Source organism: Sphaerodactylus townsendi, linkage group LG04, assembly GCF_021028975.2.
Source record: "Sphaerodactylus townsendi isolate TG3544 linkage group LG04, MPM_Stown_v2.3, whole genome shotgun sequence".
NCBI lineage: Eukaryota > Metazoa > Chordata > Lepidosauria > Squamata > Sphaerodactylidae > Sphaerodactylus > Sphaerodactylus townsendi.
Genome location: NC_059428.1, coordinates 77,579,844 through 77,724,022, shown reverse-complemented (window position 1 = coordinate 77,724,022; position 144,179 = coordinate 77,579,844). Strand labels below are relative to the sequence as shown.

Here is a 144,179-nt window from a genome sequence, read left to right as displayed (position 1 = left end):
TAGGGAAGTATACCAAAGGAGAATAAATGCTTTCATCTGCATGGATAGTCATGCTATTTCCTACATTTTCACACAGTTCATTGCATTGTAAATTGAACTGGTTTGCTGTGACTCCTTTTAAACCTGGAATTGTTTTGAGCATAACTCCCAGCTGTAGATTAATCAGCATGTCAGAGGCCAGATGGTGATTAAAGTCATGTCTAAGTGAACCAAGTGTGTGGTAGAAGATCAATGCAGATAAGTGATTGCACTTTACAAAAGCTTCTGGGAGTCTCCTGTCTTTTGAACTAATGAGAGATAAGCATTTTTATTAACAATATCTCTTTCCTTGACTTTGACTGAGAAAGAATGAAAAAGCACCAGGAGTACAATAGATTTTATATGTGCTTGTAGTTTCTGTACAACACTTCCTATATATTAATTCCCCTGTAGCTGTATCCAATACATTTGTCAAAACTGCAAAACTTTGTTATGAAAGCATGCATGGTACATACATTTATAAGATAGCCAAAAAAATGCAAATATAACTTGTCTATTTTTAGGGATGGGGGATCCCCTCTAATAGGTATTCAAATTAACTTTCCTGGAGTGACTGAAGAATAGGTAGGATGTGTGCATTCTATGTAGCTCCTAATATCAACTGAGCTGCAGTATTCTGTACTAACTGGGTTGACTTCAATCCAATCAAGTCTTTTCCCCCAGTATTGCCTGTGCCTGAGAACAGATCTTTAATTTGTTCCAGAAAGATTGCCCCTCTTATCATAGTCAGCAGGTCATTTTTTCCTATGACTAGACCCCCGAGTTCCATAACAAATGTCCTTTGAACCTCTCTCCTTGTGCTCAACATCATTTCCTGTGAGCAGTGCTGGTTGCTGCCTCTCGCTCCCTTGGACCTCTTCAGGATTAGTAAATATCACCGTTCCCTCAACACCCTCTCCCATTCATGCTGTTGATAATTTCTCTCTCTATCCTAGACTTTTCAAAATTCTCTCTTTGTGTGTATGCAGCTGTGTATGTATTATTTTTCAAATTTTTCAATAAAATTTGAAAGCCCTTCAGCCATCTGAATCACCTCATAGCCCAAATAAAAGAGCAGCATAAGTCTGTGGAATCAGAGGGTGGTGTTCCTGGGCTACAGCACTTGAGGAAGCCAACTGCAGTTGGCTCCACCCCCAGGAACACCTCACCCCACCTATCCCATGCCAGCATCCACTTGAATACCAGTGTAGCTCCTCGCTGGTGCCCACTTCCAGGTTTTTCCACTAAGGAGATGTGGGGCAACCAAACACTGACATGTTGCTCCCTCCACTAGCATGGGTGCCCCTTACATCAGCAGAGGAGGCAAACACATTGGCATGGCCCTCCACAGCTCCCAAAGGCCATTCAGCCTTGCCATCTAGATTGGGCTGCCAGACAATCTGCCTACTCAGTGGATTTTACTTCCAAGGGGTCTTAATAAATGATAGCTCTGAAAGTTTTTTGTATACATGATTTCAGTGCCTTTTGATATGTTGCACACCAGTAACCTAGGTTAAACCCAACGAGGCTTATGCTTCTTTTTGGATACCGGTAACTATGGCGATATGATATTTCAAGCACCAATTTGTAAAATCACATTTTATAATGTTTAGATCCTTCCAGAACTGTTTTTTATCTTACCAGTGAACTTTTGGGCAAGATATTAACTGCAACCAGATTAAGAAATTACAGAACAACATTATTTGTATAGTTGTGAAATCTGTTGAATAATGCTTCTTATTGCATTGTTTCTTTCTTTATATTACATTAGTAAAATCTCTGGCAACATTTGTTCTTACAACTAGAACTTTTCCTCCTCCTCTTTACTGAAGTAAAATGTGTCCACTTTGTTCTTCATAGATATTGCCAAAATGTGCTCCCCTGATTATAGTTCCAATGATTAATGTTGTCTCTGGAACACCGGCATGTGAAACATTGTCTGTTTTATCCTAAAATAGAAGCAAAACCGCTCCTAAAATGTCCTTTATGGAGTTTAATGCAAACAATGAAAATAAATAAGGTCTGTTCCTTGCCCAAATCTCCTTGTTCTAGACTTTTTGAAAACACAAATCATCATTAATAAAGCACTTAACATTACACTCCTGACAGCAGGGCACAAAAAATTCTTCACTTATCCAAAGGAGAACAGGAAACACAGCAGATCCATTACAAAAGAATGAGATTGATTCTCTTTTGACATGACTTTATGGTTCAATTTCAATTTCCAGAATATAAAAGAGAGAATTATCTCAGGGTGTGGCAACCTTGGGGAGGGAAAACATTGAGGGGAAGGTTTCAATCAAAATAAGACATTAGCCACACTAAGATCATTTGCATTTATGCCTGGTTTAAATGTAATACTGATGAGTAAGAAGAATGGACTTGTGCAGTCATGAATATGTTCAGTGTGTTGTTTAAACTGCACAGCTACACATGCCATCCTGTGAAACGTGCAACATTAGCACACCAAGCAATGCTGACTTATACTATGAATAGTATGCTAGGGCTCTGTGCAAAGTAGCAGAATGACCATGCATTAAATACATTCTGGACGTGTGAAACCTGTCACAGGAAATGGCTCCTTGTCTGTCAACATCATATTTAAATCAAGACTAAGTAAGCAAGCTGAAAGAAACAAAAAAGAGTTTTTTTTATATGGGCTCACAATTTGGTTGAAGAGTTGGTAGATTAATGATAGTTGAGCTAAGGCAGAGGTCCCCAGCATGGTGCTCATGGGTGCCAGGGTGCCCACTGACACCTTTCCTGGCACCCATCAAATGCTTTTAGAAAGTGGGGGAGATGCTGCCTAGTAGGGCTTTTTGATTGGCCACTGGAAACTAATTGGCTGTGGTCACTAAAACCACAGCTTTGGTTTTATTTTTATTTCTCCTCATTCCTAGTGTATTTTTTTAAATTACCCCTCTTGTCTGTTATACTTGGACTTGCTGTTTGTGTGGCCCTACCTCTCATGATGGCCATTTTGGGATTCTGTCCATCATCTTTTGTCAGAATTCCAAAGATGTCCATGGGCCCCAAATGATTGTGTATCCCTGAGCCAAGCACTTGGATTATGTGAGCATAGTACGAGGTTCTGCACATTGGTGGTGAAGCTAGTCCTGCTTAGTTTAATGGGGCTTGTTCCCGAGTAGGTGGGCATGTTATCCCATCAGTAGCCATTACACAGCACCAGTTCTGCTAACAAATAAAAATAAAAGGAATTCATACATCCAAATGGTGATACCAAAGCGTGAATGGCAGTGATATCACTATCTAATACTCTCAAATGCAACTCAACTTTTTCCATGGCTCAGGGGGCCATTGGCAGACTACAAATCAGAAGTGCGAGGGTGCCATTGAATTATGTGTCAGAAATAGACCAATTGCTCATTATCAGAAAAAAGAAGAAAAGAAAGAAAAGAAAAGAATATTCAGTCAAGGCTGCTCAATTTTCTAATAAAAACAGAACTTTGCCAAGCATTGGAAAGGGAGTATTCATCTGAAACTACTCTAATCAGTATTGTCAGTTCAAGATTGAAAAATGTTGGAAGGAGAGAGAAAAAAGTTCAGCAAAAACTGAAGATCAGCAACTTATCACTTCTGCAAAGTGCTTCTCCTGTGGACAGTGCATCTTCTTCTGAATTTTTGAATGGGAAACAGAGGAAAATTATGGGGTCAATAATAGGGCATCATTGAAAACGTAAGTGACTGATGGACCTACATGTTACAAAAAATACCAATTGGTCTAAGGTCATAAGGAATTACACAATATAGCTAAAATAGGGTTTTAAACTGAGATTTCTTAGAAAGACTGTCAAAATCAAATGCTTCCAGGAAAAATTACAGTTTTAAAGAAAACTGATAAGTTTATACATACAGAAAGAATGTAATGGTGCTTTCAAGAACATAATGTCACCAGTTCTACAATGAAGCTTGTCAACTTTATCACAGGTACCATTTAAATTACATCAGTAGATTTTATACTGAGAGTTTCTTAGAAATTTGTCATGGAGTTTCTTAGAAGTTTGGCATGAGTTCTCGCGATCATTAATCGTGGAGTAGTTTCTCTGAAAGGCATCTTGTTTGCCAATTATCAATCTGTTCCTGTTGTCTGGACTACAGGGGAGTTTATGTTTTTTCCAGGGTATGTTCTCAGTTTAAGTAGAGTTATCAAGAGACCAAATAAGAACAATGTGAGCACCATGAAATCCTTCGCAAGTGTGTAAGGGATCTGTAGCAGATGCTCAGGACAAGCTTCCTTTAACTTACCAAAAAAGTTCCACTGCCTTGGAGCACTACTGGTGACCAGGAACAAGATGAATAGAGTCCTACTTTGAACGTAGTCCACCAGTGGGTGATCACAATGAGTCATTACCAACTGGGTCCAAGCTTAGTGGCTCTTATAGTACCACGAGTCTTGCTGGGTCTTACCTCCTGGATTATTTCAGTGTGTGGCGGTAGTGATTCTCCTTGGGTTTTAGGAGAAGATACAAGGAGGAGCTTTTTTAGGTTGGCTTTGGTGTGAGTAATCAGTGATTTATAAGGCTTTTATTTTGTTTCTCAGTTTATAAACATGTACATGGTTTTTATCTTACAATGTTGACCTGCCTTGTCTTTCCTTGTGCAAGAAGGGTAGGATATAAATTTTAATACATGAATGATATCAAATACATTCCTTTAAAGGTCAGAGGTTGGAAAGCCATTGTCTCCTCTCAATCTTGTAAGTAATATTAAATCAAGATAATTTTAATCTAGGAAGCACAAGTAGATTTTGATCTGCCACAATGCACCACTATTGCAGAGAATAAGAACACAGTGAGCTTCTTAAGGGTGCAGTAGCCGAAAAGTTGGATATATCCACACTGCAGTATGCCCACTTTTTGAAATTCCATGTTTAAGTCAAGTCCAGGAAAGACAATATTAAATAAATTAGATATCTGTTTTGGGAAATGGGATTTAAAGGCAAAAAAGATCCTAGGAGAGCAATATTTTTGTGATGTACAAATATATTGAGAAGGAAGGAGCATTATTTGGCAATAAAGGAAAGAATCCAGATTGCTTTTCTGCAGCTTTTGAGATTTAGTACCTATAATTCATGATGTCATAATTATTAACCTGTTATTTATGACTGTAAAAATATAAAAAGGTCTTAATCCGTTGCATTGCAGCTTGCTTGCCTCAGGGCATAGAAAGGTCAGTTATATTTTAAATCATGGAAGTATAAATATTTTATTAGAGATATTTCACAGCTAGAAAGGACCAGGGACAAGTTTAAATTTTTTAAAATTGGAAAGAATAATATATGTACAAAAATACTTTCAGACTATAATTGTAAAGGATGTAAAATGGTTGTGGTGGGATCAAACTCCTCAAGTTGAGTCCTGACACCCCAGTATTTCATGTCTTCTTGCAACCTTTGAAGGTTAAGGAATGCTGGTTTGCAAACACACCTGCTAGTGCAAGTGATTTATCCTGTACAAAAAGAGCACACCAGTTAGATTGTTCTGGAACATGTGAGAAGCATAAATGGTCATGGGATATATATTTCATAAGGAAAATCTTGGAGTAAGCAAGGGCTGTAAAAATGCTACTGTCAGTGAAGTCCATCTTACAAAAACTGATGTTAGGCTTAGAAGATAATCGAAAGCAAGAATAGTAGAAAGGCCTGAGTACATGAAGCTGCCTTATACTGGCCAATTATGCACAAGGTGTCTGCTGTGTGGTGGGGATGAACATCCATTGTCACAAGATTTCTTGTGCAGAAGTATTTCCTCAAGCCCTGCTTTCACCTTCCATTTTCTCTGCATCAAACAAGGGTCCTTCTAGCATGATTTTAAATTTTCTTCGCCACCAGAGCAGGAAAGATTTGCCAGTGAGCACAGCTTTGCCCTGGACATCTTCCCTCTGCCTGTGGCTAGCCTTTCCACTCCCTCACACTGCCATCTCTGCCTTTTTCCTTGCCCCCCCTTCCATGTTGCTGGTTGCTTTACGTCACAGAAAATAAGCTCACTCACACAGGCTTAGACAAAACACACTGGCCTCTAATTCTCATACTGATATATCAAGATAACAGAGAGTACTTGGAAATAACAAGACTTTCCGTCCTCTGGTGGTGGCAGCAGTAGCAGGAAGTGTGTGTTTGTGTGTGTGTGTGTAAGGAGGGGAGGGAGAGAGAATATCAGCTCTAGGAGGTCCCCTTCTTTAGCAGCCTGTGGTCCAGGGAATTGCTTTGCCTCTTTCACTTGGTGGGGGGGGGGGAATTATTTTTGAAACAATATTAAGTGCAGCTTAACTGTCTAAACCAACTATCTGGAGATCTGTAATGAGATCTCTGCTTTAAGGATTAGTTGATGGGTGGAATTAAAGAAAACAGGCCCAGGAGAGTTTTCTGAAGAAAAGCTGTGTGGCAGGAATGTGTACTTCCTTACAGGTAAACAGAGAAATTCAAGGAAAGTCCATTGCAAATCCTTTGCTCAGAGAAGTGCCCCAAGGTAAGTGTTCCATGTATCATGTGCCACTGAGATCCAAAATGCATGTATGCAAAGTGCCAACAAGTCACAGGTGACTTTTGATGACCCTGTAGGGTTTTCAAGATAGGAAAGTTACAAAGGTGATTTGCCATTGCCTTCTTCTATGAAGTGACCCTGGAATTCCTTGGTGGTCTCCCACTCAAATACTTAGTAGAGCCAATCCTAGAAAAGCTTCTGAGATCTGATTAGATCAATTTACATGAGTTCACTATGGGGACTATCAACCATGATGCAGCTGCAAGTTCCCAGTTGCAATTCCATTTAGAAATACTGTAGGAGCCTGATTGGGGCCATGATACAGGGAGATGAGAGGCTCCTACCACCCCCTGCTGCCATGTCTCCAAGCCAAAATGGCATTGGAGCATTATTTGCACCATCAATTTCCCAGTGACTCACATAATGCTACCCAGCAATATTTAGTTTGAGAAAGGGGGGAAAGCAGAAATCTCTCCCCCAACCACACACTATAGTCCCAAACCAAACTGATCCCTGTGGCCCTTCCAAATGGAGTTGCCACCAGAACTCACACCACTAGTATGGCTGCTAGCCCCCACAGGAAACTCATGTAATTTGTAACATGTAGTTTGACCCTGACTCAGACCACTGAATCAGACCTGAATCAATCCAGGCCAGTATTGTCTACTGTAGTGGGCAGCAGCTGCTCAGAATCTCAGACAGAGGTTTCTTGTGTCACATATTACGTGGTCCTTTTAATTGTGAATGCTGGAAGTTGAACTTGAACCTTCTACCTAGAAAGTAGGTGCTGTATAATCAACCACAGCCACAGCCCAGATTGCAGATTAATGGTGTATCTAGGGAGGGTAAGAGGAGTCAGATGCCCCAGGTATCACTCACCTGGGTCACTTGGGGTGAATTTGACCACCCCTGTTCACTGCGGCAGCTCTCCCACCCTGCTCTCTGCTCGCTTGTTCAACTACCTTGCTCACCTCTCATATACCTGCCCCACTCATTTGGCTCACCCCACTCATGCCACTTCATTCCCCTGTTCATCCACACCACTCGTGTGAGTAGATGCGTGGCTGCACTGGACTAGGCAGGCAGGGCAGTCAGTCACAGTTCCCATCACCCCTTCCCTCCCATCTTGTCTCCTTTCCTCAACAGGAGTTTGAGCAGCTGAGTGGAGCAGCACAGAGCACTATGCAGCCACTTCCTGCTATAAGCTTCTCAAGTTGGAAGGTGGGGGGTGGGGGGACTGGCACATCTTTCACCACTGCATGGAGGCCTCCCACTTGCCTTTTCCTCTCTTCCTCATACAAGGCAGACATTGCGGTGAACTGTGCACACGGCTATTGTGGTTGGGGCACTCCTGCATGCCCCAGGGGCCAACAGGTGAGTGAGGCAGGTATGCATAGAATGATGCAGACTGGGCTATGCTGGGGACTTTTGGGCTGCAACCTGGTCATTTCTCTTCCACAGCCCGTCTCTGGAGTGGGTGGTCTGCCTGAGCACTTCTCAGTGCTGCAGCAGGGCAGAGTGACTTCTACAGCCTCCTCCGGGCGTGCTTTCTTCACTTACTTGCTTAAACCAGCTCTCCTGTGGGGGCATGTGTGTGCAGTATGCACCTGCTGCAGATGATTTAAAGAGCTGGCTTTCTGCTGTTACAAGGTTACAATATTCCTTTCCTCAAATTTGGGCAGCCTCGTGTGTACATTATACGAAGTGACTGCTAATGAAACATGTTCCAATCAATCAATCCAAAAACCTTTATTAGGCATAAACCAGAAGTACCATACATTCCAAATACAAAAATGAAGCATGTTCATTGTACAATTGTGTGTCTGTTGTTTTACATCTGTTCCTGGAAACTGAACACAAAATGTTGAGGAAGGAGCAGAAGAAGCATCTTGCCCATGCCAGGATCTTCTCATTTTTTCCCCTCAATCATTTTAAGGATAAATGTCACAGGCACGTAGTTATGGTTTTCTTCACTGACTAGAACAGTGGGACACAGAACAAGTTTGTTTCTTACTCATTGATTGCACAGAATATTGTCAGCATCTCTTACCTTTCAGTCTACAGCAACAAAGACTAGTGACTTAGTGATAAATCAGTTATGATAGAGATATCATCCAGAAAATAGAGTTCATAAAGGAGGGGAAGAAAATTCAGTTCTATCCTCATGCCATTCCCCATAGCCTTCCATTGTTTGAACCTAGCCTGCATTCGTTTGGGCTCACCGCACCCTGAACTTCACATGGAGTTCAGGAGTGGGGTGGGCCTGTTTGATGCTGGGATCAACTTGGCCAGATCAGTGAAAAACTGCTGGCTCTGCCCCTCAAGCTTCACCTCCAAAGGCCAGGTTGAGCTTGAGGGGGAATGCCAGTGGCATAAAGCTGGTGCCAGTCAGACTCAGCACTCAGTTCAATGCTGGGCACAGCCTGGCTGGGTCAAGCTTTAAACTCCAAGCTCAAAATCTGCAGTTTAAAGCTCAACTCAGTTGAGCCCAGTGTGGAACAGGTGCACCCCCACATGGAGTTTGAGGTCAGGGCAAGCCATTGTGTTGTCCTGGATGCCACTTTAGGCATCTACACCATGCTGGATGCCATTTCAGGCATCTATACCCGTGCAGGGGACTACCTTTAACTTAATCTTTGTAAGGCTATGATTCTGATTAAGGTTATATTGTAATAAAACTACCACTCTGGAACTCATAAGGGCTGACATAATTTACAAAGATGTTGCTATGTGTATGAATAGAGAGGGAGGAGACTTCTTTCCCCTCCCTGCAGGAAGTGATTGTTTATGTCAAGGAAGGAGATGTTGCCATCTGCTCTGACTTGGGAATTTATAGTAATTGTCATGGCAGGTAGTAATTGTGAGACTTGATTTTTTGCAGTTTTTTATACATTGTCAGCTGCTTTGGATCCACGTTGTGCAGAGAAAGGTAGGTTAAAAGTACCCTGAGTAAATAAATACAGGCACTTTAGATATACCGTGCCAAATATATATATGATATTTTTCACAGTAAATTATGCAAGTAGATAGGATGACAATCTAACTTTGTACAACAAGGAATAAATTAGAAATCAAAGGAAGAGGAGAAATTAAAATATGAGCAAATGATTCCATATTAGTATAACACTTCAACCCGCTCATATTGTTTTTATTATTTTCCTGTCCCTCAAAAGTGATGAAGGGTCCTAGGTTCACCTTGATAGCTCTGCCTGTTTGCAAATGCATCTTTTATTAATTAAAGGAATCTTTACACATTTTTTGACAACTGCATGAATCCATTACTACATAAAGAGGAGACTTCACAGTGTTCTCATGCGTCACATATGAATTTTTTTCAAGAATAATTCGTAAAGGTGGAAACTCATCTCTAGGACAAGAGAGCAATTGCGGTTTTACGCTGACTAAAAAGCACTCATTAACACAGTGACAGTTGGGAAAATCATTAGCAGAGGTGATAGTGACCTTCAGCAGCCTTGGGTGGAAACTTTTACACAGTTCAGAAGGAGAGATTACATTGCTTTGGCATCTCAAAGACATGAGTCATGCTCTGCCTGCCAGTAGTAGATTTTACCTAATACAATTGAAAACATTGGGCTAGTGAACACTGATTTACAATTAAACATTTAACAGTATTACAGTGGCGGTTTAAAGTTAAGGTAAACAGAAGTTTTAAAAAGGAAAATGCCACTAAACATTAACATTTCATGACTGTGAGAAATATATATTCCACTTAGAAATAGACCAGGACAAACCAGAAACCTATATCAGCATCTCATTCACCTCTTTCTCACTGACAAATTACGCACAATGTGTTTGGTGCATGGTGGGGGCAAATGTCTGTCGCAGCAAGATTTCTTGTACGAATATACTTCCTCAAGCCCCGTTGTCATTTTTCATTCTGTCCACAGCAAATGAGACCACTTCTAGCATGATTTTAATTTTTGCTTTGCCACCAAAGCAGGGAGATTTGCTGGTGGGCACAGCTTTGCTCCAGACATCTTCCCTCTGCCCACGGCCAGCCTTCCCACTCCCTGGCACCACTTTTCATGCCTTCCTCCTCACCCACTCTTTATACTGTCAGCTCCTTCCTGCTTCCCTAAGTGCACTGATCAAGAGATCAATCTCTCATATGTATAGTGGCAGCAGGCATTCTTCCATGTGCAATTGAGGAAGGGGAGGGGAGGGAAAGGAAGGAGTAGGAAATACTGCAGTAGAAGCCCAATTTTCCTTTCGGGATTCAAAAACATAAATCAGAAGTCCATGTTTTATTTTTTTTTCAGGGTTTTTCTTTTTCATCTGTAACCCCTTCTATTCAAAGCGAAAAGTACAAAAAGTACAAAAAGTGAAGTATAAAAAATAAGAAGTCAGGCACAGAAGAAAGCAGCAAGTGAGAACTATATTAAATAATCCCTCAGGTAAGCATGAGCTGGTGTTTTGGAACCCCAGCAACAGTGGAGGAATGAATATAATTTCCTGTATTATGAAGGGCATTCCAGGAAATAGCAGCCTATTAGTGGCAGTCCCTGACTATAAGAACTAGGTTGGTATCCAGAAGAAAGAGTACTTATGTTTTGTACTTCATTTAAGTATTTATTATTATGTGTATTTAAATGAATTTCTACTCAGCCTTTGGGTTTGGGTTAGACTTAGAAAATAGTTTTCAAATAAAACAGAATAAAACACAGCCTCTAAAAACCATTTAAAATAACAAAACACCAGCGTGAAGCAGCAATAAAAAGGTATAAGCTAAGTACTGCATCAGTGCCTAGCTTTCATGGACCGTGTTTTCTTTTCTTGAGCATAATTTATCAAACCACTGAGGTGGTAATTATCAAGGGAGGCACTTATGACTTAGCATCTTGCATATGATAACATGATAACACCAGCTATCACAAAATAGTTACAGTCTTGGTAACTGAGTTCAAGTGCCTATTTTTACAGAACTCTGAAGCAGCACACATGGCAGTAGATGATCTGGACTAGAGGGTATCAAAGAATTCTTGAAATGCAGCAGCACAAGCAGATCTTAACAATTAAATGTTAGGAGAATTATTGTTGCTCGCTCAGAATTCTGAAATATGCATACCTTTACCTCAGAAGTTTCTAGGTGAATACAATTAAGCATATCCCAATGTCTAGAATTGAAATGAGCTGTCAAATAGGACTGTTTTACCTGCTGGGAAAGTGATTATATACTGTGCCACAGGCTAGTTGGTGTGAAGTGTTTCATGCTTCTCTTGAAAGAGTCAGTGTCAGATGTAGTCAAAAGTAATCACAACCCTTAGCGGCAAAGGTTATATTGGCTTTTCTTAGGCAGTCATTTGCACCTTATCATGCAAACAAATGGCAGCTTCTGAAGAAAGTAGATATCAGATGTGCTGTAAAGAAGTGAGAAAGTGCTCTTGTTCTATGAAGCTTACAAAAATGTGAATCCTACCTTGGTGAAACACAGTACACCTGCTCCTGCTCCTCCTTTCTTCTTTTCTTCACATTTCTACTCCCCTCCATGAATAACAGCAGGATTAGTTATGTTGACTTAATTGACGGAAGCACAGTCTGTATATCAGTAATGTCAGTGCCTCACACTGGTTCTTTCAGAATATGTGTACTGCCTCTAGAACAGTACAAATAGAGAGGGAAGAGAGACCATAGCTCTTTGAATTTCTCTGTAGGACAATGCACAAAAATCTTAACTGTGTATTGTTTGTGACTGCTCACTGTGTACACCAGTTGCTGCAATTTTTTGTTTTCGTGCTTAGTTGCAGAGCTTAAAATTTCATAACCAGCATGGTACACAGATATTTGGTGGGAGTGGTGGCAAACCCAGTTTAAAATGATTACTCTCCACTATGAGGCTTTAAACACGGCCTTGAACAATCTCTGACACAGTGAGAGAGCTGTGCGGTAACTAAAACATCACACTGAGTTTCTTGCAAGAAGAGTATGGTGTAAATATGAAAGAAACTCTTTGGTTGGTAAATTGCTACCTTTGTTGATTTGGTACTTTTAACTATGGAAATTCTGATTTGGAGAAATCAAATATATAAGGCATTTGGAAAAATAAAATATCAGCAGCCTACAGATGTTTACTGTAGGTTAGGAACTTACTACAGATGTTTACACCACGTTAGGAACTTACTTGGCAAATATCCTTAGGATCCTACCATAGCCAAATGTACAAGTCTGTGTTTATATCAAGACACTGTGTAAATTAATGTGTTGAAATAAAGATTTGTCAGACCTGTTCATGCTATCATTTTACAAAATATGCTACCCTTCCTGCTCATATAAGGGCTACCAAAGCAGCTAACAAATTAAAGCATATATAATAAAATAACATTTTAAAAACCATTAAAACAGTTAAAGCCGTAGCTAACATATATACTTAAACATTAAAACAATTTTAAAAATTGAGCATGAAGGGATCACTGAGTGAACACCAAGAAGCAAGGAAGTTTTTACCTGCTGGCAAAAGATGGTAACAGAAAGGGACAGATGAGTCTCTCTGAGGGCAGAGTTTCAGAGCTTTGGTGCCATGATCACAATGGCCTTCTTCCAGGTTGCTAACCATCTAATCTCAGAAGCACCCAAAACAGGATTTCCAAATATAATTGTCGTGGTCAGGTAGGATCACCCAGCAGTTTGCTAACTTTGCCATGACAGAGGACACTTTTAAATGAGGTTTTACCTGTATCTTAGGTCGATATTTTCCCCATGGGAAAATTCTATCTAGATTAAACCAAGTTCGTAAATAAACCGCACCTTTTAATCGGGGTTTCAACCTCCCCACCGCAGCATGTATTTAGTGAAGACATGTAGGCCTGTCTCTGATTCCAGAAATGTGGCAGTCCCCACCACCGTGCAATCTCCTTTGTGGGTCTCTCCTAATTGGCTGGTGGGCCATGTTGGGGCGGGACCTTTTTGGGGTGGGAACCTGAGCTTCGCTTGTTTGCAAGGATAAACGTTTAAGTGTTCAGGCGTTTAAGCAGGTTTTTGCTCATTTGGAAGGGTGGACGGTTACTCGTGTAAGCATTTTTCTGTTATGCTAACCGAAACCCGGAAGAGGCTGTGCGCGCCACTGAGAGCTGATTGGTTGCTAGACTTGCATCACACTCCACGGTGGGAATTTTAAACACGGATTGGACCCCCATTCTTCGCCACGAAACTAGATCAAAAGCGTGCTAAGGAGAAAAGTTGTATATGGAAGCAGGTTCTGCCAGGACATGGGATAAGGGGAAGAACGAGCACCAGAAACGGGATGAATCCCTGTTCATCGCTCAAGCAGTGGGGATAACTGACCATGGGGAATCGACCTTAGATTCATTGTGGATCTTTTTCCATTGTGGATCTAGCCAATTCCCTTGCCTTTTCATTGCCTGCAGTCTCACAGTGACCAATGGGCTACCTGGGCTCCAATGCTTGAGAGAAGGTAGGTTCCTGTGAGTGATTATGTCATTCCAGAGGCCAATCAGTACAGGAGCACCAACCATATTCAAAGGAAAATCTCCTAGAGCCATCAGAAAACTATTCAGGTACATCTGGCTCCAGGGTAGTCTTGCTGTCCCTGTACATTGTGCTGATCATCAGACACTATGAAAGTGTCCTGTTTATTCTGTTTGTTTTCTACCTTTGTATGAGGAACTACTCTTTCAAATATTGTCAAATAAGTGTATTGTGGGTCTTTAACTAGCAAAAGTGATCTTATTAATTGATACCTTGAAGTCACACTGTTCATCCATCATATCTCATGAATACCTTCAATATTTCAGCTTTGTCTAAGTTTTGGTGGGATTGATCACACCACACCACCCTTTACATTTTAGCAATATCTTATCAAGGACAAACATATTACCTAAAGACTTTAAATGGCATTAAAAGTTTTATTTGCCATTTAGAAAATCTACAGCAATAACAAATGTTTTTCTGCAAATAGTTTATGACACATGATTCTTATAAAGCAGCCACAGTAGCATAGAAAACAATAAAATGCCTTATATAATGCATTCCATAGATCTATTTGCACGATATCCCTCCTCAAGACTCATTTGAGCAGTCAGAGAAGCAATAAGGACAAGGACTTGCCACACTTTTGTCTTCACAAGTACTTTCTGCATACTCTGTCTCAAGTCAAAAAGTAGTTGCTATAGCTGTGCACTATAGCAATTCTGCATAGCAACTGGCAGCCATTTGGAGTAGAGTGAATGGATTTTGGCAATGTGCACATTGAATCCTAATCCAGTACCCCATAGCTTGGCCATGGTTAGGAAAATGTTTGAATGCATTGTGAACCAGCCAAAGCCAGTGAAGTGAGCTGAAAATAGAGTTGCCCCCCTTCAGGTGAGGCTTGGAGAGCTCCCTGAATAACAATGTCTGTAATAATGTCTATAGACATTAGTTCCCCTAGAGAAAATAGTAACTTTGGACAGTGGACTCTGTGAAGTCACAATTCTGCTAAGCTCTGTCCCCAAACATTGCCTCAAATCTCCAAGAATTTCCCAACCTGGAGTTTTTAATCCTAAATGGAAAATAACAAATGGCCTCCTGCAGCAACTAGAGGAGATTCATGGCCTTATTAGTGGACATCTGTTGGAAACAGCCAAGATAGGAGGCAGTTTTTGAAGCATAGCGGATTGCACACAGCATATGTATAATGGGTTGCAGTCATCATAGAGAAATCCATTTTCCTTTTTTTCCATTAGCATGTGTGCCCGTCACCCATTCAGGCAGCGATTGGAGCCCATGAAACAATCTGGCTTGCTTTCATGCCTTCACATGGCTCTAATCACTGCCCAAATCAAGGCACACATGAAAATGGAAAAAAGGAAAATGGGTTCCTTTATAATGACTGCAACCCAATAAACATAAGCTGTGCAGAATCTTCCAAAGTCTGAATTCACAGAAATACATACACATGGAGAGAGATTTTAGACAGCTGACTTAACTGGCACAGATAGAATATTTCACTCTTTGAAATTTTTCCCAGCATGCAGTGCTTGTATGCTAGAATGAAAAGAAAACGCAACGCTTCATTTGCACAGATCTGAGTCTGTCCTCTTAATGCTAACCTGCATCACACAGTGAGTTCTCATTCTCCTGCGTGCCCAAGCTATACTTGGTATTACTGGGTTTTTTCCTGGCTTTGCATTTGGGAATGTCTGACCTTCTCAGTATAGTTTTGTTTTAAGGCAGTTCCAGAAGCTGAAAGCAGGGAGGGGAACTGCTGCTGGGGAACATCTTGCCAGTTACACACCATTTCGGGTGTGTGGGGGGAGGGGTTCTTTTCCGTCTGCAGATATAAGGGCTGGGTGTGGCCAGAGACATTCGTCCTTGAACTCTTAGCCTCTGGTTCAGAGCCTGTGCCTTCAAGTCAGTATATCCAGGATCAGCCCAAGACTGGAATATAGTTTATTTTCTTTGTTTATCGGTTTACTTATATCCTGTGAGAGGTTTGTCCTATTGTAGTATATAATTTTTAGAATTAATCAAAGCATTATGGCACAGTTTAGCCACTTAGTGCTGATGCAATCATTTGGACAGCTTCAGTCCAGATTGACTTTCTTTCTTTCTCCTTTTTAAACTTTCAGAACTGAGTAACTGGATTCTCACAGCATTAAATGCACTTCAAAAAGTAGATATAAAAGTACTGGTCCGCCCCCCCCCCCCCCCCCCCCCGCAGTAACACACCCTCCCCAATCCTAGGAATCAGCTCAAATTTCCAAACCGTGGAGGCCCAGCTGCAGCCTCAGGAAAAAGGTGGGCTCCTAGAATGTAAGGAGGGTTTTGCTCCTTTTAAGAATATGGCTGTAGCAGCAGGGATACAGGAACTTGATGGTGAAGAGTGATACTTCATATAAAACCCTTAGATCATAATTTTTGAATGTAGAATCCAGTACAAACATGTCCCATGCATGCAGGTTTTACTAACTGGGTGCAGACCAAATATGAAATTGGAACCTGTTTACATAGGTGCTGCAGTTCATAAAATACTTACCTAAAAGTAAGTCTCACTGAATAAAATGTAACATACTTCTGAGTTGACCTGCTTAGGCTTGCTCCCTATGTGTATCAGCCCCTGATCACACTGAAAATTTCTTCTGCAGTGTGGGAGAGAGTGAATGAGCCCAAAGCACCCTCCTTTATTGTGACCAGTCAAACCTACATGTTCAAGCTTTGCATGAAAGAGGACTCAATTACAGTGATTTAAACTGAAATAATTCCTAGAATGTAGTAGTTGTGCAATACCCTTAATTTCTTGTAATATTTTACTTCACTTATGACTGTACAAAGGCCTCTGGTAGATCAGGCCATCCAGTTCAGCATGCTGTTCTCCATAGCAACTGGCCAGATGTTCCAGGAAGCTTACAAATGGGGATAGAGGAAGCAGCTGCTCCTGCTGTTGCCCTGCCACAACTGGTATTTCGAGGGACCACTATCTTTGAGAATAGAGGTTCAATTTAATCTGCACTGTTAGTAGCCTTTCATAGAGCTATCCTACAGGACTTTTTTCTCTACCCATTTCAAAACCATCTATTTAAAAATCCTCTCTTTATTAGTCTCGATGGATAAAAAGCACACTATCCATTCTGTGCAGCATTCCAGTTTCGGATTGCTATAATGCTGGAGTCGCAAGATCAGAGCCTTGTCATATATAAAAGTGCATCAAAATATCAACATAATGTCATTCATGACTGTGGAGAAAAGGCAAGCTATCTGTCCCAAATGGAAACATTGCAAAGCAATAAACATGATGTCCACAAATCTGACATTTATCCGAAAGGGAAGATTTTGCTCATGCTTTATTTAATCTGAGAAAAAAGAGCCAAGGGGAGGAAATATGAGAGATCTACAGTTGTGATGATAGTGGATGTCTCCATGCACAAAAATGACCAAAATAGAAAGCTTGTAAGTCTCCTTTGGTATATTAGGAGATGTCACAAAGATACCTCGTGATTTGGTTCTTGACAGTTTTCCATCTTCTCCATTGTGATTGCAGCTAAACTAATATAATTCATCTGCATATGTTTTAAAGAAGCTATTAAAATAACAGGAAAAAGCAGTAATTGTAAAATTGCCTGCAGCATGATGCGTTGTTGGGAAAACAGTGACATCTTGTGGTAACCTAAAGATAATGAAACCATGCTGTCAGCATGTTCAGGAGAAGTATAACACCAAGTATTTTAACTAGTAGATGGACAGAGTTTTTGATTCCAAGACCATTCTTTGTGGAATGAAGGTATTTTTGGCTATACGTTATTAATTAGACTTGGTGGCAGTAGAAAGTGCCATCAAGTTGTATCTGACTTATAGCACCCCTGGGATTTTTAAAGGCAAGTGATTAACAAGGAGATTTGCCATTGCCTGCTTCTTCACAGCAACTTTGGACTTCCTTGAGGGTTCCCCATCCAAGTACTAACCAGGGCCAACTCTACTTAGCTTCTGAAAGTTGACAGGATTAGACTAGTCTGAGCCAACCAGACCAAGGCTTTAATTAGTCTTACCAATTATTAATAATGCAGAATAGTTTTTTTGTTATTTTATTTTGCAGCATGTGCATTTAGCTAGTTATAACCTTATGCCAAAAGCACCCATACTACACTGTTCCCTCTATTTTCCCCTCCTTTCATGTCCTACTGATGCCAAACTAATTCCTTCAGAATAGACTATCAAAAGAATACAATACATTGCATATGAAGATTAGAGTCACATTGTTCTTGTTCCTTAAATAAAAACAATAGGAAACAAAGAACATGACTTCCACCCATTTCCAGCACAGTGATATGGTTGTAGGAAGTGTGCATGACAAGAAAGAAGCTACATCTGGGACCAATACTGCTTCCTCTGTCCAAAAAAGGAACACGGTTGGAGTAAACAAATAGGTGATTTCCTACCTGGTTACTATTTCCCTCCCTTTGTCTCAATTTCACTGGTTTTATGTATTTTTATAGACTTGTTCTCACTGAGGACTAGTTACTTTGTGTATTGGTCCTCATCTGAAGGAAGGCTTGAATACATATTTCTCTCATGTGATTGATCAACTATTCTCATATTCCACTGTCACCATATTGTTATGAAAAAAACCCTTCATTTCAAGGGTGTTTGGAGAAACAAATGGGGAGGCAAAATCTATGATAATATATAGAATATGCATCCTAGGCAGAAAACTGATATTAAAAAGAAGGTATAGCCATCTCCTGCCTCATCAGTCATGGTGAAGTTTCAACACTTGATACACATTTTGCATCAAGAAGCAATTTATTCTAGCCTGATAGTGAAAGGTAGGCAACAACTATATGTTTTATATTGACATACTGGAAATTACAAAATAAATCTTAAATAGTCTTCACCTGAAACATCAGACAACAAGCAAGTCAAATATACTGGCAGGGGCATATGACTAATAGCACTCTTACATAAAATGTGATGCTAGGAAAATTGCTTTTCTTGGTGTAAAGCAAGCCATACAAACCAATTATTGAAAAATCTGATGATGCAAAAATTGGTTACTGAAAGCAGCTCACATTAGGAAATTCATGGAGCTTGTTTAACGGCCACCAAGATAGGAAAGAGACTACTTCACAGTTGGGTAGAGGAGATGCTATGTGACTCATAGGTAACCTGCTGATGGCAAAATCCATTCACAAAGACATTATATATTGACTACATGTCCAAAAAAATCCATAAATTCCCAATGAACAAGAATGTCCCTGGAACTTCTAAATATTCTCTAAATACAATGGACAGAATGAGCCAGTCCTTTCACTTAGATTCCACAGTGTAGTTGCTCTTCAGAGCCAGTAGTTCAGGAAATAGTTCAGAAAACATCATAGTAAGTATGATCTAATACTTTGCCTTACTGACTGAAAAATTAGTTGGATACTGTAAATGTATAGAACTTTCTCTTAGGCAGACTGCTTCCACTTAAGTTGGGGAAATTAGCTGGAGACAGAATATGATGAGGTACGGTAACTTGAATCAATAACCTGTGTATAGCAGGATTGTCCCAGGTGAGAACTCTCAAAATAAAGAGGCGGTTATTGGAACAGAAATGAATTTTAATAAAAATAAACGTTAAGCTATAAAATATACACACAACAAGAATACAAGTGCTAACTAGTAGAAAAAGAGAAGTAGTTGGATAGTGTTTAACGAAGGGTGATAATTACCAGTCCTGGAGGTCCACAGAGGCAGCATGTGGGAGAGGAAAACAGCCAGCATTTTCAGAAACAAATAGAACCCACATACAAGTGGGGGGGTGTGGCACAGATCCAAAATACAAAAAAACATACAAAGTAAAGGACCCCTTTTATATCCTAAAATGGGTCCTGAGTTGATACGAGGTGTTACAGCAGTGATGCCAGAGACTGAAAAGGGTTGATTGCTTTTCCAGGGCTTTGGACCAAAGCATGGGAGAGCTTTGAAGGTTAATGAATGCAAATGCCTGGACCATTTGAATGTAGATTTGGTGAGAAATGGTCTGCTCTGAATGCTATTTATAACACCTTGAGTGATACACTGGGCTTTAACTAGCCTCTTTGTTAAGCCAGGCACACCTTCAGGCCAGGGGGAAAGTCAGCTGCCAACTCCTTCCTACCAAGGCTTGAAAATAACAAGATTGATCCCAAAAACTCTAAGGGACGTCCAAGTGGTGGGGGGAGAACACTACTCTCCTGTCAGTCTTAAGAGATTCTTTGATGTGTGTTGGTGGGGGGTAGTTGATAAGGAGAAATGTACATTTATGTAAATCTTGATCTGCAATCTCAAAAGGTACAAATTAGACTCAGATTTACTATCACATCAGTAAGGAACATGTGGATATGACTAGGGAAGGATGTGATTTGCTTTGCTGCAGAGTGAGATAGCTCTCAGAGGGTCAAGACCTCAAATATTTGCAGACATTTGCAGGAAAAAAAATTCATTCAAAAACCTCACAAAACTATAACAAAAGCTATAAAAGCCAAAATATTAAGATGTCTACCGAGCAAAGGAAGTTGGAACTCCCCAGATTTATGTTTATTTTATGAAGCTACTGGACAAGGAACCAGAGGCATATGGTGGGAAAATGGTGCCCAGAGACAGCCGTTTTCTGGGTGCCCCACTACACTCAGGGGGGCAGGGCTCAGGGGGTAGGCCCCCCAGCCCTGCCCCCTCTCTCAGCTCCTGGCTCCCAGCCGGCAGTCTCTTCTGCCCTCCCCCTGGGGAAAGCAGAAGCAACTGAGGTTCCATTCTCATCTCCTTTGCTTTTGTAAGCATGGGGGCAGAGCCCCACCTCCATGTTTACAAAAGCAAAGGAGATGAGGACGGAGCCTCAGTTGCTTGTGCTCTCCTGAGAGGGGAGGGCAGAAGGGGCTGCCGGCTGGGAGCCAGAAGGTGGGAGGGGAGATGGGGTGAGGCTTGGGGGCAGTGTCCTCAGGTTTCCTTGGCCCCGCCCACATCAATAATGACATGGGCGGGGCCAAAATTGCCCAAAGACGACAAGGCAAAGGAGCTTCCTGCTACCTTGCCATCTTCCTGGTCACATGGGGGGCGATTTTGTGCCCCCCCATGTGACCAGATTAGTGGCGCCCAGGGACAGAGGGTACCCCCTGTCCCTAGGGCCATATGCCACTGGTAGGAACTAACTTTCAATATACAGAGCCCATTAACTAAAACAAATGGGTACAAATTGTCCAAGTTATTTAGGCCAAATTCCTCTAAAAGAGGTCATTTGAGTAAAGAAGATGTTCAGTAGTCAAAAGAAGTACTGTCAGAAGCATAACTCAAGTACAGTGAGACCCATGGGCTTAAGATGACTTCTGAAATATAACGATTTTCTAGCAGTGAGATCTCAGAGAACTTAGATTGGATGCTGCATAAGCCAAGTGACATAAATTGCCTTTCTTTTGAAATATCTCAACTATTAACAGAGATCAGAAATATAAAATGGCCCTGAGATTACTTTCTAGCCCACGACATGCTTTTATGTTCATTTGGTTTTTCTGTTAAGAAAGATAGTTCTGTAAAATAAATTAATACATCTGTGAATTCCCCATATGTTCAAAGAATTTCACATGTCAGTTTCACTGTGTATCTAAGTAGGAAACCTTCCAATCCATCAGCCTTGTAAAAATTGCTTTGAGAAGTAATGGTTAGTTTAAAATACATGGTAGCATATGAAATATATGAACACTTTTACAACTGGTTTGCTACAGCTGCTGCCAAAAGTGAAATCCTGGGGGGGGAGAAAAGATGAGCCCTTTTATCTCCATAGGCTGATTTGTGCTAATATTTGAACTGGAATATTTCAGCCATTATGGTTCACATATCCTCAGAGAAATAAAGTATTGTGGCAGAAGCTTGTATCTCAACCAAAGAACTCCACATGACACTAGCTGGCTCTCCCATGTGATATAAACTCACATTTCTAATTTCCATTTAAAGCACCTGAAGCAGGACAGGAAACCATTAGAGGAAAATGTATGGATTTACTCAACATTCCTCCCCCACTCCAAATTTGTTTAGTCACTCATTCCCATTTAGCAACTTTCTCTCCTTTGAAAAAGTTGCAGTATTGTCAGGTTGCAGTGTTGTCCTCTTGTGCTTCCAGGTTAATAAAATACAGTCAAAATCTATGGGGTAATTTTTTTTACTCATTTACAATACACACAGAATGGGTGAAGAAGAAGGCTGAGGTAAGTAGATTGAGATTTTCAAGAAACTGTCTACCATAAGAATTATGCTACCTAGCTTAAATTAACTACGTAGCTTAAATTAATTAAAGATGATTTAACTTCTAAAACTCCATTAACTTCGAAAACTCCATTTTGCCTCAAGGCATTTTTCTCTGTTATTTGATAACATTTGAGTTGGAATTAAGAAAACAATTAATACATTGGACAAAGTGAGAGTGTTGTTTACTGAACAATCATTAGTAGTCTTCTAGCCCATTTACATTTTGTTTTCATTGCTTCAGTATAACTCTCAATTTATGATAGACCAGGAACATAAGGTTTTCAGAAATGTATTATTCAGCTATGACAGTACTAAAAACCTCTAAGGCCTAAAACATACATTATTTTCAATGACATGGGAAAGCCATTACTTTCATCATGGCTGCTCCCACGCTACTGCTGGGAACATCTGAAGCAATCTAATCATGTGGGAAAAGGACTGCAAAATGAGTACTCCACCATACACCCAGGATAAGCAATTCTAGTATGGTAAGCCAACATCATTTGCATAATCAGGAGGCAATACTGAGTTTAATAATGCACATTAATGATGGAAATGTCGGGCAGTCATGACGCCAGATGAATAAACATCCCTTTGAAACTTCAGCAAATAGCACAGAAAATAACTGAAGCAGAAGAAAATGAGAGGCAGCGGGCAGTGGAGAGAAAAGAGCTTCAAAATTGGGCTGCTGAAATAAAATATTTCCTGCTCTCCGCACAGCAAGCAGGAAACATTTTCAAAATGTTTCAGGAAAAAAGATTGCTCGTTTAGTGTTTCCAAATAAAACATTTTGAGAAGGAAATAAAAGATGTTTTTGAAGAGAAGCTGTCCAAACTCCTCCCCAAAAAACTTTTATTTCCAATCTGAAGTCATTTTATTTGTGTTGTGCAGAATGGGCCATTGTATTCCCATATTTCTGATAACTACTCCATACCTTCTAATGCAATCCTAAATGGAGTTATTCTAGCCAAAGTAGGGTTGCCAACCTCCAGTTACGACTGGAGATCTTTTGCTAAAATATCTGATCTCTAGGTAACACTGTTCAGCTGACAGAGAAAATGACTGTTTTGAAAATAAATCCTTTCCCCAAACCCCACCCTCCTCATACCTGACCCCCCCCCCTCAATTTCCAAATATTTCCTAACCCAGAGCGGGAAACCCTAAATCTAAGCCTACTGAAATCAATGGGCTTAGACTAGATTAACTCTATTTAGGATTGCACTGATGGTGTAACAATCTCTCTATATAAAAAGCTAACCATTCGTTTGTGAGTCATGCTCTAACTCTGAAACCGAATGCTCTCAAAATTTCACACGTCGCTCATGTATGCGAGCGTGTTTTCCACACCTCCCCTCCCTTAGGTAATGCACCTGAGCCAGATAAAATGCTTTCCCCCACACACACCTGCAGCCCCACCACTGCCCACTCCGCCACCGAACGCTGCGCCCGTTACACCCACGCACCCTCATGCTGCCTCGCCAATTGACCATGCCGCCTACAGCTGCGTCACTGCATTCTTACACCGCCTGCCGCCACCACCTAGCCCCTCCATCCACCACCTCCTGCTGTGCATATCCAACAACGGCAATCCATCTGTATGCCCACCTCACTCACCATGCTTCACTCCCGCACCCACACACTCCCAGCCGCCTACTTTTGTGCACTTTTCACTGCCCCCATGGCCCTAACACTGACACGCCTGGCTCCACCCCTGCCTCCATGCAAACCTCTGCTACCCAAAATGCCCACGGCGCCATGCCTGGGTCCTCGCCTCCCTCTGGCCCAACTTTCCCTGCCCCAAATGCCCACAACAACGCACCATGCTACCAGCCTAACTCTGTGGCGACTTCTGCTGCCCCTCATGCCCACTACAATGAATCTGCCTCCATGCCTCGCTACGCTGCAACTTGAGCTGCCCCTCACAGCCGCCACACCATCAGCATCACCGCTCACCCCCTGCAAGTAAACACCTTTTACATGACAAAAGTAAGGGCTCTTCCCCTCAGAAGACAATGCAGCGTTTCATGAGCCACCTACGTGCATCATTCCCCTTCTTCTCCATTGCACCCTGGGATTAAAGTACCAGCAATGCGAACGTCCCCTCCCATTACCAGACCCCTCCCTCACCACCACTCCAGACCACAGCAGCACAGGCAACGGCGCCTGCTGCTCCACTCGACGCAGGTGAGAAGTGGCTGTTTTCTTGCCCCCCCCCCCCGCTTTGCGCCCCAAAAAGCTGTCGCACACCTTTGACATCTCTGTAGGCAGAACCACCACTTCTGGTGGCTTAACTAAAGATATGTATAGTTCAGTGTCATCTGCATATTGGAGAGAACCAGACCCAAGGATCTGGATGATCTCCTCCAAGCAGTGCACAGAGATGTTAAGGAGCATTGATGAAAGAACTGACCCATGAGGGATGAGCCAATGTTGACATTTATCAGCAGCATGCCTACATAAATCACCCCATGCTTCATAAATTTCCATAAGATGCTTAGAACAGCATGGTGTTACCCTCTCCACTGGTTGCCACATAGTGTCAATACCTTCAGCTCCTACACTGCTGAAGTACCACACCATAGAAGCCATTGGCAATATGACAGCAAATATTTGTGCATGGAATGTGATTAGTTTAGTGAAACAAATGGAAATGGAATATGCTGAGTTTAGTGAAACAATCCTGAAAGGACTTCACAGAATGTTCTGTGGAAAAAAAGCAGAATACTCAGTTTCATGTATCTTTACTAAATTATACTGCTTGTTTAGCCTACAGGCCTTGAGCCATGTTATATTAGATAAAATAAAATAAGTTAAATAGCCAACAAGCTAGATGTATTAAGGTGTGAGATGATGAATTTTCAGGATCATTCCTGAATCTAAAAAGGATTACCAAAGAAACATCAAGGATTAGAGGATGATCAGTTATGTAAATCCACTCAGGGTGTGATATGTGACACAGGTATCTCAGGAAGGGTCAATAGGGCTGTTATTCATAACTAGCGGGGCCCGGCCACACGTTGCTGTGGCAATTGTCCTTCTCATCACAGTCTGCAACCCACACAGATGTCCATGCAGGTCCAATGATCTGCAGCATAGCCTTTTGGGGTGGTCAAATGGAATCCCTCTTTCCCTTTTCAATTCACATTGTTATATGGTGGTGTCTTGTTTTTTTAGTATAAGGTAACCCTTTCCATTCCACAACAAAACTGTCCAGAGTGCGAATCCCGCTGTCCATGAGGCTGGTTGACACGCACAGTCCTGGCTTGGGTAAGGCAGAACTGGGGCAAGCAGGCTATCCCAGTCAGGCAGCAGAGGCAGGGTGGTGAGGCGCTTCAGATCGAGGCCAGCTCCCTTGGTTCTTAAAGGGCCATGCCAAGTAAAAGCAGTTAGAGCCAGTAGTAGTTGAGGTTCGCCCCCACACCTCGGATTTTCGTAGAAGAAAAAGGCAAACTCCAGCTTGCTTTTAGTAAAAGAGAGCTGTGACAAATATGGGTGAGGAAGTGGGTAAGTGGTGGTTGGATTTAAGGAAGGGCAGAGTGAGGTGTGTGAGGATGAGCTGGATGTGGATGAGAGTATGTGTGTTGTGTCGTAGCAGTGGGTGAGGCACAGAGAGTGAAAGTTACCTGCATGTGAGGGGGGGAACCCCACCTGACATCTCACACAGCAAAGTGTGTATGTGTTTCACTTCCACTCGTATTACCTAACAGTATTACCTATTTACTGTTTTAACTGCTAATCTCTAGCCATCAGTGCAAACATTCTAAGGGCATACCAACCCCTCAAGCCACAGACATGCTGCACGAACATTCTAAGGGTGACAGTTAAAAAGATCCAGCTTCATGGCCTGGTGTGCCAGGAAAAAGATGTTTTACCTGGCTCAGGTATGGACTTTCAGTGATTTGAAGGTCCGATTACCTGCCTGCAATAGGGAAGAACATCATGTGAAAAATTGGGGGTGATCCGTCCAGCTGTTTTGGCATTAGGGCATGCCTAACAAAGTCACTGTTAGCTTTTTATATATATAGATTCATTACAGTGGAATAGATAACTATTTTATTCAGCTCTAATCCCAACAGCATTAACTTTCTTGAACTGTATCCAAAGTTCTATTTTAGGATTGGTGCATCACCATAAAGTATTGACAGTCATTGTTAAAGGTTTGGCCTTAGGACAGAAATACTGAATAGAGCTTAATGTTGAAGAGTCTACTAAGAAAATAACACACAGTATCCATTATAGTTAAATTGGCACTAACATGAGTAGTACCCATTTGTAAAGAGGGTTTCTGTTTACTAAGTTTATTTCCCAGGGTAAATTTTATTTAGCATAAAGCAGCCCTTAAAAACAATGCCATTTTTACATTCATTTTAAACATTTATACAGGATAAGGGTTCACTTTAGACCTAGGGTTCAAACAAAACTGAGAAACAATGAAATTCTTCATTGAAACCTTGGGCCCTGAGGCATAATAACTAAAAGTATCTTTGTGAGTCACTGCAGGTGCAGCAAGTAAAATGAGGAAGTGGATCCTGACAATGACTTTCAAATACATAAAATTTTAAAAAGAGAGAGGAGGGTGACTGATGATGCTTTATTGGCATTTTCCCCACAGACAAAATATTGTGGATCATATATCCCAGGGTGTTTTTATCCCGGTTTTTACCTTCGCACGACTGCCCGTCAGCACGTTCAGGCTGGGAGGAAGAATTCCAGTGAATTATGCATGAGCCCCCAGTTTATTTTCATTTTCCACATGAACGTTTACATTTACGTCATTTATGTAGTTTAATTAGTTTGCGTAATTGCGTAGATTCCATTTTTCCGACGTTCTGATTGGCTTCAGCTAAGAAGCAGGAAAAGCAGGCAGCAATGCCAGAAAAATAAACAGGCCCATCTCCTGCAATGTTTGCATGGGCATGGGATCGGCGCGTTCTTTTTTAAAAAACACCATCAATGTTATCGTTTTTTGAAAGCTGCGGGATAGGGCAAACCTTGCAGAGTGGGCCTGATTTAGGCACAGAAGCCTTGCAGAATTCATGCCCAAACTGGGATGGTTTACTTCCTTATCCCAGGATATATTGGCCGTGGGGAAAATGCCATTGTGTCCTAGGAGCTGCTTCCTCATGGGGCAAAGAGATGACTTCCTGTTTAAATTACTTGAGGTTCTCAGTCTCAGTGTGGATTTTGAGTAATCACAGATAACAATTACACAAACTGGGCCTCTTGGATATTTCCTCATCACTCTACATTTCTTGGTAAAAGAAAATTGCAATATATGAAACTTTCCAATAGAAACTAATATGAATGAATGGGATCTCTCTTTGCTTTAAAAATTCTACTCTCTAGAACAAAGGACACCTATTTGTCCTGATATTATTTCTACTTTTGTATTAAACTACACTTTTCAAATGCAATATAGTTAGCTACAACTGAACTCCTGAAAATAAACAGACAATATTAATGTGAATACAGGAATGCAATATCACAAGCAACCCTTACATGTAGAGTGGAGTGCTTACAACAAGGAGAAAAGAAATGGGGTGGAAGGGCAAAATGGAACCTCAGAAAGGGAGATTTTCAGACTGCATCCTTAGTACTTCCCTAGGAGTAAGCCCCATTAAATAAAATTGGATTTGTTTCTCAGTAGAATGGCTTAGGATGGCGGTGATACAATACTATCCCAGACTGTTCTCAGTCCATTGAAACCAATGAGCTTAGAAGGGTGTAATTCTGTTTAGGATGACATTGCCAGTGTCTTAAATATTTTAAATCTATTGGTGGAGGTTTGGTTGCTTGTAGTTGCCAATTTGAAATGCTGGTTAAATCTAAAAAGATCAGAGACCAACTGAACCTACCAAGATGAAACAAACACCAATAGAATTTTCTTATATGCAGTTGTCCTTATCTTTGTTCAGAATGTGTAACAAGGTCAGCAAAAAACTAATTTCACAGAACATGATAAATGGGATGTAAATTGAACAAAAGCTAAAACTGTCTTATCTTTTTGCAACTGCTGTTAGTCTTTGAACACTTGCAAGATCTTTTAAATAAATCAGTGGTGGAATGACTCTTATAATGTATTTAATAGAAGCAAGCATCAAATTCATTGCGTCTTACACAAATACCTCAGTAAAGAGATAAAATCATTAGGAAGTAATGTTCCTGCTTTAAAAATAATATACAGTTCTTAAACTATTACAGATATGCCTGCACAATATTAATAGCTTCAGCTTGATGTAATGAATATGATTATAGCACTTCATGGTTTTTATCTCCCTAAGTCCTATGGAATATATATTCATCATTATCTAAGATATGGTACCACTCCTTACATAAACAGGATTTCCATGGTGTCTTCTGAAATGTCTTTGAAAGGGGCCTGTGAACTGAGGATTTTCAATGCAATAAACCTTTTTTCTAGACAGTTGTATAAGAATAAGGGATCTTGTTTTTTAAAAAAGTAATAGAGCAATCACATAGAAAAAAACACAGCATTTTCTAACAATCTATACAATTTCACAATATCTAGTTACAATACATAAAATATGCCATTTTGGGCTGTGCAAAAACAGCCAAAGATTTCTGTGTGATTTTCAAACAAGGTTTCTTTGCAGGAGTTTGTCTACAAAATAAAATGCTTTACTATACAAAAACTAAACATTATTTTTTTTAAATACTTTCAAGCTGCATTCAACTTTTATTTAGTAATAGTGCTGAACTGGGAAATATGGAGGCTAGGAGTGCTCATTTCAGTGTATGCTTTCTCACTAGCTAGTCGCAGTAGACAGCTGATAACCACGTCTTTTGCTTTGGTGGTCTTCATGTTCCTCTCTTGTGATAGTTTCATGCTGATTTGATCGACATTAGTCATGATGAATTCTGATGCCAAGATTTGAGTGGGAGATGCACTGTTACCCATGCCATCCATGATATATTGCTTGTAGAGCTCTACCACCTTCTCCTCTAAGTAGTTATTCAGTATTGAATTAGAGAGGGGCTGCTGATGTTGCATGATGCTGGCTACTCGCCAGCACGATGAATGCCCTTGAGTTGGCTTGCGGGATACTTCTGTAGGTGGCACTGATATGGATTCCATTGGTGGTGGGATCTCTGATGATTCCAAGAATGGACCAATCCCACTGTCATGATTAAAATCTGTTTTAACTGAGCTCACAGGCATCACCTGGCCCCCAGCAATATGCAAGTCATTATAGTTCTTGCAAATACTGTTACAAGAAGATGGAACCAGATAAGTGTCTCTGTTTATTGCAGATCCTATACAAATGTCTACAGCTGGAGATGTTTGCCTTTCAAATGCTGGTTTTTTAGTAGCTTGTGTCAATGCATCCTTCTGTTGCCTACTGTTTCTGTTTTCTTTAGCATGGACAGAAAATATAAATTTGCCAAAAGATCTGCACCTCCAAAACATATTGCTGTCTTGTTTTTCCTCAAAAATGATGTCATTCAAAGAGGTCATCTCATGTGCTACATCTTCTCCTTGCTCGCTGCACAGGTTGTAATTCAAGAGATCATGATAAAGAATTCTACAGAAATACCCTTCGGACAGCATTCTTTAGAAGAAAGAAAGGAGATTTGTATCAGACAATTTTGGCATAACATTCTTACTGTAAAAACTAATATTCACAAACCTATCACAAGATGCCATATTACTAGCTTCTTTGAGTTCTGTCCCCTGTTTCAATTATATACTTGTGATCACTTGGTGATGGACAAACTCTTCTATGTTCAGATCTTAACTGGATTACCAGTTATAGGAGATATCTTCAACATTCAACAGCTAGCTTTTCATTAAGAGTACCATACTAAATTGTAGCACAAATAATGTTTAATACTGGCGTTTGGGAAATGTGATTCATAAGTGGAGGAATACATCACATTTCTTGGGCAGCTGTGTACATTGTGCATCACTATGTCTTGCTCTACAACTGGCTCTTGTTCTGCCAATATTATCACTTATCAATAGTATGCATGTGATATGTGTCTAAAATGTCATGGTTTCTGGTTAACAATTACTAACATTGGCTAAATGGATAGACCCCAAAATAACAGATTACTGCCAACCAAAATGATCCTGGACATATGCATAATCTTTAGCCACAAGATCCCACACTTGAATTGAGACAACTTGGTAGGTCAATTGAAATCCGAAGGAAGGCACTACACAAGATGCAAAGTTTGAGCTGACCTTCAGATGTAGAAAGAATATATATAAGCTGGAAACCCACAAGAACTGGCAGGTTGGAGGCACAATTTTGACTCTCACCACACCACCCAATCACAAAGATTTTCTCAGAGGCTTAAGCAGGCTGTTCTCTCTCTCTCTCTCTCTCTCTCTCTCTCTCTCTCTCTCTCTCTCTCACACACACACACACACACACACACACACACACACGGACTGTTTGGCCTTCAATTGATGCTCAGTGAATTTCCATACTTTGTGGAGCAGGCTATCTTTGATGAATTTACAAAGTCATATTTTTCACCTATGTCTAGGGACTCCTAGGTCAATTCCCCATGGGGGAAATATCCTGGGATTGGAACGGGACCATAAAGTACCAGTACCTTTTGATCCCTGTCTGTCCCTCCCCACTTCAGTCAAGGTCTTGAGTTGAAACCGGGATTAAGACGTCTGCCTCTTTTCCACGAACCTGGGATCAGCTCAGTGGCTCTTTTGTTGCTACTTCATGATTGGCTGTTGCTTTGGGACAGGAACGTGAATGAGTGTTCCCTCTTTCTTTCTTTTTTGTCCGTAACAGCTACGTAGCTACGTCATCAAAAAGCATAGAGCATAAGGAGTCACAGAGCACAGAACGCAACAGATTGGCGGGAAAGTGCAAATTGGTGGGAAAATTGCAACTCTTCCCCTGCCCTCCCACTGTTAACTGAGGAATTTGAAAACTGGTTGTGGTAGTGGTGGTATGCAACACATTTGTTCTGAGGATTCTTACATGGCAAGTTAGAAAGCCATGCCGCACAAATTTTTTTCTTTGCATGGTCGTATCTTCATAGCCAGGAGGAACATATAAAAAAGGCACGTTCCTTCCCACCCTGAGTCACCCATTCTGAGCATGCCCTGGCCACTGTGCTGTGATTGGCTGACAGCTCGAATGGGTGACTCAGGGCGGGAAAAATAACAAAGGACAATTCCACATGATACTGGGCTCATATCAGGATTCTCAAAAAAACCCTACCTTCCTGCAGTGGTGGGATTCAAATAATTTAACAACCGGTTCCGGTGGTTGAATTCAAATAATTTAACAACTGGTTGTTTACAAGCACTATTTTAACAACCGGTTCTGCCGAAGTGGTGCGAACCTGCTGAATCCCACCACTGCCTTCCTGGCAGTTTTTGAAAATCCCAGGATGAGAAGAATATCACAGGGAAGGGCCAGGACAAAGCCGAATTTGGCACTGGAGCCGTGGGGAATCACTCATTGTACTGGGATGTCTTCTGTGAGTGTCCCAGAATATTTCCCCTGTGGGGAATTGACCCTAGTGTATGAAGAAACTACTACTTCAACTGTGGGTGGTTGAGTTTTGATGCTTTCATTATTCACATGGGGCCAGCTAGCCAATTTTCTGTTGTAAATAATGGTGATGAACATGATGATAATTCCATTTTAAAATATTAATGGTAAGTCTCAGCTAGTTGAAAAAATGCTTTAAAGTTTAAAATCAATATATCCAAGCATATTTTTAAAAACAAAATATAAAACAATTTTTAAAATGTACTTCATTGGTTTTATGAACGAACATAAAAGGTAGATCTAGCTACTGAGTAAATTAATATTCTTATCATTCCCCAAAATAACATTAATGTATTAATGCAGGCAAACAGATAAAACAGTTATAACAACTGCAGAAAGGAAACCATCTGTTCTTTATCCCTGCTATTATTTACTGCCCACAATGTTTGTTATGAACACATAAATTATATGCATAAAGGCATCTAAAAAGTGAGAAAGACCCATGCGACATCAAAAACATATTTTAGTTAAAGGCCAGTAGAACTTGAGAATTCATGATGGATTAACATGTAGCAGATAACATACCCTTCTAGACAACACTCTGGAGCAGTTCCTGTGAGACTGCTTGAGGACTACAGCCAGAAAGTCTGTTCCAATCACTAGGAACATTGTAGCAAACAATATGTACATATGTGAAAAAGAATGGCATAATGAAAGGAAATTGCACATGAGATGAACTTGTATGAAGTAGTACACATGAAACTGGAAATAAAGGAGATGAAAGAACAGACATTGTCAAGCCAGAGTGATTCAGATAAATTTTAGATCCTTAAATCTAATAATTAATTATGAGAGAGGCAGGAATTGTAGAGCCAAGCCTTACGTAAGCTGCCTAAATGCCTTATTGTGTGCTGAGAGCTGCTGTCTCCAGTCACGATTGATGGATGTTTATTCACTCTTTCAGTTAAGATCTTTTTGTAGTTTCTATTGTCATTGCTGATAACGAGGAGTTCCTTGAAGTGAATCACAATAATTTCTCTTCCCCTACTTTCCGATGGCAAAAAAGTCAAATAAAACTGTGGGTTTCATCATTCAGGCCTGGGAGATCAGTGGCTCATCGAGTGGACAGATTCAATACTTGACCAAATGCCAACCTTGCAAGGCCAGACTTCTTGCAATACATTTTATCCCTTCTCAGACAGCCAGTCAAGCCAAGGGTGAAATAATGGTGTATTAAGTACCAGTTTGACCTTGGACTTCAGACATTCAAGGAAGAGGGGAGAAAGACAGAAGGATAAAGGAAAACAAAAAAAGCTCATTAGTGAACAGCCTCTTGCTGCCTATAGCAAAGGCAACAAGATTAAAATGTATATGTTTCTGAAACTGGAAATAGAGAGCTTTCAAGTGAAAGCAGGTGAAAAAGAGTGCTACAAAAATGGGAGCACAGGTTCTCCAGATGTACGCCTTGCCTTTGTATAGGGCTATCAAGAGCCTCCACAGCTCCTTCAGACAAATATTCATTCTGGGTACATTCCCTCGTTTTTTCGTGTTCTCATAGTGGCTAGTGCCCTTCTAGCCCTTTGCTCTAGGTAGCCCTGTCCTTGTACTTCAATATATATTTTCACAATTAAATTTTAGCTTTTGTTAAAGAAAAGGGACACACCATGAAGTTTGACCCCAGAAGCGTAAGGATATCTTATGGGTGGCTTGGTCAGAAACAGTTCTGCTTTATTCTAGAGATATTTCATTAATTTGCACAGAAATTGACCATGAGTGAAGTTTATATAACCATCATTTGTTTATATCACAAATCGTGTTCCTGCCCTAAAGGAAAAGAGGAGTCTGCTGGGTAGCTCTTGATTACAAGAGAGGAGAACAGTACTGACAGTGAAACACAGCAGAGGCTTATTCATTCCCTTTTACTTTGGAATGAAAGTAAACATCAATAATTTTACAAACAATGTGCCCCTGGCTGCTTTCTGATTAGCAGTCCAGCTGTGCTAATGAGATATTTTGAATTCACCTGCTATTGAATTTCTTCTGTATTGCTGAATGCCTTAGGTAGGTCCCTCCCATCTTTTACATCCATTATTGGAGCAGATTGAGACCCATTGCTTACCTTTTGTCCTCCTACAGGTAATGAATGTGATACATTAATAGACCAAGTATACGAACTAGAAAAGGAAGCATAAAATTTCCTACAAAGTCTGCGTGTACTGCTCAGTACTGTCAACCTAGTGTTACTCTAGTTTTAGTAACTGAGGAAAAGTCTTGAAGGCAATAAATGTTGATTGATATCTTATGGAGATACTAAAATACAGACAATGCAAGGACAAGATATACAAACAGACACGTGGCCTGTGTTATTCTAGTAAATTTGTATATTTTGAAAAAGAGAAGATAAATTTGGGTCATTACTTGGGCTTCCAGCTACAGTTTAGAAAATACCTGGAAATTTTGGGCATGGAGCCTGAGGATGGTAAGGTTTGGGGAGTGGAGGGAGTTCAACAGGATATAATGTCCAAAGTGGCCATTTTCTCCAGGTAAACTGATCTCTGTAGCCTGGAGATCAGTTGTAATAGAGAGAGATCTTCAACTACCACCTGGAGGTTTGAAACTTTACCCATTACAATATTCACATTAGCATTTTAATCGATCGTAATTTATGCAATTCTCAAAACAATTGGTGGATAAAATGAAATCATGTATGTTTTTTCTAAGGCAAGTATATTTCTTCTGCTGGGTTCCTGAAATAGTTATCTGCTATTGGAAAAAAAGAATGCATGAACATAACAGTGAAGCAACATAGACGTGTCTCTTGCAGGCTGCACCCCACATTAGCTACCTAAATATGGTTTCATATCTTAATGTAATCCAGAAAATAGTTGTCTTCTCATGAAATGAAAACCAATAAAGGGATTACAACCCTCACTATTAGCAAGTACTGTTGACTGTCTGCAGAAACTCACCATTGTACACCTAATTTCTCAATAGGACACATTTGATTTGAACCAAGGTTCCTAAACTGAACCATGTTGTAGCCTCGGTTGTAGGCATAAACCTTACAAATCTAGGTTGTTCTGCAATGCAATCTTCTAAGCATTATCACAGTGCATGTGCAGTAAGGAGAAAAATTAAATAAAATAAGGCAGATGCAAGGGGGGAAAACAATCTATGTAAGAAAATTCTAGTCTCACATACCTTCAAGAACTGAGCAGCTACTTTAAGGCAATAAGTGTGCAGCAGTTCGTGATGATGCGCAGAAATGTTTCACGGCTCCTTATCTGTTTAAAAGCTATGCCCCCTTGTTTCGGAATGTAGCTCTCAAGTAAAAAAGTTTCGTTTACAGTTACACAGAGAGCAAAAGCTTTCTCTTCAATGCTTAGTGATACAAGAAACTTAAAAGGAAAGTCCCTGTGCAAGGCAGAGGAGGAAGTTTAAATTTTCCTTCCTTCCTCTTTTTTTGTAACTACCTGAAACCCTTTTCTTAAACTGCCCGTTATTAAAATAGTTCGTTACTACATGATGTGTTGTCATTGATCTGCCTAGATTTCCGGAATGCAGTCACTGAAAATTTTTTTTTAAGAATTTCAACAGCATTTTCACCATCCAGTACTACTCAGCTGAAGAGAACTTTGCAGACTAAAGACAGCAGTGAAGCAAGAACTAAAATAAATCCAAGCTATGGAACTAACAGTGCCTCCTTTTGATTCTAAGCAAAGTTTGGGTATTACTTCAGCTGCATTCAGTTGTAGTAATAACATTATGAAAAAATTTTTTGGGAATCCTAGGACTTGTGTACTTTTACCTTCACCCTTCTCATCCTTTTTTTCAAAGTTGTAACATTTACAATGTGCTTTATTACACTGAAGTAATTTGTAGGTTTCATATGTTTGTGAATGTTTTCCATATCTTGTATTTAATGGAAAGCCATTACTTATTTGTAATTCAACTAAACACTTCCAGGCTATCATAACAACATAAGAAGAACATTAAAAAAGAGCCTACTGGATCAGATCAGAGTCCATCCAGTCCAGCACTCTGTTACTCGCAGTGGCCCACCAGGTGCCTTTGGGAGCTCACATGCAGGATGTGAAAGCAATGGCTTTCTGCTGCTGCTGCTGCTAAGCACCTGGTCTGCTGAGGCATTTGCAATCTCAGATCAAGGAGGATCAAGATTGGAAGCCATAGATCGATTTCTCCTCCATAAATTTGTCCAAGTCCCTTTTAAAGCTATCCAGGCTAGTGGCCATCACCACCTTCTGTGGCAGCATATTCCAAACACCAATCACGCGTTGTGTGAAGAAATGTTTCCTTTTATTAGTCCTAATTCTTCCCCCTCAGCATTTTCAATAGATGCCCCCTGGTTCTAGCATTGTAAAAAAGAGAGAAAAGTTTCTCTCTGTCAGCATTTTCTACCCCATGCATAATTTTATAACTTCAATCATATCCCCCCTCAGACGTCTCCTCTCCAAACTAAAGAGTCCCAAACGCTGCAGCCTCCCCTCATAAGGAAGGTGCTCCAATCCCTCAATCATCCTTGTTGCCCCAGTTTTTCTGTCTCTTTGATATCCTTTTTTCAGATGTGGTGACCAGAACTGAATACAGTACTCCAAGTGCGGTCACACCACTGCTTTATATAAGGGTATGACAATCTTTACTGTTTTATTCCCGATTCCTTTCCTAATTATCCCCATCATAGAGTTTGCCTTTTTCACAGCTGCCATGCATTGAGTTGACATTCCCATGGAACTATCAACTAAGATGCCCAAATCCCTTTCCTGGTCTGTGCCTGATAGCACTGACCCCCGTAGCGTATATGTGAAGTTTGGATTTTTTGCCTATGTTCAACACTTTACATTTTGCTACATTGAACTGCATTTGCCATTTCTTAGCGCACTCACCTAATTTATAAAGGTCTGCTTGGAGCTCTTCGCAATCCTTTGTGGTTCTCACCACCCTACTTAATTTGGTATCATCTGCAAACTTGACCACCACACTACCCACCCCTACTTACAGGTCATTTATGAATAAGTTAAAGAGCACTGGTCCCAAAACGGATCCTTGGGGGACACCACTCCCTACATCTCTCCATTGTGAGAATTTCCCATTTACACCCACCCTTTGCTTCCTGTTTTTCAACCAGTTTTTAATCCATAGGAGGACTTTCCCTCTTATTCCTTCATTGCTAAGTTTTCTCAATAGTCTCTGGTGCAGAACTTTATCAAAAGACTTTTGAAAGTACAAGTAAACAATATCCACTGGTTCTCCCTTATCCACATGCCTGTTTACATCCTCAAAGGACTCTAGTAAGTTTGTAAGGCAGGACTTGCCTCTGCAAAAACCATGCTGACTTTTCCTCAGCAAGTCTTGCTTTTCTACATGTTATCTAATTTTATCATTAATGATAGATTCTACTAATTTACCAGGAACAGATGTCAAACTGACTGGCCTGTAATTTCCCACCCGTCCCCCCACCCCCACCCCAGATCCTTTCTTAAAGATTGGTGTGACATTGGCCATATTCCAGTCTTCAGGGATGGAGGCTGATTTCAGGGATAAGTTGCATATTAAAGTGAGAAGATCAGCAATTTCATGAGCTCTTTAAGAACTCTTGGTTGGATGTAATCTGGGCCAGGGGATTTGGTAGCATTTCGTTTATCAATGGCTGCCAGAACTTCTTCCTTGTCTACACTATCTCGCTAGTTCCTTGGATTCGCCTCCTAAGAAACTTGGTTCAGGTACAGGAATTTTCCTCACCTCCTCTTGGGTGAAAACAGATGCAAAGAATCCATTCTCTGCAATCTCCCTGTCATCCTTCAGCACACCTTTTGCTCCTTTGTCATGTAACGGGCCTACCCAGTGGTGGAATTCAAATAATTTAACAACTTGTTTACAAGCACCATTTTAACAACCGGTCCTGCCAAAGTGGTGCAAACCTGCTGAATCCCACCACTGGGCCTACTGCTTCCCTAGTTGACTTCCTACTTCTGATGTACTTGAAGAACTGTTTGTTGCTGGTCTTGATGTTTGCAGCCATGCGTTCCTCATAATCCTTTTTTGTCTCCCTTACAGTTAACTTGCTTCTCTTTTGCCACCATTTGTGTTCCTTCTCGTATTCTTCATCAGTCGAGCTGGACTTCTATTTTCTAAAAGACATCTTTTTTTCTGATAATTTCCTCAACCTCCCTTGTTAACCATAGTGGCTTTCTTTTGGACTGGGTGCTGCCTTTCCTAACCTGCGGAACACATTCCAGCTGAGCTTTCATTACTGTGTTTTTAAATAACCTCCAAGCGTCTTGGACAGTTTTGACTCTCTTGATTTTCCCTTTCAGCTTCCTGCGCACTATCCCCCTCATCTTTGAGAAATTTCCCCTTCTGAAGGCAAATGTAACTACATTAGTAGTTGTCACTTGCTTGCATGCAGAGATACTGAATCTGACAGCATTGTGGTTGCTGTTCCCTATTGTCTCAATAACATTGACTTCCCATATCAGGTCCTGGGTCCCACATAGAATTAGATCTAGGATCACCTCTCCCCTGGTTGGTTCCACAACCATCTGCTGTAAGCCAGTCATTTAGAATATCCAGGAATGCTCTCTCCTTACTATAGCACTTTATAGTACTTTAGTACTATAGTACTTAAGTAATCTAAAAGTTGCATCTTTGAAAAAAAATTTAGAAGATGAAATGTCTCAATAATATTCATGCCCTATGCCCATGTTACTTCAGATAATACATATAACATATAACAGTATGATCTATCTCTTCACCCATTTTTGGCATAAGTAACTGAAGGTCTGCTGTTGTCTCTGGGAGTCATTTCCCCCAATACGCCTCTGCTCAGTCCCTTACTCTTCAAGCTGATATTTTGGCAAAGGGCTCTTGAATCACTTGTCCTCCACCCCCACCCCAAAAAAGAAACGCAGGTTCTATAAGAATTCTTCTTGTGCCACTACATATTTTTATTCAAGCCATAATACCATCAAATGGTAGTGAACAGCTGAAACACCTAATTGTGGGGATCTGCCAAAACCTATACTGCTGTTCACATGCCAGTTGGCAAGACTAAAAAACCCTTTGCCTGTATCTTGGTTTGAGTGGGAATGAGTCAGCGAATGAGAAAAAATGTTGCTGATTGCTCAATTCTTGCACAGTCAAAACATGTCCTCTGTTACAAATGAGGTGTTAGCCAGGAATTTAGTTTCAGAAGGATAACCATGTTGGTCAGCAATAGAAGAATTAGATTCGAGACCAATAGCACCTTAGAGACCAACAAGATTTTTGCATTATAAGCTTCTCAATGGGAGCTTTGACTTGTGTAAGTTTATACCTCCGAAATCTTATTGATCTCTATAGGGTTACTGGACTTAAATCCACTAAAATCAACAAGGGATGGATGCTTTGAATATGGCTATTTACAGGACTAAAGTTTTGCTCTGGTGGCTCACCTGAGACTGGCAGTCATTTATGCAATAAATGGTTGCTTGATAATATCTTTCCTAATAGAAAGGAAGTGCTAGAACAGTGCAGAATAAAAGATATATGAGGAATTGTGAGGTGAGAGAGCTTACTTCCAGGGGGTGAGGATAAAATTTCCCTGGCCAAGATACTTGGGTGCCTAATTACAGCCTATTCCCAGTTGCTCAGCAATGGATATTTTGCCCCTGACCTCCAGCTTCCAGAGGATGAGAATCTCATGCCTCTTCTGAAGTCCATGTTAGTTCTTACCAAGAAGGTGAATATTTTATTGCCTTGGATAGCTGTCCATAAGTCAAGGAGCAGCAATATGCCTTTCACAGTTCAATGAAAGAAAAGTGAGAGCATAGCAGGCTTGTTCCTTGCAGATGTGTCTGCCATAATAAATTTTTCTCACTGACCAGTGTTTCTCTTATTGAGGACCAGGTATTCCTGGGGTTCCACAACTGTATATCCAGGAGTTCATATTACATTTATACAGACAAAGGAATCCTCATTGTGCCATTTAGCTAACATAGAAAATGGATCCTTGTCAGTTTTCTGAAGGCAGAATAATCTCCACCTCAAGGGAAGGTGACAGGTTCAGTCCTAATACCTAATTAGGACTGAATACCTAATACAGGTATCACAGGGTTACTCAATATACAACTAAACTGTTTTTCACTCTATTCTGCAATTCAAAAGATCTCAGCATAAACAAATGGGGAGTTTTGCTTCCATATGCAACAGTAGCTATTGATAGTTTACAGTTGAATATTAGAAGCTCAGGTTTTGCAGGTTTATTTTTCTTAGCAGCTTTGGAGGTTTTTCAATGTTCTTATCACCTCTATTCAGCAGGCCTCTATTTATAATTTATTAGCCAAAAACAAAGTGTCTTGCTGTCTTAGTGCAAAGTCCTTTTCAATCAAAATTTGACAATCCTACTTGAGTATCAACTATTGCTATTTCTTGTCATTTTCTCTTAGAATGCATGCTAATATCTGTATTTAGATTTATTTTAAAAGAACAGATAAGAAGATTACAAACAATAGGAGTGCAAGCAACTTTGGCCTGCCCTAAAGTCTCAGGATAACGCCAATCATGCTGTGAGGTAACTAAGTAGCTGGAGCCACCTAGTGATAGTTAAAATGTATGCTTCTTCCTGAAATTGCTTTTTATATACAGTATGTGTATGAACTTTTTTACTGCCTTCCTGTCCCCATCTCCTCTAGCTCCTTTCTTGTACTTACATTGCTGGATATTGTACTATAATAATTATTATTTGGAAGTGGACTGTATCTTCACACAGGACAATCTAGTAGCAAACAGACAATATGTCATGATAGTGTGGATGCACCCATAATCGGGAAACTACAAAAGGATTGCACAATGGGGCTCTGACATAATGTGTTTAAAACCTCTAAATATAGCAGTGGCAAAAGTAGTATAAATACTTAATTAACATAAGCCTTAATTAAACAATTAAATAGAAGTACATCCCCCTACATGGCCCATGAGATTTCATTTTCAGATTTAAGATTGCCTATGTTTTACCATTCAAACACCAAATTTCATAACTTAAAGTTCATGTTCCTGATTACATGTAGGGGAATGCTGACAGAGAGGATAAGCATTAGGTTTGCCAGCTCCAGGCTAGAATATACCTGGAGATTGTTGGGGTGAAGCCTGAGGATGGTGGACTTTGGGGAGGGGAGGGACTTCAACAGAGTCCATCTCTCAAAGTGGTCTTTTTCTTCAGGTACACTGATCCCTGTTGCCTGCAGGTCAGTTGTAACAGCAGGAGACTTCCAGCTTCCACCTGCAGGTTGAGAACCCTAATAACTGTACTTTATTTCTCTTAATGGCATTGTGTTTATGTGTGTGTATGTGTGTGTGCGTGCGCGCAATGCCATCAAGTTGCAGCTGGCTTATTATAACCTCTCATGCAGTGATGTAGGGATAGATTTTTATGGGGTAGGTTTGGGGGAGGGGCCCTGCTCCCACCTGCCCCTGGAGGTGTGGCCACACCCCAAGCCCTGCCCTGGACCTCAGTGCTTATAAACGCAGCTCTCCGAGGCCAGGGATGGCAGACTCCCCTGCCCCGCCCACCCACCCTGCCCCTCCCCCAGCAGCTGGGCTCTCAGCCGGCTGTCTCTTCTGCCCTCCCTTCCGGGCAAGGTGTAGTTAGGGAAAATGGAGCCTGGAGCAAAATCTGAGTTTTGCACCCCCACCTCATGAGCAGCTGCAGTGATGCTGGAATCCACCCCAAAACAGCATCACTTTCAATGGTGTTTAAACCAGGGAGCCCAGATTCTCCTTTTAAATCCACCTTAAAGGGAGAATCTGGGGTCCCCAGTTAAAACAACATTGAAAGTGATGATGTATGGGAGTGGATTATCCCCCACCCTTAAACAGCAGCACTTTCAATGTTTAAACTGGGGACCTCACATTCTCCATTTAAATCCATGCCGAAGGGGGTGGATTGAAAAGGAGAATCTGGGGAAATTTTTTTTGGGGGGTGCCTGCTGTCAGGGGTGCAATTGCTAAGTTAGCAGCACCAAACTTTCAGGGTATATTTAGGAGACTGTCCTGATGATACCACCTAGGTTTGCTGAAGTTTGATTCAGGGGGTCGAAAGTTATGGGGTCAAAGGTGCAGCCCCCATCTTCTATTAGCTCCAATTGGAAACAATGGGGGACGAGGGCACCCCTTTTGTGAGTCCATAACTTTGGACCCCCTGAACCAAACCTCACCAAACCTGGGTGGTATCATCAGGAGTGGCTCCCAAAAACTCCCTGAAATTTTGGTGCTGCTAGCCTAAAAGCTGCATCCCCTACAGGCCCAAAACTGAAAAACACTAAAAATACAAAAAAACCCCCACTAATGGGCGGTGGAGCTTCGGACATGTAATGGGGGGTTGAACCTGGGATCCCCCCTTACCCACATCCTTGCTCTCATGGTATTTTCAAGGCAAGAAATGTTCAGAGGTGGTTTGTCATAGTCTGATAGCAACTTTGAATTTCCTTGGTCTCCCATCCAAGAGCTGACCCTGTTGAGCTTTTGAGGTCTGATGGGATCAGATTAGCCTGAGCCCTTCACTACTAAGTAAATAAACTCATAGTGTTAACTTCCATGTGCATATGTCAGGAGAAACATATAAAGGGCAATGAGTATTGCTAATTTCTGGTATTGTTACGATTTCAGGGCTTTGTTTTTAGTTGTAAGCCCTCTTAAGGGAGGCCCTGGAGAGACAGCATATACATTCCATTCAAATATTTTTATATATAGGACTGTTGCCCATCATTATAGTTGATGTTTTATTTTACCTCTGTTATTTCTATTATGTAGATAAGATTTATTTAGGCCTTTCCCTAATTAAAAACATTAACAAAATGTGAGTTCCTCAGAAATAAAAATCATTTACCAGTTTTGCTCAAAAACTGGCCTTTGAAACAATTGGGCACTGCAGTCTAGTGGGGACACAGCTGAGCTGCCTCCTAAGTAGGTAGCTATGCCATGGCCAAGGATGAAGCAGAATATAAAAGCCAGCGACAGGGAAAAGGGAATGTGGGGAAGACAGGACAGGATTTTGAACAACAGATCATATGACAGACAGCAGAGGGTGAAGGAACAGAGGAGGAATGAGATGTAGAAGGCAGCCCAGGGGCAGAGAAGAGATGGGACCAGACAAGGCAGGGGGAGGAAGGAGACAGCCCCAATACACTGCTGAAGAGTTCTCTGTTTGCAAAAAAAATTCATTCTATATCCGCATAAACTGCTAGAACTATTTTTTACTTTTTGGGACTCTTTCTGTCCAAATGACATACTTCATTTAATTTACCATAGAAGCTATTTTTTATTTTCAGTTTTTACTTTTTCCTAGCTATCAGATGGCAAAATTAAGATACACATGGCAAGAAAGAATATTGAACCAGCAATTTGCAACACACTCTCTCTCTCTTTCAAGTATATTTAAAAATTTTATAGAAAATACATTTATAATTAAAATAATAATTATATAAATATATATTCCATAAATACTGCAAATACTAAACTTTTGCAAATACTAAACTTTTGTCTATGTTTTTGGTCTTAAAGCAATTAAATAAATTCATTTGATATAAAGAAGTATTGCATATATTTACAATTTCCCCCAAATTTCTGGTATTTAAAAAAAGAAAAGAAAAACTGTTCTGTTTTCATAGTTACTTCCTGAACCTTTATATTTTGATCCTGTTTGATCTTGCCACGTTTCACCTCCCACCGAAGACCTGGGCACCTGCTTCTTGTTCAGACTTCCTCTCTTCCCTTCTTTCCTTTTCTTAGACCCATTATCAGCTTGTTAGCCACCAGCTACGTGGGTTGTTTTGATCCTAATGAAAGAAGGCAATTTTTTCTTCCAGCAGACCGTGGGATTGGAGAGGTGCCGTTCCCCCTTGGGAACTGGACAGCAGGGTGGGCAACAGGATGTAGGGGTGATGTGGGGTACAATGGTGCTTGCAATGCTGAAAAACAGAAGTCTAAATAATCATTCCTGATGCTGTTTCACAATAAATAAATCAACTGAAACCAAAGTCTTGTTATTAAACAGGCTGGGGTGTACCAGTTACCAGAGATCAATTGGAGGGGAACATTTCTGCCATTTCTATCCATCGTCACTTCCGTCTTACTGATCTCAACCTATGTTGGTTAATGTTTGACTGGCAATTACCTGTAATTTTGTTTAGCCTTTAACCATTAGTAATAGAAACAACTTTTCCATACGCAATCGAAGCAAACATTTTGCCTGTTCTTTCTAGCATCACCTAGCCTTCCATTCTATAGCTGTCTTTTCAGATGTTTGATATTAACATATGGATCTTGACATAATGCAAAGATAGCACAGTCATTCCAGTGGGGTATTTATTTCTGTATAATATCCCACTTTGCATTGATTAGGCAATAAAAGAGAGGCTTAAATATGCAGCAGACAGTATTGTAAATGGTTCTCTAACTCCTAATATTTATTTACCCACCATAGTATAGCTGGTTCCGTCAGTTAATTATTTCAAAGATTGCCTTTGGTCACCAAATTGCTCAGAATGAATTTATCTTCAAATATGAATGCAGTTAACTGCTAATTCAGGATAGTTGTTCAAGTAGTCTAAATCTGAAATCTAATGCAATGAGTGTCACATGGAGTACAAAAGGGGAAAACACAGATCTTGGTCCTGTTCCATAAATTCTTGCCTGTTATCACAGCAGCCTATAATTGGCCTGTAATCCAGCCTTTATAAGGCATTTGTGCATGATCGATTTATTTTACAACAAATTTACATTTTATTACACTTTATCCTCCCATCTTCCCTCAAGTTACTCTTCAGTTGTGAAAGTATCTCATGCTGAAGAATCAAAAGTTAATATCTCCACCTACTGTGCTTATCTCTATTGTTGAGTGGGAAGTTACTGATAAATAGCCATGTACAGACATTGACTGAATGTGCAGGACAGGAAACCAGATATAAGTATGCTGCTCCCCACCCAGTCTGCAAAATCACTGGCTCATGAGAATGGCACCTACATGCAGAGGAAGTTTCTGCGTATATGATCCCTCCCTATGACCAATCACACTGCTTTCTGAGCTTTGCTGATCTTGGGAAGGGAATATACACATGGACACTTCCTCAATGCATTCACACTGAACAGGCAATCCAGCAATCACACAAAGGAGGAAGGTAGGATCAGTGCATTAGTTGCTACTGTCTCTTCCTGCGTGTTCCATCAACTCAGAAGTGGGGGAGTCATTTAGCAATAAGATACATCACTCTGTCTTCATTGCACCCAGTTCTGTTATCTTTTAAAAAGTTGGCTTTTCTTTAAGCATCTTATTGATTTATTGGCAAGTGTATGCCGTGATGCAGCTCCAGAATGGGAGGACTCTTTCAGCCACATCTTTTTCAGTACCATATAACAGCAAGGCTACCTCTTTGCCACCCTTGCAGATGTGCATCTATCTATCTATCTATCTATCTATCTATCTATCTATCTATCTATCTATCTATCTATCTATCTATCTATCTATCTATCTATCTATCTATCTATCTATCTATCTATCTATCTATCTATCTGCATACTTATTTTCCATCCATCATTGAAATCCCTGGGCGGGGGTACAGTCCAGTGTTGAAATGGAACCCAAATATAGGGAATTGGGGGGTGAAAAATGATACCATGTCTTGTTTAGTGTGGCAATGGAGCCTAAATATATAGGAGGAACGAATTCGTTACACAGTGAAATTGGTGCAGTCTGGACCAGTGTCTTGTTCAGTGCTACAAATGAGCAAAATGCTGTTTTGGGGAAGAGGGGGCTTAAAACTATGCTGTTCTTGAGAAGTGCTGTGTATGCATCAACAAATAAAAGGGGATGTGTAGAGATCATGAAAATGGCATGATGATGGCAGGGGGTACTGGAAAAAATAAGCATCTGGTGTAAAAGGGGAACCATGATTAATAAGGGTGAGAACAGATTATCTCGTACCATCTTGAATTTCTATTTTGAGTATAAATTGACTAATAATTGTAGCATCAATATAACCACCAAAGTAGAAAACTGTCATGTGGAATCAGCCATGGCAAGACAAATTGTGTTAAGTCGATTCCCCACGGGGAAAATCATCCTGGGATTGGACTGGGACCATAAAGTACAGTACCTTTTGATCCTGGTCTGTCACTCCCCACAGCAGTCGAGGTCTGGAGTTGATCAGAGCCCAGGATCATCTCGACGCCTCTTCTGCTTCTCGTTCCTGATTGGCTGTTACAGTGAGCATGTGAATGGGCGTTCCTTTTTTTTTTTTTTTTTTACATAATGGCTAAGTAGCTACGTTGTCACAAAGCATAGAGCTTTGTGGCCGAGAACAGCACACAAACATGTGTCTATTAATTGCATGGACGTGGCTTTGTATGCAAGAAGAAAAAATAAAAAGGCGTATTCCTGCCCGCCCTGAGTCTCCCGTTCTGTGCATGCCCAAGAGACTTAGCTGTGATTGGCTGACAGAATGAATGGAGACTTAGGGTGGGAAAATGATTCCCTACAATACCGGGCTCATCCCATGTTCACCAGAAAATGCCAGAAAAGATGTACCTTCCTGGTAGTTTCTGAAAAACTCTGGATTAGGTTTTTTTTGCAGGGCTGGCATGGGACTGAGTCAAATTCGACCCAGGAGCTGTGGGGAGTTCTCCTGTTGTCCCAGGGCACCTACCAGGGCTATCACATGTTATTTCCCCCGTGGGGAATCGACCTTAGACTAGGTATATTAAAGGGTCTATTGTTATTGTTAGTTCTACAGATTTTCAGGAAATAAAGTGCTAAGTTGCTCATGTCATATCTAGTGGTATTCTCACTTTATATCAAATCCTTGTGTGTTCAAAGTATCCATGTATCTGAAACAGCAGTGAATCAAGAGGGCTCACCATTTAAGCTATATTTCTCTGTGTGCAGCAAGAGAGCAGTATGCAAAACTGAATCTTTTCATGAGGGCTTTTGTATGCAGGCAGCAGGGTAACAGTGGCCCTTTACACACAACACAAATAAAATATCTTGTAGATGCTTTTAAAAAATAATTATTTTGCCTTTTTTTGTCTGCATAGTGTGGACAAAAAAAAGTGTTGCAAGGGAAAGTGGTTCTTTTTCCTGCCTCCCCCCCCCCCCCCCACTAGCTATGTTCTCTCACTTAGGATTCTTGCCACCCACCATTTGGTGAAGGTTTCCCTCAGAGGTTTCCTCTCCTTGCAGCTCATCTGCCCACGTTTTCACTGTATAAAGTACATTAATAAAGTTATTTGGACTGGCGATTCCACACTCATGTTGTTTTCCCTCTTTTTTATTTTGAGGGCGGTGTCTATGAAGCTACAATGACATGATATGAGAATCAGCAATATGCACATATGTTGAGTAATCATAGCTTCAAAGACTCTGCCCTCCAAACAACAAGAACAAAATGGGGAAAAATGATGTGTATGCCAGTCCAAACTAGGTTTTTTCATGTACTTTATGGAGTGAAATCGCAGGCAAATGAGCTGCAAGCTGAGGAAACCTCCAGGGAAACCTTTACCAAATGGTTGGTGGCAGGGAGAGTCACAAGCAGCAGAAAATGGGAGGTACGAACTGCAACAGAAATGAAAGTCTGAACTGTTAGAATTCAGGTGGGAAAAATAAGACGTTTCCTGCTTTCTGCACAGCAAGCAGGAAACGTCTTCAATCCATCTTGAGGAAAAAAGATCGCTAGTTTAGAGTTTTCACTAAAGCCCAAGTTGAGAAGAAGCAGAACGTCCTGAAGTTCTCTTGGGGGAAAACATTGGGTGGAGTTCTTTCCCAAAATGCTTCTTTTAACATTCTCAAGATGTTTAATTCGTGCTGTGCAGAAAAAGCCAGTGTTACAAAAGGCTTCAGTGAATATCCTATCTGGTTGCTTGAATTGGCTCATTCTGTGGAACCCACCTTGAGTCCTATGAGAAAGATGGACTATAAATAATGTAAATAAAATACATAATAATAAATTACAGTACACTGAACTTTTATTTAGCCTTATGTTTTACATGGCATATAATTTAAGACATAGGTCTTCCATGGCACTTCGGAGAGAATTAATTTGCAAGACCCTAAGCTTTTCTGACACTGAAGATGCTTTAATCATCAAACATTTACAATAGACAAGGGAACAGAATTCATTCTACAAATCTTATAATAGTAAAATGCAGAAATTGAGCTTAATGGCAACATAAAAGTATAAAACTGCAGCTGCTGCCCACTTTATATGCTAATGCTATTTTATGATATCAGAGAGAACTTTTAAGTATTCTCATTCTGGAATATGATCTGAAAGCTATAAAAATGCATTCTTGAAAAATGTAGCTCAAAAGAAGCTCCAGAATCCAGATATGTAAGGTGAAATTTATGAAAACTATACTAGAAGCATTGTCAGTTTCAAATATGTATAATTTTGTTTCTGAGTGGAGCATCCCAACAATTTTTCTGCTTTCCTATAAGCAGAATTATGACTACATTGGCTATCCATTGTGCCAGGCAGATTGCGGATGGGTCGAGGGAGAAATTGTACTCAATAACAATCTGTGAACTTTGCAAAATGAAATTACTCAATACCATTGGTGAAAAGGGGGGAAAGGTCACAGTGATGGGTCTGTTGAGGAAGATCTAACAACTTGATCCAGCTATTTCTGTTTAAAATTAAGGCCACTATGAACAAATGAAGTAGGTACCAACAAAGAAAACATGGTTTTTTTCCCCTTGGGGGAATTCTTGAAATCTGTGAGTTGTATTTTAAAATGTCAATTTCCTCCACAAATCAAATAAAACCCACATCAAATAAAACCCACCTATAATTGCCTAAGTGGTGGACCACTGCAACGATGAACCCTCCACCAATCAGTGAGTCTTGCTTGCCCGTTGGTGGGTATCATTCCACCAGCCCAGCAGAACAGAGCAGCAGCCAGCAGAACAGAGGCACCCTGGTGCATGCCGCTCCAGCGGCCTCCAAACACCCTACCAGTTCTCCACCCCATCCCTAGAGGCCAAGCCCAGCAGGCAGAGCGGAGCAGAGGTGCCTTGACACATGCTGCTCTGGCAGCCTCCAAACACCAACCCAGTTCCCCACACCCATCCCCAGAAATCCAGCCCAGCCAGCAGAGCAGAGGTGCTTTGGTGCATGATGCTCTGCCAGCCTCCAAACACCAACCTGGTTCCCAATCCAACCCCCAGCCAGCGGAGAAGAGGCACCTTGGTGCATGATGCTCCACCAGCCTCCTTGATGGCATAGGGTTCATGAGAGGGGGGGAACTGGGTCATTACAGGCAGGCTCGGTAGAGCAGCAGGCGCCAAGGTGCTGCTGTTCCTCCGGCCAGGGGGAGGAACTGGGAGGGTATTGGAGGGCCTGGGGAAGCAGAGGGCATCAAAGCACCACTGTTTCACTGACCGGACTGGGCTTTTGGGGGGTTGTGGGGGAAAACCAGGAGGGTGTTGACAGGTCTGGCAAAGCAGCAGGCCCCAAGGCACTGTTGCTTTGCCAGCTGTGCTGGGCTTTGGGGGATTGTGGTAGCAGGGAACCAGGAGGGTGTTGGCTAGCCCAGTGGAGCCCAGCTTTCTCCTGTGTTGCGGGAAGGTGGGTGGAGGAGTGGATGGAATGTTGCCACCAATGGACAAGCAGGACTCACTTTTTTAGTTCTGCATGCCAATTGGTAGGGAGGTTCATCATTGCAGCATTTCATCCCATAGCAAATTATATGTTAGGATCTTTCAATCTATAGGTATTGTGTAAATGTTAAATGGTGTAACAGACTTATTAAATCTATTATATTCCTATGTGTGGTTTGTGTGTCAGTGTCAGTTTGTAAAATTTTGCATATCAGACCACCAGTGAAGACCGATGTTGACATATATTTGGCCTTTTATCTTACCATTAATATATTTCTTTTGTAACTTTGTTGTATATTTATTTTAGGATATTTATACAATTTGGAATGTTTTGTTTTTACAAAGTTTGTTTTCATGTATTTATCTTTATTCCTCAAACTTTGGGGCTTTTCTGATTTTTGAATTGATTATAAATTAATCCCATTCTTTTTTTCCCTGTGTTACTTTGAATCCACAGCCGTTTACAACAACAAAAAATAGTTTACTAGAGAAAGCCAGTGGGATGGTGGACGGGGGTGGGGGGGATAACAGTCAGGTAGTCTTAATCAGCTATTACTACAGAGAAATAACATTTTTGGAAGGATTTAAATAAATGTGCTAAGAAGAAAATCAAATGTATGTATTATTAGACTGTAAACATTCTGCACACATACAGAATGCTTTCTTCTCACTACTCAGTAACCATATGTAAGGCTACCAGTAATTACAGGATAATTTCTAGGTCAGAGGAAGTGATTTGCATTCAACTGTAATAACGTGGGAATCCCTATTTTGGTATTGACCAACTGTTGTCTCCTACCCACTCCCAGCTTTCCCAATACAGTTTTTAATCCTGTCCTACAATTTTATGTCCTGCAATATTTCTTGAAAGAAGAATGTAGGTACACTAACTAAAAGACTCATAAGCAAATCTCTTTGCTCTGGGCACCTGATGTTCTAGGCCCTCTCCCCACTTACCTTAAGCCCGCGCTACTCTCCTCAAGTAGCATGGGGTCCGGGGGCACTTCCCTTGACAGGGGCAGAGACAGCGCAGCCGCCCCAACACTGCCGCTCCCGCGCCCCCTCAGCGCGCGGCATCCCTGGCGCTCCTCAAAATGGCGCCTTTTGAGGACACCCGGGCGTGCGCCAGAGATGCCGCGCACTGGGAGCAGCACGCAGCAACAGGCCCACAAAGGTAAGTGGGGAAAGGGCCCTAGATTATCGTTATGTGGCTTCTATGACTTCTGTGGATAACTGCTCGTATAGATAACTACTGCTCATATAAATTGGAGATCCAACCACATCTTACGCTTAGCACATCATTAATTTTCATGCCATGTTTATTCTTCGGTCTGGCAAATAGCCATGTGTTCAAAGCGATATCATTGTGACTCCAAGAAATACAACTATTCAGTATGACATTACCTGGTTCCATGATATCACTATAGTTAGCTACAAGATTTTGTGGGGGGGGACAGTTTCAGTGATTGCCCTGACCCCCATTTTCTTTAGCTGTGTCCCTACTAAAAGCTTATGCTTAGAAACTTGGAAAGGTGCCGCCAGACTCCTGTTTTCATATTGAATTTTCTTCCTTCCTTCATGATCATCTTTCCCCCTTTGTAAGTAGTCCACCCACCCCCACTCCCCACCCCCACCTGTATGTACGCTTCCACTTTCCTCGTTCTTTACATGTAGCAGAGCCATGAGAGCCGTGCAAACAGCCCTGGGCGCTGTTGTACAGGGGCACAATTCCAGAGGTTGCCCTGGGCGCTATTTTACACGCGTCTTCCGTGCGTCATTTGCGCTGTCATCCTCTCGCTCCCACCTCCCAATTTACGCTCTTGCAGCGGCAGTACAGAACGAGAGGCGCCGCCCCCCCCAGTCGCTGGAGAGACCCACACTCTAAATCCAACCGGCGGCCTCGCTTCGATCCTCAGGTCCGTTTCCTAGTTCGCGGGAAGCCCCGCCTTTTCCTCCCGCTATCCGAACTCCTATTGGCGACTGAGCAGCCGCGTGTTCGCCAGCGCCCCTTCCCCGCCCCCCCGCCCCCGTCTAATCCGAGAAGCCACGCGCCTGTCAATGGAGTGAAAGGGATTGGGCGGCTTGGCGGTCTCAGGAATCTCTTCTTACGCTATCAGGGTCGCCTAGGAGACGGGCCGAGAGTCGAGAGGACTGAGCCTCTCTATGACAGCGGCGGCGCAGAGAGGGACGATGGGTCCGCTGGTGGGGGCCATCGATCAAGGGACCAGCTCTTCGCGCTTTTTGGTAAGCGTGAGAAAAGGCAGATGCTCCCGGGAGAACAGGCGCGAGAGGCGAGAGGGGTGAGGGTGGGGGTAGTGGGTGGGGTGGAGATCTTGAACTTGCCCTTCACGAGAGGACGGGACCGGGAGAAGAGGGCGCGCTGCTGACGGTGACGAAGCGCCTGCCTTCAGTGCCAGGGCTGAACTTTACAATTCGTGCAGCGGTAACAGGTGAAAAGTGCCATTAGCAGGTGCAGGGGATCTTTGTCTTCTCTGCTCAGCAGCGTTCCCTCACACCAGTCGCCAGAATTTGAGGCAGGTGTTCGTAGGCTGCCTGCAGCCAGCCTCGCCGGAACAGCAGGTTTCTGTAAAAAAGGTGTATTATTCTGTGGAATAAATGCTGGGCTCCTTTGCCTCCCTTACTTTGTGGCTGGAGGCGCTGGGTGTGCAGAAGTGAGCTGTCTTTTTAGGAGAGTAGGAAACTCTTTCCCTTCAGCAACTATTAATTGGTGTCTCTTTTCTTCCCCGCCTGGGGTTTAAATTCCGAGTGAGGCCAGCAACTGTGTTAGGAACGACGCTCCTTTGACCCTTATCTTTGCGTCTAGGGAGTGACAAAGGGAGTAGAGCTGGTTTTCTAGTGCAGTGGATATTTCTGATCCAATATATGCTGCTCTTTCCAGGTCACCTGTAGCTTTCAGAGAACTGATGTTGTGGCCAGTGTGTCCCATACCGAGGAAAGCAAAAGAAATATAAAATCCTGCCTTTTTATGCTACAAGTTCTGTTGAGTGGTTGATTCCTATGAAATTACGTATGTGTACTCAGAGCTATGTATGTATTCAGAAGTTAATATGGGCTGCATAGTGGTCAGATCTCTGATGCCCCTTGGTGTTGAAATTGATAAAGGTAAAAATGCCTGATGGCATGCAAGAAATGTTTCCTTGTTCTTGCAGAACCTTGTGTCCTGTCTAGACATCCTATTTAATACAAATCTGTGACTGTAATACCCTGACTTTGATAGCTTAGGTTAGACCGATCATGTCAAATCTCAGATCCTAAGCAGGGTTAGCCCTGATCAGTACTTGGATGAGAGATCCCGAAGGAATGCTAGGGTTGCTATGCAGAGGCAGCCATGGCAAACCACCTCTGACCGCCTCTTGTGTTGAAAACCCTACATAAATTAGTTGTGATGAGGGCAAACAAAAGGGACTGGAATCTTATGCATGCTTATTTGAAACAATACTGTCCTAAGAAAGTTTTCCTCAGAGTAAGTCCCGTTATATAGACATGTGAAAGATTTTTAAAATAAGCCTTCTTAAATTTGTTCTGTGACTCATAAAACAGTTACTTCCACAAAATATCAGAATGCACAGCAGATGCTGGAACTGGAACTGTTTCTGATATACAAGATCCATATATCTATATACTATATTGACTATCTCTGTGTGGAACAAGTTGGAATCTAGGTGGCTGCTACTACAAATCAGGCTGTTTGATGAGCTTACTCTAAATGTCATCCTTGCTTGTATTTAAACAATACAATTTATTTATTTTGATAATTACAACCTACTTTTCTTCTCAGAGGTGACTTAAAGTGCTTACAACATTGTTCTCCCTTCCTCCACTTTATCTCCCCAACAACAGCCATGTCAGTTAGGTTAAGAGCTGAAAATGTGTGACTGGATCAGGGTCACCCAGCAAGCCTCTGGGGCAAAGCAGGGATTCCATCTTGGTTCTGTCAGATCCTAGGGTATTGCTCTAACCTCTGGCTAAAGTCCAGGGATGTGTTATACTAAGGATTGTGGAAGATTATAGGGACTGTTCAAAGTTCCTCCTGCTGATGTGGTAGATAAGGAGAATGTATAAAAAATAATGTATCTGTTGCAGATAAGGAGAATGTATAAAATATGAATGGAATTACAATACAGAGGCTTATGAATTTAGAAAACTAAATCTGCTTGAAGCAGGATATATAATCCTAGGGAGGCTTTCCAGTTGTGCTGCTTTCAATACTGTACAATAAATCATAGGCTCATAGAGCTGGAAGGAGCTATATAGGCCATCTGGTCCAACCTTTTGCTCAATGCAGAATCACCCTATAGCAATCCTGACAAGAGTTTGTTTAACCACTGCTTGAAGACTATCAGTGAGCAGAGCTCAGCACCTCCATAGGAAGCCAGTTCTGCTGAACTACTCCGTCTGTGAACATTTTTCCTAATATCCAGACAGTAATTTAAACCCTGTAAGGCCCCCATCACCTTCACCCCATCTACCAATTCTTGTCTGCTGGTTAATATGACATTGAGTAGTCTGTTATACTGTGTGTATGAAGGTTCTGCTGTTTTTTTTTTAATTCCTAGAATGTCACTATTATAATCAACAGGAAAATATTATTTAAGCATATGCTATAGGTCTCCTTTTGGAATTCCAGCGCACCACAAGGTCTTTATGAACTCTATATAGATGAAAGTTTGTATGATCATATCACAGGCTGCATTCGGGATGGAAACAAAAATTTCTTACCATATGCTTGCAAAGACCTTAATTACTCCTCAGAAATCAAGCTAGCCATTGCTGTAATATCCATTTTGTGATTATTTCTATTTTTTGTTTATCCCCTTTCCCTTATTTTTCCTCAACTCTTCTGAGGCTAGGCTCAGAGGCTTCCCATGATTGACTAGTGTGATTCCAATTAATCATCAGGGCATCTTCTTTGTGCTAGCTTGGCACTTTGTCCATTGCTTCTCATAGCCCCTCTTGAGTAAATGTCATTGCTATTGCCACTTGTATATCACATAATCCTATTTGGATAAGTGTGCTTCACTTTTATAGTTTTTCCTCTTCCTAGACTACCAATAATGATAAATATTGCAAAATAACAATTTGTATGCTGCTTTTTGGGTGCGAAATGTACCTTTATGCTTTTGTGTATATTGACAGTGTACCTAAAGTATTACAAAACATTGTACTGGAAGTGTAATGGCATGGGTTCCATATTCACTTGAGCAATTGCTCTTACTGTGTGAAAGAGTTAGTGCACCAGAATTGGATCTGAAAGTGTTCTGTGTGCCCCTGGGCAATAATTAACTGTTAAGAGTTCTTTGCTCTTTCATGCTTTCAGGATGTGTGGAAATCTCTGCTTTAGAAACTCTCCTGAGCATGATTCTGTTGATTCCAACCTTGGAAGCCTTGCCAGCATACCTTCCTTAACTAAAAAACCTTAAACAAATTACACTGCTCTTTTGTAAATGCTGTAAAGAAATAGATTTGATAAAGAAAATTATGATGAGACTTAAAATGTAACCATGCCTCTTAGAAATAGGATAAGCTACTTATTCTTTCCTTAGTTTTTGTATTCAGCCAGGCATGGCATCTTGGCAGGTAATTGTTGATCAAGAACATAAGCCACAAACGTGATATATATGCCCATAAGTACAATTCAGTGTTCCATGAAGCAAGGTAGGTGATGACTACCTGTTTCAATTTACTTTCCTAAGATGACCATCTTATTAAAACAGATCTTCTAAATTCATTGTATTCAGATGTTCACTTTCACATTAGCATCTCAGAAAGGTATTTTGTAACAGGTTTGAAGACTAAACGTAATCCTGGGGGTGTGGGAGTGGAATAATCATGGGTATAGTGCCCCAATGTGAGTGCTCCTAACATCAGCACAAGAGGCAAATACGCGAGGAGGGCAAATACGTTGGTGGAGATGCTCTGTGCAGTTTTGCAGCACCCAAACACACACACACACACAAACCATCACTGCAGCACCATTCCTCCACCACATGAGCCTGTGCTGACATTGGACAGATTTATGGAGGAGAAGTCAATCTCTGGCTACCAATCTTGATCCTCCTTGATCTGAGATTGCAAATGCCTTCGCAGACCAGGTGCTCAGGAGCAGCAGCAGCAGAAGGCCATTGCTTTCCCATCCTGCATGTGAGCTCCCAAAGGCACCTGGTGGGCCACTGCGAGTAGCTGGGCTAGATGGACTCTTGTCTGATCCAGCAGGCTTGTTCTTGTGTTCTTATCCATTTTGTGAATATTTCTATTTTTTGTTTATCCCTCTTCCCTTATTTTTCCTCAACACTTCTGAGGCTAGGCTCAGAGGCTTCCCATGAGTGACTAGTGCGATTCCAATTAATCATCAGGGCATCTTCTTTGTGCTAGCTTGGCACTTTGTCCATTGCTTCTCATAGCCCCTCTTGAGTAAATGTCATTGCTATTGCCACTTGTATATCACATAATCCTATTTGGATAAGTGTGCTTCACTTTATAGCTTTTCCTCTTCCTCTGTGCAGTTTTGCAGCACCCAACCACACAAAAAAACTTCACTGCAGCACCATTCCTCCACCACATGAGCCTGTGCTAGCATGGGGGGGGGGGGGGATTCTGGGGCATCATTCAGCCCAGGGACACTTTCAGCCCCCTATGTCTACCAGCAACTTGTGTCATGAAATTAGTAGGCGTACGCCATTGCTACTGGAGAGTGAGTTGGTGTCTTCTACTTGGCTTTGGGTTTTTTTCCTTCTTTGTTCTTCTAAATTCTCTTTCGAGGCGGTGGCACCATTACCAGCTGCTGTGAAACTAACCCCTCCCTGTGGATTGCACTGCCAGAGTTCTATTGTGTCATACACTTTTGTGACCTACTTCATCAGGCATAAAGTGAGTACTCCATCAGTAGCTAACAACTTATATACATATATAGTTTAGTGGGGAAGAATTTAATGAAAATACAAAGGGCTAAATTTGTTAAACTGGAAGAAACGAAACAATAGCATTCTTTTTTTCTGGAATAAATTATGTCAATGGTGCAGTGGTGAAAGAAACCAACCAGAATTTGGAGATTACTTCCCAAGATTAACGTCACTTTTGGATTGGTCTGTTAGTGAGGAGCTGGCCACAATTATCTTTTTCATGACTTCTGATTGAAGAATGTTTGCAGTGATGTCACACTGAGTTGTCATTGAGTTGTCATTGAAATGATTGAGATGTTCCTTTCCTCCAAAAAAAGTTACAAATTGTATAAAAAATTGGTAAAACTTTTAAACATCTTTTTCTACGTTTATCTGATCATTGATATTTCAGATTTATTTTTTAAAATCGCCTTGGAGATACAACACACACTCAATCTTGCTTCAATCTTAATCTTTTACTCTATATGGCATTACATTTCTTTAAATGTATTGGTTTTTCTTACCTATGTGACACCTCCTCCCCCATTCCTTTTTTGGGTTGTATGGGTGAGGTCGTCTTAATGCTTTCTTGTTAGTAATCCTCCTTAGTTTAAGATACAGAAAATGTTAATTGCCCTTTTGTATTGTTCCAAAACCCTTTCAAAAAGCCATATATTGATTCACGTTCCAAAAGTTCCTGCTCATGATCAGATCTCAAAAGATATGAGAGCATTTCTTTTCTACAGAAGTATAGATCAAAACATAGTTTGTTTCCCTTTTTCAATATTAAATGGTTTTGTAACATAATTGACTTTCTGTTATGTATAAAATTACCTTTTACTAGCACTGTCAACTAATCAAAACATTTTCTTAGATAACCTGGATTTTCAGGTCACCAACCCTAGTGGTTCCGCGTGACTGTATTTTAGACTGCTTGTGCCAATTTTCTTTTGTCTGCTACTCCCTATGGCTTTCCCAAACAGGTTTGGTGACTCTCTCTTTCTCTGTGTTGGGCATTATATTTGCAGGTCTTTAATGCGAACACTGCTGAGCTGCTGAGTCACCACCAAGTAGAATTAAAACAGAAATTTCCCAAGGAAGGGTATGACCTTTTATGTTGTATTCTTCAATACTATCAGTGTTTTCGTGAAATGGACTAAATCAGCAAAAAGTTGATGGAGAGAGTTGATGGAGCAGATCTGTCTCACCCTTTTCCTGTTGCATATCCTAAAAATCCTACTCCCTCTTCTGCCCATGCATGAGCAAACTTTCCACTAGTGGAGGAGGAAGGAGGAGGGAATGGATTCACTGACTTCTTCCTCACTGCAGTGATATAACAGGTACATTTTGTTCATGACAATAACCTGAGCCTCTGTGGGGAAGAGGAGGATGTACAATGGAGGAAGCAGAAGGTGGGGAAAATATCTGCTTTCCCACCTCCTTCTGTAAGCTTTACTGTGGAATCTGGGGTTGCCAGCCTCCAGGTAGTGGCTGGAGATCTCCCACTATTACAACCAATCTCCAGGTGACATAGAGCAATTAATATGAAAATAAATGGCTGCTTTGGAAAGTGGATTCTATGGCAGTATATCCATTGAAGTACTTCCCCTCCCTAGACCTCCCCTCCCTAAACCTTGCTGTCCCCAAAGTCTCCAGGTATTTCCAAACTGGGAGCTGCCAACCCTAGAGGGATCTCACCATGTGTGTGGTTCTGTTGAGATCAGTGGAATAGCTTGTAAGAGTACAAAATTGTTTGGGAGATTTGTTGTAATGGGAAGAATATAAGATAGGGATCCGTACAAACATTTAGCTACCTGTGACTCTTAAAATAATCAGAGGTGGAGGAAATGACCACTTTGGAGGATGGACTCCATAACATCATATTTCTTTTGAGCTTCCTCTCCTCCCCAAGGTACACTCTCCCAAGGCACCATCCTCAAATCTCCCACAGTTTGCCAAGTTCAATTTGTCAACTCCTCAGACATCACAGGGTGGGTAGAGATGAAGGTGGGGGGGTGGGGTGGAATACTGAGCTCTAATTCTCTGTACATTCAGGTTGCTGTTCTTGGAAAATTTGTCCTCAGTTTCTAAGGTGGTAGAACAAGCTTTATGAACTGTAAAATCTAGCTTTCAGATATCTGTTCTGCTTTTATGCTGATTATTGGTCTCTTTAAGGTGGGTAGAACAAGATGCATCGGAAATTCTACAATCTGTCTATGAATGCATGGAAAAAACATGTGAGAAATTGAAGCAGCTGAATATAGACATTGGCAACATAAAAGGTATTATTGTGTTTTCCTACAAGATTTCTAGAACTCACTCCAGAGGTCAAAAGGAACAAGCAGTAAAACTTTACAGCTACAAGTGTTTTTATGGCTTCTGTAAGCTATTAATGTTAGATCTTAAGTATCACAAGCAGAAAGCACTGGCAGATTTTTTTTTTGCCTTTACTTTTTCTCAGCAGCTGTCAATGACAGTGGCATATCTGGGGGGGCAGAGGGGGCATCTGACCCAGGCGCTATTTGCCTCGGTCACTTGGAAGGATGCATTTTGGCCACCCTCCCCCTCCCTTCCCTCCCTATGCCCAACCCATGTGCCAACTCCCCCAGCTTCTCCCCAGCCTCTGTGCAGCCATTCTGCAGCATTATTGGGCGGGTGCTTCAGTCCTCTGCACCGAACCTGCCAAGCCTTCCAGATGATTGTCTGGCAAGAAAATCACTGCCCCCTCCCAGGGCAATCCTTCTCTGTGGCACATCAACCAGGATGGTGCCAGTGCACTGGCCTCCCTTCCTGCACTGCCATTTTCGAAGTGGCTGCCAGGTGACAAGGGAAAGCACACCTCCATCCTACTTTCCTGTTGGCCCAGAGGGACATTTCGGAGTCAGCCAATGACAATGCAGAGTGAGCCAGTTGGTTGTCCAGCCATGGCGCATCCGCATGGACACTCTGAGGGAAGGAAGCTGTGGTGGGTCTGTGACCGCATGACTGACTGATGGAGAGGAGTGCTGCTGGGTCCGGCTGGCGTCTCTCCACACTCCTAGGTAGGTGAGTGGGTAAGGGGGACACTGCAGGGGGGTCTGGCCAGGAACTGAGGAGGGCACAGCATCTGGCACAAGCCCCTGGCACCCTTTTGTAACATTACACCACTGGTCTGTGAGCACCAAAAAGGCAATTCTGGAGGTTAAGGGACCCATGCAGTCAACAAGTCACACAGCTGGGGTGGCTGCAGTAAGTAGGAAGAAGCAGGTGAAATTGTTTCCTCAGGGTGGGAACAGCATGGAAATTAGGTAGTGATTTGCTACAGTTGGGCCATACTATTCTTTGATATGATCCCCCAATAACCTATTCAACAGAAGCTTTTAGCTTCCCCCTTTCCAGTTTCAGTATCTTCACCACATACACTCCCTCTCTGAAATCGGAGAGTTTCTGAATTTGCTGCATTTGATGCAAGAAGCAACTATCAAAACATAAAATTGCATGTTCTTCTCTCCCCCCCTCCTCTGACAATCTCAATACATGCATGCAGTTTTCTGGAGAAAACCAGTATTTTTTTTTTTTTGCTAAAAGTAAAATAATGGAAAAGTAGGGATTAAAATACAAATGAAGAAAGGCACATACCCAGTATTTCTAATATATACATATATTATGTCATCCTAGAAAACATTTTTCTTTTGTCTTTAAGCTATTGGGATTAGCAATCAAAGAGAGACAACTGTGGTTTGGGACAAGACAACTGGAAAACCTCTGTATGATGCTATTGGTAAGCAGAATGTTTTCAGAATATGTGCTAATTTATTATTATTCTATATTAAATTGTTCAAAATCCAATAAAATAGGCATTGATAAGTGACAGTAAATTCTACCATAAGCAAATATAAATTCCTTGAAATAGCTGGGAAAATAAAGTAGGTGTTGAGGAAAAAGTAAAAGAAGTTTTATGCAGAACCTTTGCTGTGACAAGGCCCATTTGCAGCAAAAATTCCATCACAACATGATACTGGGTTCATCATACAGTGTCTGACTGAAGTAAGGAACTGAGGTTTTAAGAACAAGTTTCAAATGTAGGGAAGGCTACTTCCACCAAAAGCTTGATATGATCCTAAATTCAGTCTGTCGCTCCTCAGACTGACAGTACTAAGTATGCACAGTAGTCACATTAGCTCATGAACTGTCCTGCCGTACCCTGAGCAAACATTAGAGTAATGCTGCAGCAAGCCCCTGTGCAAGGGAATTGCAAAAATAAAGTGCTGATGGTGGAATTTTTGTGAATGGCGTTTCTAATGTCTCTCCCCCATCCCTCTTTTAAATAGAAGTCATACATGGGCTCAATTTGGAACAGGACTATGGTGCAAGGAAGTGCAGATTAAGCCTCCCTTTCCCACTATTTTCCTGGCCCACTGTTTGCCTGATCAGGAAATACACTGCTACTGATATGGAACTTATGGAGGTCCCTTTGTAATGTCACGCCCGTGATCTTGTTTAGTTGCTTAAGTAGTGAGGACTCCAGTCTTTACCTATTGTAATGTTTGTCTTTGGATTCTAGTTTGGCTCGATCTTAGGACCCAATCTACGGTTGACAAGCTGCTTGAAAAAATTCCAGGGCACGATAAATCTTTTTTTAAGGTAAATATTGGTTTTATCATATTGGCAAGCATATGTTTAATGTGAGATGTTGAAAGAAAGCAATAGGTGGGTGTCCAGTAGAAGGAGTTTACTGATTTGTGTCCCCCAAATACTTATAAAGTTCTAAGTAGGTTAACAAGCATCTTCTGAGCTAGGGATGTCAGCCACCAGGTGGGACCTGAGATCCCTGGAATTACAGATCATCTGCAGACTAGAGATATCAGTTCTCCTGAAGAAAATGGATGGCTTTGGAGGTCAACCCTATGGCATTGTACCCCACTGAGGTCCCTGTCTTCCCCAGGTTTTTCCCAACCTGGACCTGGTGACCCTACCCACCAACCCTCGCTGGTGGCCAGGGAGGACCTGGCAACCCTGTTCTCAGCAAATTAAAACGCAAAACTTCCCAAATCTTTAAATTTTAACTTGAAGAGATTACTTTATGCACCTAGACATAAATTAATCAGTTTTATTTATTTATTTATTTATTTATTTATTTATTTATTTATTTATTATTTGGATTTTTATACCGCCCAATCCCCAGGGGGCTCTGGGCGGTGTACAACATAAAACATAATTAAAACACCACCCCCTCCTTCGCGGCCAAGTTAAAACAATTTAAGGCAGCGATAATAACAAGAGGCGTCCAACAACCCCACTTTTAAAAACCCTCCCTAGGAGGGAGGGATGGTGAGTTCCATTTGTTGGAGCAGGGGGGGCGCCATCAGCGGCTGGTCCCTCCAAAGGCCCGGCGGAACAACTCCGTCTTACAGGCCCTGCGGAACTCACCAAGGTCCCGCAGGGCCCGGACAGGTGGTGGAAGAGTGTTCCACCAGGCCGGGGCCAGGGCCGTGAAGGCCCTGGCCCGCGTGGAGGCCAGCCGCATCATCGAGGGGCCAGGGACCACCAACAAATTGGCCTCCGCCGAGCAGAGAGGCCGCATAGGGACATATGGGGTGATGCGGTCTCGAAGGTACAAGGGTCCCAGGCCACGTAAGGCCTTGAAGGTCAACACCAGCACCTTGAAAATGATTCGGAATTCCACCGGGAGCCAGTGCAACTGGCGTAGCACAGGCTGGATATGATCCCAACTGGTGCTGCCCGTAAGCAAACGCGCTGCTGCATGCTGGACCAGTTTGAGTCTCCGGATCAAGCGCAAGGGAAGGCCCGCGTAGAGCGAGTTACAATAGTCCAATCTGGAGGTGACCGTTGCATGGATCACAGTGGCCAGGTCCGCTTGGGAGAGGAAGGGAGCCAGCCGCCGGGCCTGGCAAAGATGGAAAAAAGCAACCCGGGTTACATGGGCCACCTGGGTCTCCATAGAAAGAGACGAATCAAGGTGGACCCCCAGGTTGCGCACGGAAGGGGTCGGCACCAATGTGACCCCTTCCCACACCGGCGGCTGGAAAGTCCCACCCCCTCCTTCGCGGCCAAGCCAGAGGATCTCCGTCTTCGATGGATTCAGTTTTAACCTGCTCTGCCGCAACCAACCAGCGACCGCCTCCAGACAGTGCTGTAGAGCCGCAGGGGCGGCGACCGCTCCCCCCTCCATCAACAGAATGAGCTGCGTGTCATCCGCATATTGGTGACACGCCAGCCCAAAACTCCGTACCAGCTGAGCAAGGGGTCACATATAGATATTAAATAACAGCGGGGATAACAGCGCCCCCTGGGGTACACCGCAATAAAGCGGGCACTTCCGGGAGGCTTGATCCCCGCACCTCACTTGCTGACTCCGGCCCCGGAGGAACGAGACAATCCATTGAAGGACAGTGCCCCGTACTCCGGAGGCGGCCAGGCGGTGGGTCAAAAGGTCGTGGTCGACCACATCAAACGCTGCGGTAAGATCTAACAATACCAGCAGCGCCGATCCGCCTTGGTCAAGCTGAATACGGAGCATATCTGTGACGGCGACGAGAACAGTCTCTGTCCCATGCCCAGCACGGAAGCCGGACTGGAAGGGGTCAAAGGCCGATGCATCATCCAGGAAACCTTGAAGCTGCTCCAGCACCACTCTCTCAATTACCTTCCCCAGGAACGAAAGATTCGAAACGGGGCGGTAATTGGCCAGATCACTTGGATCTAACGGTGGTCTTTTTAAGAGTGGGTGGACCACTGCCTCCTTCAACCCATCCGGGAAAACTCCTTGCTCAAGGGAGCCATTGATGATACTCAACAGATGGGGTCGTAGCTCCGCCCTGCAAGTTTTTACAAGCCAGGAGGGGCACGGATCCAGAGGACAGGTAGTAGGTCTAACAGCAGCTAAGGTCCTGTCAACAGCGGCCTCGGAGAGCAGGGAAAACTGGGCCAAATAAGGGCCTGAAGACAGCAAGGGAGCCTCCAGTTCACTAATTGTAGCCAACGTGGAGGGAAGATCCTGGCGGAGCGACGCAACCTTACCCGCAAAAAAGCTCATAAAAGCCTCACAGCTAATACTCAATTGGGGATTTGAAGACCTCTCCGACAGGGAGGTTAAGGACCGAATTATACGAAATAATTGCGCCGGGCGGGAGCTAGCGGATGCAAGAGAGGAGGAGAAGAAAGCTCTCTTCGCCTCCTTCGTTGCCACCTCATAGGCTTTCATAAACGTCCTATAAGATGTTCGCGCGGCTTCGTCACGAGATTTCCTCCACACTCGCTCTAGACGTCTAAGCACCCGCTTCATACTGCGCAGCTCCTCCGTGTACCAGGGAGCGCGTCGAGAACGGGGGCGTAGAGGACGCCGGGGGGCAACTACCTTGATGGCATTGGAGAGCCGGGAATTCCAGTCCTCCACCTGCTCATCGAGTGTGCCGGCGGGTTCAGGGTCCCGCAGAGCATTCAGGAAACCAAGTGGATCCATAAGTCTCCGCGGGCGTGCATAAATCAGCCCGTCGCCTAGACAGGGGTGGTGCGGCAAGTCCATCCGGACCTTCAAGGCGAAATGGTCGGACCATGGCACTCTGTCAACAGAGAGGATATGACCAAATTTATCCCCGACCCAAAGAGACCAAATCCAGATGATGTTGTCGGCCTGCGTGAGTGGGGCCAGAGTTTACTTAAGGAAGGAGGTGCCCTAAGCGTGCGCCAGCTGGATGGACATCACTAAGGTCCGCAGCCAAGCGTTACATGCTGAGGGCGGGTGCATCGACCAATGCCAGCGTTGAAGTCGCCCATGAGACAATAAGCCTGGGGAACCGCAACGCCAGCAGTCCCGACACCGCCTCCAGCAGCAGCTGGCGACGCCCGTCTCCGGTGCGGCTGAGGCGACCCGGTACACCAGAAGAATGGGCCAGTCCCTCTCGGTAGGCCAATCCACTCCCAGGCCGATTTTACATTCTATGCTGGCGTCACATCTCGGAAGGTGGGGACAGCCTGAAGGGGATAAGGACTTCACGGAATGCGAACAGTGCCACCCGCCCCGGCCCTGGGTTCGTGGATGTCGGTGGAAACATCGCCTTGAAACCTGGCGGGCGTGAATTCCTTACGCCCAAGCCGATGGTCTCACCTTCGCGCACCCAGGTTTCGGTGACACATGCCAGGTCCATCTGCTGGGCTCCGAGGAAATCCCGGAGCACCATGGTCTTATTGTTAATGGACCATCCCGGAGCACCATGGTCTTATTGTTAATGTTTTGATCTACACAACAACTGTCCTTGTACCTAGACATAAATTAATCAGTTTTGATCTACACAACAACTGTCCTTGTACCTAGACATAAATTAATCAGTTTTGATCTACACAACAACTGTCCTTGAGTGTCATTTTTGTAACAGTTTTTACTAAAATTCATAGAGAATATACTAGTAAACCAGTTTTTGAATATGCTTGTCCTGAAAGCTGTTACTATATATATCTTAAGAGGTTATTTTTTTCCATGTGCCAATTCTTCCCTCAGACCTTTTTATTTACTAACCATGCACAAAAACCTGCCTAAAAAAACTTTGGAAAAGTTCTTCACTTTTTGCTATGTGACAGATCTTGATTGTCTTTCCTGATCCCTTTGATCATAAAACATGTTAGAGGTAGATATCTGTGGCTTCAGTACTGGTGAGCGATGTATTGATAAGACAGTGAAAATGATTTTTTTTTGCTATTCTTGTATGAATGAAGCTTATTTAATAACTGTACTGCAGATGTTTATCTCGATCTCCTGACCGGCTTTCAATCTTGCAGAGTAGGACTGGCCTCCCACTTAGCACCTACTTCAGTGCTGTGAAACTTCGCTGGCTTCTGGACAACGTAAAAGGTGTTGAGCAAGCGGTGAAAGAGGGGCGAGCTTTGTTTGGTACTATTGATTCATGGCTTATATGGGTATGTCTCAATAGGCTATGATGAAAACAAGTATGAAAGATTTCCTTTGTTTCAGTTATGGCTGGACTTGAATCGGATGTCTGTCCCAGACTACTTTCACTCTTAGCCAAATTATTTTTCTGTCCACTCTTTAGGAGTATATATGTGCAGACTTTTCCTGAAACAATGCTCTTTTCTGCACAATCCATATAAAACATTTTGAGCCAGGAAATAAAATGCTTTCTCCATGAAGTTCTGCATGGTTTTTAGCCCAAATATTTCCTGCCTCAAAACATTTTATTTGGATTCTGTTCCCAAGCAATCTTTTACTGAAAACAGTTTTCTGGAAGTGTTTCTTTTGTGGAACCATTTTCACTTTCTGTGTGGATCTCTTCAAAACATTTCCCATGCCATTCTGCAGTCCCTGGACTTCCTCATCCATGCCATTTTGTAAGCTAGCTCTGTGGATATGACGCCTACAGAATTGCAGCATGAGGCCTTGAAGCCTTGCAGAATCAAATCTGCACATCTGTAAAAATTAAAAACAAAACAGAATGACCACAACATAGTGGCCAGGAAGCATTTTTGAGGGGGTGAGTGCAGACAAACAAGGGATTTTGAAAACATTTGCAAAACATTTTCAGGGGCTTGTGCAGAAAGAGCCATTACTAGTACATAAAGAGTTAACATAAATTATGGTTAAAGTTAAATTTGTAAAGTTATTATCAGGTTTCAGACAATAATAACTTAGTGTCTGGTTCATAAGAGCAGAATCTTAGTACAGTTTGTTAATACTTTCATAAATATTTTATTTATGAAAAATGCAAAGCTAATTTCTGTGTAGTTTTACTATATAACTTTTTTGCGTACACATCTTAAATTAAGATCTGCAATGCTTGGCTTTGTATTTGTATTGTTAAAAGAAGAGCCAGAAATGTTGCACAACTTTAGATAGCACCAGTGAAAGTAACCAGCAAGATTTTCAACTTGCAAGATTTTCAATTTTCAATTCTTGTGCAGTGGTGAGTACGCTTCAAGTTTGACTGATTTATCTTTGATTTTTTAATTCAGAGTCTGACAGGTGGAAAAGATGGAGGTGTTCATTGCACTGATGTAACCAATGCCAGTCGAACACTGTTGTTCAATATACACTCATTGGATTGGGATGCTAATCTCTGCAAGTAAGTTTTAAAAAGTGGTTAACCCTGAAAAGGCAGGGTTTGTTGACTGTGTTCCAAAAGCTGACGAACATATTCCTCCTAAATAGGCTTGCTTGGAAATATTCCCATTTAATAGAGTGGGATTACTCCCAGGCAAGTGTATGAAAGATTGTAGCTTGTTTCTGGCTCACAGTCATATGTAGTAGAGATTTTCTTATTTGTGACACTAAAGAGTAAGAGGCTCCTTCGTAGTAACAAGGTTCTTTTTTTCTTTTGGGTTCAAATTATTTAAGATTTCAAGTATGTAGTAGTTTCATGTGCGGATGTGTATGTTTGAAGGATACATTACGCAGTAGATTCTGCTGAAACAAGTTTTTGATGGCTTCATATATAGCTTATTTAGGTGTGATCATAATACAATTAGGTGTGTATGCCTCTGTGCAGTGGTTATATTATATTGACACTAATTCTGTGCATTAACCATATGGTTGATAAGAATCAGTACCCCCCACTATTTTCCCACTCTGAAAGCCCCCATAGCCTCTCTCATTCCTTTTTTCCTTCTGATTCATCAGCAATCCTACCTTTATCTGTTTCCCCGACCTGCAGTTTTCAGTTTTCCCTCCTTACTTCCCCCAGCAGACTACCTAGGAAAACTATGATCCAGTTGGACAGTAAGAAACGCACAAGGGCTTGCAAGGGGCACCTCATTTCTTCCTGTACCTCTCCCCCTCCCTGTTTCCTCCTTTCCTTCTCCTAACAACCTCCGTACTCTTACCTTTTTTCTCTTTGCGTCTCTTCTTCCCACTCACCAACCTTTTACGTGCTCTCCATCTTCCACTATATTATTTGTTTACTTAATTCATACCCTGCTTTATCCACAGTGAGACCCAAAACAACCTACATCTTTCTCTTTTCCACTTTATCCTCAAATGACTCCGTGAAGGAGGTTTGGTTGAGAATGTGTAACTGGCCCAACTTCACCCAGTGAACTTCCATGGCAGAATGGGGATTTGAACCCAAATCTCAGTTTCTAGTCTGAAATTCTAACTACTACATCGCACTGGCTTTCTTGGAGGGGCTATTGTAGAGCAGTAGCAAGCAGACAGTCCTGGCTGAATCATGCAAGCTACCTGGTAAATGCTGCTAGGCTTGTCCTCATGAGGCTTCCCTCAAAAGTAAAAACATCACTTAAAGGGCCCTGGGACTTCCCCCTCCTTTTTACTGGCAGAAACCAAGGATTGAAATTTTGCAATACTACTGTGGTTACCTAGCCGCACCTCATGATGGGTGTTGCAGAGGACCTTCATTTCATAGAAGTACAAGTACTACTTTTATTTTTTGAAGCGCTGGACCTCTCCTCCCCAAGTACCTTTTTAGATTTCAGATACGATATTGGATATTGGATTGTGCTACTCTTCTGTCCAGTTGTTTGTTATTTTGTTAAATTTTGCTGTGAACTGTGTAGTAGGATAGAAATGTTTACAAATATTAATGATAACTACTACCAAATTAGAAGTAGTGCTTCTGTTGAAACTCAAATGGATCTCCTTTGAGAGAGACCATTTCAAAGCTTTCAGATGTGACCTTCTATGTTATACTATTTTTAGGATGCAAATTTTGAAAAGAGTAGGGCGATATAAACCATTAGATATTGTACTACATTTTAAAAGTAGTAGTAGTTGCACTTTTCTGCTTCTCTGAAACTTCAGCACATTACATACATAAATTAGTGTTATTTTGTTTTAGTATTTTTAAATCCAAAGAGATCAGGGCAGCATTCAGGTCTGAATCCCCCCTCCCCTGCCTTCTGTCATGGAAGCTTGACAAGATATTCTTTCTCAGCCTAGCCTGCCTCACATTGTTGATGATGTGCCAGCATGGGTGGGGCATTTCAGAGCAGTTTCGGCCAGGAACACCCTCCTTCAGTGTTGCAGGTTTACACCTCCAAAAAAGGTGGCATATGTCATATGATGCTATGGGCTTTCCCAAAAGAGAAAGAAATTTCTCCTTGTCTAGCCCCTGTGCCATTGATTGCCTCTTTGGAGGCAATGTGGTGGTGGGGCCCCAGCCACGGCTCTATTGCTCCACCCACAATTTGAATTGGGCTGTCTAGAATGCCACCATAAAGATCATTCATCTGTTTCCAGCCATACAAATGTTGCCAAAACTTAACAGCATTAAAGGTTTTCAAGGTTGATTGTCTTTACCAAGAACTAAAAACATGAAATACTGCACATGAATCAATGAATAACTCTTTGTTGTTCAGTTTTTTTGATATTCCTATAGACATACTTCCCACAGTGCGGAGTTCATCAGAAATTTATGGACTGGTGGTATGTGTTCTTGTTTTTTCCTGGAATCAATCAAATTTAGTGTAATTGCAGCTTCTGCTTTTGAACCATAAAGTTGTTACCAGAAATATTTTATATTTTCATTGTTGTTGCCATTTAGACAAGACAAATGAAGGTATAATTTGATTGTTTTTGTATTTCATTATTTTTTGCTGTGAATTACATCTATTTTCAAGTAGCATAGAAATTAATATTAAGAGGTAGAATTAGTGGAGGAGGGGAAATCCTGTGTTCCTAGCTTTGTCCTGATGAAGCCAGCCAGCCAGCCAGCTCTCTCTCTCTCTCTCTCTCTCTCTCTCTCTCTCTCTCTCTCTCTCTCTCTGAACTATGTGAGATGCTAGGAGTTACATACACGGCCTGTATGATTTCTGCCCTTACCTCAATCACAGTTGGCTAGGAGATGTAGCTAGGTGGGCTGGAGTGGAAAGCATGGAACTTTACACTCTAAGCCTCCCTGGCCCGGTTGTCAGTGAGGTTTTGTGGCATCGTGAATTCTCGTTTGTTTTTTTCATTTGAGGTGCAATGTGTTAGATCAAGTCAACTTTTCCATTTTGAAACAAGGATGGAGCGATAGACTTTGGGGGCTGCAAATAAATGAAAAGTTTGGCTGGATCCAACCTCATATCTATACAAGCAATAACAGATATCAGTTCTTGCTGGGGCAGGGTGTGTATGTGTTAAACCTTGCCCCATTCCATTCCTCCTCCATTTAGGAACATGTCTGGTGGTCAGTTCATTCGCTCTCTGACATCTGGTTCAGAGTTAGAAAAAATATTTGCCTTCAGCCAAGGTAAATACAAGTCTCATAGGAATTGTGTGCATAAACTTCCAAAGTACAAGGTTATAGAATAGTATCTTGTGCTGTGAGCATTGTAAGGGTTCTTAGGAGAGTAGAGCAGCTTTCCTACAAGCCCCCCCTCCCCCCGCTCAACTTGTCCTGAGAAGCTACTGCTGAAGAATGCTCTAGTGTCCTTCAGAGTTTAGGAGGTAGGGACTAGTGCAGACTGAGGCATTCTACACAGCTTGTCTGTATGTGATGGTCCTATGTGGATAAAGCATGTCTAAACCACTACAGAATCATCTGGAGGTGTTCCTCAGTTTGAAGATCAGCTGGTATAAAGGATTTTCATAAGAATAAAATATGTGAATAATTGACATATTAAAAAGTTTGCAGAAGATACTGTTCCACCTACCTGGCACTTTGTTTCACAAAATGAAGTAACCTGATGGAAATTGCATAATAAATTGGCATTCTGGCATCACTAATTGATCAGGTGGGGGGAAAGTCTGTTTTTGATAATAGAAAAGACAAATTCATTTTATTGTTCACGTTAATTTATAAATTTGTTTTTGACATGTTTACATCAAAGGATGTTTTTTTTTAATCTGGTGCATATCCATGCGACTAACGGATAAGCATTTAAAGGGGAAATAATTTCTCAGGGGGATGGAGATAGAGAAATAGGATCTGAAACTTGTGAACTTGTGTTTCTCTTCCCCCTTCCTGCTCCCTTTCTTGCTGACTATAGAAAATCTCCCCTAGCCTGGTGAGTAGAGGATTTTGTTAGGATGTCCATCTGTCTTGTTGCCTTCCATTTTGCTCAATTACAGTGCATTTCCTTAGGGGAATTCCCATTATTTTCCAGAACATCAAATGACCTCTTCTGAAGCCAAAGCTCTCAGTGTATTTAAACTTTATGGGGGGAAAGGAGAGAACTAATATGTCTGCTCATATGTTCTCATCTTCGGAAGAGAAATTCTGTTGGATGGGAGCTCCAAAGAGGAATGTGAAGGCTGGAAATGCTAGATTATGTGGTATATGTTGTGTGTACTTTGAAATGCCAAGATGGGCGTTGGAAAAGATCTCCCAAATGGAAATGCACTCGCTTCACTTTCTGCATGGCTTTGCACAAGCTGAAAAGAAAAGCAGTATTTGTTTTGTGGAAGAGTGAGTGAGTACTAAATGTTGGTATGCGTGGCTGTTTGCAAGAACACAATGGCATATTTCTTTGTAGGTCTGGGAGGGAGTAGCAGTAGCGGAGTCAGGTAGTTTCACAATGCTATTTGCATAATTGTTCAGAATGAGATCATCTGCATTTTTTCCAGCTAATGCTCTGTTATACTCACTCTTGTTTAGAAGCACTGTTTGTTCTGTTTTTGTATTTTTGAACTGTGATGGATGTATCAAAACACAAATTGTACATGTGGATAGATGGCAGGGCTTGCTTTGGCTTCATGTTTTTGGCAAAGATAGATGAACAACAAAAACCATTTAACTGATATTCCTTAATTGTGTTGAAAGAGAGAGAAGGCCAGAGATGTGGGAGATGAGTGTCCTGTGATGTAAGTTGGGGGAGAATAACAGGGTCAATTGTGCCATATGGGGAGTGTGTTTGCCATGGACGTAGGTAAGGGGGGGGGGGTTTCTCGGGTTTTAATCCCCTCATTCATGTCCGAAGCTCCGCCCCTCCGTTTGTGGGTTTTTAAAACATTTTAGTGCTTTTTTGTTTTTTGGCCTGCAGGGGGCGCATTGTTTGGGCTAGCAGTGCCAAACTTTCAGGGATTGTTTGGGGGACTCTCCTGATGATACCACCCGGGTTTGGTGATGTTTGGTTCAGGGGGTCCAAAGTTCAGGGGGCCCAAAGGGCGTGCCCCCATCCTCCATTGTTTCCAATGGGAGCTAATAGAAGATGAGGGCTACATCTTTGAGGGTCCATATCTTTGGCCCCCTGAACCAAACTTCACCAAACCTGGGATGTATTATCAGGAGAGTATCTTATTGATACCACCCAGGTTTTGTGAAGTTTGGCCCAGGGGGTCCTAAGCTATGGACTCCCAAAGGGAGTGCTCCCATCCTCCATTGTTTCCAATGGGAGCTAATAGAAGATGAAGACTACATCTTTGAGGGCCCATAACTTTGGACATCCTGAACCAAACTTCACAAAACATGGGATGTACTACCAGGAGAGTCTCTTATTAATACCACCCAAGTTTTGTAAAGTTTGGTCCAGGGAGTCTGGTGGTATCATTAGGAGAGACTCCTAAAGATACCCTGAAAGTTTGGTGCTGCTAGCTTAACAATTGCACTCCTGACGGCAGGCACCCCCCAAATTTCCCCAGATTCTCCTTTTAAATCCACCCCCTTCGGCATGGATTTAAAGGGAGAATCTGACGTCCTCAGTTTAGAAGAATAAGAAGAGTTTGGATTTATATCCCCCCGTTCTCTCCTGTAGGAGACTCAAAGGGATTTACAATCTCTTTCCCCTTGATCCCTCACAACAAACACCCTGTGAGATGGGATGGGCTGAGAGAGCTCCAAAAAGCTGTGACTAGCCCAAGGTCACCCAGCTGGCATGTGTGGGAGTGCACAGGCTAATCTGAATTCCCCAGATAAGCCTCCACAGCTCAAGTGGCAGAGCAGGGAATCAAACCCGGTTCCTCCAGATTACAATGCACCTGCTCTTAACCACTATGCCACATTGAAAGTGATGCTGTTTCAGGGTGGAGGATAATCCACCCCAAAACAGCATCACTTTCAATGTTGTTTAACTGGGGACCCCAGATTCTCCCTTTAAGGTGGATTTAAAAGGAGAATTTGGGCTCTCTAGTTTAAACACCATTGAAGGAGATGCTGTTTGGGGGTAGATTCCAGCATCACAGCAGCTGCCCGGGGGGGGGGGGGCGCAAAACTCAGATTTTGCACCAGGCTCCATTTTCCCTCTGAGCAGAGGCATAGAGGGGAGAGGCAGGGGAGGGCAGGGGAATCTGCCATCCCTGACCTCGGAGAGCTGCTTTTATAAGCGTTAGGCCATGGGCGGGGCTTGGGGAGGCGTGGCAATGCCTTAGGGGCGGGTGGGGGTGTGGCCCCACCACCGAATCCCCCCCCCTAAAAATCTATACCTACGTCCCTGGTGTTTGCCCAGTTATAAAAGTCTTGCAGTCCTGAATAATTTTTTTTCCCATGACACTTAAGTTGGTATTGGACCGTTGGGTTCTCCTGTGCTCCAGTGCTGATTTGGATATGATTATACTGCAGTTGTGTCAGAGCAAAGTGGATATATAGGGATATTCATGGCAATGTGCCATTTTTCTCTATAACTTGAGATTTCCCAACTTTGCTCCAGTTTTCATCTCACAGTTTTGATATGTTGTTTTCATGCTCCGCCCCCCACGCATCAGAAGTTAAAGAGCCTCTAAAACACTGTTGCTGTTTTCTTTTTAAAAAGCCCAGTACTAAAATTGGCCATTTGTCCCAGGGAAGGGGTTAGTTATTCATGGGATGTGGACTTCAATAGCCCTTGACAGTTCAAGTAAGTAGATTTGTATGTACTTAGTCTGGGTTTCTGGATCATTACATAGCAAAATTAGTTTCTCTATTCCTCTCCCTGCCATTCATTGACAGAACAGTTTTCATGAAGTTTGCTACTTCCATGGCAATAAAGGTTTGAATCTTACTTTTGCAGTAATTTAGTGCACTTTGGTGTAATTTAGTACACAATTTAGTGCACTTTAATTTTTACTTTAAATTGGTGGATAAAGTTATATTACAATGACTCTGATGGTTTCTGAGCTGAGTGTAGATTTTATTGTTGGTAAAAATATTGGAAAAAAGCTTCTAGCTGAGAAACAGATTTATAGAGTAAACTAACAATTCTCTATCTTCATTGGTAGACTTCTGGAGCCTTGACTGGTGTACCAATTTCTGGGGTGAGTTTCCTAAATCCCAAGTGAAATTCTTGCAGTACAAACAAATTTGGAAACCTATTAGAATGTTTCTGGCCAATCTATATTTGATGAGAGTTGTTTTATTTAAAGGAGGGATAGATTTTTAAGGTGTAAACCCAGGTGGTTTAAAACACAGTGACAATCAAATTCAAAAGTCATTTCAATACAATAAAAACTCAGAAAAATTGATTAAAATACCATCAGTATACAATATTTCAGTAGTGCCACTACCCTTTAAGGTTGCCAACTTTAGGTTAGGAAATTCCGGGAGATTTGGTGGTAGATCCTGGGTAAGGGAGAGATCTCAGCATGGTATAACACCTGGGTGTCCAACTCTGGCCCTTTGATTCCCATTGGCTCTTGCCAGCATGGCCAGTTGGCCATGGTATAACACCATAGTGTCCACTCTCAAGAGGTGCCATTTTCTCCAGGGAAGCCGATCTCAGTGATGTGGAGATCAGTTGTAATTCTAGGAGCTCTCAGGGAGGTTATCAACCCTACTCTTCTTGCCACCCAGTTTTTTATAGGTTCAACTCAAAAAGCTCTCTAGAAAAGGGCTCACTCAGAAGGCCATTAGGGAGGTGAATGGGAGTTGCAAACCAATGAACTCTAAAGCACGTTGCTTACAGATTAACAGTTTTGTAGTTCTACCTTGGGCTGATCGCAGTACATGTGAACATTGAGGCACCCCTTTTGAAAGCAAAGATGCGAACAACTAGAATATTGTCATGTGGCTCCCATTCTTCTCCTTGAAGACAACTTGTCACAAGAATGCTAAGTTCTCCAGGATAAAAACTTCTGTTGGTCACAGAAACATTCATGTGTCATTACAAGCAGTAATTAAACTGCAATTAGGCATGAACATGAACACAAGGTTGACACAGCCTTGAATGAGGTTAGCAAGGATGGGGCAATCCAGGCACCAGCACCTTTAAGTGGAGGTAATACATTCTGCCTATCAACTGTCAACTACACACTGTGATTCTTTGGCTCCTTTCGACTACCTAGTGAATATAATTCTGTAAGTGTTCCTGTTCATAGAAAAAAGTTTTGAGTGGCAACAAGGCACAGACTGTATAAAAAATCAGCAAAACCCAATATAGTTCAGATTGAATGTGCTGGGATGTTTTGCCTGAAAACAGTAATATTTCTCCTTTCAGTCCTTAGGTGACCAATCTGCTGCTTTAGTAGGACAAATGTGCTTCAAGGATGGGCAGGCAAAAAATACGTAAGTTGGACTTGAAATTTTTTCATTTTGTACTGAGCCTATACAAGAGAGAATTAAACACTGTCAGTTAGGGAACTTGCTTTTGGGCTTTTCCACATGGTTTTTAAAAACAGTTCTGGCCCATACTGCTTTCATTTATTCCCTGATTTCCATATGCATTTTTGGTGCATTTAGTTTTTGCTTCAATTTTAGAGGTGCCCACCCCCATCCACCCCGGGGGGTTTCCAGTTGTTTGGATAGCACTTTTACCCTGATCTTTTTCTGGAAGCCAATTTTGAGTCACTTTTTTTCTTGTGTATACTGTTTCTGTTCATTTGCTTTCTCTCACTCACCTTTAGTCCACTTTTTGATGGCAGAACTGTCATAATCAAACCCTCTTGAGTTGAACCCTCCAGTTTGCCCAGAAGATGAGTGGCTTCATTTTTTAAAAAAAAAATTAAAGGCAGCAAAATATTGATATAGCATTGAAATCATAAGTTTAGTAGGTTTTTTGAGTTTCCTTCTTTCATTTTGTTAAGTAAGTCTCTAACCTTTTCCATCATGAAGATATTAGGAAAAAAAGGCATATCTCCACAAGGACAGAGGCTAGATGCTTATTAAAATGAAAGCTAGAAAATTAAAATGTTTCTGAAATAGTTTTTTAAACAGACAATAGCTTTCAAGTAGACAGATTAATTCCCCCCTCCTGTTTTTCTAAGAGTGTCCCAAACCCACTGTAGGTATATAAAATAGGGAAGCAAGAAAGTGATAGTCACGTGCAGGTCATTGTAGGGCCAGGAACTGGTCAGCCCTACAGTGACCTGACAGACACAGGCAGTTTGCACTCATGTTATTCTTTTTCCCATCAGGGTTTTGACTGAAGAGGAAAGTGCATGTTTGTTTCAGTCAAAAGCTAGCCATGTTTGTTCAGTCCTGTCTGATTCTTTAAGAGAATTTAAACATGCAGACTTGAACATCTCCCATAATTTTTTGTACAGGAGATATTGAATGCGTTCCAATGCAAGCTGTATGAAATCTCTTAGACTCCTGGAGCAAGCATAACATTTGAAGTATACATAAGCATTTTCTTCAATGTAGCCCAACTGCTGCTGGGCACTACAGCCCCTGATGACGGTGACAGGAGAATATTGGGTGCCATTACTCTCTTCCATCCTTGGCAGTTCAGTGATATTTAGATAAAGTTTTAAATTAGTCATTGCTATTTCTACGCAGAACAAGTTTTTTATTTCTTTCTGTTTGAACCATTAGTCTGTTGTGGCTACAGTTTGAGCGTATAACGTCACTCTGTGGTATGTGTATGCAGTTTGGTCATAGATAATATTGGCATTGCATCTTGAGCTTCTTGTTTTGAAGTAGATCAATAACTTTGTCATTTCCACTGTAGATATGGGACAGGCTTGTTCTTGCTCTGCAATACAGGTCATAAGGTTAGTGTTGTGAATAAAATCACTTGACTGAAAAACTTTAAGCCCTGACAAGTTGCTCTTTTTTTTCAAAGGTTTTTCTGTGTATGACTCATAGAAGAAAGAAAATTACCTTTCCCATGCCTGTCATGTTGTAAATATCTTAATCTTAAGCTGCATTCAGGCGACATGACAAAATGGAATTAAACTGCAGTTAGACCTGAATACAGCTTGTTGTCATGCTTGTGCCCTCCCTGATCTAATTCCACCTCTTTTCACCTCAATTAAAACCCCACTGAGAAGAGTAAACAAATTCCAACTGGCCAACATACCTGGATTCAGCCATGGGGCAAGTAAGAACTTGATCAAACCTTGACATTTTCAATGACCTCCATTTATGAGTGGAGGAGGAAGCTCACATGAGAGAAAGAAACATGAGATTGTGACAACATGATTTTTCATTCCTGTTGGCAGTTTAATCTCAGCTTGGTTCTGGTGGGTTTTCCGGGCTGTGTGACCGTGGTCTGGTGGATTTTGTTCCTTTCACCGGCATCTGTGGCTGGAATCTTCAGAGGTGTATCACAGAGAAAAGTCTGTTTCACACTGTGACAAGTGAAACTTTAGGAACAAAATCCACCAGACCATGGCCACACAGCCTGGAAAACCAACCAGAACCAGTTGAATCCGGCCGTGAAAGCCTTCGACAATACATTAATCTCAGCTTGTTTCAATGCCTGGATTCAGCCTTTCATTGAAGCCAAATGGTCCATATATTAAACCACAACTTACATTATTTTGTTTGACATTAAGATCCGCAAAGAAGAATGTACTTAAAGACTGTAGTCAGTTATACAGTCTTTAAGGTAACAGTAATGTACACTTGCTACCACATCAATCTATGTCAGCTGAAACTGTCAGAGATAGTTGCAGATCAGTAGTTTCTGATGTGTAAAGTGTTGAAATTGCTCTCCTAAAACATTGATGAATATGTAGTAATTGATTAAAGTATGTTTGCATTTCCAAACTGTGGTTAATCCTTATACATTAGGTTTTCACATAAAATATTAATTTATTCAAGACACAAATTCAAACTCTAAAGTAAGCAGCTAAAAATTTTCAGCATTTTTTTTTAGCCTGCGTTGTCTGAACATGGCCTTTTGACCACAGTGGCTTACCAACTGGGAAGAGACAAACCTGCGTGCTATGCATTAGAAGTAAGTATACTGTTTTCTATACTGCATTTGTCACTTTGATTTTGCATGAAAGAATATACTCCCTGGATAGCCATAACCTCCGGGTAGTTGGGATTTGGTTGCCTGACCATTATCTGAAGTAGGTTCTATAGCAGGGACGGAGCGAGGGGGAAAAGCGTCCGGTGCACTGGTGCGTCCTCCACCCCTGCCATGCCCCCATCCCACCCCAGAACGACCTTGCCACACCCCCGCAGGGGGCTTGCCCGGTGCAACACGCACCCCCTGTCCCCTTGTAGCTACACCTCTGTTCTGTCGCACCAAGAAAAGTCAGCGCAATATTTATTTTTGCTTGATTTCTCTATGTGCAACTTTCCTGTAGTTAACTGTCAGCTGAATGTGCACCAGACTCTATTGATATATAGTGGACTTTTAGGTTATATGAAATAACAAAAGCTTTTATCAGTAAAACCAGTTTAGAACCACATGTTCATCACTTCATAACAATGAATACTGACTTGCATGTGTGAATTTGTGCTAAGCTAATCTTGCTGCCTGATTCACTGATGGAAATCTGTTCTCTTTCAAGTGTGCGAGAGATCATCTTTGGGAGTTATAGTCTGCTTTTGTTATGAGTCCTCAGTTTGTGTATGTTATCGCTTCTAATTTTGTGTTCTAAGAAGGAAGATATGGTACCCAGCAGTGACCTGTTTCTGCTTTAGGGCTCTGTTGCCATAGGAGGTGCTCTTGTTCGTTGGCTGAGGGACAACCTGGGCATTGCAAAGTCCGCAAATGAAATTGGTAAGAATTTATAATTGGCTTAAAGTGTTTGATGCTTTGGGAATGATTGGTAGGCTTCTTTACTTGCCCTGAATTTATAGCTCTGGAAGCATGTTTTTCTTTTCCTATAAGTCAGTTTAAGGCTTATAATTGTGGGGTACACTTGGCATCAGACATGCTTTTAATATAATGTACTTTGAAATATATTGGAGCAAGCAACTTGGGAGACACAGGAATGATAAGGGATAGGTATCAGAAGCGTGTGTATTGGTTTTGATAATAGTAGACCAAGTTTAGAATATATTGTCAAGACTGATGTCTGTCTGTGTGAAATGAAACCCTTAGCAAGAGTTTCATAATTATAATTCAATTACACTTTTTTTCAGGACTGAGTGTACCAAGTGAAGTGTTGCAAAACTTGGTGTACTGTTGAAGGAGCAAAAATCTGCAGGCAATTGCATATAGCATTGCAAATGTTTAAAACTGTGACTTTACTTTCCCCATTGGCACTATTTACTGGAGTAATCTCTTCAATTGCACTTTGGTTTTATTTTAGAAATGCTTGCTGCTGAAGTGGGAAATTCATATGGCTGCTGCTTTGTCCCAGCATTCTCAGGATTATATGCTCCATATTGGGAACCCACTGCAAGAGGGTAAGGTTTTTCAACATGGCTAAGTTACACTGAAGGTTTTGGGTAGGGAACTGCCCTCTCCCCACCCCCACCCCAACCTCAACATACACAATCTGTTAATAACTGGGACTGACCTGCATTCAAAAACCTGGGTGTTTCTCTGTCACATATAGTTGGCCCAATGCTTAGAGTGTGTCTAATGGGTCTAATTTCTCTAATGGGAATGCTGTGGGTTCTACTACCAGTAGTACAATTTCAGCAAAGCAAGATGGAATCTGCTTTCCCAGTATAACACAACAGTGCTCTGTTACCAGCACATTATTCTTTCTTTTTTTAAAAAAACTGGCAACTGGATATATTAATGGTACTGTTGTAGCAAACGATAGTTGGAACTTTCTATTAACTCTGGTGTTTGATTCCCCCTTTCTGTACAGAATTATTTGTGGCCTTACTCAGTTTACAAACAAAAAACACATTGCTTATGCTGCACTAGAGGCTGTTTGCTTTCAGACACGAGAGGTATGTATGAAGAGTAATCGGCATTCCTCTGACCTCTTATAGGGGGAAAAGGATGATTTCTAATGGCAGTAAAAGCAGAGGTTTATGTTTTCTGTTTATATACATTTATTTATTAAACCATTTATAGTCTGCCTTTCCCAATGGCTCGAGGTGGCTTGCAAAATACAATTAAAACCATCCTAGCAATAATAAAACCAACTGCAGTTTACCCCCACAAGTATATCAGCTTTGTTGAACTCTTTTGTTTTTGCTGTATCTTTTTAAGTGCAATCTGTCTGAATACAAGTCACAAGACAGTTTCTCAAATGTGCAGAAACAATTAGAATGCCCACTTTCTATTTATGAAAGGCCTGTTGTGTTAAAAAATAATAACTTATTTTAGAGATGGGCAAAATTTCCCCAGTTTCCAGAGCATGTCTGACAGTTTTAGTAATGTTGGAGAGTTCATTGGTGGGGCGGGGGGATAGCAGAAGATTCTCAAGAGTTCTAAAATTGTTTGTCATTGTATGGTCTGTCCTGAGTATACAGTGCATCTTTGGCATTGTGGTAATGACATGGCCAAGATGAGCAGTCTGTTTTCTTTGCCTTTTCTCCTCCCAAGGGCTGTAGTAGCCATGTAAAGTAAGGTGGAAGTCTTGTTTTTCCCCTTGTCCTTAATGCTGCTATAATACAAGGAGAGGGAGGGAGGTACTTCTTCCTTATCTTAAAGGAGTTGCCACCACAGCTTTTGAAATGGGAGGGAGACAGACCACTTACCAAAATAGCTGTCTGAGCTCACAGGTGTAGGAATGGAAAGGAAGTGTTCTTCTCTGTCTTGGAATAAAATCAGGGCTGAAATGCTTACAGTTTTGTTTTGTTTTAAAAAGAGCTGTGAGTTTCTGAGTTTGGTACTCTGATCCTCGAAATGATTAAGAGTTGACATTGCAACTTCAGATTACATTCCTTTTGCTGTAGTGTTAGCAGCTCCCTGAACAATTGTGGGAATCTTTTTTCCTTGTCTAAAGGGTTTGTGTGAAGCATGTAATATATTCTATTTTAAGATATTGGATGCCATGAACAAAGACTGTGGGATACCACTAAGCCAATTACAGGTTGATGGAGGAATGACAAACAACAAGATCCTCATGCAGCTCCAAGCGGACATTCTCTGTATTCCAGTAGGTAAGAGCACTGGGGCTACTTTTAGAATTGCTATCATAAGAACGAAAGAAGTGTGAACGCTAAATAGCATAGACTTTTTCTGGTTTGTTTGCCTTCCTCTCCTTTTACTGTGGTTACTTAAGAATGTATATTAAAAGCATTTCCAAATATAGCAGATTATTCAGTCCTGTTTGGAGAAGTCCTTCTCACAAAAAGAAGCTGAGCTCTAAAACTGTGTAGGGATATTGCATGCATGCATGCTTTTTAACTAATCTCATCTGCCCATTTTTTTGTGAAAAGACAAACAGGTTTTACCCACAGTTACACTGTGTGTGAAGTACCAGTCCATTCCAAGCACTTATTTCAGCTACAGACGTACTTTGTCCTACAGAAAAGATCTACAATGACTTCCTTGAAAAAACCCTATACTGTCAGTCTACCTAATGTCGGGCGTGGGGGGCTGTCACTCCTGTTACTGATAGAGCAATATTGCTACTACTCCTGCAGCTGCTGTGGGAAGAAATCTTCTCATAGAGGCCAGTATGGGAAAGTTGCATAAGTATCAGCAGCACCCCGGGTATCCATTGTAGCTGAGGATGCCTTTTGTAAGATCCATTATACATGTCCTTCAGTGCCTCTTCCCAGCATAAGAATTTCAGTAAACTTTACAGTGCATCTTTGGTTCCAGTGACCTATCCATAAGGTTCAAACTGAGAGAATGATCAAGATCATTAAAAATAATCTGCTACATCTGCACTTTTCAGTATTTTGTATCAATCTTTGTAATTGATCCACTCAAGAGCACTTTTCCCTTCATTTCTTTCTTTGTCAGTAAAAACATCCATGCCTGAAACCTCAGCACTGGGAGCAGCAATGGCAGCAGGAGCTGCAGAAGGAGTGGGAGTCTGGAGTCTAAATCCTGATGACTTGACAGCAGTGACTTGGGAACGATTTGAGCCACAGCTCGATCCTAAGGGTAAAGAGAAGAAATTGATAACTTGATCTCTGTAGTCCAAGTTACAGCAAGCCTCTGTCCTGGTTCTGACTGGTTCATGCTGCTGATGGAGGCTAGCACAGTTTGTTCAGTCAGCCTAGGTAGCCTCACAAAATGCCTGTCTGTGACACATGTCCTCACTTCTGTTTGGCCACTGCATCTACAGGATAAAGAATTTGGGGAGTTTCTGTTTCAGTGTGCCTTCAGTCTAGAGTTCATGCAACTAGACAACCGTCCTTATATAATAAATATTTATGAGATGTGACAAATTAGAATTTGGAGTGAAAGTATTCCTTCTGGTTCCAGAAAGTGAATGTCGCTATGCCAAGTGGAAGAAAGCTGTTAAGAAGTCAATGGGCTGGGTGACCTCAGAACCTCATACTGGTGGTAAGCCATGACATTTACACTTGGTTTATGTACATTCTGGTGGTATCTAAATACACTATTTGCTTTTTTGCAAGAAATGCTTTTTCTTACTACCGGTAGTTTTCTTTTGGGGAACAAACCCAGAAACCAAACTACTAAATAGCTTATTAAATAGTTCCAACTTGTGTGATGGATGGTATTTAATTCAAACTTCATTCAAAAACATTCAAAGAAATGTACAGGTAAGGTGCAATGAGTCATTATCTAGGTTCTGCTGTTTCAGTTCTTAATATCTATAAAAGCCCAAAAAGGAGGGGGGGGGGGCGTTTCTCAAGTAGCTGGGGGAACACTCCAGTTTTCACTTCTTATTTGGAAAGGTGCTTCCTGTGACTGCATTTACACTGAGAATTTACAAATGGCTTCTGAGGTCATAACTGTTTTGTCATTCTAATTGCTCTTAAAGAGTGTTCTGCATTTTGACAAGGTGAACATTTTCATATCCAGTTAGTTTAAAAAAAGAAGTAACCAAGAATAATTCAGAAAACTTTTTTGTGACTAGCATTGAATCTTTCATTTCTGAGCAAGGTAATTGAGAAAGCAGTTGCAGAGCAGCTTCAGATTTTTCTGGATGACACAAATGTGTTGGATCCCTTCCAGTCTGGTTTCCATGCTGGTTATGGGACAGAGACCGTCCTGGTCATTATTGTGGACAAGCTCCATCTCCAGCTGGATAGAGGCAGGTCGGCGCTGTTGGTCTTGCTGTATCTGATCACAGAGTTTGACATTGTAGATCGTGACCTTTTGGTCCACTGCCTTGCTGATGTGGGAATATGGGGGTCTGCTCTTTCTTGGCTGGCCTCCTTTCTCCGTGATCAGGGGTCGCGGATAGTGTTGGGAGCAGGGGTCTCCAGGCAGTGCCACGTTGAATCTGGGGTGTTGTCATTGTTTAACTTCTACATGCACCCCTTGCTCAGCTGGTGCAGAGATTTGGGCTTGGGTGTCATCAAAATGCCGATGACACCCAGCTCATTCTTTTGATGGAGGGCTGTTGGGCCTCTGCCCTGAGGCTCTCCAGCATTGTTTTGAATCCGTGACAGGTTGGTTGAAAGCGAGCAGACTGAAGTTAAATCCAGCAAAGATGGAGGTTCTCTGGCTTGGTTAGAGGGAGAGACCTATGGACTTCCAGCTGCCAATCATGGACAGTGCAGCTGTACATTTAGCTGCTACATAAACAATGCAAAAATGCAATTAGTATCCAAAGGCTATCACCACAACCACATGGTATATTTGAACAAATAGATCAGTTTATAAATGAAAGTTTACAATAAATAATGTGTTTTCATACACTTCATATGTACATTTCATCATCTAACATTATATCTCATCAGAAATAAGTACATAATTTTACATGAACAATTTTCAGTTACAAGCACTTCAAAGTTTTGAAAATAAGAGGTGGGTACATTTAGCTGGGCATGGCTCTGGACCCCAGCTTATCGCTGGAGGACCAGACAATGAGGACCGCCCAGACTGCTTTTTTCCATCTCAGACAGGTGCGGCAGCTGGCTGCATATCTCTCTAAACCCGACTTTGCCACAGTAATCCATGCAATGGTCACTTCAAGAATAGACTACTTTAACTCACTCTACACTGGCCTACCTTTGTCTGTGATCTGGAAATTAAAGCTCGTTCAGAACTCAGCCACAAGGCTGCTTACTGGGGCACCAGTTGTGATCATATAACATCCGTTCTCAGAAAACTACACTTGCTGCCGGTCAAGTTCTGGGTCATTTTCAAAGTATTGGTATTGACCTTTAAGGCCTTAAGTGGTAGTGGATCAGCATATCTTCAGGACCGCATCTCCTCATATTGCCCTACAGAGCCCCTCTGTTTGTCGGAGGGGAACCTCCTTTTGATACCCGGCCTGAGGGACATCCAGCTGGCTTCAACAAGAGCCAGGGCTTTTACGGTCCTGGCTCTGGCATGGTAGAACAAATTGCCTGGTAATGTCAGGGCCCTGAAGGAACTATGTCCATTCAGCAGGGCCTGCAAGACATGGCTGTTCCACCAGGCCAGCCGGATTGATTGAACACAGAATAACATCTTTTGGTCTCCGATGGGAGGGGGATGAAGGAGGGGTAGATGAGATGGACACAAGGACTTAGGTAAGGGGGGGGTTTCCAGGTTCAACCCCCCATTACATGTCCGAAGCTCCGCCCCCACATGGTTTTTTTGTATTTTAAAGTGTATTTTTTATTTTTTGTAATGTATTTTTAAGTGTTTTTTAAGTTTTGGCAGGGGGCGCATTTTTTAGACTAGCAGCACCAGAATTTCAGGACTTTTTGGGGGAGTCTCCTGATGACACCACCCACTTTTGGTGAGGTTTGGTTCAGGGGGTCCAAAGTTATGGACTCCCAGAGGGGGTGCCCCCATCCCCCTTTGTTTCCAACGGGAGTTAATAGGAGATGGGGGCTACACCTTTGAGGGTCCATAATTCTGGACCCCCTGAACCAAATGTCACCAAATCTGGGTAGTATCATCAGGAGAGTCTCCTAAAGATACCCTTAAAATTTGGTGCTTCTAGCGTAACAATTGCACCCCGACAGCAGGCACCCCGCCAAATTTCCCCAGATTCTCCTTTTAAATCCACCCGCTTCAGCATGGATTTAAAGGGAGAATCTGAGGTCCCCAGTTTAAACATTGAAAGCGATGCTGTTTAAGGGTGGGGGACAATCCACCCCAAAATAGCATCACTTTCAATGTTGTTTAAACTGGGAACCCCAGATTCTCCCTTTAAGGTGGATTTATAAGGAGAATCTGGGCTCTCTAGTTTAAACACCATTGAAAGTGATGCTGTTTGGGGTGGATTCCAGCATCACAGCGGCCACCCATGGGGGGGCACAAAACTCAAATTTTGCACTGAGCTCCATTTTCCCTAGCTATGCCTCTGCCTGGAGGGGAGGGCAGAAGGGACTGCCGGCTGGGAGCCCAGCCAATGGGGGGGACGGGGCGGGCGTGGCAGGGGAGTCTGCCATCCCTGGTCTCAGAGAGCTGCTTTTATAAGCACTGAGGCTGGGGGCAGGGCTTGGGGAGGCGTGACCATGCCCCCAGGGGTAGGGGGCATGGCCTCTCCCCCTGAACCCATCCCATAAAAATCTATACCTACATCCTTGGATGGACAAACGTATGTTGATTATCACCTCAGCAATTTTTAAATTGTTGGTTAGGATTTATATTTTTAATATGAATGTTTATAGAATGTTTCAAACTTGTTGTAACCTGCCCAGAGCCTTTAGGGGGTTGGGCGGGGTATAAATCCAACAAATAAATAAGTAGTGATATAAAAGTATTGTGTCTTACATGTAGAAAGCAACAGATAATAGTTTTATGTACTGATGTATGGATGTCGATATCAAATAGGATCAATTTAAAATAAAATAAAAGTTTGTATATACTATGTAAAGGAAAAATAAGAATGATCATACAATCCCATGTTGACAGGTCTAGAACTATAAAAGTAGAATAGAAAGTTTGAACATACTCAGATTTCCCAGTAAAGAAGTACACAAATGGCTTTTAATTCTAATCAGAATATACCCTGTTTCCCTGAATATAAGACATCCCCGGAAAATAAGACGTAGTAGAGGTTTTGCTGAAGTGCGAAATATAAGGCATCCCCCAAAAGTAAGACGTAGCAAAGTTTTTGGTTGGAAGCATGCCTGACGAACAGAATACAGAAATATAAGACATCCCCTGAAAATAAGACATAGCACATCTTTGGGATCAAAAATTAATATAAAACACTGTCTTATATTTGTGGAAACACAGTATCAGACTCCAACCTTATTTTGTTGTCCTTTACTAAGTAATACTGAAATGTCCAGTGAGAAAGTGAGTGCTGCGTTTAGTTGCTTTCACTCCTCAGTATGTTTATGCTTTAAATGGCTTGATCTTGTGTTTCACGGTAAGAGCACTTAAACACAAATTTTTTGTCATGAAAAGCTAAAAACATTCAATTGTGAAAACTGAAGAGAACCTTAAACTATTAACTCTGTCAAGCAAAGGGAAGAAGTTGTGTCAATTAGTTCAAAGCTTCTTAAACTTAAGACTGTCCATCTGCTGTCTCATTTCAACCCCACCTTGGGCACTACACCTGCCGACTCAGCAGATTTCTTCTTAGCCCTTTGCAACAGCAGGGTGCACGCTCCTCCCTGCATCACCTGTGATGGTTCCTTCCCACTCAAACCATCACGTGATCCAGGGAGGTGCACCCCCCCCCTTCCCTCCAGTTCCTTTCTTGCCACCAACATGTGCAGATCTATTCAGTCCTTTTCCAATTTCTTGAGTGTTTTTTGTAATTTCTTATCTGAACTGAGGCCGCTTTTGCTGGCTAGCTTTTTTCCACGACTCCCTGGAGTTCAGTGTCAGCTGACCCAGCTTTTGCTGACTAGTTGTTCGTCTTCTCCCTCGGATTGATGTTAGTGTAGGTCACAGGGATGGCCTCAAAGGCCCCATTTAATAAATATGCTACATGCAACTCAAAAATGACTGTCTCAGACAAGCATGTCTCGTGCCTGATTTGGGTGAGATCCATAATGTCTCTAAGTGCAAGTTTTGTCAGAAGATTTCTCTGAAGGCATGCTCAGAAAGGGCTTTTCTGCTTAGAGCTGCCTTGTGACAAAAGACATTGTCTACCACTTTGCAGCAACAAGCAGTCATCTCAATCCACTCAGTCGAGATCTTCCTTGGTTCCATCAGCTTCAGCTCTGTGCCAGTCCGAGGCCATCCATTCTGTGGCCTCTGGCCCTACAATTCTGAATGTATCCAATCCATTCTAGTCTCAGCCACAGCACCCCTTGTTGGATCCTCTAGCTGAAAAGCACAAGGCCAAGCATTGGGAGAAATTCAAGGATATGAAGAAGCCATGTCAGTCATCTTCTGACCATGTTAGTGATCCTGATGCGCTCACGGTTCCTCTGAGAACATTGTCTGTCCAATCCAAATCACCAGAACCTATCCTGTCTGAACCAGAGTTTACACAAACTCCACTGCTGCCTGGCTCTAAGTGCCTTCTTCCATTCTGAGGCCTGTTGTTTGGCCTCAACCTACACCATGGGTGTCTTTCTCTCCTACTCAGCTCGAGCAGTTACTGGTAGCTTGTCCTGCTCTTCGGGGAGTTGCTTCAGTTCCAATCCAACAACTCGATCCTGTTCACCTCTGTCACTCCTAGCGAAGACTTAACATCTGTATGGAGAACAGAAGTTGAAAATTGCTCAGACCTTGGACATTGATATCTCCACATCCAATCCAAAGCTGAAAGACAAGATCCTTAGTCATTTGTGGAATAGCTCTCCAGGAATTGTTGCATTCCCTATTCTCAAGGGTCTGTCTGGATTGTCTATGAATAGCCTGTTGAAGCCTTCCATGTCTCCTGCTACTCCAAGAAGGTGGAGAATCAAACCTGACTCCTTAATTTCCTGTCAATACATCTGTCCTCCATCGTCAATGGTAATCAAAGACCTGCAGGCCAGATGGTGTCAGGTTAACATTCCACTCCATCCTATAAGGAAAGTTGTTGTTTGGACACTATTGGTTGGAAGGTTAACTCCTCCTCCTTGAATTTCCATATACCCCACTACCAGACCATCATGGCTGGTTACCAGTTGGTCTTATGGGAAGACTTCACCCACAGATTGACATGCTTCCAGACAATATTTGCTCTTCCTTTGTTCATGTCCAGCGTGAGGCAATTAGGCTTTCCAAACAGGAGATAAACACTGGATAACATGCAGCAGAGTCACCCTCCTGCCTTCACCTCGCAGCACCATTTGTGACTGAGAACCATGGCCTATTGAGATAAGGGCTAAAATGGAAAATATACCCTTTGAGGGTCAGACTTTCTTCACCTCTGAAACAGATGAGTGCTTTGTGACCAATATGAAAAGTGAAATACTGAGTACTTCAGAGTTACTCCCTCATCTTCCTCATAGTGTCCTCCTGCTCAGCCATGTCAACAAACCTACCCCACCCCTTACTACAGAGGTTCCTGGTTCCAGCCCTTCAAGGAATAGAGATAATATCCTATCTATAAACCCTTTTCAACAATCTTCTTACTAAAAGAAGAAACTTAACCAAAAACCCGGGTCCAGGGGTCAAAATCCCCCAAACAGGGACCATCAACAACAACCAAACTCAAGACTGAGTAGGACTGATGGCTCGCCCTGGTAACATCTGGTTCAGGGATCAGTTGGCCCCCTTTTGATCTAATTGGTGAATAGTTACGTAGTAGCCTTGGGTATTCTGCATTATTCAGTTTGGTTATAAACTTGAGTTCTTTCAGGTACTCCCTTGTTACCATTTTTTTGTTGCAAGGGAAAATTCCACAGTTGGGCCTGCAACTACAAGAGCTATTAGCAAAAGGGGCAGTATAGGAGGTTAATCCTCAGTTTCATGGTTTTGGATTTTATTCAAGGTTCTTTTTATTTGAATATGAAGATGGAGGATTTTGCTCCATATTGGATTTACAACAGTTAAATAAATATTTTGTTGTGGCTAAGATCAAAATGGTCAAATGGTATTGGAACTTCGTGCACAGGACACGTGGTTCATGGTCATCAACTTAAATAATACCTATTTCCTTGTGTCTATTCACCCTGATCACAGAAAGTACCTCAGTTTTAAGTATGGCTCCTGTGCCTTTCAGTACTCAGCACTGCCTTTTGACTTGGCTACAGCCCCAAGTGTATTCACTAAGTGTATGGCTGCAGTAGTAGCATATCTGTGAACACTTGGATGCTCCATTTACCCCTATCTGGATGACTGGCTGGTTACATCCCAATTGAAAAATACCCTCGGATTCAGCAGGTTCGCACCACTTCGGCAGAACTGGTTGTTAAAATGGTTCTTGTATACAACCAGTTGTTGAATTATTTGAATCCCACCACCGGAACTGGTTGTTAAATTATTTCAATCCCACCACTGCTTGTATTACATACTCAGTGGGTTCTGCAGACTTGCCAGGACTTAGACGTAGTAGTATATTGGGAAAAGTCCAGACTGCAACCATCTTAGATTCCATTGGCGTTGTCCTTGATTCCAAAGAGTATATTACACTTCTTCCTCCTGACAGGGCTCGTTCAGTTAGGCTTGCCTCCCTCTTTTTTCTGAGATCCCATTAGCAGTTGGTTAGGCAATTGGCAGTCTACACCGCAGTCGTGAGTAATGCCCACTACAACTCTGTTTTCTAAGGCACTTTAATCCAGCTATCCATCCTCAACATATGTGCATGTCTATCCCTTGGAAGATCATTCAGTCGTTATGTTAGTAAGCTCACCTGCCTAACCTATCTCAGGGACAGCCTTTTAGTCATTGGCGCCTAGACTTAGTAGTCACTACTGATGCCTCCGCCACTGGAGGCAGAGGGGCATAATGTCAAGATCTTTTGGTGCAGGGTTTGAGGGACAATGTACATGACTCTACTCACATAAATGTTGTAGAGGCATGTGCGATTAGGCTTGTTCTGATCTCCATTGTAGATATCTTACAGTCAAGATGGATACTGGTCGAGTGCAACAACACCAGTGCCATCTACTACATAAACAGGTAAGGTGGCACAGAATAAGTTTCTATGCAACAAGAATCATTGGCGATTTAGGAGGTCACCCTCCACAATTACATGTCACTCAGAGTGATTCACATTGCAGGAGCACAAGCACACTGGCAGACAGGCTGAGCAGAATCTGCCTGACAAACAGAGTGATCCATCCAGGACATATAACTACTTTCCTTATTCTCCCTCCCTCCCCTTTCCTTGAATGCCACCCCTTCCCTTCCCTCCCCCTCTCTCTGCCAGGGTGGATGGGCCATGTCCAGATGCTGGGCCCACTTCCCTCCCTTGAAGGCTCCCCTCCCTCCCTTTCTCTTGCATGCCTCCCTCCCCTTCCTCCACTAGGGTGGGTGGGGCATGTAGAACTTTATGCCACTAGGCCAGGGGTAGGGAACCTGCGGCTCTCCAGATGTTCAGGAACTACAATTCCCATCAGCCTCTGTCAGCATGGCCAATTGGCCATGCTGGTAGGGGCTGATGGGAATTGTAGTTCCTGAACATCTGGAGAGCCGCAGGTTCCCTACCCCTGCACTAGGCGAACAGGCCAGGGTTAGTCTGGATAGTGATGAATGCATGCTTTCCCCAGCCACAGATGTAGTACATGTGATCAAGGAGAAGATGTATTTCATGTTTTTGCAAGATAGCATATGATAAGGGTGCAAGGATACACATCAGGGAAGATTCATGTAATCCTTCCCCCTTCCTTTAAAAAGAAAAAAACTGTGATGATATATGAAAGTGGCACTCATTTCATATGCTGACTTGCACATGTATGTTCATGAAGATGATCATGTGTGTCTACTCCATTACCTCTTATGCTGGATTTTTGACTAGGGGAGTGTAGGAACTAGTTTTTGCTATTGAGCTAAGTATGGTTATTAGTTATTCCATAGTGTTAAATTAATTAATTATAATTATTTATTTTAGTAATCTGCTCGGTTAACTTTTCTCAAGAAAAAATATTGCATCAGCTTTACCTTGAAATTCTGTATTATCTGCTTGAACAAAAATTGCAAAGCCTAGTAGAATTAAATAATTTTTAAAGAAATATAAGGATTTATATTAAAGACTTAGGTGACATGATTTATTTTATTTATTTATTTATTATATTTTTAGACCGCCCTCCCCAGTAGGCTCAGGGCAGTGTACATCATAAAACATACAATAAAATATAAAACAGTAGTTACTTGTTTATTTGATAAAATGTAATGTCTGAATTAACTAAGGGTTTATCATGGAATATTTATGGTTTAAATGGTCCAAGTAAAAGAAGGAAAATTTTTGGTTATCTCAAAAAAAAGAAGGCGGCACAAGAAATGCAAATCATTCACAAAGATGTTAAATATTAAAAAAAAAATTAGGTTTAGAATTTATTTCAGCAAGAAATCTCAGATAATTAGGGGATTAAAAGATAGTAAAGCACCGGGGCCTGATGGTATAATACATTTATTTTATAAAGTTTTCTTTAATAAACCAGCAGATCCTTTGTTTCTGTTGTTTAATGAGATTGGGAGGATGCAAATATAACTTTAACCCCTAAATTAGACAAATAGCTTCTGGAGTTTCAGTCAGGATTTCTCCCCGGAAGGAATATTAAAGATAACATCAGAATAATACTTGATATTTTAGAACTATTTGAACAGTCCCCTAATAGACAGCTAGCATTATTATTTATTGATATGGAAAAAGCTTTCAATGAACTCAGCTGGGACTTTCTCTTGGAGATTTTGGATAGATGGAAATGTGGTGACAAATTTAACACTTGGATTAAACAAATATATAGAACAATGGGCCAGGTTTATTATTAATAATGAATTATCTAATAAATTTCCAATAAAATGCAGTACAAGACAGGGCTGCCCTATGTTGCCCTTATTGTTCATAACAGCTCTGGAATCTTTAAATGAAAGCATTAGAAGAGATCAGAATGTTCAAAGTATAAAAATAAAATTTAGGACTTATAAAAATTAGCTGTATTTGACCAGTACGAAATTATTAGCAGTGAAAGGGGAAGGCAAAAGATTTGGTTGGCATGGTTATTTATGGTTTCAAAAAGACAAAGCTAATAAACAATTTACACACCATATCGTAAAACCAGGATTATTAAAAACTTGGAAAACATACAGCTGTAAATTATATTCAGTTACACCTTTATGGGTTTCTCCACATGAAGCTCTATTGAGTAGAGTACACAACCCAAGTAAGAACTGGTTGAGATGTCCATATAGAGTTACCAAGGAGGAAATTGAAAGAAAACTTAAATATAATTTGAAGACTCAAGAAAAACTAAATTGGATCTGTTTGAATATTAATTGGTGGTGGTATTGCCAACTAAAAGGTTGCTGTGACTCTGATAAAAATAAGTTTTTAAAAATGAAAGATTTAGATATTCTTGAAAGCTGGCTTGGCTTGAAGAAAAATTATTGAAACAAAAGGACCATTTGATTAAAAAGATGCATGACTTATGTTTAACTTTAGAGGTTGAAGATGAGTATATTAAAGAATATATGATAAATTGGGCTGGGGATGTGGGTCATAATATCAATTTGGAAACTTGTAAAAACTTATGAAGACCTGAAATACTCCAGGAACTTTTATGTAAGAGAAAACCACCATAGGATGGATAAGGATAAGATTGCAAAAATAAATAAATCTCAAGGGCTTTTCTGGGAATGTGGGAAACATTTGGGTACCTTTTTCCATCAGAGATGGAGCTGCGTTAAATCTAAAAAATGTTGGCAAACCATACATAAGGAAATGTTGATAATACTAAATTTGAGGTTTGAGAAAAAACCTGAGATGTATTTATTAGGAATTGCTCATAAAAATATATAGATAAAGATAAGGCTACGCTGTTTAGATATTTGTCAGCAATAGCTAGGATACTTTGGGCTAAATATTGGAGAATCAAGAAAACTTCGTCAATAACAGAATGGCAACATAAGGTTATAAATATTGTTAGAACAGCCAAGATTTCAAGTTATATAGATTATGAATTGGACTCTGATTTTAGGGAGGAATGGAGAAACTAGATAACTTATATACCGTATATACTCACGTATAAGTCGATCCGCGTATAGGTCGAGGCACCTAATCTTGCCTTGAAGAACTGGGAAACCTTATTGACTCTCATATAAGTCGAGAGTGGGAAAGGTCCATGGGGAGGTGGGGCGCTGAGCAGGCAAAGGAGCCGCAGTTGAGGGAAAGGAGCGCCCCAGAAGCCTTTGGGAAGCTTTTTAAGGAGGGGCGATGTGGGTCTGGGGAGAGGGAATAAGCTAGGGGCCGTGGAGGGTGAACAGGATGGGAGGTGGTGGAGGAAAAGGCAGAGGAGAACGAGGCACACAAAGCGGCTTAAATAGGGCGGCAGAGAAGAAGGCAGGAGACAGCGAAGCAGAGAAAGCAGTCACTAACTCACCCTTTTTTCCCTTTCCCCCGGCAGGCTGTAAGAGTTGGTTTCAGAGAAGCTGCCTGTTGGGCAGCCTATCTCTATGGTTTTCTTAAAAGGGCAATGGTCCAAGGGTTGCTTAAGCAATCTTTGGAGCATTGCCCACTAAAAAAAGCTCCATAGTGAAACTTGCTTCTTAACAAGGCAACAGTTTCTCTGAAGAGCAAGCTTTCCCCTGAGTCTGCCTGGGAAGAGGAAAAAAAGGAAGGAGTGAGAGGATTAGTGAAGAACCTACCAACCTTGGCAGGAGAGAGCGAAGCAGAAAACTAAGCACAGAAAGTGGCTGAAAGAGGGGTGGCAGAGAAGAAGGCAGGACAGAGCAAAGACAGGACAGGGGGACACCACACAAGAATTACTGGTGAGTGGGACCCACATATAAGTGGGGGGGCATTTTTCAGCCTAAAAAATAGGCTGAAAACCTCGACTTACGCGCGAGTATATACGGTAAAAGGAAAATATGAATATAATTTTGAATTTTTCCTTTTATTATTTTTTATTGTTTTGTTTCTTTTTATATAATTATTATTACTACTATCTATCTTCTTTTTCTTTTCTCTATTTTTTAATAATTTATTTTTCTTTTTTGTTTATTTAATTGTTTGTCTTTACATGTCTTTATTTTTAAACGATGCAATAGCTGGAAGTACCTTTAGTTATAATGTAAATATTAGATTGAAATTTCTGTATCTGTTTATGCATTGTATTTTGTAAATGTTGAAATAAAAACTTATTGCCCCAAAAAAGTGAAATTTACATGTTTCTCTCTTTTGATTTGCTTGACTGGAACCTCTCCTACTGAATGACGACAGGTGAAACTAGTATCTTCTGTAGTCTGCCTTTGGGCTTCTTTATAATGAGTAACCTGTTAATGTTAATCGGAGCAAAGTACATCTCAGGTTAGTTTAACAGTTTTTACAAGGTATCTCTGCTAGTTTAAGTGTCTGCTTCTATTATTGAAAGTGTTCAGTTTTTTACTATGTGAAGAAATGTTAAGGGTACAAGTACACACTGGATTTAAAGGAACGTTTTATGCTTTTTTTTTACTTAAGACACTTCTGTGCTGCCACTTCAGAGTCCTCTTCAAGGCAGCTCACAATTAAAATCAGAACAATATTAGAAATAAACCTTTAAGAATTGCATTGAACTGAATTGAACAATATTCCCTGATGTTGCTATTACCATAATAGAGAGCAGTGAAAACATTTCTGTTTTTAAAACTCTTTTTTCCTTTAAAAATTGACCTTAAAAATCATAAGATCAGTTTTTCACTTTTAGCCACTTTTGGAAAAATCACAGCATGTCACTCTTTTGATATGTATTTATACTACATAATTTTGAATTATGAAAATTTGGCAGACAGGCTTAACTTGGTTACTAATGTTGATTTGAACCCTGTGCCTCCTTTCTACTGCCAGAAGCCACCACTAGGTGGCAGAGAAGCCAGCTACAGCGTAGCTTGACACACAAAGCAGAGGAGGTGAATTTAACTACTTTCTCCTCTTCTTTCATTGCAGCTCCCTGTTCTGTTTAACTTTTAATCCATACAGGTTTTCTTTACTCCACCAACAAACTCTAGTGTTGCATTTTTGGCAGCTGATGGGGAACAAAGCCAACAATTAAAGAGAGTTTTTTAAAAGTATTGATAATATTCTGACATATGGTTGGTCAGTTCTAAGAATTATTCCTCACACTTGCGAACAACTGTGTTTGTCTCGAGTGTTAGCTTTAACTGTAACATTATAAAATGTGTTTTACTTGTTTTAATTCTGGGTTCCTTTAGTTCAAACTGTGTTGGAAAAGTTGGAAGGACTTTCAGAAGTAATGGATCTGTCTTATAACAAAAGAAGGCCATATGCAAATATAGGCTTGGATCCTCCAGAGGATTTCCACAGAAGCAGGAGGGAGGGAATTTTTATTAATCGTCCCCTCTTCTGCTTATTAGCTGCCCCCCACCTCCTGGTAGTCACCTCTTCCCTGGAAGCAACATTTTAGCGGGGAACTTGGGTCGCAGGTAATGGTGAAGAAGTTATACAGCAGACAAAAATCCCTTCCATCAACAGAAGTTGCTAGTAAATACAACCCATAATTCTAGCCTTTCAAGCAAGTTTATAGAAGTTGTTAAATCAAAAATTGTACTAGCACTGTCTCTCAAGTTAGTAAATGTAACTCCACCTCTTTAAAGATTCCCTCATTCACTTGCCATAGTGGACTAAGGAGGAGCCGCATGGCATAGTGGTTAAGTGCTTGCACTGCCACTCACATGGTCAGGAGTTCGAGCCCCCTGTGGGTCAGATATTCTGGCAGCTGGCTCATGTCAACTCAGCCATCCATCCATTCCTTGGTCGGTAAATTAGTACCTAGCACATAGCTAGGGGGTAAAGAATAGCCGGGGAAAGCAATGGCAAACTATCCCACAAAAACGACTTGCCTATGAAAACAGTGGTACCCCAGGGTCGCATACGATTGAAGGGGAAACTTTACTTTAGTGGACTGAGGAAGGGATTATTTGCAAATTTGCATTTTGAAAGGCCTTGACTGTATTTCTACACATTGAGTAGTGAAGATTAAGACATGAGATGGCATTCCACAGGGTCCATCAACCCATCTCTGTTTACTGGTGTGGTATTGTTTATTTCAAATACTGTAGGGTGCCTTTCTTGTTGAGTGTGTGGGATTGTGTATTACCGGGGGGGGGGGGGGGGGGCCTCATTAGTCTTGTTTTTTCCTTCTCCAATTTAAAGAGAGAGTCATCCTAATCTTTCTATTAAAAAGAATGCGTCATGTACATGCTTGCCTGGTTTATCTTTTGGTCTACTTATACAATAGATGTTGAGAGGTTGTATCAAAACCTGTTTATCAAAAAAAGAGAGATCCCTTGCAGCTGGATAATTCTGTAACCACCTGAAAAGGAACACCAATTTCTGACAGAAGGCACTTTTCCTACAGTGATTTAGCAGCAAGAAAACAGAAAGAGTAGAATAGTAGTGTCCTAAAAACCATGGAAATTTAAATGGAAGAGTTCTTTGCCATGAGAGCAATTCAAACAATGACTTCGAGTGGTGGTATTACAGTACTACTAATGTGGTTTATAAAGGCAGGTGAATATTGGGGATTAACTGGATCTAAAGCCCAATCCAGTGGGAAGTTACTTTTGCATTCCTGATGACAGTCAATAGTTCCAAAAGCCTTGACTGCTGAGTCTGCTTGTCAAACTTGTATTAAAGTATTCAGCATTTCCTGTTTAGTATACTGGACAGGAAATCAATGCTTGTGTGGAGCACTTAAATGAATGTAGATGCAGGGCGCAAATGGCTTGGATGTCAATAGGAACTCATTTTTTGTGGAATCCAATCTATGGAACATTTCATTGAGAAGAGAAGCATGCACATGTGTCTTATGTCAAAGCCTGTACAGACTAACTTAGTGCTTTTTAATAGCCCCCTGAATCCCTCACACTGATCTGTTCAGAATCTGGAATTACCAGTAAGAAAAGCTTGGTGCTAGCTTGGAATACAATTTGTAAAACTTCTCGTGCTAAACATTTCTAGTGATTTCTAACTTCTATAATTTAAGGCAGGAGGTTAAGAACTTGCAGTGTTGTAAATGTCATCAAAGAAACTGTCTTTGTGTCCTAAACTCTCCCCAACTGAATTCTTGCTTCTCAAACTTGAAATGGAAATGTCTGTAATTTATGATTTCTAATTTATAATGACTTCTAGTAACAAGATGGATGCATTTTGGCTATTAGTCAAAGTACCATGGCTTAAGTGTCAGATAATGTCTATGATAAAAAAAAAAACTGAGGTAACTCTTGTAATAGTAATAAAGTGCCATTAAGTCACAATCAACTTCTAAAGGTTTTCAAGGCAAATGATGAGCAGAGGTGATCTTCCATTGCCTTTCCCTGCATAGCAGCCCTGGTTCCCCTTGGTGGTCTTTCATCCAGAGTACTAATTACTACACTGTTTTGAAGCCCAGATCAAATTTCAAGAATCCAGATCATTGCTTTTTTAAAAATTCTCAGAGACCTCTAACTCTGGATTGTCAGGCAATTTATGCAGAACTCTACAGAGAACCATGCAAGCTATATATGTGCATCCGCACTGCCCATTCTAGATCTTCTTAATTAGAAGAGGTTGCCCCTGAAGGCAGTGACTCTCATTTCTCTAATGGCATTGCCACATTACTCTTTTCTGCAGTCCACCCCATCTATATGTAAATAGCCCAAATATGTTACAAGTGCTAGTCTGTTATTTACTGAAAGGCGACTGCAGCGAGTCCAGGAACTGCCTAATAAATTTGTCTTAAATCCACAAACTTTTGGTGACAGCAGCCTGAAATTAAGTGAGGCAGGCATCCAAGTAGTTTCGGATTTAGGAATGGAAGTTCACACTCCTGTCCACAAACTAGTAAAAAGTGAAGTAACAAAAACATTAAATGGTCAGCAAGCACTTTTCTATATAATAAGAAGCAGACAATTATAAATCAATAGGACAATGTCAATTTTGATTGCGCAACTATCTGTCAGGAATTTTAGATTTGGATCTTGCATATCTGTATGTAGCCTCTAAGAAGAAGATTTTGAACTGCCACTGAGCACGTTGCAAGCAACTCCAGCTTGTTTGTTCATCTGTCTGTGCCCTGCCTTATCTCCTTAGATGTATTTTTCTATGTATACTCCTTAGGTGTATACCTCTTAGGTGTATTCCATTATGGCCTGACTTATGACAGTGTATTCATGTCCTGACTGGAGAACCTTTTGCTCAGAATTCTTCTGTATCAACTTTGTGCTTCATCCAGGGATGTAGGTATAGATTTTTTATGGGGGGTTTTGGGGGGCATGCCCCCCACCCCTGGGGCATGGCCACACCTCCCCAAGCCCCGCCCCCAGCCTCAGTGCTTATAAAAGCAGCTCTCTGAGACCAGGGATGGCAGACTCCCCTGCACCACCCACCCCACCCTCCCACCAGCTGGGCTCGCAGCCGGCAGTTCCTTCTGCCCTCCCCTCCAGGCAGAGGCATAGCTAGGGAAAATGGAGCCCAGTGCAAAATCTGAGTTTTGTGGGGGGGCCCATGGGCGGCCGCTGTGATGCTGGAATCCACCCCCAACAGCATCACTTTCAATGGTGTTTAAACTAGAGAGCCCAAATTCTCCTTTTAAATCCACCTTAAAGGGAGAATCTGGGATCCTCAGTTAAAACAACATTGAAAGTGATGCTGTTTTATGGTGTATTCTCCCCCACCCTGAAACAGCATCACTTTCAATGTTTAAACTGGGGACCTCAGATTCTCCCTTTAAATCCATGCCGAAGGGAGAATCTGGGAAAATTTGGGGGGTGCCTGCTGTCAGGGGTGTAGTTGTTAAGCTAGCAGCAGACTTTCAGGATATATTTTGGAGACTCTCCTGATGATACCACCCAGGGTTGGTGAAGTTTGGTTCAGCGGGTCTAAAGTTATGGACCCTCAAAGGTGTAGCCCCCATCTCCTATTAGCTCTCATTGGAAACAATGGAGGATGGGGGCACCCCTTTTGGGAGTCCATAACTTTAGAGCCCCTGAACCAAACCTCACCAAACCGGGGTGGTATCAGTAGGAGACTTAGCTGATGATACCACCCAGGTTTGATGAAGCTTGGTTCATGGGGGCCAAAGGTATGGACCCTCAAAATTGTAGCCCCCATCTTCTATTAGCTCCCATTGGAAACAATGGGGGATGGGCACCCCCTTTGGGAGTCTATAACTTTGGACCCCCTAAACCAAACCTCACCAAACCTGGGTGATAGCATCAGGAGAGCCTCCTGAAAAATCCCTGAAGTTTTGGTACTGCTAGCCTAAAACCCGCACCCCCTCCAGGCCAAAAACCAAAACAACACCAAAAATACAAAAAACCCACAAACGAGGGGACGAAGCTTTGGACATGTAATGTGGGGGTTTGAACCTGAGAACCCCCCCCCCCTTACCTATGTTCTTGGTTTCATTCCCAGTGCTGAAGCACATATTTAATGCTATTAATTAATGTTGATTCAGTAATACCATCTTCTGCATCTGGGCAAAGAGACCTGTTGTGACTTGTCACTTAAATATCCAATTTCTGTGCATTATGACACAAACCAGTTCATCCATAGCATCAAACAGAGCAAAAGAGAAATGTGTATTAATTGCTACAGTACTCTTTTACAGTTTCACTAGCCCTGAATTCCATTATATTCCTAGGCATGGAAATAAAGTGATTTTAATAGTTTTTGATGCTCTTAGATTCATTTATCTTCAGTATGCTTGTCTTACTTTCTAAATTGAGATGCTTCATTGTTTAAGTAATCAATGTTTATTTCTGGACATGTTGCAGTGAAAGCCCTGGTTAATAGAATTCCATGATAGCAGCTCAGCTTGCCATTAAGCACCTGGGGCATTCTTGTTACGATTTACCCCTAAGGTCAATGTTAAACTGACTGTCAGCAGAAAAGAGCTGTTGGAAACCTAGAACAAATATGGAGTCTCTATGCTTAAACTCTAGACTAGAGATACACCCTCAGTAATATTGTAGGTTCCTTCTGAGTATAGTGCACAAGAAATACTGTTAAGAGTGTAATTGCTTCCATTTTTTAATAAAAGTGAAACTTCTGAATTCTTAATATTAATTAAACAGAAACGTTTATTCTTGCCACTTTTTAACTTAACAAAATATATTTTAAAATAGTGATTACAAGTTTCTCATACACGTAAATATCTTTTGGTCCCCAGGCAACATACCCATCTTTGACAATATCTCAACTTCTGTGAAGTTGGACATTCCTGCCATTCTTAAACAGTCTCTGTGCCTAGGTCTCAGAAAATTCTATTGATAATGGGCTAGTGTACAGAACTGCTTGTTTGCTCACCTTCTTCTCATGTGTTCCCAACACTCCAAGAAACTTAGTCGGGGCACAGCAGTTCAAGTGCTGAGGACCAGCTGAAGGTCTATCCTCCTTTAATCTTCATCAAAAGGTTCGTAAATAGGGACCTTTGCAAACACAATCACACACACAAGCCTTTATTGGCATACAAAACAGGAAAAAAAATTAAAACAAAACAAGGTTAAGAAATACAGTTAAAATTACTGATTTCCAGTATAAAATTTGCAACAGTTTCACAAAAGAGCAAATCAAAGCTGTTCAGGAGATTGGGTATCTTATAACACTCTTACCACTGAGAACATTACAAGAAAATGGAATTCATGTATTTCATGCGTATCTTATTGTATTTAGGGCAGGGGTAGGGAACCTTTAACACTCAAAGAGCCATTTGGACCCGTTTTCCACGGGAAAAGAAAACACTTGGAGCCGCAAATAATTTTTGACATTTAAAATAAAGATAACACTATATATATATAGGGTTTTTTTAACCTTTTACTCCGCTCATTCTGAGAAGCACATGGATGCGCCCGCCCTGCTGCCTGCAGGGCAGGCAAGGATGAAGCCGGCAGCTCGGCCTCGCCGGCCGCCAGGGAAGCACCCGCCCTGCTCCAATGGGGCGGGTGAGAGGGGAAGCCCACGGCCCAGCTGACCGTGGGGAGTTGGTGCACAGGGCAGGCAAGGATGGGGCCGGTGGCTCATGGAGCCACAGTGCAAGGGCAGAAGAGCCGCATGCGGCTCTAGAGCCGCAGGTTCCCTACCCCTGATTTAGGGCATACAAACAGAGAATGGTCAAGTGTTTCAACCCTAATCAGATCATATGAACAAACTCTTTTAGAACATTCCATATTCTTTAATCTTCCCTCCAGCAGAGCTGATGGCAGCATATTACATCTTGCAGTAGCCAAAGCTCTCCTCTGGGTGGGATTAATCAACAGATGAAGATATACTGCCATAATTCCACGCTCGCATGGGATTAATAATGTAGTCGGGGAGCAGGTTGTCTTGGCTGCAAGAGTGCAAACACAATCACAGCTCCAAACACCGTTGTCCAAACAAAGATCAAAGATTTCTTGGCAAAAGTTCCTGAGGTTAAATAATCAGCTTCCCATGTAATATATAAAATCTTAAAGAGATAGCTAATACAAAATTAATACTCCAAGCCACAGAGGCTTAGGGAGGAAGAAAAAAACAACTGGCTCTTAGTTAAAACACAGCCTCATCCTCTTCTTACTTCCTAGCTGTCTTTAAAAGTCAATTACTCCACTCAAGGGCCACCTCTTCCATCACTGAAGCATGTGATAACCATTTTCAGGTGTGATTAGGCAAAGAGCAAGATTGCAGGAGACAGTTTGTTGGATAAAGACAACCCTCACAAAGACCCTTTCCGCATGGCAACAGCGTGGGGGTGCCGATGCACCCCCCGGGACCATTCGCACGGACAGACCCAGGAGGGCGGCAGGCGGCGGCGCAGCCTTCGCACAGGCTGCGCCGTCGCTGAACGCCTACCTCATCTCCTGGCTTCCGGCGCGTCGCAGAGGCCAGCCCCCCCCCCCCGCACGCTGGAGCGAGGGCTCTGGAGTCGCAGGCCAGGGAAGCGTGTCCCCTGGACTCTACGACAAGCCGAAAGCCAGGAGACGAGGTAGGCGTTCAGGGACAGTGCGGGGAAAATGGCGCCTTCCAGCTGCTGCCATTCGCATGATGCTCCCATTGGAAGATGCTGCTAATTCTGTTAATTCTAAGCTAGTTAACACTTGTAATGAGTTTTTGTCACCTGATTTTTTTCAAGCTTGTATAAAATGAATGAGGATTCACTCATAGTGTATAAATAAGTGAGCTCTTATAGATAAAGGCTTATACTGAAATATGTTGTTAGTCTTTCAGGTACCACAAGACTTGTGTGTTTCCCCCCCCCAGGATTCAGTAGCCCATGTTCAAAGTCAGAAACATACAAAATTGCCAAATGTTTTACTTACAACTAAATCTTTCCATAAAAAAGCATTCATAGGAAATATAAAATGTATTTTTCAATGGTGGAATATTTTAATACTGATGCTATGTTTTCTCTCCAAGGTACATCCAAGTGAGGCAGCTTCATGAATTTCTAGAAGACTGCAATGTTTGAAGAGAATCCAGTGCTCTTCCAATCTCATTTATTGTCACAATAACACTTGTGAGAATTTAGGGATGGACTTGAATATGGTATACAAAAGCATTACTGCCTTGTTCCAAGGGGAGGAGGGGTAGAAATCTTTATTTATTTATTATTAATTGTATATACCGCCCCTCCCCCAAAGGGCTCTTGTTAGTTTCCTCATCTAATATCACCTTTTCATACCTCTCAACCCAGACAAAATTTGCCATAAAAATTGATTTATTTTTAAAAAGCAAATCTTGGTTCTAGAACTGAGAACTATATACAAGTTTATAGAGTGATGGTGGTTCCTTCCAGTTTCTATAAACTACTTATTATTAGGCCAAAGTCAAAGATGTTACCACTGAAAACATGAACAGCCTTATCCACTCTCAGTCTTCAATTATTCATTTTTCTCTTCTCAAAATGGTGATTAATTGGTACTGGTTAAACTAAATCCTGGTTAAACTAAGTTCTGTAAGGGTGCCACATGCCACCTCAAACGGTTAATCATGGCTTTTTCCCACCACGCAAAAAAGTATTTTAAAGCTATTGTTTCTTCTCACTTGCATAACCATTGGTAGGCCAGAGCACCAAGAACCTATTCACTTGACGTACCCTAATACAGACTTGATTGGAATGAAGAAAAAAAGGCTGTGAAGGAATGGATTTGAGAAGCTTTAGAAAGAAACACCTATTGTGTTCTTGGTTTTTATCTGATCTGTTTATTACATTTAGTGTAAAAGTGTGGACCCAAAACTGCTTCTGAACTCAGCATGGTGGTGTGCTAAGCTGAAGAAGTCAAGGCACAAGTTTCAGATTCTGTGCACTCATAATGAACACTTACTTTCTAGGCAGGAAAGTTCAAAATTAAGCAGAATCTTTTTTGTATTAGAGCTGTAGTAGAGGGGGCAATGAAATGTTTTTTCTTCAAAACATCAACAGTAAACTCATCCCACTCATAGACAGACATTATTCCCCTTTTTTGCCTTCATCAGCACCACCATCCTCATTTTGTTCTTTGTCTCTTTGCTGAACTTGGGAAAGACAGTGAAGGAAGAGAGAAGGTCAATAAAAGGGGACTGGTGTGAGAAATAAGCAGGTAAACGGGTACTTCTTCAACTTCCTGAATCTGACAGGATTTAAAAATCTGGGGATACTTCTGAGACTCCAACAAAAATCTGTTCCTAGTGTTTCCCTTCTTCCATGCTGCTCCCTGCCCAATATTGCATCCAATTCATCACATTATTATTTGTATTTGAGAGACCTCTTTTCTTCCTTTCGATGACATTAAAATTTGTTTCTAGAACATTAGGGGATATAGTTGAACTCGTGCAGTTTTTCTGGGTATGCAGACTCCCTAGATTGCTAGAACACACCCTAAATTTGTGGTTGGAAATTGATCCCATGGGAAATAAATGAGAGGACTAAATGTATTCCTCATTTTCTCCCACAAAATCTTACTAAAAGACTTATTTTGGTAGATAAATAAGTGAGCTTGGTGCCATCTTAGCATGAAATGCACAACACTGTATCTCTGTAGGCATGCTAGGAACTAAAGGGATTGTGCACTCAAACTGTTTCCATATCTGTTTTGAGTGAAATAGTTTCTATTTTCACAAACTGTTTGTGTAGAAACCTGAGAAAACCAGGGAACTTAAGAGAAAATGTTAAGCTTTGAAAATGCAAGGTGTATCAGGTATGTACAGGATATTTAATATAAATGCCTTTCATTAAGTGCAATGAAATTGTTAAATGTATAATGACTGAAACTGCTGCATTTATGTATTGGTGTAAAATACCATTCCCTCTGCATTACCATTGTAGTCTGGGTGAATAATGAGTTTGTCTTATAGATAAACATTAATGGCAAAGGTAATTTGGATGTTTAATTTTATTTGTGACTTACCTGTAAATGTCAGCTTGAGAAAAATACTTATGAAACTCCAAAGATCAACCCAGTAACTTGGAGAATGGGTACCATAAGGCCTGTGGACCAGATAGTTTGGCGAGTTTTATCCTGGAATATACAGCCTTTGTCTGCTACAATGTAGCCATTTTCCCCTTGTACATTTAGCATTTAGAGGAAATTGGAGAGTCTGAACTTTTCTTGGGGCAGATACATTTCTATCAATTTGTGCTTGGAAGTCTGTGTAGTGGGCACAATCCTGGGACAACAGTTGTGCAAGAATATTGGGTTTTTAAGTTATAAGTGCCAAATATTAACTCCTTTTCCCAAATAAATTCCAAAAAAGGAAATCTGAAATTAACATAGGAAACCCCAATTTTCTTGATTGCCTTTGTGTGTGTTCTGTTGCTGCTTCCCATGACATACTATGACTAGTGGTTTTAGTTATGGTTTTGGGAATAAGACATTAAATTATTTTTATGAATATCACTGCCACAATTTTATAAAATGTACTTAATCCCACTGTTATTTCTACAAACGTGTTGAACTAATAATAGTGGAAACCTTCTTTTCTTCTTGTAAATAGAAAGGTGTTGGGTTTTTTTCTTATAAAATATATGTCTTTAAAATTCTGAAATGGAAATATAGGAAGTATGGAATAGCAACACAGGCTGGTATGGCAGTACTAGAAATAAATGTGACAATGTCCTAAATCCTGTTGGCAATTATTTTTGCACATAGAAACCGTTAATAAAATTTAAAAATGCAGTCAACTTTGTGTGAAAATGCCTTATTGATCCACTGTTGAAGTAAGCGAATCAAGTTCTTCCTTTAAAATTCTACAGTGAGATTCTACTTTTTTGCTTTAATTTCACTAGGAATTTAAACTTGATAAAGAAGTGCTATTCTAAACTGTTTTGTGAAAGCTATAAATCCAGCATAGTTTTCCTGATCTGTGATGCAGACAACTTATGGGTTTGGATGTAATTATCTCTTTTGGCTGATGAAAAAGGGGAGAGGAGAGACTCTTTGGACCAACAAAAATGCTGTACAGGCGATCATGGGATTTGCAATGATGAAAGTCATGTGGAATGAGGTCTGTAATGAGGAGAAAAATTGGGTGAGACTGAGCCTGGCTGGATCTAGCCCCTTGGCCTATTAAAGAATCTGAGATCATGAACTTGACTTACCAATACAGTAATAACTTTTGTTTGAATAGAAATCTTACCTTTTTAATTGTTTCATTTTATATTTAAATAGTGGTACAAATCTTAAAGAAGCTGAGTTAGGCATAAAAATGTTTTAAACACACTTTCAGCTGCAATTGCATTCATTCCTTTGGCATGGACAAGTGCTTCAGTGAATTAATGGAGGCCTTTTCCACTTATGTTTTACTTTTAATCCATAGTTCCAAATTGCTGGAAGCTTCCAAACTTGTAAGAAGGAGGGGTTCCACATTTATTTCTGGAACTGAAGATCACACGTCCTTCCTTGAAAGAGAGATTTATTTATTCCTCTTTTTCAGTAGTACAGCACAATTGCAAACTACTAAAGTTTTTTTTTAAGAGAAGGGGGGACTAGGTATACACAGTCCAAACATGGATAGCTTATTTATTGGACTTAGTGCTGTAAGCATACAGTGAGCAGGTGTATTTGCTGATAAGACTGTGCATTCTTCCCTGCTTTGATTTATGACTGGTATTGGGAGGGGAGGAATCATTTTCCCTTACTTGGCTTGTAATAAAAAAGGATTTAATAAAACTGCATACAGCTGAAAATATTCCTGAGATATAGGGCAGCAAGTCTGACACCTAGACATTTTTGTCACAGCAGCTGTTAGGAAAATACTGTCTTGGTTAATGCTTATCCCCTGTTTGATCAGCTGTAATTAGTTTTTCTAGCTCAATTCATTGGACTTGCTGCTGTTTGAACAACCTATTTTGAATATTCATTTGCATAGATACTGACTTTCAGCAGCTACTTCTGGCTTTTGCTTCCTTGATAGTGTTTTTCATTATTGCCTGAATTACCCCTATATAAATGTTATAAGCAACATAGGAGAAAATACTTAACGTTTATGTCCAGAAACCATCCATGATACAATAATCCCAGGTTGCTTTGCAAGTTATTTAACTTGGTGTTTTGATCAACACATTACATTTTGGGGCATGAATGAACCATCAGTCTGACTTTGGAAAACTACTAGATGTGTATAACCAAGCTGAAAACAATTTGTTTACAAGCTTTAGTTAGAAGCCCCACTAACAGAAGCCTTGCATGAATACTTCAGAAATAGTGAGTGCAGCGGGTCTGTGCCAAAAGTCAGCCTTGTCCTGGAGCAGCTGTCCTCTGTATGTGTGAAAATAAAAAATTGCCATTAAAAAACAAGCTTCAATCTATTATTTAAAAATTTACCTCCCCATTCTGGTCATAGGGGGCATAATGCAGCTTACAAAATCTATTTCCGCAAAATACACCTGAACATTAAACATAAAATATTCATAGCTGACAAAGTTCCAGTTTCTACAATATATTTCTAAAAGCAGTGGTAACATCTAGTCCCTCACAACTCAGCGTGTCGCATGTAGCTACATAGTTCTGGTCCCATGCAGTATAAACTTAAGCCAGATTCACATAACTTTAAATCTCTCTCTAGAATGTTTTACCAAAGTAGGTCAGAGTTTGCTTTTAGGTTTTTGTGTAAATGTGCAAAAATGCATTTTTTTTACTGTTTCAGCAAACCTGCAGCTTCAATTTTGAGAAGGATAACTTATGAATCAATGGCTTTATATCTAGAATAAATCCCAAAACAAATGGAATAAAGGTTATCACAGTTGTTCTTTGGAATGCTCACAGGTATCTGTTATGCCTTTAGAGAAAACATGTCAGACTAAGAAAGCCATGTGAGGCTCACCCAATTGTGTCTATACAAAACAGGAACATCCCAAAATCCCACTGGGCTGAGATGAGACGATCTTATCTTTTTTGAAAAGCTTTGGAAAGAATTTTTGACATTGCGTTTTATCTTTAAATGCAGGCTAGGTAGAAGAGAGGCCATTATTATTATTATTATTATTGCACTGGTAATCTCATTTATATGTGCTAGTGTTTTCTACATAATTGTGAATCTGGTTTATTTTTATCTGTTCAAAAGAAACCAAAGTGATTTTTAATAAAGTTCTTAAAAGACAATATTGAGTGATTATTGGCTGAGATGCAAGGTTTTTTACCACAAGCTGGAATAAATACACTTCTGACCTTTTTAGGCTCCAAACACTGGCACCTATACCGAATGATCATGGAGAGACCTACCATTTCTCACACAGTCTTGTGATTTAGTGGTGAATTCACTACTTTAGAACAAAGAGCCTTTTGGTTTCCATGTGCCTGCTTTGCATCTCCCCTTGCAATTGGGAACCTGATTACCCATTCAAGCAAATAAATTTATTTTAGAATCAGAGCAACCCCCATTCATAACAAATTAGTGCACAAGTCAAAGTGGAATCTACCTACAGTCTAACACAGTACAGTCCTTTCTATTGTTTAAGAATTCTATCTCCAGAATCCCCTGCATGATGTAAATCAGGGTTCAAAACACACAGGAAGGCTATGGCAATGGTAACTGGTAGGAGAGTGTAACCTCAGCTTGTGGGTTCTGTGGGGCAGTACTTGGAATGAGTTGCAACAACAATTTTTAAACAACAAAATGGTTTACTTTTTCTTTACAATTTACACTTTTAAAACATCAACATTTAACGTTACAATTCAAGGTCCTGTTCAGGTTGCATTTCAAGTCCTTCTATTTACAGTCTACTGATATCGCCAAGTCCAATTTCTTCTTTGCAAGTTGGCTGGCTCCTGAAGACTCCAAGGGCTTGATGAACAGGTTGCAACATGATGAAGGTCTCCAGGAGAACTCTCACCCATTACAACCACAAAAGAAAACCCTGAAACAATAAACTCCAACATTTACAACATAGCAAAAACAACAACTACCTTCCCAGTAGTTCCCAACAATATTTCAATTACCTTAACAAGGTGTTAAGGGCTTATAGAAATCAAGGTCCGAGTCTGGTACCCCTGTCTTCTCCAATGAGCTCTCTCCTGCAGCCTCTTGCTGCTCTGAGTCTCCACCCCTTACTGGGTCAACCCATTCTGGGCCAATCCATTCTGGGCATGGGGGTTACAAGAGCACTTTACAGAAAGAAACCATCCAATTTGATAAACTGCATTATATCTACTGCTAACAAAGGAGTACCCAGAACTCTAAGCACAGCCAGCAGAAGGAAAGGTTACATCACAAGTAATAGCACAGGCTATGTGATGGCTCACTGAGGAGGCAGATAGTAGGAGGAAACAGGAGAGAAGGGGATGAGTCCCATTCTCGGCAGGTAGTGCAAAATGCGTGGCAGGTGTATGGGTGGTAGTAATATTTCAGATGGAAAAAAGGTACTGCAGAAACTACTCCAATCACACAGGAACAGGCACTGGAGAAACTCATTACAAAGTTCTTGTAGTTTCTCAGGGGGCGTGCCTAGCACTGGTTATGGGATGATAATAATAAAGTCTGTTACTGTATAGCATTTTAGCTCAGTTAAGTGAATACTGGCTTATAACACATACTCCTCCCAGTAGTACAATGCCTGGGTCAACATTTCCCCAGAGGCAAGACTGCAGGAAGGTACATCTCAGGTGCTTTACAGTTATAAGGAGGAGTGTGATCTGATCACTCCACTCCCTCTCGAAGCTCTCCTTCTGTCTCTTATTTGCTTTAGTAGCTGCTGTTTATTGCCATAGCAGACCATGTTGCCTATCTCCTCCTCCTCTTCCACTGTAGTCAGGGCCATGTACAGCTCATCTCATCAGTTATATCTAAGGGGGTTGTGAACAATTAAGTGCCTTCTACTCACTATCTCTGAAACTGAGGTAGAATTGAGTAGCTGCAACAGAGGCGACAAAATAACAAAGTGCCATCATGAAGAAGGACATGTTTTCATGTATTCAACATACCAAGCCCAACTATAAAACAGATAAAGCTTTTATTTGACACTCGTAGTAGAGCTCTGAAATAACTTTTAGTACTGGGGGCTCCAGGGACTTTGAGAGATGTATAACAGCTAGCAGAATAGCAGGTAAAGCACTGCAGTCACAGTAGCTCCATACCAGGTTGCACCTGTCATATAACTATCAAACAAGGTTCTGGTACAAGGTGATTAGCATGCCAATTCAGCAAGCCAACTCAGCAGCTGCTGGATACATACTAGCCATTGAAATTAGTGGTCTTGCTTATGTCTCCCACATAGGGACTACACTGCAGTAGGAGTAGCAGAATACTCTTGCCCATGTACCAGTTACAGGGCTGCCTGCGAACAGCTAAGAAACTGTATTGAATATTGGCCTGCAGCTAGGCTCAGACAAGTAATGGGGGGCAACAAGTGAATGGTTGGGGAAGTTGTGGAATACTCTTCCAGGTTCTGTTCCACTTTCTCTTCCTTCTCCACCTCCAATACCTCCTGGATTGCTCTGAAGTCATTGAGGCAATACTCACCAACCCCTGTATGGAGTTGCAGTGGAACTCTGACCACAGTTCACATTACAATTTGTGGTCAGGCTTGGCCCCTGCAAGGCAAAAGTTTGAGGTCTTATGGTTTCATAGGACAGTCATGTTGGTCTGTGGTGGAATAGTTAGATTCGAGTCCAGTATCTGATGAAGAAAGCTTTGACTCTCAAAAGCGTATCCTTCCTCCCCACCCTCTCAAATCTTGTTGGTCTCTATAATGCCGCTGAAGTTGACATGAATATGATTTTACCCCAAAATAAGTATAGTATTAAATGGGACTACTTTTAGGTAAGAAATACCCTAGCCCCAAGTATTTCATCTATAGAGGAAGTGGCTGAGGTAGCTAGACATGTCAAACACTATACCAAAATAGATCTGGTACTCCCCAATGACTTCACAAAGATGTAGAGGGAGCTTCACTGCAGGTAGAGTTTCATAGTCAGTACCACCTTCTTTCTTTGCATTGCATAAGAACAGCCCTGCTGAATCAGGTCAGTGATCCAACTGGTCCAGCAGCCTCTTTCACACAGCAGCCAACTAGTTGTCCTGGAGGATCAACACACAGGACATAGAGGCCATGGCCTTCCCCTGATGGTGGCTCCACTCCCAGTACAGGGGATTATAGGTTTGCTGTTCTACATAAGAAACTGTTTTTAAAAATTACTGTAGCTAATAGTAATGGATGGAGCATGAATCTGCCTCAGTGCAATTCAGTCTGCAGATCCGGGCTGTGGCTGCCAGAGGCTTTTCAGTGGTGCAGTAGAGAAGGAAACTTGAAATCCTTCCCATATCCTAAATCACCTCATTGACCACAAATGGCTTAGGCATGGCATAAGTCCAAGAGCCTAGGAGCTGGCGGGCCCATGCTGGAACACCGGTGGAAGTCGACTAACATTGGCTCCATCCCTGGGAATGCCTTGCTATGCCCTCTGCATGCTGGCATCCACTCAGGAAGCCAGCACATCTCTGTGGCACCCTTGATTTCTAGGTTTCAATGCAGAGGCGTAGCTACCATGGGGACATCCGGGGACAAGTGCCCCGGGCGCCACCTTGTGGTGGGCGCAGAAATTGCAGGTTCGTTTATGGCTTTTTCTATTTTTCAGTTTTTTTCCATTTTTGGCGTGCAGGGGGCGCAGTTTGTAGGCTAGTGGCACCACAATTTCAGAGTATTGTCAAGTGACTCTCCTGATGATACCAGCCAAGTTTGGTGAAGTTTGGTTCAGGGGGTCCAAAGTTATGGACCCCCAAAATGGGTGACCCAATACTCCATTGTTTCCAATGGGAGCTAATAGTAAATGGGGCTACCATTTTGAGGGTCCATAACTTTTGACCCCCTGAATCAAACTTCACTAAACCTAGGTGGTATCATAAGGATAGTCTCTCAGTTGATGCTCACCCAGGTTTGGTGTAGGTTGGTTCAGGGGGTCTGTTAAGGGACCCCTGTGTGCCCCCATCCCCCATTGTTTCCAATGGGAGCTAATGGTAGATGGGGCTACCCTTTTGAGGGTCCATAACTTTGGGCTTCCTGAACCAAACTTCACTAAACCTGGGTGGTTTCATCAGGAGAGTCTCCTGAAGATAGCCTAAAAGTTTGGTACTGTTAGCTTAAACATTGCTCCCCTGACAGGCACCCTCAAATTTTCCCCAGGTTCTCTCTTTAAATCCACCTCCTTTGGAGTGGATTTAAAGGGAGAATCTGGGCTCCCTAGATTTAAAAAAAAAACATTGAAAGTATTGTTGAAGGCTTTCAAAACTCGATTCAACTGGTAGTTGTGAGTTTTACAGGCTGTGTGGCCGTTGAAACGTAGATCTTGGTTCCTAACGCTTTGCCTGCATCTGTGGCTTGGCATCTTCAGAGGTGTATCACAGAGAGAAGTCTGTTATAAGAGAAGGCTGGACATAGTGTATAAGGTCAGGACTTCTCTCTGTGATACACCCTCTGAAAAATGCAGCCACAGATGCAGGTGAAACATTAGGAACAAGCTATACTAGACTACGGCCACGCGGCCCAGAAAACTCCATTAATAATCAATATATTGAAAAATGATGCTGTTTGGGATGGGGAATTCACCCCCTGAAACAGCATCACTTTCAATGTTGCTTTAAACCAAGGGGCCCAGAGTATCCCCCTTAAGGTGGATTTAAAAGGAGAATCTGTTCTTTGTAGTTTAAACAACACTCAAAAGTGATGCTGTTTGTGGGGTGGATCTCCTGCCTTCAAAAACAGCATCACTTTCAATGTTGTTTAAAACTAGGGGAGCCCTGCGTGTCTGCTTGTAGATTTGTGTGTTGGGGCATGTCTCTATAAATGCTGGCTGGTGGTTTCTTGAGATGACCTGGTGCAAAAAATGTTGTTTGGTCGTGGTGGGGGAGGGACGCTGCCCATATGGGGGGGGGGGGCGCAAAACTCAGATTTTGCCCCGGGCTCCATTTGCCCTAGCTACACCCCTGTTTCAGTGCCATGGAGCAGAGGAATGACTGGCCACCAGCATGTTTGCTCTCTGTGCCAGCAGGGCTGTCCCTTACATAGCAAAGGGAGCAAATATAACAATGCTGTTTCCTCTGTGGATTTCCTCCCCCCACATCTGGATTGGGCTATAAGTTTCTTTTAAAGCCATCTATGTTTGTTGCCACTGATGGCCCCACAGGCTATGGTGTAAAATACACCAAATAATCACACACAGGTGGTGGAAAACCAAGTTTTATTTTAGTCTCTGCAGAGAGCAAAACAAGAGATAGACACAAAGGAATAGATTCCAAAGCTTGTGTGTCTAATATAAGTTTACACTGTGTTTATATACCTTTCCTCAGGGACCAGCTGCCTGCCTCTTTTACCTATGTGATCCTTTTGCCTGTACCCCCAAAGCTCCTGCCAGGAGTCCATGTCTGCCCTGGAGTAATGTATTCCATCCCTTCATTTCATAAGCAATCCATCCAGGGATGTGAATTTTACCATGATAATAAGGTAAAGATCAATTCTCGTTCTCTTCAATGTTGGCAGTTGACCCCTGTACTTACAAGATAAAGAACATTCCTTCTTAGCTCTAAAGAATGCCTTTAGGTCTAGGGAGTACTGTTACAGGATCAAGCCTTGTTAACTGCTATAGCTTGATACATAAACATTTTGTTAAGTAAAAATCTTGCAATGAAGGACAACTTGCCTTTTTAAAAAATAAGCGAAGGGCAAAATATTTCATTCTTTGCAACTTTTGACTAAGGCAGGGAGGGTTCACTAGTCACTTTCTCATTCCCTCCTTGCTAGTTACTCTCTCACCACCACTACATTCACTGGAAGTAAATCCCACAATTTAATCAAAATTAAGGAGCATTTCCTTTTGCCTAACCTGAACTTATTGCTTCACTGGGTGTCCCTGAGTTCTGGTATTATAGGAGAGGGAGAAAAGTTTTCTATCCATTTTCTCCATCTCACACATAATTTTATAAACCTCTATCATGTTCTCCCTTAGCTATCTTTTTTCCTACATAAAAAATCCCAGTGTCTCCAGTACCATTAGGTGTTACGCATTTCAACAACATACCCATGAGCCTTTGCTAAATATGCAAATTATTAATTTGCATATTTGGCAAAGGCTCATGGGTATATTGTTAAAATGATCACCATAACTTGAAAATGTAGTCCAAGGCACTGAAGTTGGAGATCAGGAACATGGCCCCATCCCCCTGCTTTTAGTAGGCCCAGTCCTGCCTTTGACTATCTTTTCAAGTTATTGTTGAAACGCTCACCATAATTTGAAAAGATAGTTCAAAGCAGGACTGGGCCTGCTAAAAGCAAGTGGAGTCTAGGCAGACCAGGGGTTGGGGCTGAGGGACTAACTGCTTTTTAATACAAGTGAAAAGTTGAAATTGGCCTTATTTTGCTTTAGTAGACATAATTCATATGCACATGTTGACCGACTTACTGATTATCTCATATTTAGTTGTGAACCAAACAGTTCTCTAGATATGACCACATGATTGTGACAGAGCAGATTTAGAGAAAGGTAAGATTTGTATTTTTATATAAATATGCAGTCCTGTGACAAGCAAATTAGATTTCTCTGGAAGAAAGTCTCAAAAGAAACTTTTTGTCAGCCTCTAAAAGCAGAGACACAAAAGCAGAGAAACCTGATTTGCTTTTGCTATAATATAATTGAGCAATGCTAGTGTAACCCCCATGCCCAGAATGGGTTGAACCAGTAAGGGGGTGGAGACTCAGAGCAGCAGAAAGGCTGCAGAGCTCTTTGGAGGAGACAAGGCTACCAGACTCGGACCTTGATTTCTATAAGCCCTTAACACCTTGTTAAGGGTTTCTTTTTGTGGTTGTAATGGGTGAGAGTTCTCCTGGAAACCTTCATCATGTTGCATCCTGTTCATCAAGCCCTTGGAGTTTTCAGGAGCCAACCCACTTGCAAAGAAGAATTGGACTTGGCAGTATCAGTAAACTGTAAATCCAGAAGGACTTGGTTCTGCAACCTGAACAGGACCTTGAATTGTAATGTTAAATGTTGATGTTTAATGTTATTTGTAAAGAGAAGTAGACTATTTTGTTTAAATTTGGTTCTTTGCAACTCCTTCCAAGTACTGCCCCACAGAACCCACAAGCTGAGGTATCAAATGGCGCCCAACGTGGGGCTCGAAAGTGAGATTGCAAATATAAATTGCTTGCAATGGAAGTGTGCAACAAGTTGGGGTTTGATCCCCATATAACTGTTTTGTTATTTGATGTAAGTTCAAGAGATGTTGCTGTGTGAATTTAAAACATTGTTTGGAGTTAAATGAAGGAAGGGATTCCAGTTGCAATCCCCCATCCCTTCTGCAAACTGCTTGGCTGAATTGCAACAATTGCTGTAAAGAGTTTTGCAAACTGCCAGTGCAGCTAAGCTTAAGGGAAAGACAATGTTCTGCATTCAGATGCACCAAATGTGGTTCCTCCAAGTACAGGAATCTCTGGGGAAATCATTGTTTAATGATTTCAAAAGTTGCATTGTAATTACTGTCGGGACTACAGAATTTTAGTGGGGGAGAATGTAACCCCCATGCCCAGAATGGGTTGAACCAGTAAGGGGGTGGAGACTCAGAGCAGCAGAGAGGCTGCAGAGCTCTTTGGAGGAGACAAGGCTACCAGACTCGGACCTTGATTTCTATAAGCCCTTAACACCTTGTTAAGGGTTTCTTTTTGTGGTTGTAATGGGTGAGAGTTCTCCTGGAAACCTTCATCATGTTGCATCCTGTTCATCAAGCCCTTGGGGTCTTCAGGAGCCAACCCACTTGCAAAGAAGAATTGGACTTGGCAGTATCAGTAAACTGTAACTAGAAGGACTTGAAATGCAACCTGAACAGGACCTTGAATTGTAATGTTAAATGTTGATGTTTAATGTTATTTGTAAAGAGAAGTAAACTGTTTTGTTTAAATTTGGTTCTTTGCAACTCCTTCCAAGTACTGCCCCACAGAACCCACAAGCTGAGGTTACACTAGGAAGTTTTATAATTTTAGTATTCATGGTAATTGTGGGGTTAAATTTTTTTTCTGTCATGCTCAATAAAATGAATATTTTCTTTTCTCAATAAACAATAAAAGTCTCTACAAGTGTTCCGTCTGGCTTCCTAGTTAATAGTTCAAAGAACTGAACTCAATCGCTTTACTCTTTTGTATTATCAGAATTAAAGGTCATTAATCTCCCTTTAATAGATAAATCCCAGAGAATTTTGCTGCTAGACAGTATTGAACAAGCAAAGCCTTTAAAACTGTTTAGTGCAGGTCCTCTAATAGGATGTGGGAAAGAATTACAGTTGCAAGCAATACTATAATTATTCATTTGACTGTGTGGCTGGGGAGCTTAGGGAAGCGTAGGATATGAAGTCATTGCACCAGTGCAAATTTAGGTTGTGCAGTGAACATTTTAGGCTGAACCATAAAATTGCCCTGTTTGCTTGAAGTGGTGTTGCAGTTGTGTTTTGAAGGATGAAATAGAAATTTAACTGTGACACTCTTTGTACCTTTGACTATCATTTTATCTTGGCAGCACCATTCCCATAGTTTTAATTTCAAAATGCAGTTTGGCAGTCTGATCAGATCGTGTGAGTTCAGAGAGATTTTATCATATGAAGCAGCCTCATACTGAATCAGATCACTGGTCTATCAAAGTCAGCATTGTCTACTCTGCCTGGTAGTGGCTCCCCAGGGTGTCAGGGAGAAGTCTTTTCACAGAGTATTCTAGTCCTTTTTAACATAAGATGATACAAATGTTGGACCTTCTGCATGCAAAGGCAGATACTCTGCCACAGAGTCATGGCTCTTCCCCATGTATTCACCTTCTGTAGATGGATGGATTTCTGCATAACAGCCTTTAAAATTTTAATGTATCCTTTAGAAAGATTCCGAGCCAAAATAAACACTTCTAAACCTTTTTGATTTCAGTTATGCACATGCTTCAACCTTTTCCATAGCAAAATAAAAAAGGAATAGTAGTTGCTCAGTAAACCCACACATACTAATGCTTCTTAGACAGGATAGCACACATTTAGACATGTAAATATTAAGGTATAATTAGGGTGCATCATGTGGTGGGATTCTACAGCTAAGCCTATAAACTAGGGACATGTTTATAGGGGAAATATATACTGTGTGCTATGATAATCTACCAGAGACTGCCCTATCAAATAGGGGACGTTTCTGCCAGTTCAAAAGAACCTGACAAAATACATGCAAACTGGCATCAGAAAAATACCATAATTTCATAGATTTGTCACATTTTTAAATAGTTGTGCTAAAACAACTCAGGTCAAACTACTGCTTCCAGTATTAATTAAAATTCCAGTCTATGGGGTTGGGGGTGGGGGGGGGGGAGAGATTTTACATAGCCTTATAATTAATTCTGGACAGAGTGATTTTAATAGAAAATGCTGATGTTTTAACTTCCATTAATTGTTTAATACTATTTGGCCTCATATCAGCAACATTACTTGATGGAGAAGGAACATGATTCAGGAGTGGGATCGTAAAGAAAAATAATGCTGCAGCTGAAGCTCCCTCCCAGCATTAGAGTGGCTATTATTCATTCACTTCACACTGAGCAACTGATTAACAAAATATATTGCCTTGGTTTTTAGAGAAATGAAGGTAATGTGTTCTCAGCAGTGGGCAGCAGCTGCACTGCAATAATAATAGGTTTGAACATGGAGATATCACTGACTATATGTTATTTACAGATGTGATGAAATGAATTATTTTGGGAAGCTAAACTTTGACAAATCCTCCACATTTTAGAATTAAGTTGCTCTAGAGAACACCTGTGGAACTCTATTTTCAGGTACAAACCAAAACTTTCAAAATACAGAACTGTGGCTTTTGTGATAATGGAATCTGATTAAGATGTCTGAAACAGCATAATTTGCATTTTGCAGCAAGAATATGAAGTTGGCACCCCATTAACATAGTCTGCCTTGTAAATGTCATGATGTGATGTCACCCCATAAATCATTAATAACCTGACACATGCACAGGGGCCTACCTTTACCTTTACCTACCTTGGTTCATGAATAAAGTGCACAAGTTTTGTCATGTAGTATCTTTCCTGGGACCAGCCAATGTTCACAAACTTGACTAAGGCAGGGTTCTACATAGCACAAAAGCTCACATTCTATCTAGTGAACCTGGTTTGCTCCTAAAGGTAATGTTCTTACTAACTTTCCCAACTTTGTACCAATTAGAATATCAAGGCCAAAACAACTGCAAGTACATTCTTCTGAACAGTACTGTGCATACCATTGCAAATCCCATACTAAATGCATTTATAGGTAAATTTTAGCTTTAAATTGATTTGATGACCATTCAATACATATTTGCTCTGCCTTTGCATGATCCAGAAGGTGGCTTAGTGGTCAGTCCCATCCTTCCTTCAAAGATCCAGCATGCTCTGCAAACACATCAAATTCATATTCTGATCTCACCTGTCCTTTTCAAGGTGCAAACCCTACCCTTCATCTTTCATAATTGCTTACAACAGAAAAAAGGGACGTTAGCTTTGCTAAACTGCATGTAAAACACACGAACAAAAATATGCCTCTTGAATGCACACATTCCGAACGATCAGAGAATGGCAAATATATATTATTACCAGTCCAGTGGGAGAATGAGAGACAATTAAGTAAATCATGTTCAAAAGGGACAAGCTCAATTTTCTTTCCTTGAGATATAGTAAAACTTGATGACAAATAATTAATGAGTCAATTATCCCACCTTCTCTATTGAACAATCAGGAATATTGGGGTTTTTCATAATTTGCCAATGAAGAAAGAGAAGTATATTAATTAGAAGTGTAATCACATAACAGACAAAATGCAAAATATAACAAAAACAGACAAAACACAGATTTAGAAGCAGATAAATGGGAGAAATCACAACAATGTTTGACTGGAACTATACTTTTTGCCATTGTTAATTAAATATTAGCCTGAAAAGTATGCTGTAATCTGGTGAATACCCATTCATAATATAAGGTGCACTGTTAAGCATTTTACATTTATTTAAATATGCAGACAGTACTATTTCAACAAGTTTTGTTCTGTCCTTTGCCATGACTCTATGAAAGGTTCCTAATTGCTATCTTCATTAAACTTAGTATCTCAAGATTTCAGATGACTTTAACATTAGCAGTGGTGCATTCTGCACAGCTCATTCATAACGAGTGTAATTCGTTATGAATGAACTTGTTTCCCTCTCTCCCCCTTTGCACATGAGAAGCTTAACCATTCAGGAAGCAGCAGCAAATGCTGCAGCTCCTTCAAACAGAGACACTTCCCCCCATCCCCCCTTTCCAGGATGCATGTGTAGCTATGGAGGCCTCTAGGAGACCTCTGTAGCCACATAGTACCCAGGCAAGAAAAGAAAAAAGGGGGGAAGTATCTCCCCACCCCTTGTGCTTGGGACCTTTGAATGATGGGCAGCAAGAATTCCCTTCCCCACAAAAAGAATATCCTCCCCCTGCAACCAAGAATCTCCTCCATCTGAATATGGTGGCCTGCATTTGAGGGGACTCTCTAGGGCAGGGGTAGGGAACCTGCGGCTCTCCAGATGTTCAGGAACTACAATTTGGGGGGGGGGGGGGGTGGGGGGGGGGGGGGGTGGGGGGGGGGGGGGGTGGGGGGGGGGGGGGGTGGGGGGGGGGGGGGGTGGGGGGGGGGGGGGGTGGGGGGGGGGGGGGGTGGGGGGGGGGGGGGGTGGGGGGGGGGGGGGGTGGGGGGGGGGGGGGGTGGGGGGGGGGGGGGGTGGGGGGGGGGGGGGGTGGGGGGGGGGGGGGGTGGGGGGGGGGGGGGGTGGGGGGGGGGGGGGGTGGGGGGGGGGGGGGGTGGGGGGGGGGGGGGGTGGGGGGGGGGGGGGGTGGGGGGGGGGGGGGGTGGGGGGGGGGGGGGGTGGGGGGGGGGGGGGGTGGGGGGGGGGGGGGGTGGGGGGGGGGGGGGGTGGGGGGGGGGGGGGGTGGGGGGGGGGGGGGGTGGGGGGGGGGGGGGGTGGGGGGGGGGGGGGGTGGGGGGGGGGGGGGGTGGGGGGGGGGGGGGGTGGGGGGGGGGGGGGGTGGGGGGGGGGGGGGGTGGGGGGGGGGGGGGGTGGGGGGGGGGGGGGGTGGGGGGGGGGGGGGGTGGGGGGGGGGGGGGGTGGGGGGGGGGGGGGGTGGGGGGGGGGGGGGGTGGGGGGGGGGGGGGGTGGGGGGGGGGGGGGGTGGGGGGGGGGGGGGGTGGGGGGGGGGGGGGGTGGGGGGGGGGGGGGGTGGGGGGGGGGGGGGGTGGGGGGGGGGGGGGGTGGGGGGGGGGGGGGGTGGGGGGGGGGGGGGGTGGGGGGGGGGGGGGGTGGGGGGGGGGGGGGGTGGGGGGGGGGGGGGGTGGGGGGGGGGGGGGGTGGGGGGGGGGGGGGGTGGGGGGGGGGGGGGGTGGGGGGGGGGGGGGGTGGGGGGGGGGGGGGGTGGGGGGGGGGGGGGGTGGGGGGGGGGGGGGGTGGGGGGGGGGGGGGGTGGGGGGGGGGGGGGGTGGGGGGGGGGGGGGGTGGGGGGGGGGGGGGGTGGGGGGGGGGGGGGGTGGGGGGGGGGGGGGGTGGGGGGGGGGGGGGGTGGGGGGGGGGGGGGGTGGGGGGGGGGGGGGGTGGGGGGGGGGGGGGGTGGGGGGGGGGGGGGGTGGGGGGGGGGGGGGGTGGGGGGGGGGGGGGGTGGGGGGGGGGGGGGGTGGGGGGGGGGGGGGGTGGGGGGGGGGGGGGGTGGGGGGGGGGGGGGGTGGGGGGGGGGGGGGGTGGGGGGGGGGGGGGGTGGGGGGGGGGGGGGGTGGGGGGGGGGGGGGGTGGGGGGGGGGGGGGGTGGGGGGGGGGGGGGGTGGGGGGGGGGGGGGGTGGGGGGGGGGGGGGGTGGGGGGGGGGGGGGGTGGGGGGGGGGGGGGGTGGGGGGGGGGGGGGGTGGGGGGGGGGGGGGGTGGGGGGGGGGGGGGGTGGGGGGGGGGGGGGGTGGGGGGGGGGGGGGGTGGGGGGGGGGGGGGGTGGGGGGGGGGGGGGGTGGGGGGGGGGGGGGGTGGGGGGGGGGGGGGGTGGGGGGGGGGGGGGGTGGGGGGGGGGGGGGGTGGGGGGGGGGGGGGGTGGGGGGGGGGGGGGGTGGGGGGGGGGGGGGGTGGGGGGGGGGGGGGGTGGGGGGGGGGGGGGGTGGGGGGGGGGGGGGGTGGGGGGGGGGGGGGGTGGGGGGGGGGGGGGGTGGGGGGGGGGGGGGGTGGGGGGGGGGGGGGGTGGGGGGGGGGGGGGGTGGGGGGGGGGGGGGGTGGGGGGGGGGGGGGGTGGGGGGGGGGGGGGGTGGGGGGGGGGGGGGGTGGGGGGGGGGGGGGGTGGGGGGGGGGGGGGGTGGGGGGGGGGGGGGGTGGGGGGGGGGGGGGGTGGGGGGGGGGGGGGGTGGGGGGGGGGGGGGGTGGGGGGGGGGGGGGGTGGGGGGGGGGGGGGGTGGGGGGGGGGGGGGGTGGGGGGGGGGGGGGGTGGGGGGGGGGGGGGGTGGGGGGGGGGGGGGGTGGGGGGGGGGGGGGGTGGGGGGGGGGGGGGGTGGGGGGGGGGGGGGGTGGGGGGGGGGGGGGGTGGGGGGGGGGGGGGGTGGGGGGGGGGGGGGGTGGGGGGGGGGGGGGGTGGGGGGGGGGGGGGGTGGGGGGGGGGGGGGGTGGGGGGGGGGGGGGGTGGGGGGGGGGGGGGGTGGGGGGGGGGGGGGGTGGGGGGGGGGGGGGGTGGGGGGGGGGGGGGGTGGGGGGGGGGGGGGGTGGGGGGGGGGGGGGGTGGGGGGGGGGGGGGGTGGGGGGGGGGGGGGGTGGGGGGGGGGGGGGGTGGGGGGGGGGGGGGGTGGGGGGGGGGGGGGGTGGGGGGGGGGGGGGGTGGGGGGGGGGGGGGGTGGGGGGGGGGGGGGGTGGGGGGGGGGGGGGGTGGGGGGGGGGGGGGGTGGGGGGGGGGGGGGGTGGGGGGGGGGGGGGGTGGGGGGGGGGGGGGGTGGGGGGGGGGGGGGGTGGGGGGGGGGGGGGGTGGGGGGGGGGGGGGGTGGGGGGGGGGGGGGGTGGGGGGGGGGGGGGGTGGGGGGGGGGGGGGGTGGGGGGGGGGGGGGGTGGGGGGGGGGGGGGGTGGGGGGGGGGGGGGGTGGGGGGGGGGGGGGGTGGGGGGGGGGGGGGGTGGGGGGGGGGGGGGGTGGGGGGGGGGGGGGGTGGGGGGGGGGGGGGGTGGGGGGGGGGGGGGGTGGGGGGGGGGGGGGGTGGGGGGGGGGGGGGGTGGGGGGGGGGGGGGGTGGGGGGGGGGGGGGGTGGGGGGGGGGGGGGGTGGGGGGGGGGGGGGGTGGGGGGGGGGGGGGGTGGGGGGGGGGGGGGGTGGGGGGGGGGGGGGGTGGGGGGGGGGGGGGGTGGGGGGGGGGGGGGGTGGGGGGGGGGGGGGGTGGGGGGGGGGGGGGGTGGGGGGGGGGGGGGGTGGGGGGGGGGGGGGGTGGGGGGGGGGGGGGGTGGGGGGGGGGGGGGGTGGGGGGGGGGGGGGGTGGGGGGGGGGGGGGGTGGGGGGGGGGGGGGGTGGGGGGGGGGGGGGGTGGGGGGGGGGGGGGGTGGGGGGGGGGGGGGGTGGGGGGGGGGGGGGGTGGGGGGGGGGGGGGGTGGGGGGGGGGGGGGGTGGGGGGGGGGGGGGGTGGGGGGGGGGGGGGGTGGGGGGGGGGGGGGGTGGGGGGGGGGGGGGGTGGGGGGGGGGGGGGGTGGGGGGGGGGGGGGGTGGGGGGGGGGGGGGGTGGGGGGGGGGGGGGGTGGGGGGGGGGGGGGGTGGGGGGGGGGGGGGGTGGGGGGGGGGGGGGGTGGGGGGGGGGGGGGGTGGGGGGGGGGGGGGGTGGGGGGGGGGGGGGGTGGGGGGGGGGGGGGGTGGGGGGGGGGGGGGGTGGGGGGGGGGGGGGGTGGGGGGGGGGGGGGGTGGGGGGGGGGGGGGGTGGGGGGGGGGGGGGGTGGGGGGGGGGGGGGGTGGGGGGGGGGGGGGGTGGGGGGGGGGGGGGGTGGGGGGGGGGGGGGGTGGGGGGGGGGGGGGGTGGGGGGGGGGGGGGGTGGGGGGGGGGGGGGGTGGGGGGGGGGGGGGGTGGGGGGGGGGGGGGGTGGGGGGGGGGGGGGGTGGGGGGGGGGGGGGGTGGGGGGGGGGGGGGGTGGGGGGGGGGGGGGGTGGGGGGGGGGGGGGGTGGGGGGGGGGGGGGGTGGGGGGGGGGGGGGGTGGGGGGGGGGGGGGGTGGGGGGGGGGGGGGGTGGGGGGGGGGGGGGGTGGGGGGGGGGGGGGGTGGGGGGGGGGGGGGGTGGGGGGGGGGGGGGGTGGGGGGGGGGGGGGGTGGGGGGGGGGGGGGGTGGGGGGGGGGGGGGGTGGGGGGGGGGGGGGGTGGGGGGGGGGGGGGGTGGGGGGGGGGGGGGGTGGGGGGGGGGGGGGGTGGGGGGGGGGGGGGGTGGGGGGGGGGGGGGGTGGGGGGGGGGGGGGGTGGGGGGGGGGGGGGGTGGGGGGGGGGGGGGGTGGGGGGGGGGGGGGGTGGGGGGGGGGGGGGGTGGGGGGGGGGGGGGGTGGGGGGGGGGGGGGGTGGGGGGGGGGGGGGGTGGGGGGGGGGGGGGGTGGGGGGGGGGGGGGGTGGGGGGGGGGGGGGGTGGGGGGGGGGGGGGGTGGGGGGGGGGGGGGGTGGGGGGGGGGGGGGGTGGGGGGGGGGGGGGGTGGGGGGGGGGGGGGGTGGGGGGGGGGGGGGGTGGGGGGGGGGGGGGGTGGGGGGGGGGGGGGGTGGGGGGGGGGGGGGGTGGGGGGGGGGGGGGGTGGGGGGGGGGGGGGGTGGGGGGGGGGGGGGGTGGGGGGGGGGGGGGGTGGGGGGGGGGGGGGGTGGGGGGGGGGGGGGGTGGGGGGGGGGGGGGGTGGGGGGGGGGGGGGGTGGGGGGGGGGGGGGGTGGGGGGGGGGGGGGGTGGGGGGGGGGGGGGGTGGGGGGGGGGGGGGGTGGGGGGGGGGGGGGGTGGGGGGGGGGGGGGGTGGGGGGGGGGGGGGGTGGGGGGGGGGGGGGGTGGGGGGGGGGGGGGGTGGGGGGGGGGGGGGGTGGGGGGGGGGGGGGGTGGGGGGGGGGGGGGGTGGGGGGGGGGGGGGGTGGGGGGGGGGGGGGGTGGGGGGGGGGGGGGGTGGGGGGGGGGGGGGGTGGGGGGGGGGGGGGGTGGGGGGGGGGGGGGGTGGGGGGGGGGGGGGGTGGGGGGGGGGGGGGGTGGGGGGGGGGGGGGGTGGGGGGGGGGGGGGGTGGGGGGGGGGGGGGGTGGGGGGGGGGGGGGGTGGGGGGGGGGGGGGGTGGGGGGGGGGGGGGGTGGGGGGGGGGGGGGGTGGGGGGGGGGGGGGGTGGGGGGGGGGGGGGGTGGGGGGGGGGGGGGGTGGGGGGGGGGGGGGGTGGGGGGGGGGGGGGGTGGGGGGGGGGGGGGGTGGGGGGGGGGGGGGGTGGGGGGGGGGGGGGGTGGGGGGGGGGGGGGGTGGGGGGGGGGGGGGGTGGGGGGGGGGGGGGGTGGGGGGGGGGGGGGGTGGGGGGGGGGGGGGGTGGGGGGGGGGGGGGGTGGGGGGGGGGGGGGGTGGGGGGGGGGGGGGGTGGGGGGGGGGGGGGGTGGGGGGGGGGGGGGGTGGGGGGGGGGGGGGGTGGGGGGGGGGGGGGGTGGGGGGGGGGGGGGGTGGGGGGGGGGGGGGGTGGGGGGGGGGGGGGGTGGGGGGGGGGGGGGGTGGGGGGGGGGGGGGGTGGGGGGGGGGGGGGGTGGGGGGGGGGGGGGGTGGGGGGGGGGGGGGGTGGGGGGGGGGGGGGGTGGGGGGGGGGGGGGGTGGGGGGGGGGGGGGGTGGGGGGGGGGGGGGGTGGGGGGGGGGGGGGGTGGGGGGGGGGGGGGGTGGGGGGGGGGGGGGGTGGGGGGGGGGGGGGGTGGGGGGGGGGGGGGGTGGGGGGGGGGGGGGGTGGGGGGGGGGGGGGGTGGGGGGGGGGGGGGGTGGGGGGGGGGGGGGGTGGGGGGGGGGGGGGGTGGGGGGGGGGGGGGGTGGGGGGGGGGGGGGGTGGGGGGGGGGGGGGGTGGGGGGGGGGGGGGGTGGGGGGGGGGGGGGGTGGGGGGGGGGGGGGGTGGGGGGGGGGGGGGGTGGGGGGGGGGGGGGGTGGGGGGGGGGGGGGGTGGGGGGGGGGGGGGGTGGGGGGGGGGGGGGGTGGGGGGGGGGGGGGGTGGGGGGGGGGGGGGGTGGGGGGGGGGGGGGGTGGGGGGGGGGGGGGGTGGGGGGGGGGGGGGGTGGGGGGGGGGGGGGGTGGGGGGGGGGGGGGGTGGGGGGGGGGGGGGGTGGGGGGGGGGGGGGGTGGGGGGGGGGGGGGGTGGGGGGGGGGGGGGGTGGGGGGGGGGGGGGGTGGGGGGGGGGGGGGGTGGGGGGGGGGGGGGGTGGGGGGGGGGGGGGGTGGGGGGGGGGGGGGGTGGGGGGGGGGGGGGGTGGGGGGGGGGGGGGGTGGGGGGGGGGGGGGGTGGGGGGGGGGGGGGGTGGGGGGGGGGGGGGGTGGGGGGGGGGGGGGGTGGGGGGGGGGGGGGGTGGGGGGGGGGGGGGGTGGGGGGGGGGGGGGGTGGGGGGGGGGGGGGGTGGGGGGGGGGGGGGGTGGGGGGGGGGGGGGGTGGGGGGGGGGGGGGGTGGGGGGGGGGGGGGGTGGGGGGGGGGGGGGGTGGGGGGGGGGGGGGGTGGGGGGGGGGGGGGGTGGGGGGGGGGGGGGGTGGGGGGGGGGGGGGGTGGGGGGGGGGGGGGGTGGGGGGGGGGGGGGGTGGGGGGGGGGGGGGGTGGGGGGGGGGGGGGGTGGGGGGGGGGGGGGGTGGGGGGGGGGGGGGGTGGGGGGGGGGGGGGGTGGGGGGGGGGGGGGGTGGGGGGGGGGGGGGGTGGGGGGGGGGGGGGGTGGGGGGGGGGGGGGGTGGGGGGGGGGGGGGGTGGGGGGGGGGGGGGGTGGGGGGGGGGGGGGGTGGGGGGGGGGGGGGGTGGGGGGGGGGGGGGGTGGGGGGGGGGGGGGGTGGGGGGGGGGGGGGGTGGGGGGGGGGGGGGGTGGGGGGGGGGGGGGGTGGGGGGGGGGGGGGGTGGGGGGGGGGGGGGGTGGGGGGGGGGGGGGGTGGGGGGGGGGGGGGGTGGGGGGGGGGGGGGGTGGGGGGGGGGGGGGGTGGGGGGGGGGGGGGGTGGGGGGGGGGGGGGGTGGGGGGGGGGGGGGGTGGGGGGGGGGGGGGGTGGGGGGGGGGGGGGGTGGGGGGGGGGGGGGGTGGGGGGGGGGGGGGGTGGGGGGGGGGGGGGGTGGGGGGGGGGGGGGGTGGGGGGGGGGGGGGGTGGGGGGGGGGGGGGGTGGGGGGGGGGGGGGGTGGGGGGGGGGGGGGGTGGGGGGGGGGGGGGGTGGGGGGGGGGGGGGGTGGGGGGGGGGGGGGGTGGGGGGGGGGGGGGGTGGGGGGGGGGGGGGGTGGGGGGGGGGGGGGGTGGGGGGGGGGGGGGGTGGGGGGGGGGGGGGGTGGGGGGGGGGGGGGGTGGGGGGGGGGGGGGGTGGGGGGGGGGGGGGGTGGGGGGGGGGGGGGGTGGGGGGGGGGGGGGGTGGGGGGGGGGGGGGGTGGGGGGGGGGGGGGGTGGGGGGGGGGGGGGGTGGGGGGGGGGGGGGGTGGGGGGGGGGGGGGGTGGGGGGGGGGGGGGGTGGGGGGGGGGGGGGGTGGGGGGGGGGGGGGGTGGGGGGGGGGGGGGGTGGGGGGGGGGGGGGGTGGGGGGGGGGGGGGGTGGGGGGGGGGGGGGGTGGGGGGGGGGGGGGGTGGGGGGGGGGGGGGGTGGGGGGGGGGGGGGGTGGGGGGGGGGGGGGGTGGGGGGGGGGGGGGGTGGGGGGGGGGGGGGGTGGGGGGGGGGGGGGGTGGGGGGGGGGGGGGGTGGGGGGGGGGGGGGGTGGGGGGGGGGGGGGGTGGGGGGGGGGGGGGGTGGGGGGGGGGGGGGGTGGGGGGGGGGGGGGGTGGGGGGGGGGGGGGGTGGGGGGGGGGGGGGGTGGGGGGGGGGGGGGGTGGGGGGGGGGGGGGGTGGGGGGGGGGGGGGGTGGGGGGGGGGGGGGGTGGGGGGGGGGGGGGGTGGGGGGGGGGGGGGGTGGGGGGGGGGGGGGGTGGGGGGGGGGGGGGGTGGGGGGGGGGGGGGGTGGGGGGGGGGGGGGGTGGGGGGGGGGGGGGGTGGGGGGGGGGGGGGGTGGGGGGGGGGGGGGGTGGGGGGGGGGGGGGGTGGGGGGGGGGGGGGGTGGGGGGGGGGGGGGGTGGGGGGGGGGGGGGGTGGGGGGGGGGGGGGGTGGGGGGGGGGGGGGGTGGGGGGGGGGGGGGGTGGGGGGGGGGGGGGGTGGGGGGGGGGGGGGGTGGGGGGGGGGGGGGGTGGGGGGGGGGGGGGGTGGGGGGGGGGGGGGGTGGGGGGGGGGGGGGGTGGGGGGGGGGGGGGGTGGGGGGGGGGGGGGGTGGGGGGGGGGGGGGGTGGGGGGGGGGGGGGGTGGGGGGGGGGGGGGGTGGGGGGGGGGGGGGGTGGGGGGGGGGGGGGGTGGGGGGGGGGGGGGGTGGGGGGGGGGGGGGGTGGGGGGGGGGGGGGGTGGGGGGGGGGGGGGGTGGGGGGGGGGGGGGGTGGGGGGGGGGGGGGGTGGGGGGGGGGGGGGGTGGGGGGGGGGGGGGGTGGGGGGGGGGGGGGGTGGGGGGGGGGGGGGGTGGGGGGGGGGGGGGGTGGGGGGGGGGGGGGGTGGGGGGGGGGGGGGGTGGGGGGGGGGGGGGGTGGGGGGGGGGGGGGGTGGGGGGGGGGGGGGGTGGGGGGGGGGGGGGGTGGGGGGGGGGGGGGGTGGGGGGGGGGGGGGGTGGGGGGGGGGGGGGGTGGGGGGGGGGGGGGGTGGGGGGGGGGGGGGGTGGGGGGGGGGGGGGGTGGGGGGGGGGGGGGGTGGGGGGGGGGGGGGGTGGGGGGGGGGGGGGGTGGGGGGGGGGGGGGGTGGGGGGGGGGGGGGGTGGGGGGGGGGGGGGGTGGGGGGGGGGGGGGGTGGGGGGGGGGGGGGGTGGGGGGGGGGGGGGGTGGGGGGGGGGGGGGGTGGGGGGGGGGGGGGGTGGGGGGGGGGGGGGGTGGGGGGGGGGGGGGGTGGGGGGGGGGGGGGGTGGGGGGGGGGGGGGGTGGGGGGGGGGGGGGGTGGGGGGGGGGGGGGGTGGGGGGGGGGGGGGGTGGGGGGGGGGGGGGGTGGGGGGGGGGGGGGGTGGGGGGGGGGGGGGGTGGGGGGGGGGGGGGGTGGGGGGGGGGGGGGGTGGGGGGGGGGGGGGGTGGGGGGGGGGGGGGGTGGGGGGGGGGGGGGGTGGGGGGGGGGGGGGGTGGGGGGGGGGGGGGGTGGGGGGGGGGGGGGGTGGGGGGGGGGGGGGGTGGGGGGGGGGGGGGGTGGGGGGGGGGGGGGGTGGGGGGGGGGGGGGGTGGGGGGGGGGGGGGGTGGGGGGGGGGGGGGGTGGGGGGGGGGGGGGGTGGGGGGGGGGGGGGGTGGGGGGGGGGGGGGGTGGGGGGGGGGGGGGGTGGGGGGGGGGGGGGGTGGGGGGGGGGGGGGGTGGGGGGGGGGGGGGGTGGGGGGGGGGGGGGGTGGGGGGGGGGGGGGGTGGGGGGGGGGGGGGGTGGGGGGGGGGGGGGGTGGGGGGGGGGGGGGGTGGGGGGGGGGGGGGGTGGGGGGGGGGGGGGGTGGGGGGGGGGGGGGGTGGGGGGGGGGGGGGGTGGGGGGGGGGGGGGGTGGGGGGGGGGGGGGGTGGGGGGGGGGGGGGGTGGGGGGGGGGGGGGGTGGGGGGGGGGGGGGGTGGGGGGGGGGGGGGGTGGGGGGGGGGGGGGGTGGGGGGGGGGGGGGGTGGGGGGGGGGGGGGGTGGGGGGGGGGGGGGGTGGGGGGGGGGGGGGGTGGGGGGGGGGGGGGGTGGGGGGGGGGGGGGGTGGGGGGGGGGGGGGGTGGGGGGGGGGGGGGGTGGGGGGGGGGGGGGGTGGGGGGGGGGGGGGGTGGGGGGGGGGGGGGGTGGGGGGGGGGGGGGGTGGGGGGGGGGGGGGGTGGGGGGGGGGGGGGGTGGGGGGGGGGGGGGGTGGGGGGGGGGGGGGGTGGGGGGGGGGGGGGGTGGGGGGGGGGGGGGGTGGGGGGGGGGGGGGGTGGGGGGGGGGGGGGGTGGGGGGGGGGGGGGGTGGGGGGGGGGGGGGGTGGGGGGGGGGGGGGGTGGGGGGGGGGGGGGGTGGGGGGGGGGGGGGGTGGGGGGGGGGGGGGGTGGGGGGGGGGGGGGGTGGGGGGGGGGGGGGGTGGGGGGGGGGGGGGGTGGGGGGGGGGGGGGGTGGGGGGGGGGGGGGGTGGGGGGGGGGGGGGGTGGGGGGGGGGGGGGGTGGGGGGGGGGGGGGGTGGGGGGGGGGGGGGGTGGGGGGGGGGGGGGGTGGGGGGGGGGGGGGGTGGGGGGGGGGGGGGGTGGGGGGGGGGGGGGGTGGGGGGGGGGGGGGGTGGGGGGGGGGGGGGGTGGGGGGGGGGGGGGGTGGGGGGGGGGGGGGGTGGGGGGGGGGGGGGGTGGGGGGGGGGGGGGGTGGGGGGGGGGGGGGGTGGGGGGGGGGGGGGACATCAGCCCCTGCCAGCATGACCAATTGGTCATGCTGGCAGGGGCTCATGGGAATTGTAGTCCTTAACATCTGGAGTGCCAAAGGTTCGCCACCACAGGCCTAAAGGGTCAGCTGGGGCTGCCCTATAATCAGGTTCAGTGGTTCGCTGCCTGGGGGCCAGGATGTTTTCAAGTTTTTGTTATATGTTAAATAAATTGGGCTGCGGCCGATTTCTTTCCCAACAAATATGTGTTGTGGTCATTAATGGAACGAGTCTCCACGCATCCGATTGCAACAGTTAATTGAAGAAATGTTAGAAATGGACGTCATGTTGAAAGGGGACATTTCTATTTAATATAGCAGTACATCTTCACTACAGTTTGGGAAAAGGTGAAGTCAAATCAGAGGGAAAATATGTTGATAAATATACAATAAAGATTGTTTCAGAGTGCCTGAAGTCATGCTAATAAATGTGGACGAAGCTAAAAAAAACCTCAATAAGCTTTTTGATAGGGAAAAAAAGTTTCAGAAATAATAAATATTTTAGAGGTGTTAAATACTAAAAGGAACTGAATCAATAGGCACCAAAGAATTCTCTAGCTCTCTTATTGATTTTAAATTTTGCCTGAACAGCCCCCATATGCTACATGGAAGCCCCTGAAAACATTAGGATTAAAAAAAAAAAACCTTGGAAAACATTCATACAAGGGCATTGTGACCTTTTCTATAACCATTACAATGGAAAGAGAATTCCGCTTACTGTTTCAAGGACAAGTATTTCAAATTGCTTAGCAACGAGGATCTAAATTTTCTCTACTGTATACAGAGGGGATACATTTGTAGACCGTATAGTGCTTTCAGGAAAATGAAGATTTTCTCTAACCTCAATACATTTTCATATCCTATTAAATACATTCTATTTTTAAACTTTCATTAAGTCCATGTATAATCCACTTCCATTCATATCTTCAAAGAATAAAGCATAAAAAGAAATATGAATATGCTTAGTGGGTTGCCTTAGGTTCTGTAACAGGGATAATGACTATGTGCAGCAGGATTCTAAAACACGTGCCATGGCAAAACCCAATCCCCCAAGTCCAGATTTCTCTTGCTCCTCGCTGATTCTTTCCCAAATATGTGTCACTTTGTTGAAGAAGTTTTCAGTGAGTAAATATTAATTGATGAGCTGAATAACTGACTGAACATATGGTAAGCTTATGGGCATGATAAGAATTACCTGATCCATTTCACTGTTCTGAGGGTGCTACATATGAAATTGAGCTGTCAGATATTATTTAATTAATATTTACTTCTTTTTTCTCCTAGAAACATATTTATCCCCTGGGCCTTTGGTTCTGTTATAGTTCTTCACCCTATGATTTCATTCTAATTACATAATGTTTTCTTTTGCTTCATTTTTGTCATACATCTCTGTATACAAAAGCCATCCTTGGCTGAGGTGGGGTTTCTGGTTACACAGAACTCTGCACAAGGCTGCTAACTCTCAGTTATACTTAGATATGTGTTATAAACAACACATTCTTATATAGCAAGCAAATAAAGATAGTAAGGTATTGGTTTCAACCAGTACCCAGAAGAACCGAGTAATGGTGGTGGAAAGTGCTGTCAAATTGCAGCCAACTTGTGGTTACCCTGTAGGGTTTTCAAAGAAAGAGACATTGGTTTGCCATTGCCTGCCTCTGTGTTGGCTGAGAAAGTTCTGAGAGAACTGTGACTGGCCCAAGGTCACTCAGTGGGCTTCATGTGAAGAGTGGAGCATCAAAACCAGCTCTCCAGATTAGAGTTCACTGCTCTTAACCATTAAACTATGCTGGCTCTAGAGCCAAATAAAAGGAAATATCAAATCTCACACCACTGAAATTTAAATTTGAGGACATAAACAAAATAAATGCACAAATGTGTATGTGTTCTTCTTCAATGTCAAATCTTGGGGTTTCAACTCCTCAATATAACTGCAAGAGATGACAGTGATTTTCCAAAATGTGAGTGTGCTGCACCAGCCTGCAATTTTGAGTGAAGTTTTGTTCATTAATAGTATGTCAACAAATATTAAGCAGGCTCAGTATCTCTGAATATGAACTGATTTCCCAGAAACTAAATATATTTTCAGAATTCCTAAAAACCTGAAGAAGAAAACATTTTGGAAGGCATAGCAAGAACTAATCACAAAATATGTAGTTCTTAATACATATTTAATTCATAGAATAGAACAGCATATTGGAAATCGCTGTAACAATCTATTATCTTCAGAACATTTTTTTCAAAATAACTTTGTGAATATCACTCTCTAGAAAACTTTTTTAGAAACATTCACTACTGTGCAGTATAAATAGCTGAAAACTAGCTTCTTCCATTCTTCCTAGCTGAGGAGTGCTGTACAGCTTGAAAACTCACCTAACTATTGGTTCTGGTGGGTTTTCTGGGCTGTGTGGCCATGGTCTGGTGGATCTTGTTCCTAATATTTCACCTGCATATGTGGTTGGCATCTTTAGAGGTGTATCACTGAGGGAAGTCTGTTACACACTGTGTCCAGAGAGAAGGGAATGTTTGGGGTATATATTGTCCATGTCCCAGGGTGGAAAAGCAATCAGTAAGTGTTTGGATGGAACTTGTTATGCAAAGATGTAGTTGATAGTATTGTATTGCGGGTGGGGCTTATCAGTCCAGGGAGTGATTCACATTTTCATGCCCTGCAGCAGCAGTATTGGTGAATGCAAATCCTGTGTTTGGATGGAGTCCATTGTTCATGGACTTGGGGTTTGCTTTTGGTGTTTTTAAGTACTGGTAGCCAAGCTTTGTTAATTCTCAGAGTCTTTTCTTTCCTGTTGAAGTTGTCTTGGTGTTTGTGGCCTCCCTGTGCAGTCTGACAAAGTAACCTTCTGAATTGTCCAGAATTTCAGTGTTTTCAAATAAAATGTTATGTCCAGTTTTGTTTAAGACATGTTCTGCAACTGCAGATTTTTCAGGATGGTTAAGCCGACAGTGTCTTTCGTGCTCCTTAATACGAGTTTGAATGCTGCGTTTTGTGGTTTCTATGTAGACCTTTCCACAGCTGCAGGATATGCAATATTCTCCTGCAGAAGTGAGGGGGTCTCTCTTGTCCTTTGCTGAGCATAGCATCTGCTGTATTTTCCTGGTAGGTTTAAAGATGGTTTGTAGGTTATGTTTCTTTATCAGTTTCCTTATTTGATCAGTGATTCGCTTGATGTATGGTAGAAATATTTTTCCTGCGGTGGGCTGTTTCTCCTCAGTCCTCTGGGTTTCTCTTGGTCTTAAAGCTTTTCTGATTTCTGTTGTGGAGTAACCATTAGCCTGCAAAGCCCTGTCTAGATGATTGATTTAATCAGGGAGGAAGTGAGGTTCACAAATTCGTTTTGCATGATCTGTCAGAGTTTTGATTATGCCCCTTTTCTTTGTGGATAGTGATTGGAGTTTTTATACCAGTCTGTATGTGTCAGTTTTCTGTATACTGTGTGGCCCAATTGGTGGTTGGGTCTGCAAAAGACCAAGACATCTAAAAAAGGCAGTTTTCCTTCTTTTTCAGTTTCCATGGTAAATTGGATGTTTGGGTGGATGCTGTTAAGGTGATCCAGAAAGTTCAGCAGTTCCTCCTCACCATGGCTCCAGATTGTAAAAGTGTCATCCACAAATTGGAACCAAGTTGTGGGTTTCCTGGGTGCTATTTTGAGGGCTTGTTTCTCAAAATGTACCATGTAAAAATTGGCTATCACTGGGCTGAGAGGACTTCCCATGGCTACCCCATCAGTCTGTTCATAGTATTCATTGTCCCACTGGAAGTAGCTGGTTGTTAGGCAGTGTTGAAATAAAGCTGTAATGTCATCTGGAAACATCTGGCTGATAAGTATGAGTGTGTCTTTCACTGGAACTTTGGTGAACAGTGAGACAACATCAAAGCTGATAAGTCTGTCGCTAGGGTTGAGCTAGAGATTGCTAATTTTTTCAGTGAAGTGGGCTGAGTCTTTAACATAATGCGTTGTGTGTCCAATGTGGCTTTGTGTCAGGCCCCACCATTCTGGGCCTGCCAAAGCACCTGAGACATGCCCGGGCATGCCTTTCAGTGGCTGGTCTTGCATCAGCCCTGCCCCAGGTCAGAGGTTTAACTTTCCTGTTTTGCTGCAAGGTAGTGAATAGAGTTTAACAATTCCTCCTAATGTCTCCTCTTCTGGGAATGGCCAGGCCATTCCCAAAACAATGTATCTACCACAACTGTCTTCAACTGTCCTTTCTAATGCTGATATGGGGAATGCAAGGGTGGGGGCTATCTGATTGTAATTGTAAGGTTTATACTGGGAGCCAGGGAGCTGGGACCTCAGTCTCAGCTACCTGGCCATACGGGTCAGACACTGTTTCAATAAAGCTCTTGAAGCCATTCTAGAGTCTTGTTATTGACTGGGGTACTAGGCCCTTACACTTTGTAACTGTGAAGTCAAAAATTTTGCCAGTTCATATGTGGGGGAACCAATCGCACTTACAATAGGTCTGAGTGGGATGGAGTCCTTGTGGATTTTGGGTAGTCTATATAACCGGGGTGGAAGAGCTTCTAACTTGCAGAGTCATTGGCGTGTGTCTGGTTGAATGGAGGAGCTCTTAATCAATGTGATGGTTTGTCGAGTGATTTTCGTGGTTGGGTCTTGTTTCAGTTTTTGTATGTTGTGGGATCCAGGAGTTCTCTGATTTTTTCTTTATATTGTTCAGTCTTCATGATTACTGTCACATTCCCCTTGTCTGCTGGAAGTATGATGATTTCTGGATCTGAGCTGAGATTCTTAATGGCATTTCTTTCCTTTCGTGTAATGTTGCAGGAGGGAAGTTTTGCTTTTCATAATATCCTTGCTGTTTCTTCTCTTAGTTCCTTAATTAGCAAGGATATTACAAAAAGCAGAACTTCCCTCCAGCAACATTAAGTCCATGTATAAGTCCAAAGGTGTAGCCCCATCTCCTGTTAGCTCCCATTGGAAATAATGGGGGATGGGGCACCCCCTTTGGGGGTCCATAACTTTGGATCCCCTGAACCAAATGTCACCAAACTCAGGTGGTATCATTAGGAGAGTCTCCGTTAGATACCCTGCAATTGTGGTGCCACAAGCTTTAATAAGGCACCTCCTGCAGGCCAAACCCCATCCAAATGCAAAAAATACCAAAAAGACGGACCTGAATTATTCAGGATACCCGAATATATTTGAGTATATCGAATAGTATATTCATTCTATTCGGGCATACAGATAATTTGATTCCCAAATAAACCAGAATCCAAATTTTACCGAATATTTTCGGTATTGCTCAATTCTAATTTTTACCTCAGTTCTGTCTGCCTCTATCCTCAGTGTTTGGAACTATTGAAAAGCTATCAATGCCAAAATGATCTAATAGAATATCCTTTTCTTCATTGGTTACCCTCTTGTGTTCTTAATTCAGTCCAATTTGCATACTTCATTGATAACTGGCCATTTTCCACACTGAGAATCCAGAACTGCTTATATTGTTCTTCTCTCCCTTGTGAGGTAACCTAGGCTGAAAGCATGTGACTGGCCCAAAGTCACTCATCAAAACTCCATAGCAAGTAAGAATTTGAATCTGTGTCTTCAAGATCCCAGTCTGACACTCTGTTTTTATGGTTTTTCCCTGCTTCACATATTTATCAGTACAAACACCCCAGCACCCATACGAAAACATAAATGCCCCTTCTACATGGCTATAATATAACTATCAGTGTAGAATTTATAGTCTTTCCCTCATGGTGAAGGAAAGACTATTATGTACAATTTACATATTCCCCCTCCTCACACTCCCATGTACCAAGGGCTTATTATAGTTAGTGTGTGTCATGTAGAACATTAATTTGCCATCATTGTTCTAGATTTTTTTAATATTAGGTATTCAAATAACATGCAAAAAGACCTGCAAACTCTAAATAATATAAGTCTTTTGTGATGGGCTCAAAAACTTTTTGTTGCTGATTGTATTTTGCATTTTTCCATAATAGTCAGTAGCATTGCTAAACTGTTTGTGATAAATAGCTCCAGATGCTTTTAAATTAAAAAGACATTTTAGTTAAGCCTCTTCAGGGACCAGTAAAAAAAAGAAGTATGTTTTACTTATTTGTCCTGTCACTACTGCTTCCAGATGGCCTCATCAACATCTGCTGCAATTGAGACATTTCATTGCAATAAAGATTAAATAGCTGTGCTGAATGGCTAGTCTCCGAAGGCTCAAGACTCCTGCATTTGTGGTAAATGCCATATGAAATGTGTTAGTGTGAGAATGTGCTTCAAGAAGTTTGTGTGTTTCAGTTCACTCAATACATTTTTCACACAATTAATTTTGCTTGTGCAAAGCTGCTATTGTGTGCAACAATGTCATAATCATGTATTTGCCTTGCAAAAGCTGAGGAGAGTAAACATGGTATCATTTAGCATGTTGCTTTCCATGTGTTTGATTCTTTGAATGCTTTTTTAAAATCTTGGACAGAGTATTAAATGGGAGCTTCTGTCCAGAGATTGAGCAGCACTAAAATAAATCCAAGAAAGGCTAACTAAGAAAGATTTAAGAGTGGATGTCAAATTGTTCTTTTTATGGTCATTTGCACATTTTTTTAACCTTGGGGCTTAATGCGCCTACTGCCTAATACATAGTGGTACATTATCCTCTTCTTCCTGCTAGCTTTGTTACCTATTTTCTTTCTAACTTTGATGCTTAGTTCTGCTTGTTCCTATGCTGTCAGTCACTTTTATTCATGGGGACTTCAACTCTGATAATCCTGCTGATTTCTCAAACTCTTACTTCTTCCCTACACTACCTCCTTTGATCTCCATTTTGCCTTTCAGAGCTGCTACTCACAATTCAGGTCATGTTTCACTAAAAAATGGTGCTGCGGACCTATGACTTAAGCTACCCTCTCCATTTTCTGCCCTTGGCAGCACTACTGGAAAAACATGAAGTTTTATTTCAAGAAAAGGACTGACAAAATGAGTAGAAATTTCCATCTTATACTCTCCACCCTTCTCTTACTCTGTTGGATGAATCTTCTGTTCACTTCCAACACCACAGTCTGGTTCTGTTCTTTCTTTTCTGGTCTGTTTCCCTTTTCTTTTTCCCTGTAGATGATCCCAAGAACTACAAAATATTCTTTCTGGTCCTGCAAGAGAAATCCATTCACAGTGGCCAATTTCAATGCTCAAATTAGCTTCCACAACATCTACAGTGGGCGGTGATGCCATACACATTACTTTTTTTCAGTTTTGAGTTCAGTTGTGGCTGAGAGCCTGAACAGTAAACAGTTAAAATGTAATCTCTATTATTATATCACATTTACTACACATGGTGTAGTGTTGAGCATGCAAATTCTAATCTGGAGGACCAGGTTTGATTTCCCATTCTTCCACATGAGCGGTGTGGTCTTATCTGGTGAATCAGATTTGTTTTCCCACTCCTGTTTTCCTGCTGGGTGAGCTTGGCCTAGTCACAGTGTTCTTCGGAACTTTCTCAGCCCCACCTACCTCACAAAATGTCTGCTGAGGGGAGAGGAAGGGAAAGGAGTCTGTAGGCCACCTTGAGCCTCCTTATGGAAGAGAAAGGTAGCGTATAAATCCAAACTCCTCTTCCTTTTCTCTCTCTCTCAATTTCAACCTGCTTCATTCTAAAGTAGAAGAATAATGATCCACACTATAGTTATTGTGTTGTTTTCTGATAGCATGAAAAATTCACAAGGAACTCCCTGAAAAGCTACATACAGGTAAGTCAAATTATGTAACAGCAAATGCCCAACATAGTGTAGTGCTAAGAACTGAGATCTAAGAGATGCAGGCTCCACTATCCATTCTACTATGAAGCTTAGCGTTTGTCTGGCCTCTAGCCAGACAAATACCTTGCAAAACCTGAATAGAACTGAAACTTGTAACTACATCTTAGTTACCTTTCAGAGAGCTGATGGAATGTTAGCAGAAGAGCTGGCAGTTGAGGGTTAATCTATGACTATTGTGGGGAGCAGAGGAAGTATAGTTAAGGTCTGACTCTGGGAACGAACAGATGTATTATAAAAACTGCCTGTTTAAAAGATAAAGCAGGCCAGACAGGTTAGATTGTTTATAAGTCAGTCTAATCTGGTTTAAGTCTATTCTTCAGAAAGGATGCTTGCAATACATCGCACGTCAAGACAGGAAATTTTACAGAGACAAACTCTTGTGAAGTCCCTGAATGACTTGTGGCTGAAAATATATGAATCTTTGGTGAAATGACACTTCTTTGCAAGCAGTTGAGCTAAACTGTATATAACATTTTCTGACAACGTAACAGGGTTGTAATTTTACGGTGTTCTATAGCTTGTTCAGTGTGCCTGTGACTATTTAAACATTTCAACCAATTCATCACAACTGCTGTTCTTTTAGAATCCTGCTTCAAGAGTCTATGTCCTTAAAGAACCATAAATCTTACCCCATAATAATGAACCCAGAGTTCAACATCCATCAAAATGCTGCACCATAGAAGGAAGGAGAGTGGCAGACCTAACAGACCTACTTCCCCTGAAATTATAGGAATCCATGCAGTGCCCTTGGACTATTTACTCTCTCTTAGCCTAACTTTTAAGGGAAGGAGAATATGAACACTTCCCCAAGTTCCTTAGAGGAAGTACAGGATAAAGGTTTCTTCGAGGAAGAGCACGATAGAGAAAGAGTATTCTACTCCTGTGCTTGTTGTTACTTGACCTGGAAGAAATAAATATTCAATGTATTGTCAAAGGCTTTCATGGCCAGAATCGTTAGGATGTTGTGGGTTTTCCAGGTTGTATGGCCATGTTTCAGTAGTATTTTCTCCTCTGAAGATGCAAGCCACAGATGCAGGTGAAATGTGAGGAGAAAATACTACTGCAACAAAGCCATACAACCTGGAAAACCCTCAACATCCTAATAAATATTCACTTTGGATTTGCTGACATTGGGATTTTTAGAAATTTAAGACATCACAGCTATTCAACCAATCAGGGAGTGAGAGTCCTAAATACTAGTAATCCTTGGGGAAAGTTAAAGGTTCTAACCTTTTGCTAGTCACATAGTGTTTATATTTTAAACAGTCTTTCATACACCTCTTAATTTTCAGGCCTGTCTTCAGACACAAATCAAGTGTCCATCTGCCAGTTTGCCATGTACCTGATGGATTCCACACAGCATAATAATAATGAGTTAAATCTGTTATTTTTGAATTCAGGTCTATTTTATTCTGTTTTTGTCCTTCACATGGATGCCCATTTTCTGTGAAGGAAACAATCTGGGTTTTTTTTCCTGCCCCTCCTGGGTTTCCCACATCATAGTCTGATATTCTAACCCTTGCAGTACATTGGCCTTCAAAATTCTTCCCCCTATGTGTGACATGAGACCAAAGTGATATAATCCCATGGGGCACACCCTTTTATCTGAGCTATGGGTGTCATAGCTGAAGTTTATATCATGCATTGGAGGGGAGCGATTGACTCAGACTTAGTTGATATCCTGAGTTGTTTTTGTTCCCTTGAACAAACCTCTGTGAGATGTCTGACCAATGCACAAGGAATTTTGATGATGTAAAATAGCAAAAGCATCAAGGAAATTTCTGGAGGGGCTTGGGAAGCTAAATTGTGCTCTGACCATGACATGCCATAATGCCTCTCAGCTCTTCACTAGTACAGTTTATATCTACGTGAAATTGTCACCATTAAAAACAATGAAGGGTTTTAAAAAATGGGTTTAAAGATGTGTCTTAAATCTGACAAAAGTGGTTGCTGGTTTCCCACTAAGTAACTTCTTTTTTAGTGAAACATTATTTGTCACCATAGATCCAAGATGATCTGGACAAGAGCTTTAACTAGGTTACTATAGACTGTTATGCTGTGCCTTATGAGATGTCTATAGTTTTCTTAAAGCGATTCTCAAGGGATAACATGGATTTTGTATATGAGTTTTCACAAGGTTTTGCTTCTGGGCCATTGGTTTCAGGTGTGTAAAGAATAGCTTGTCATCTGTCCTGATTAGTAAATAGATCTCCTGCCAGATAGGGTCAAAAAACAAATCAGGAGCTCTAGGGAAATTCACCAAAGAGAGCTGTTGCAGACATACAGCCTTGAATCTCTCAAAAATTATGCAGCTCTCAGATACCAGCTAATGTGATCCTAGTTACAACACAAACTTTACACTAAAAACTTAATAAAGGCTTTGTATCAGTTTAATTGAAATAGCTTCCCCAAAAAGATTTCATGAATTTTACTTAGAAGAATCACTGAGAATTTGCTTTAGTAATTTTTCTCCACTCCCACAAACTTCACAGAACTAAAATGCCAAGGGTCTCTTCAAAGAAAAATCTGTTCTTCCTAAATCTGGAATTATTAGCAAGCCATTTCTTTCTTCCTCTATCTGTTATCCCAAATTTACCATAACTAGCTGTAAGAAGTACTAAATCCTAATAAAGGGTCCATAAATCTAATGAAACAGGTTTTTATTTGTGAGGGTTTAAGCCTCACATCTTTTGGCTGCTACAGGTTAATACAGATACTCTGGGTTAAAGCTTTTTTGTAAGAGTTCTCTGCATCAACAGTGATTTCATTAAGAAGAATTAAGCTCTGAACTTTAACTTGGTAAGAATTGCTTTGATGTACCCCAAAGAAATCTGCTTTCAAAACCAATTTTCAATATGCTTTGCTTGATAGAGCTCTGATCTACATTACGAGTACTTTGCATTCTTTACAGTTCTGAACTGTTCATTTTTTATCTTCTACTATGCAAAATAAAACTAGCCAGCAAGTTCTTCACCTTTAATTCTAGTAAAATAATTACTAGAATAATTCTAGTAATTATTCCCAGGAAAAGCATTTTTTTCAATCTATCTAAAAACTCTCTCATTTATTTATAAGTCAGTGTTTCACATTGGGACACAATAGCTATGCTAAATAATCATTTTAAAAGCTCAGGTGAAAATATGTCAGCAAATTACTTTTTTCTGCTGAAATCAAAATAAACTCTATTAAAAACCTGGAAAAAGTACATAAATGCATAGGTGCAACTTCCACGGGGCAGAGTGGGGACAAATGCCCTGGGCTGGCCCCCATTCGGTCATGTGGGGGTGATTTTTTGCTCCCCATGGCCACATCCCTCTTTCTCCCCTTGGCATGGCCCTGCCAGGCCGCCCCTCAGCCCAGCCCTGCCAGACCCAGCGGAGGCCATGGCTGAGCACCCCTTGGCCTTTCCCCACCACCTCCCACCAGGATGCCTGGGACTGCCACCTAGTAAGGTCCAGGACCGCTGCTGACCCTAGTCACACTTTCCAATTCTCCCCACCCCAAGTCTTATCTTCTAACACTCCCCCACCCCAAGCCTCACCTTGTCAACCCTATCACTCCAGCCCTCACCTTGCCACTCTCCCTACCCCAATCCTAGCCTGTCAGCCCTCCCTACCTTCATACTCACCTACCAACCCTCCTCTCCCCTAGCCACACCTTCCAACCCCACCACCCTAAGCCTTACCTTTTAAAAAAAGTTTATTGGTAGTTCATTATCATATAATTCATAATACAATCATTTATAAGCAATTAAGCAAGATATTGAAAGAGAAAAGAAAGAGAGAGAAAGAGAGAGAGAGAGAGAGAGGAAGGAAGGAAGGAAGGAAGGAAGGAAGGAAGGAAGGAAGGAAGGAAGGAAGGAAGGAAGGAAGGAAGGAAGGACTTCCAGCTAGGTTTACATATCTCTAAACTCAAAAAAGAAACATTCTAACCTTTACCATCTTACAATCTATACACACACACACACACACACACACACACACATATATACATACCAATAATGTACAATTTATTACATTCATGCAAGTTCTTATTGCAATTTAAATTGCAGCAAAAAGCAACCAACAATCAAAGTAATCATAGCCATCATCATAACAACAAAGATAACTCAAAAGTATTTTTTCCTGGCAAAGAAGAACTTTTCATCTGATATCACATTCTATCTTAATAAGTACATCTAAAGGGAGGAAACAGAATACAATTTTGTAAGTTAATATACCAATACCTATTATAAATTACAATTCTCTAAATGGTATTGCTGTGTTTTCTGAAAAATAATAATAAAAGGATTCCAATTTTTCCTGAAAGTTTCCAAATTCTGTTGTTTTTTGAGAGTTGAAAGTTTATCAATAACTAGAAAGCCTTACCTTTCAGCCCTCCCCCATGACTCATCTTGCCACCCTGCCCCACCAGAACCCTCACCTTTCTGACTTCCCCACTGAAGCCTCCCATTCCACCCTCTCCCAATCTGCCACCCCAAGCCTGCCCTTTCAACCCTCCCAACACACCAAGTCACTCTGTTCCATCCTTCTCCATTCCAGCCCTCACTTTGCTACCCACCCCCACCACTCTCCTCTCCACTCTGCACCTATCCTCACCTTCCTTCCTACTTCAAGTTTCACTCTTCAACCTGTCCCACCCCCAAGCCACAGATGCACATCCAGTTAAGTGTCACACCTTAAGCAATGGTGGGGTGAGGGATGCTACAGCCCCACTAAAGCCCATAGCTGGGGAGGTCCTTCCTCTTCTCCCCTTTTCTAGGGCCCATTGCATTTCCCCCAGCAATGGGCTTTGCTGTCAGTAGATTGTTTGGTCGTGGTGGGGAAGGCCAGCCACCCATATGGGAACTCAGATTTTGCCCCCGGCTCCATTTTCCCTAGCTATGCCTCTGCATAAATGGATTGCAGTATTGCCCCCCATAGATACAAAAATATCTACTTGATTTTGTATCCTGGAGAATTGTCCACAAATTCTTTAATATTTTTCCTCTGAAGCATCTTGAGGTAAATATAAGGGATTTTTTTTCAAATAACCTTCAGATTCTTCTATAACATTTCTCACAATTTTGACAGAGTCCTATTTTCTCTCTCTCTCTCATGACCCAGCACCAGAATCATTCATTGCTTTTTATTCTGAAAAGCACTTAAACTGGTTTTCTTTCTCACATGGGTATTGTTTACTAGTGCTCAAATTCAGTGATCCATGATGGAACAAGTTTTCTCTGGTGAACCTGCCATTTGTTCTGTGTAAAACAAAACAAAACAACAAAAACACCTGTGATGAGACAAACTCCACAGCCAACGCAGCCAAATGGATAAGCCACTAGACCAGTTACTTCAGACATGTCCTCCTATTTCACTAACAGCCCACTCTCAGAAATAGTCTACAACAACAATGCTGGGTTTTTGGTCTTCAGATATTACTTCCACACCCCTGTTTGTTTTGGGTTTCTTATATAAGGTTGGTAGAGATACAGGTTTCAAATTTTCCCCATTATACTGGTAATATATGACGGAACAAAGCTCAGAAGCTAAGCAGGTTCAGTAACTAGATGGCATAAACTAAGGAAAGGGTCTGCAGAGAAAGGTGTTGGCAAACTATCTCTACTTGCTGCCTGAGGGAAGTAGCTAATACCCTCCTGCTATTGAAAGAACTTTTAATACAACAACATTTGTGTGTGGAATAAAAAACATTTATTAACAAAATTGGTTCAAGGTAAACACAAGCGTGAGGCGCAGCATGGGGGTCTGATCTTATGGTATGTGTACTGGGCAGCCAAATATTGCTGTCCCCCAGACACCTAAATTTTTCTCAGCACGCCTGCCGATGAAAAATTATAACGCACACTGGAGCAGCTGTGAGATTCCAGATGGGCGGTTGCCACTTCCTGAAGACTCCTTGCTGCCAGGGGTGCAAGCCATCTAAGCCCACGTCTGGGCAGGTGACCCCTTGGCTTGCTCCACCCCAAACCTCATGAGGAGGTTCCACCACAGCGGGTATTTTGCCCGCTGCCCCCCAGCTAAAGATCAGTCCCCCATGAGCAAACCACCATATGACAACAAGAAAACGCATGCACTAACACAGACCAAAAACCGGGAGAGGAGGGTGGGAAACACGCACGTTTCAGCAAATGGAGAGGTGGGGAGGCCGGGCCCAGGTTTAAATAGGCCGCCCGGCCCCGCCTCCCAAGCCAAAGCCTCACGAGCATAGAGGAGCTCGCAAGGCAAGGGGGAGGAGGCAGCCCCATGGAGGCTGTCCCTTCCCCATCAGCAATGGCAGCCACGGTAAGTCACGGCTGTTCCTTCTCACTTGCCTTGACAGCCTCTTGTTGGGGTTACCATAAGTTGGTTGTGACTTGACAGCGCATATGTGCATAATTTTTTTAGACTGCATCCCATATCACAAACCAAATGAAAAGCTGTAAACACCAAGATTTTCTCATGTAATCAAATCCTATTGAAGCATGCAATGCATTGTCCTGGTGTATCCACTGCAGTTATTTCCAAAAGGAGTATTCACTGTTGGAACATGAGCCACTGCCTATCAATTATTAATATTTCCTGAATCTAAACTCATTATAATGTGTTCAAGAAGGTACATTAGCTGTCCCTTTCCCTAGTTATTCCGCTCCAACTCTTGGAGCACTCATACAGGACTTGTTCTGGGATTCAATTTAAGTTAGGACATCATCCACAGCATATTGCAGTAATTTCCCGGTCAGGCAGGAGGAGCTCCTTCATCCAAAATTTTATGTTAGGAGAGGAAAGTTCAAAAAGATTTCCAAAATAGTTACAAGCAATTGGACTAAAGTACAATATTTAGGATGTGGCCATTTTTTAAATAAATGTTATTGTCTGACCTGCTTCTTAAGAGCCTCTGTGTGTCTATACAAAGCCCTCGTGTACTGTTGTCATCAGTATACTTCTGGACTAATCTAATAATGTTTTGGCAACATATGTTTTACTTTCTGAGAGGTCTGCATCTTTCATATTCATCCCACTATAGAGCTGCTGCAATAATCAAGCATAATCTTTCTGTCACAACTCCAGACATGTTCAACAAATCAGACTTTGAAAGCAGAATTCTTATTTATTGATTACAAGCATAGAAAAGTTATTGATTTATATTGGCAGAACTGGATACATTAAAACCGGCAAAACATTATATTCCCCACTAGAGACATGTCATGTTCACATCCCCGTTCCAACTCTCCCCTCGGGCAGAAAAGTACACTCACAGACACTCTGTGAGAACTTGAAAAAGAAACAGACACCCATTACCACTCCCCACTTCTCAGCTGCAGAACCATTACCAAGCAAGATAAGGGACAGAGTGGGTACAGGCTGGATAAAATGCAAACAGTTCTCAAGGCTGATCTGTGAGTCTTCTGTAGAAAGAAACATGGCAGGACCCTGGCTAAGACATTAGAGGAATGGGATACTTTCCTCTAGTTAAAGGTTGGAATGAAAAAATAAAAAAGTTTATTCGGCTTCAGCACTTTAGACCTCAACATTCCTGTACAGTCCTGAAGAAAGCTTTCTGACTCTTGAGTTAATTCATTCCATGGAGTATTACAATAACGAATCTAAAAATTTTACTACACAAAAGTATGAACTCCAAATTGACTGTCTTCCACATAATATTAACTTCTTTAATTTCCAGCAACATTTCAAAATGCACATTCAAATTAGACTGAACTATACTATTTTTGCATGCTCATAAAACTGCTCTTAAAGTATATTAAGAAATAATTGCTGTAGGCACAAATCAGTAACTGCTAAGTCTCATTAAATATATTTTAATAATGCTATTCCTTGGTAATTTTCACTGTCTTATTAAGTTGAAATAGTTATATTTAATGATAGCTAATGTGCTTTCAGATGCTACCTAATTATGCAGAAGAGAAAAACACATTGTCAGGCCACTTTGCTTAGGAGCACTCTGATTATGACATCTATTTATTTACTCTTTAAAAGATGGGCTTGACCTGTATTAGGTATTGTATGACATACATTTACTTCTTGGGGTCATGCCCTCTTGCCTATCAAGTGGTGGCAAAATAAATTATTCCCTGATGGTT

The 144,179-nt window shown here is 44.9% G+C and overlaps 2 protein-coding genes across 10 annotated transcripts; one reads left to right on the top strand and one right to left on the bottom strand.

Annotated features, from left to right (window-relative positions):
• Positions 1–28,207: 28,207 nt before the first annotated feature.
• Positions 28,208–29,799, bottom strand: TASL (TLR adaptor interacting with endolysosomal SLC15A4). The gene has a single exon (XM_048495100.1). The coding sequence runs from the start codon at positions 29,797–29,799 to the stop codon at positions 28,927–28,929; it is 873 nt and encodes a 290-aa protein (XP_048351057.1). The 3' UTR covers positions 28,208–28,926.
• A 21,612-nt stretch (positions 29,800–51,411) lies between these two features.
• Positions 51,412–104,397, top strand: GK (glycerol kinase). Of its 9 annotated transcripts, none has more exons than XM_048494013.1 (21): positions 51,412–51,605; positions 57,289–57,362; positions 58,436–58,542; positions 59,943–60,020; positions 60,804–60,883; positions 65,036–65,173; positions 66,224–66,333; positions 68,582–68,648; positions 70,196–70,213; positions 73,338–73,373; positions 74,552–74,619; positions 76,004–76,046; positions 77,156–77,236; positions 77,935–78,013; positions 78,549–78,645; positions 79,059–79,143; positions 80,184–80,304; positions 81,116–81,259; positions 81,584–81,664; positions 93,504–93,590; positions 101,655–104,397. In XM_048494013.1, the coding sequence occupies exons 1-21, from the start codon at positions 51,525–51,527 to the stop codon at positions 101,666–101,668; spliced, it is 1,689 nt and encodes a 562-aa protein (XP_048349970.1). In that variant the 5' UTR covers positions 51,412–51,524; the 3' UTR covers positions 101,669–104,397. The 9 variants fall into 9 exon arrangements, with proteins under 9 accessions (XP_048349970.1, XP_048349974.1, XP_048349971.1 ...); XM_048494022.1 differs by lacking the exon at positions 51,412–51,605 and adding an exon at positions 51,726–51,811 and having other exon boundaries at positions 65,041–65,173; XM_048494018.1 differs by lacking the exon at positions 51,412–51,605 and adding an exon at positions 51,726–51,811.
• The last annotated feature ends 39,782 nt before the right edge of the window (positions 104,398–144,179 follow it).

Bases quoted from the DNA above. Each gene is read 5' to 3' on its own strand.
- TASL (XM_048495100.1), bottom strand. From the start codon at position 29,799: ATGCTGTCCGAAGGGTATTTCTGTAGAATTCTTTATCATGATCTCTTG.
- GK (XM_048494013.1), top strand. From the start codon at position 51,525: ATGACAGCGGCGGCGCAGAGAGGGACGATGGGTCCGCTGGTGGGGGCC. The intron at 81,260-81,583 runs GTAAAGAGAAGA...TTCTGGTTCCAG, and splicing joins GCCACAGCTCGATCCTAAGG to AAAGTGAATGTCGCTATGCC. The intron at 81,665-93,503 runs GTAAGCCATGAC...GAATGACGACAG, and splicing joins CTCAGAACCTCATACTGGTG to GTGAAACTAGTATCTTCTGT.